General features: G+C 45.9%; 5 protein-coding genes and 2 non-coding genes across 10 annotated transcripts; 3 read left to right on the top strand and 4 right to left on the bottom strand.

Moving 5' to 3' along the window:
* Nucleotides 1–4142: 4142 nt before the first annotated feature.
* LOC115896991 lies at nt 4143–5520 on the bottom strand. Its single transcript, XM_030929454.1, has 2 exons — nt 5010–5520; nt 4143–4714 (listed from the first exon to the last, which is right to left on the bottom strand). Exon 1 carries the CDS (start codon nt 5502–5504, stop codon nt 5127–5129), a length of 378 nt encoding a protein of 125 aa, XP_030785314.1. The 5' UTR covers nt 5505–5520; the 3' UTR covers nt 4143–4714; nt 5010–5126.
* Nucleotides 4975–24315, top strand: ACAT2 (acetyl-CoA acetyltransferase 2). 2 transcript variants are annotated; one of them, XM_010368496.2, is made up of 9 exons: nt 4975–5169; nt 5946–6080; nt 9515–9696; nt 10955–11072; nt 19959–20102; nt 20942–21064; nt 22137–22291; nt 23015–23125; nt 23490–23881. In XM_010368496.2, exons 1-9 carry the CDS (start codon nt 5115–5117, stop codon nt 23658–23660), a joined length of 1194 nt encoding a protein of 397 aa, XP_010366798.1. In that variant the 5' UTR covers nt 4975–5114; the 3' UTR covers nt 23661–23881. The 2 variants fall into 2 exon arrangements, with proteins under 2 accessions (XP_010366798.1, XP_030785312.1); XM_030929452.1 differs by lacking the exon at nt 4975–5169 and adding an exon at nt 5650–5806 and having other exon boundaries at nt 23490–24315.
* TCP1 (t-complex 1) lies at nt 23332–35444 on the bottom strand. The gene is made up of 12 exons (XM_010368497.2): nt 34519–35444; nt 33177–33262; nt 32542–32670; nt 30745–30842; nt 30236–30346; nt 29524–29705; nt 28809–28935; nt 25778–25953; nt 25275–25398; nt 24730–24922; nt 24475–24638; nt 23332–24087 (listed from the first exon to the last, which is right to left on the bottom strand). The coding sequence occupies exons 1-12, from the start codon at nt 34580–34582 to the stop codon at nt 23871–23873; spliced, it is 1671 nt and encodes a 556-aa protein (XP_010366799.2). The 5' UTR covers nt 34583–35444; the 3' UTR covers nt 23332–23870.
* On the bottom strand, nt 25082–25213 carry LOC115897179. Its single transcript, XR_004057108.1, has one exon. It is a non-coding gene; the product is annotated as a small nucleolar RNA SNORA20 (small nucleolar RNA).
* LOC115897183 lies at nt 30441–30580 on the bottom strand. The gene has a single exon (XR_004057112.1). It is a non-coding gene; the product is annotated as a small nucleolar RNA SNORA29 (small nucleolar RNA).
* MRPL18 (mitochondrial ribosomal protein L18) lies at nt 35444–41085 on the top strand. 2 transcript variants are annotated; one of them, XM_010368495.2, is made up of 4 exons: nt 35444–35743; nt 36044–36230; nt 39942–40173; nt 40708–41085. In XM_010368495.2, the coding sequence occupies exons 1-4, from the start codon at nt 35695–35697 to the stop codon at nt 40777–40779; spliced, it is 540 nt and encodes a 179-aa protein (XP_010366797.1). In that variant the 5' UTR covers nt 35444–35694; the 3' UTR covers nt 40780–41085. The 2 variants fall into 2 exon arrangements, with proteins under 2 accessions (XP_010366797.1, XP_030785313.1); XM_030929453.1 differs by having other exon boundaries at nt 39942–40024; nt 40708–40775.
* Nucleotides 41086–42883: 1798 nt separating this feature from the next.
* PNLDC1 (PARN like, ribonuclease domain containing 1) lies at nt 42884–65414 on the top strand. 2 transcript variants are annotated; one of them, XM_010368493.2, is made up of 19 exons: nt 42884–43015; nt 43320–43476; nt 43752–43825; nt 46647–46686; nt 47356–47479; nt 47949–48037; nt 49385–49485; nt 52437–52513; nt 52711–52854; nt 53762–53831; nt 56248–56333; nt 58199–58254; nt 60824–60888; nt 61343–61396; nt 61863–61905; nt 63319–63418; nt 63708–63883; nt 64016–64114; nt 65167–65414. In XM_010368493.2, the coding sequence occupies exons 2-19, from the start codon at nt 43376–43378 to the stop codon at nt 65228–65230; spliced, it is 1563 nt and encodes a 520-aa protein (XP_010366795.2). In that variant the 5' UTR covers nt 42884–43015; nt 43320–43375; the 3' UTR covers nt 65231–65414. The 2 variants fall into 2 exon arrangements, with proteins under 2 accessions (XP_010366795.2, XP_010366794.2); XM_010368492.2 differs by having other exon boundaries at nt 42891–43015; nt 43419–43476.
* The last annotated feature ends 48759 nt before the right edge of the window (nt 65415–114173 follow it).

Raw genomic sequence — 114173 nt, 5'->3', positions numbered from 1 at the left:
CCATTTTCTCAGAGGTAATTAAGTATGGCCTTAAAATGTATAGCTTTCATATATGGTTGAAATAAAATTCCATTTCTGCTAGAAGCAGAAAAAAGTATTGTTTTAGACATAAAAAGTATTGTTACGTCTAAAACATAAAAAGTATTGTTTCAGACATAACTTGTAATACAATCCGGGAACCCTGGAAGTGGAATTACAATACTTGAAAACTGGGGTACAACTTACTTGAAAGTAACCTGCTGCTTTTGCTTGTTTAGCTGATACAGGTATGTCCAGTCTTCAGAAGTATATTAAATACTGCACTGTCTCTTGATTAACCTTTTCTTTTTTTTTTTTTTTTTTTTTTTTTTTGCGACAGAGTCTCGCTCTGCCACACAGGCTAGAGTGCAGTGGCACCATTGCGGCTCACTGCAACCTCCGCCTCCTGGATTCAAGCAATTCTGCCTCAGACTCCTGAGTAGCTGGGATTACAGGCACATGCCACCACGCCCGGCTTATTTTTGTATTTTTAGTAGGGACAGGGTTTCACCATGTTGGCCAGGCTGGTCTCAAACTCCTGACCTTGTGAGCCACTGTGCCCTGCCTTGATTAACCTTTTCTACAATCTGCTCAAGTGCGTAAAAAATCCTGTATTTGCATGTGATTAAACATTTTGGTGTTTGATATATCAAATACTGTGGCTTTTGTTATGTACATCCTTCAACTTGACCAATTTAAACAAAAATGGAATTTCTCTGCCCTGTTGGTGTAATCATGAGTTTGTGACAGGAAATTAATTTTTCAGCCAGTGATACAATTTTTTGACCGAATTTAATATTGACCTGTTAATGTGACATTTTCATGTTTCTGTTCAGTCTGCCTTGATGAATAACTCAGAGAACTTACACTGTGGTACATAGTATTTCTCATTTCTGGAATTGGATGCTTTTTTTTCTGGTATGACTATGATAAGAGAGGTGATAGAGTGGCTTCTGCATCTAATTGGTTTGAATCCTGGCATTACACTTAACTGATTTGGGCAAATGTATCCTCGTGGTTCCATGTTTTGTTTTTCTCCCCTGTAAGAGCACTTACTACTGTCTTAGCTCAGGCTGCTATTGGAAGGAAAAAAAAAAAAAAAACACAGACTGGGTGGCTTTACACACTCATTCCTCACTGTTTTTGGAGCCTGGGAAGTCTAAGATCACAGTGCCCCGATTGGTGCCCCAGTTTGGTTCCTGGTAGGAGTCTTCATACAGAGAGCGCAATAGATGTCAGTTTCCTTGGCTCCTCAACTGTATTGGATACAACTGACTACTCCAGTTTTTGAGACACTTTTGCAAAACAATGTAAAGCCATTCCTTCTGACAACTTTGTTTCTCAGATGTTCCCTCTTTTCATGAGTAGTTATGCCCTGTACTCAATCATTGCCTGCTGCTCTACAACTACTGTCTTGGGAGTTCACCTATCCCTGTAGTTATAGTGAACACTTTCATAGCCCCAGGTAATGTCATTAACTGATCTGGACCCACCATGGGGTGGCTGTGCTGAGGCAGTGTTGAGCCACCCCTAGTGGTAACGAGCACACTGCTGACGTCCATCCTATGGCAAATCCAATTTGGTGATTCACTGTTCCCCTTATGGAGACCAAGGAGGAATTTGCTACATGGTAGGTTGGTGAATCCAGCCTCTGGCTAAGACCTGGCCTGGACTCCTGCAACTCTTTATGAAACTTAACCAAGAATGACTGCATCTTACACGGGGCGGAGGGGGAAGATGCTGAGAAGGCCCCTTCAGGATAAACTGGCTCCATAGCTCTGCAATAATGGTGGCTCCTCATGAGTAAGCACTTGGAGATTTTTGTGGCTTCCTGCCCACTCACCCTGCTCATCAGGTATTTATGATTCGAGATCTAGACATAATTTTATTATTTTTTTTGAGACGGAGTTTCACTCCTGTTGCCCAGGCTGGAGTGCAATGGCGCAATCTCAGCTCACTGCAACCTCAGGTGATCTGCCCGCCTCGGCCTCCCAAAGTGCTGGGATTACAGGCGTGGGCCACCGCACCCAGCCAAGATGTAATTTTAAAAATTATCTTCCAGCTGGCCGGGCACGGTGGTTCACGCCTGTAATCCCAGCACTTTGGGAGGTGGGCAGACCACAAAGTCAGGAGTTCGAAACCAGCCTGACCAACATGGTGAAACCCCGTCTTTACTAAAAATACAAAAATTAGCTGGTCAGAGTGGCACAGGCCTGTAATCCCAGCTACTCGGGAGGCTGAGGCAGAAGAATCGCTTGAACCCCGGAGGTGGAGGTTGCGGTGAGCCAGGATCGCACCACTGCACTCCAGCCTGGGCGACAGAGCGAGACTCCATCTCAAAAAAAAAAAAAAAAAAAAAAAATTCCTCTTCTTTCCTTTATTCGTTATTCTTAGCCCCCATCTAGCCCATATAAGTAGGTAATAATATGAGTAGCTATAATGAGGACCCCTCAGGGAACAGATGCTGTTTGGCCACTCAACAGAAGCATGCAATTACCTTCTCAAGATTTGCTCCTAAACTTACTCTAGATAGAGCCTTCAGGCAGGAAACAATATATTTCTTGTCTCCAGAAGAATCTATTCATACTCATTCAAATGTGCTAGGCACTGGCCATAAAGAATGTATTGGTGTTCATTCATAACTGCCTAAAATGTGCTAGGAGCTGTGCATAAAGCAATGTAACAGGATCATCTTGCAAAGCTTGTATTGTCTGGTAGAGGAGACAGATAAACTAGGAATTATATGGTAAGTTGAAAGAGGAAGTTAGGGGTAAAATGCTGCACCAAATGCAGGAGATTGGAAGGTTCTTTTAGAAGAAGTGATGTTTAAGAGGAGTTTCAGAGGTAAATTTCTGGCTTGGTTAACAGAAGATAGTTACACTGCTCACTGAGATTAGAGAAGAAACAGGCTGGAAGAGTTTGGTTTCAGTGTCAAATTTGATGTGCTTATAGGAAATTGTATTTATTTATTTATTTATTTATTAATTTATTTATTTATTTATTTATTTAATTTGAGACCCGGTTTCTCTCTGTCGCCCAGGCTGGAGTGCAGTGGTGTGATCTCGGCTCACTGAAACTTCTGCCTCCCAGGTTCAAGCGATTTTTCTATGTCAGCCTCCCCAATAGCTGGGATTACAGGGGCACGCCACCATGCCCGGCTAATTTTTTCATTTTATGGTAGAAACGGGGTATCACCATGTTTGCCAGGCTGGTCTCAAACTGCTGATCTCAAATGATCCGCCCTCCTCAGCCTCCCAAAGTGCTGGGATTACAGGTGTGAGCCAGGGTGCCCGACCTGATGCGCTTGTAAGAATTTAAATGAAGAGGGTCAGTTTAGGAGACTAGGTTAGATGTAAAGATTTCAGGGCCAGGCGCGGTGGCTCAAGCCTGTAATCCCAGCACTTTGGGAGGCCGAGACGGGCGGATCACGAGGTCAGGAGATCGAGACCATCCTGGCTAACACGTTGAAACCCCGTCTCTACTAAAAAATACAAAAAACTAGCCGGGCAAGGTGGCGGGTGCCTGTAGTCCCAGCTACTCGGGAGGCTGAGGCAGGAGAATGGCGTGAACCTGGGAGGCGGAGCTTGCAGTGAGCTGAGATCCGGCCACTGCACTCCAGCCTGGGCGACAGAGCGAGACTCTGTCTCAAAAAAAAAAAAAAAAAAAAAGATTTCAGACTTGTCAGTATACAGGTGGTGACTGATGCCATGGGAAGGACTGGTATTACCCAGGGAGCTGGTGCAAAGTAGGAGCCTTGGGGAACATGTTGAGGGGATGTCAGAGTAAGCCCACAAAGACTCAGAAGTGGCCAGAGAGTAAGGGGAAAATGGGATAGAATAGAGCAAAAGCCACGGGAGGCATTCCTTGAATTCCTTGGACTCAGATATGTTAGGGGACAGGAAACACATTTAAGATAACTGAAAAGAAGAGACTTAAGTATGCTGCTGAGCTCTTAGCAGGGGAGGCAGCTGATTTTACCACTATTCCAGACCCTAAAGATTTCTCCTGAAATTGCACTGTTATGCAGGTTTTTTCCTTCTCTATTGCCCCACCTCTGGGGCCTACACTCGTTTATCTTCTCTGATTTATCTGACTCATCCACATATCTCTGCAAAGTCTTAATGTAGGTTTCCAGGATTTAATGATTTTTTCAATCTACTTTAAAGTTCTTCAGGAAGATTCTCCAGGTCCGTCAACAGTTTTCCCCTTCATGACTTTGTGACCAAGTTTTCTTGTTCCACTATCCAGGTGTTCCCAACAAGTTGCTGTAATGGTGGCCCTCATAAGCTTGTCTAGAAACCCTAGAAAGCTCAGAAAAATTATGAACTTTGCCCAGTAAGAGGCTGGGAAGTCAGCAAGGGTTTTAAACAAAACTGACCCCACTTGTTATATGCTCCTTTCACTGTCCAAACGTCAACCAAGGTAGGTTTTCACTGTGGGACGTTAAGACGCTGCCGGCGTCCTCACCCCTTCACCGCCAGAGCTGATTCGAAGGCCAGGGGGCGCCAGCCCCACGGGGGCTCTCACCGAGACGCTCCCAGCAAGCCCTGCACGCGAGCGAATGACTGGCGCCAGGCGAAACGCATAGGACCTCCCGAAGCAGCCGAGAGCAAAACGACCCATTAGAGTTGTGCTGAGACCCGCGGCGGGCCGGGCTCTCACTCGAGATTCTCGCCCGTGGGATTCCAGTCCTGGGCTGAACGAGAGAGAGTTTTTTGTCACACCCCACTCTTTACTGTTTCGAAAAACTAAGGTTAAAACAAAAAAGCCCAAAACGTCAACACGGGGGACTCCAACACTGGGGTGTCTGGAAACACTGGGGTCTTCAGAAGCTCTGCACATGCGTCCGAAGTTCCGGGTTCTGCACGCAGCCCCAGACCCCAACCTCACTTCCGCCCTGCGCCCCTCGAGCCCCGGCCCGCCCCGGCACTGGCCTTGCGCCTGCGCACAGTGGGATGCGCGAGGAGGTGGGGGGCAGGGGGCGGGGCTACCTCAGGTCCCGCCCGTGGCGCGGCCTGTGGGCTGCGAGGAGGATCCTTGCCTAACTTGCAGGCAGCGCAGGGCAGACGGCGGCAGGAGAAGCGGTCGTGGGCAGGATGAATGCAGGCTCAGATCCCGTGGTCATCGTCTCGGCGGCGCGGACCATCATAGGTGAGCGGCCGGCGGGCCTCGCGCAGAGTCCGAGGCGCCTGCTGCTTCGGCAGGAGCGCCGAGGGCCGGACTTGTGTAGGAGGGGAGCGTATATGGAGGAAGCCGCTCAGGCCAAGCCTGGAGGACCTGCGGGATCCCTGGAATCCCCGGCCTCCCGCGTTGCCTGACCTGGCGCGACAGCCCCACCCTCTCCTCTGCCGATGTGCGCACTCCGTCCCTTGTGCTCTGATTGGCTCCCGGGGTAGAGCCATCGCGTGGCCTGCGTCTCCCATTGGTTGGCGTAGGAAGGCGTTCTCCTGCGGATCCCCTGATTGGCCGACTCCGGGAGGCGCCATCGGTAATGCCTGTGGCAGGGGCGGAACTGCTAGGTGGTCTGAGCAGGGCTTTGGGCTGGGGTCGGGCTGTCACACAATGGCTGGAAGTCGCGACTTCATCTCCTTCGTGCCGCATGGTTTTCAAAGCCCTCGATCCGCCGGTTCCTTTTGTTTGGGAACCATGGGGCCGCATCCAGTCCTTCGGATTTGGGGAAATAGAAGGGGTACAGCGGCGTCCCTAGGCCGTTCCGAAGGTCGCTTGTCTGGCCCTCGGCCACTGCGAGTCCTGGCACCCACCTTGACCTTTGCTCAGACCAGCAGGTGTGGGAACGTGTGGGAGGAGGGTCACTGCCTCCTCGCGGTGGCCTTGCCAAACAGCGTCATGAGGTCCCGCTGCTCCTGGGTGGTTTCTACATTACCCACAAGCTTGTGATGTCCGCGCTCTCCGCCTTTCTATTGCAGGTTCCTTCAATGGTGCCTTAGCTACTGTTCCTGTCCAGGACCTGGGCTCCACTGTCATCAAAGAAGTCTTGAAGAGGGCCACTGTGGTTCCAGAAGATGTGTCTGAGGTCATCTTTGGACATGTTTTGGCAGCAGGTAACTCTCAGTGATTCCAGGAGAAGTCAGGCTTATTAGAAACAGCCCATAAACACGCACGCACACACACACACACACACACTCATTCTCTCACTCAAGTTCTTCCCTCCATGCTTTTGCTCAGAGTTCCATCTGTTAAGATTCCTCCTGTGGCCCCTTCTTCCAGCCCTGTCAGTAGCTTCTATCCAGTTTGAGACTCAGCTTCTTGGCCAGGCAGGGTGGCTCCCACCTGTAATCCCAGCACTTTGGGAGGCCGAGGAGGAAGGATCACTTGAGGCCAGAAGTCTGAGATCAGCCTGGGCAACAAAGCAAGACCCTGTCTCTACAAAAAATAAAATTATTAGCCAGGCATGATGGCCTGTGCCTCCCAGCTACTGGAGAGGCTGAGGTGGGAGGATCACTTGATCCCAGGAGTTTGAAGCTGCAGTGATTGTGTCACTCACTGCATTCCATCCTGGGTGACAGACTGAGACCCTTTCTCGAAACAAACAAAAAGACTTCGCTTCATTAATATGCTTTTTGTGAATGAACTTAGACCACTGACCTATACTGCCTTTTCATTCTTAAGACGCAGGGCCGGCCAGGCATGGTGGCTCAAGCCTGTAATCCCAGCACTTTGGGAGGCCGAGGCGGGCGGACCACGAGCTAAGGAGATCAAGACCACCCTGGCTAACACCGTGAAACCCCGTGTCTACTAAAAATACAAAAAATTAGCTGGGCATGGTGGCGGACGCCTGTAGTCGCAGCTACTCGGGAGGCTGAGACAGGAGAATGGCGTGAACCCGGGAGGCAGAGCTTGCACTGAGCTGAGATTGTGCCCCTGCACTCCAGTCTGGGCGACACAGTGAGACTCCATCTCAAAAAAAAAAGCAGGGCCAGCCTGATGGATAGGAAAGTATGCCTGCTCCTCCTTATTACCTCAGAGTGTCACTCATTCACCAAAAACTTATTCAGTTCCTCCTGCGTGCCCCATATTGTGCTTAGTGCTGGGAGTATGGCTCCAACAATACAGGTAAGTTCCCTGCACCTCTTAGGACTCAGTTCTGAGCTTGGAAAATAGGTGCCACATCATGCCCCTTGCAAATGGGGCATAATACTCCCTAGAGGAATATAACTGAGTCCTGAGAGTGCCCACATCTTCTGATTCTTTGGGTTTCAACACTCCTAATTAATTAATTATTATTATTATTTAAAGAGACAGGGTCTTACTCTGTCATTCAGGCTGGAATGCAGTGGTGTAATCAATCAGAGCCCACTATAACCTCAAACTCCTGGGCTCAAGGTATCCTCCCACCTGAGCCTCTGGAATAGCTGGGATTACAGGAGCAGGCCACCACACCTGGCTAATTTTTAAAACTTTTTTGTAGAAGTGGAGTCTCTGTTGCATAGGCACGTGTGCAGTGGCTGTTCACAGGCACAATCATGGTGCACCATGGCCTTGAACTTCTGAGCTAACTGGGACTACCGGTGCATGTCTACTAAGTTTAAGGCTTTTAAAGCACTGTGCTAAGTGCTTTCCTTTCATTACCTCATTTAATCTTCCCCACAAGTCTGTTATATCCTATTATCTTCATTTTACAAATGAATAAATGAGAGTTTGAGAGGTTAAATGACTTACCAGGGTCACAGTTTGAAGTGGAGCTAGCACTTGAACTTAGATTGGTCTTATTCCTTAAGCCAGATACCTTCTACAATTATGTAACAAATGTTTATTGAGCACCTACTTTGTGCCAGGCACTATTTTAGCAGCTGGAGATAAGCAATGCTCATATCAGACAGAAATTCTCATTCTCATGAAGCTCATAGTATGCTAAATGCTAGCATTATTAATTATGTTAGCACCTCATTTCTTTTTTTTTTTTTGAGGTGGAGTTGCGCTCTGTCGTCTAAGCTGGTGGAGTGTAGCCATACGATCTCAGCTCACTGCATCCTCCATCTCTCAGGTTCCAACAGTTCTCCTGCCTCAGCCTCCCGAGTAGCTGGGATTACAGGCACCTGCCTCCACGCCGAGCTAATTTTTGTATTTGTAGTAGAGACGGTTTCACCATGTTGGCCAGGCTGGTCTCGAACTCCTGACCTCAAGTAATCTGCCCTGGTTGGCCTCCCAACATGCTGGGATTACAGGCGTGAGCCACTGCTCCCAGCCTGAGGCACTGCACCCGGCCTGTCTTTTTAATATGTATATGATCCTACATGTATTTTCAGTCTGAAGTAACCTTACCTGTTTTTAGTTTCCAGCCTAATCCCAGATTGATAACATTGTGATGAATATAATCTCTAAGTTTTTGTCAGTGACTTATTTGCTAGTTCTTCCCCATAAACTCACCAAGGAAGGGTGGTAGGTATGAATTATCTGAAACTTGGAATAGAGTAATCACTGTATAGACATTTACCGTTGACTCTGATAACAGACAATGGTGATTGAGAATATTTGAAACTTTTAACTCCATTCTATTCTGTGCTACTTTAAGTAAATTATGTATTTTTCCCCAACTAAAGGAAGTCCTGTAGTTGAATTATAAAAAGGTATTTGTGTTTCAGTACTCTGAATAAGAAAAAAAAGGTATTTGTGAATTCTGAGTTTGTATATATCTTGTTATATAACCATTTAAACATAGTGTGATGGATGCTAAGCAAGAACAGAACTGCTTTTTGTCAAAGGTTTTCCTTTTTAAGTAACCCCTTTTCTTCTCAAGTGTCTTAAGCCATGATCTTGGGAGCAAATGGCGCTAGTTAGAAACACTGATAATGCCTAGGTTATATCCTGTGTTTATTAGACATAGGTTTGATAATGCTTATTTAAGCCCTATCTTTTTTTTTTTTTTTTTTTTTTTTTTAAGACGGAGTTTCACTCTTGTTGCCCAGGTTGGAGTGCAGTGGCGCAATCTCGGCTCACCGCAACCTCCGCCTACCGGGTTCAAGCAATTCTGCCTTAGCCTCCCGAGTAACTGAGATTACAGGCATGCACCACCACGCCTGGCTAATTTTGTATTTTTAGTAGAAACAGAGTTTCTCCATGTTAGTCAGGCAGGCTGGTCTCGAACTCCCGACCTCAGGTGATCTGCCCTCCTTGGCCTCCCAAAGTGCTGGGATTACAGGTGTGAGCCACCGTGCCTGGCTATTTAAGCCCTATCAAAAGATGAAGATGACACCCCTTTCTTAAGGTATTAATGACTTCTTTATGGAGGAGAAAGCTTGTATCTATGAAATACCTACAGAGCAGCACAAGACAGTATATATTCAAGGGCTAGAGTATGACAGGTGGAGAGTGTAGACAGGCCTTTTTGCCTCCAGTGGGCACTTACCTGACCTGTAGGCTTTCAGAAGTGGCAGGTAACCCAACTGGTAATTTTACACGCATTTGCACTGTGACATTTTGTCTTTCTCCCTGATTGCTAAGAGTCCTCTGTGTTCCTCTGTGTTCCTCTTTCTAGGCTGTGGGCAGAATCCTGTTAGACAAGCCAGTGTGGGTGCAGGAATTCCCTACTCTGTGCCAGCATGGAGCTGCCAGATGATCTGTGGGTCAGGCCTAAAAGCTGTGTGCCTTGCAGCCCAGTCAATAGGGATAGGAGACTCCAGCATTGTGGTTGCCGGAGGCATGGAAAATATGAGCAAGGTAAGGCCTCTATGATGAGATGGCTTTCACTGACCTCACACCAAGAAACTCATGTCTGTGCCAGAACAGAGTAAACTGATGCATATCAAAGCCGGAACTAGTGAACAAATGCACAGAAGTGACAACCTTGATCGCTACTTGAATGTGAATTATTCTTCAGTTTGGGTGGGAAATCCAGGTTGATGAAAAAATTTATCAACCAGTGTGATTGGAACCCAATATACTTTTTCTAAACTGTTAATGAAGCATATAATATTTTCTGAATTAAATTCATAATATTAGTTGCTTGATGTCCTTGGTTTTAAATTTCTTTCCCATTGTGAGTAAAAGGCAGAAAACAAATGTTGCCACTTACCTTCTTGGTGCCCTTCTCCAGTAGGTTTGCCAGGCACGATTTGTTTCACCAAGTTCCATACCTCAAACTGGCATAGCGGTTGAAAGAAAAAGTATATTCCCTGCTTTCTACTTAGGCAGCTCAGGGGCTGAGCAGCACATTCCCTGGATAGAAGCTGATTCAGCCCAGCCATTGCTGAGGTTCAGGAGGAGGCAGGCTAATGGTAGCAAAAATAATCGGAGTGATTTTAATGGGATGACACTGACATCTGTGTAGTACTTTACCAGGTGCTTTTGTACATGTGTTCACAACATCCCCATATAGGGTAGATGATATCATTCCCAGCTTACAGGTTAGGAAACTGAGGCCCAGAGCCAGCATTCAAATACAACTCTTCCAACTGTAAGTCCCATCAATAACTCTTTCCATTCTAATATACCTGCGATTGAGTTGGTGAGAGTCAAGACTGGCCGCTACTCAGAAATCCCTCCCCATCATTTAGTTAGGCAGCCTAATTATTCTCATCCATAAAATAGGTAACATTATATCATCCATTAAAATAGGTAACACATTGCTGGCTTTACTTCAGCCCTTAGAAGGTTTCTTCATTTAACAGATAATTAATTGCCTCGATGGAAAGGATAAATGGGACTCATAAGGAAACAGGACACAGAATGGGTAGTTTTGAGGGAGAATTGGAAATGGGTAGGTAGGAGACTAATGGTTCCCCATAACAGGAAAGATGAAGTCTGCTAATTCCAGGGGTCTTTAGACCCTGGCCTGGCTGAGAACCTGGAACTGGTGAGAAGGGCTGCAAAGGGGCCTAGATGAAGACTTAGGAAATATTAGATAGTTTTGAGTTGTATTCTGGGGAAAAGACTAATTATAACTAAGCCTAAATCCATTTTTATTTCTGACTTCTAGGCTCCTCACTTGGCTCACTTGAGAACAGGAGTAAAGATAGGTGAGATGCCGCTGACTGACAGTATACTCTGTGATGGTCTTACAGATGCATTTCACAACTATCATATGGGTATTACAGGTAAGGCAGACATAGCTGAAACTATATTAACTTTAAAAAGGTTAAAAAGACCATATAATAATCTGCTTCTTAGGTGCTTTCATCCTTATCGCCAGAGACTGTCTTAAGGACTTTTGTATCTCTTCTTTGATTAACTGAAGTGAAGTGAGTATTCTCTTCTTTGTGAACCCTTGATTATCAGAGAATGTTAGAAGTGGGAAGTACCTCAGAGTTCTTCTGGATCACCCCCTCATTTTACCAAATGAAGGAACAGGGCCCACAAATAGTGAGAGGTGTAGTAACAGAGATAAACAATTTTTTTTTTTTTTTGGATACCTAACTGTATTTTTTGTACCACACAATTGGGTTATTGGTCATTCATGTTGAAGGGTCCTGTGGTCTAGGTTTAATGGAAAAGCAACTGGGAAATCAAAAGAACTCATTTCTTTAGTGCACATGTAAAAGTTAGGAAACAGAATAGACATTTTAGAGTTAAAGAATCAAACCCTGAGAACTTAAGCACCTTGCTCAGATGCTTGCAGCAATGGTTCTGGTTCTATGTAACATATAAATATGTGAAAAAGGTAATGGGGAAAAGTACAAGATTCCAAAAAGAGGGAACGGTGTGCGTGAATGCAAGGAAGGAAGGAAGGGCTTAGAGATATGGGAAGCAAGGCCGGGTGCGGTGGCTCAAGCCTGTAATCCCAGCACTTTGGGAGGCCGAGGCGGGCGGATCACGAGGTCAGGAGATCGAGACCATCCTGGCTAACACGGTGAAACCCTGTCTCTACTAAAAAAAAATACAAAAAACTAGCCGGGCGAGGTGGCGGGTGCCTGTAGTCCCAGCTACTCGGGAGGCTGAGGCAGGAGAATGGTGTAAACCTGGGAGGCGGAGCTTGCAGTGAGCTGAGATCCGGCCACTGCACTCCAGCCTGGGCGACAGAGCGAGACTCCGTCTCAAAAAAAAAAAAAGAGATATGGGAAGCAATGAGAAGCTCAAGGCATCTTGACCACTTCTCAGTTTAGAGCCACAACAGAGAAGGCTATAAGAACACAAGCAGACCATGGAAGACACTGTGTGACCCACTGCCTCAACCATAACTAGAGGTGGTCATTAAAAATGCAGATCCCGAGCCCTTTCCAAGGTGTGCTGTGGATTGAATTGTACTCTTGTAGCCTCCAGCACTGTGAGAAAATAAATTGCTCTTGTTTAGGAAAAAAAAAAAAAAAAAAAGCTCAGGTCATGATGGAGTACTTGACAAAGATTAGACTTCCTACTATAAACAAGCATAAAATTTGTGAAAATATATGAAGCCACTGTTTTCAGGTGTTGACTAATACTCATGTAAGACTGAGATCTTGAGAGAGAGGAAAACCCCACTATCACTGTCTCTACCTGGGACACTTCCCAAACTTATAGAGAGGCAGAGCCTAAGCTGGGAACAGTGGTCTCAGTGATCTGAAGAGGCAGAGAATTTGGGGCTTCTGAGATGGCTGGAGTTTGTGGGGCAGAATAAGGGGGAGAAGAAAAAAAGAACCCCAGAAATCTGCAAAAGGGTCCCCTTAAGTCTTTGATCAAATACTAAACTTGTAGATAACAGCTTATAAGGCCTAGTAGAAAAGAGCTGCAAGGGAGAGGTGAACTGGAGATTTTATAGATTACTAGGAGATAAAAGTTCTGGACAAGCGAGTGGAAACCTTACTGAACCCCTTGGACACTCCACTGACATCTCAGAAAGACCACAGTTGAGGGGTAGGGCCCAAGCCATAGAGTAAAAGCTACTCTAGACCCAAACTAATAAGCTTAAAAACAAGCCTCAAAAGGACCAAGGTGATTTGCCAGTATTTTGACTGCTTGTGGAAACAAAACTCAATCAATATATTCTCTAAAGATAGTAAAATCCATGTGTCCAACTATATAGCAACTATAATGTTCAGCGTGCAATAAGAACTTTCTAGATACACAAAGAATTAGGAAAATATAGCTTACAGCCAGGTGGAAAAAAACCACAACAGTCAACAGACCCTGCAATACTAGAATTAGCAGACAAGTATCTTAAAGGCTCTATTTTACATACGTTTAAAGATACAAAGAAAGATATAATCTTCATAGAGGAATAGATGTGGACATCTCAGGAGTAAAAGGAAAAAATATAAACAAGAGCCAAATAGAAACTCTAGAACTGCAAAGTACACAATCTGAAATTAAGAATTCACTGGGATGGGGCCGGGCATGGTGGCTCACACCTGTAATCCCAGCACCTTGGGAGGCTGAGGCAGGAGGATCACTTGAGGCTGGGAGTTTGAGACTAGGCTGAGCAACATAGTTAGACCTCATCTCTAAAAAAAAAAGAAAAAAAAATTCTGAATGGCCTTAACAGCATCTTGGAGACAGAAGAAAAAGGGTCAGGAAATTTGAAGACAGATCATATACACAACCTGAAGAACACAGAGAGAAATAATGGAGAGTAAATGAACAGGCCAGGCACATTAGCTCACACCTGTAATCCCAGCACTTTGGGAGGCCAAGCCGGGTGGATCATCTGAGGTCAAGAGTTCAAGACCATCCCGGCCAACATGGTGAAACCCTGTCTCTACTAAAAATATAAAAATTAGCTGGATGTGGTGGCCCATGCCTGTAATCCCAACTACTTGGGAGGCTGAGGCAGAAGAATAGCTTGAACCCGGGAGGTGGAGGTTGCAGCAAGCTGAGATCACACCATTGCGCTCCAGCCTGGGTGACAAGAGCAAAACTCTGTCTCAAAAAATAAAATTAAATCAAATTAAAAAATAGGCCAGGTGTGGTGACTCACACCTATAATCCCAGCACTTTGGGAGGCCAAGGTGAGCAGATCACATGAGGTCGGGAGTTCAAGACCAGCCCTACCAACATGGAGAAATCCTATCTCTGCTAAAAGTACAAAATTCGCCAGGCTGGTGGTGCATGCCTGTAATCCCAGCTACTCTGGAGACTGAGGCAGGAGAATTGCTTGAAACTGGGAGGCGGAGGTTGCACTGAGCTAAGATCATGGCATTGCACTCCAGGCTGGGCAACAAGAGTGAAACTCCGTCTCAAAAAAATAATATATAAATGAACAGCCTTGGTGGTCTGTGGGACAAAATAAATAGGATTAGCATGCATGGAATAGGAATCCCATAAATAAAGAAGAGAGAGGCTCAAGCCTGTAATCCCAGCACTTTGGGAGGCCGAGACGGGCGGATCACGAGGTCAGGAGATCGAGACCATCCTGGCTAACACGGTGAAACCCCGTCTCTACTAAAAAAATACAAAAAACTAGCTGGGCGAGGTGGCGGGCGCCCGTAGTCCCAGCTACTTGGGAGGCTGAGGCAGGAGAATGGCGTAAACCCGGGAGGCGGAGCTTGCAGTGAGCTGAGATCCGGCCACTGCACTCCAGCCCGGGCGACAGAGCGACTCTGTCTCAAAAAAAAAAAAAAAAGAAGAGAGAGAATGGGGCAGAAAAAAACTGAAGAAAATTTCCAAATTTGGTGTGAAAAGAAGTTCAAAGAGCAAGATGGACAAGGCAAAAATTGCACCTTAGCAAACTGTAGTAAAGAGGAAAAAGAAAAAGATCCCGCCACTGCACTCCAGTCTGGCAACAGAGTGAGACTCTGTCTCAAAAATAAAATAAACAAGAATGAAAGTGAAGAATTGCCTGCACACCTATGTTACAAGAAATACTAAAGGAGCCAGGTATAGTGGCATGTGCCTGTAGTCCCACCTACTCAAGAGCTGAGGCAGGAGATTGCTTGAGTCCAGGAGTTTGAGTCTAGCCTAGGCAACGCTATCATAGTCTACTATGATTGCACCTGTGAGTATCTGCTGCATTCCGGTCTGGGTAACATAATGAGACCTCAACAACAACAACAACAACAACAACAAAAGAATAGCTTCCAAACCTGGGGGTAGGTAAAGACAAGTGAGACCCCAGCTCTTAAAGAAGGCTTGAGAGAAATGATACCAGAAGATGGAATCTTGGGTCTACACAAAAGAATGAGTAGTGCCAAAAATTGTAATTATGAAGGTAAATATAAAAGATTGTATTTTCCTTCTTAATTTACAAACAGATGTGGCTAATTGGCCGGGCGCGGTGGCTCAAGCCTGTAATCCCAGCACTTTGGGAGGCCGAGACGGGCGGATCACGAGGTCAGGAGATCGAGACCATCCTGGCTAACATGGTGAAACCCCGTCTCTACTAAAAAAATACAAAAAACTAGCCGGGCGAGGTGGCGGGCGCCTGTAGTCCCAGCTACTTGGGAGGCTGAGGCAGGAGAATGGCGTAAACCCGGGAGGCGGAGCTTGCAGTGAGCTGAGATCCGGCCACTGCACTCCAGCCCGGGCGACAGAGCGAGACTCCGTCTCAAAAAAAAAAAAAAAAAAAAAAAAAAAAAAAAAAAAGATGTGGCTAATTAAAGTAAAAAACATAATATTTACAACATATATGGATATAATAGAGGTAAGGAATGGGGTGGGTAGGCAGGTGTGTTGGCTCATGCCTGTAATCCCAGCATTTTGGGCAGCCGAGGCAGGAGGATTGCTTGAGGCCAGGAGTTGAAGACCAGCCTGGGCAACATAGCGAGACCTCATCTCTACTAAAAATAAAATAAAATAAATTAAGTCCTGGCATGGTGGTTTGTGTCTGTAGTCCTAACTACTTGGAGGCTGAAGTGGGAGGATTGCTTGAACCTGGGAGTTCGAGGCTGCACTGAGCTATGATTGCACCACTGAACTCCAGCCTATGTGAGAGAGTGAGAGGCCCTATCTCTTTTGAAAGAGAGAGAGAGAGAGAGAAGGAAGGGAGGAAAGGAGGGAGGGAGAGAGGGAGGGAGGGAAAGAAGGAAGGGAGAAAGGGACAGAGGGAGGGACAGAGGGGAGATGAGGGAACAATGGAGCTGCACTTTCATATGGTCCTTAAATTTTTATGTGAAATGGGACAGAATTGAGTCTAAGTAGATGGTTATAAGTTAAGGATCCATATTGTAACCCATAGGCGGTCACTTAAAAATATGCACATAATTATTGTCCCATTGTAATCCCATCATAATTGCAGCAGACTTTTTCTTAGAAATTAAAAACTGATTCTAAAATGTATAAGGCCAGGCGCGGTGGCTCATGCCTGTAATTCTAGCACTTTGGGAGGCCAAGACAGGTGGATCACTTGAGGCCAGGAGTTCAAAACTAGCCTGGCCAACATGGTGAAACCCCGTCTCTACTAAAAATACAAAATTAGTCAGGTGTTGGTGGCAGGCGCCTGTAATCCCAGCTACTCTGGAGGCCGAGGCAGGAGACTTGCTTGAACCTGGGAGGTAGAGGTTGCAGTGAGCCAAGATACTGCACCATAGCATTCCAGCCTGAGCAACAAGAGTGAAACTCCATCTCTAAATAAATAAGTAAATAGTGTATTTTTAAAATGCAAAGCACTCAGAATAGCCAAAACAATTTTGAAGTCAGAAAATAGCACTTACACGTTCTGATTTTAACATTGCCTATAAAGCTGTGGTAGATAAGACAGCGTGGTTTTGGCATAAGGACAGAGAAAGAGAACAAAGTTCAGAAACAGACCCAGACTTATGCTCGTTTTCAACAAAGGCATCAGTGGAATGAAATGGAGAAATTGAAGTCTTTTCAACAAATGGTGCTGGAACACAACAGATTACTCACATGGGAAAGATGAACCTAGATCCCTCCCTCGCCATATATACAAGTTAATTTGAGATAAATCATGGATTTAAAAGTAAAAGCAAAAGCTATAAAGCTTCTAGAAGTGTATGTAAGAGAATAGCTTTTATAGGGTGCAGTGGCAGGTGCCTATAGTCCCAGCTACTAGGGAGGCTGTGGTGGGAGGATCACTTGAGGCCAGCAGTTTGAGGTTGTGTAGTATACTATGATTTTGCCTGTTAGTAGCTGCTACACTCCAGCTTGGTCAACATAGTGAGTCCTCATCCAAAAAAAAAAAAAAAGAGGAAGAATAGCTTGGTAAGTAAAGACAAGACTTGGAAAGCAAAGCAATAACTTTTTAATTTTTTGGTGGAGACAGGGGTCTCACTGTGTCACCCAGATTGAAGTGCAGTGGCTCAATCTTGGCTCACTGCAACCCCCTGAGCCACCTCAGCCTCCTGAGTAGCTGAGACCACAGGTGTGCACCACCATGCCTGGCTAATTTTTTGTACTTTTTGTAGAAATAGGGTTTCACCGTGTTGCCCAGGCTGGCCTCAAACTCCTGAGCTCAAGGAATCCTCCCGCCTCAGCCTCCCAAAGTGCTGGGAGTACAGGTGTGACCCACCACACCTGAGCAATTCTCACATTTGTAGAAGAGAGTTACAGATACGGAAAGAGAGAAGAATGTATGTAGCTTGTGGTGTGAGGTTGCATTTTGGAGAACTCAAAATGCAGTATGAACTCAAGGTGAGTGTGTGTGCATATGTAAAATTATAAATTACACATATGGAAGTTTCTACTGAAGAGACCTAGCAACAATGACAAACTGGTCACAACAAGCAGTCCTGACACCCAGGTCTTCTAAATACATCTCTCCACTAAAAGGAACTAAGGGTGTTTGGAGAAATGACCAAATTTTCCAAGGCTGGGGAAAAAATGCTAAAAAATTAAGGACATGCTGAGGGGCATGTCAAAAGTACACAGGAGGCAGCCTACAGGGCTTCCACCTTCCTGTAGTGGAATTTTGAACAATGTGAGCATCAAAGTCAGTAATGATAGTAATGGGTTATAACTGCCCAAATTTTGAACAATTTGAGCATGCAAGTAAGTAATGATACTAATGGGTTATAACTGCCCAAGTTCTGAACAATTTCATCATCAAAGTAAGTAATGATAGTAATGAGTTATAACTTATTCAATAAAATGAAAATGTATGAGTCCATCCTGATATAAATAACTGAATAAATGGGAGAAAAGGAAAAGCTTTTCTTTATGGTAAAATGCAATTAATACCTTACCAATAGAAGGAATGTTGGAGTTAGAAAATCATGAATGAATGCTAAAACTAGTGGGTGAAAATATGATGGGGAAGAATATATTTTGATAATCTAAAAAGAGCCTCCCATAAATTATTGATTGCTTATAAATGAAAAAATGGAACCTTTAAAAGCTAGAAACCTGGTGAATACCAAACCGTTTTAACCAAGTGATCAAAGATGACATCACCTGGGATAAACTGATTGTCATTTGTGTCCTAATAAGATTCACTGAGAAGGCCGGGCGCCGTGGCTCAAGCCTGTAATCCCAGCACTTTGGGAGGCTGAGACGGGCGGATCACAAGGTCAGGAGATCGAGACCATCCTGGCTAATACGGTGAAACCCTGTTCTCTACTAAAAACACAAAAAATTAGCCAGGCCTGGTGGCGGGCGCCTGTAGTCCCAGCTACTCGGGAGGCTGAGGCAGGAGAATGGCATGAACCCGGGAGGCGGAGCTTGGAGTGAGTGGAGATTGCACCACTGTACTCTAGCCTGGGCGACAGAGCGAGACTCCATCTCAAAAAAAAAAAAAAAAAAAAGATTCACTGAGAAAAAGCATACTATCATTCAGTGGTATACCTCCCTTTTGGCAGAATCTTAATCTAATCCTGAGGAAACATCAGACAAATCAAAGTTGATATCCTTAACAAAAGAACTGGCCCATGTTCTTCAAAAATATCAAGCTTAGGAAGCATAGTCTGAAGAACTGTTACAGATAAAAGCAAATTAGAGAGATTGGTAGTTGAGTACAATGCATGCTTCTTTATTGGCTCCTGGACTGAACAAATAAAGGAGCTAGAAGGACATTACTGGGATAATAGGTGAAATTTGAATGTGGACCAAAGATTAGATAATAGTGTTTGATTCATGTTAAATTTCCTGATTTTTGTTTTGTTTTGTGAGACAGGGTCACCCAGGCTGGAGTGCAGAGGCGCGATCATGGCTTGCTGCAGCTTTGAACTCCTAGGCCCAAGTGATCCTCCTGCCTTAGCCTCCCAAGCAGCTAGGACTGCTAGCTACATGGCACACACACCGTGCCCAGATAAGTTTATTTTTAATGGAGACAGAGTCTCACCATGCCCAGGCTGGTCAAACTCCTGGGCTCAAGTGATCCTACTGCCTCAGCCTCTCAAAGTGCTGGGATTGCAGGTGTGACCCGCCACACTTCGCCCAATTTCCTGAGTTTTGTAACTGTGCTTATGTAAAAAAGTGGCCTTGTTTTGGGGAAGTACACACTGAAATTAAAATTTAAGAGTAAAAAGGCATTGTATTTCCAACTTTCTCTCAAATGGTTCAGAAAGAAAATGTTAAAGCAAATGGAGGGGAAATATATGTGGTGACTCTAGGTGAAGGAAATGTCTGTAAGTTTACGATTATATAGAAAGGGAAGGGCCGGACGCGGTGGCTCAAGCCTGCAATCCCAGCACTTTGGGAGGCCGAGACGGGTGGATCACGAGGTCAGGAGATCGAGACCATCCTGGTTAACACGGTGAAACCCTGTCTCTACTAAAAAATACAAAAAACTAGCTGGGCGAGGTGGCGGGCGCCTGTAGTCCCAGCTACTCGGGAGGCTGAGGCAGGAGAACGGTGTAAACCCGGGAGGCGGGGCTTGCAGTGAGCTGAGATCCGGCCACTGCACTCCAGCCTGGGCGACAGAGCGAGACTCCGTCTCAAAAAAAAAAAAAAAAAAGAAGAAAGGGAAGGAGAGAAGTATGACTCCTGAGAGTCTCTGCAACACTTCTAAACCCACTGTTGGTGGCAGGCAGGGCCACCCCACACAGAGCATTGCACAGGCCACCATGAGCCTGCTAGTATGTGTGGTCAGTCAATGCTTGGTCAAATGTGGATAACTTGAGCTATCAAATGCCAGTTCATAAAAATGTTGGTTTTTTGCTGTTTTTCTCCTTTCCCAGCTGAAAATGTAGCCAAAAAATGGCAAGTGAGTAGAGAAGATCAGGACAAGGTTGCAGTTCTGTCCCAGAATAGGACAGAGAATGCACAGAAAGCTGGCCATTTTGACAAAGAGATTGTACCAGTTTTGGTGTCATCTAGAAAAGGTGAGTATATCATAATGGTTTAATTAAACATCAATCTATTTATAGGTAAGAGTAACATCTAAAAGAGTAATACATAGGAATCTTTAGAAATTATATCTTAGTTATATTTTTCAGGTTGCAAAGATATGTCCTGGATACATGAATGTGGGGAGGGGGTATGCTGGGTTTACAGGACATGGTAATGTGGGAACTATGTCAGCACTCAGGCACCCTTGGTTCCAGAGTGTCCACGACTGATGTGCACATACAGCAGGTTTCATGAGAAACTGGAGCACTGGCTTATGGTTGTTAGGAGGCACCAGCTGACCTGTTTCCTGTATATAGGCTCAACCTCCTCAGAAGTGGACACCCATTACTTCTCGCCGCTTCTGTGTGATCTCCCTTTCCCATTTCTAAAGGGTGGATCTTTTGGGGTCACTTGCTATTTTCTAATACAGAGTGCTTCCATCAAGCTCCCTTATTGATAACTGACATCTCTTATGTCCAGCCAGCAGTGCAGGATTGACTTTGAGACTCCCTGATCCACTCACTTGTAACCAGTCAAGTACTATGACCCAAACCATAGCAGAATTTGGCACAAACAGGTCCCTGGTAGCTACTTTCCTCAGGAAGGCCTATGGATTTGGAAAACACAGGTGTCTCATAAGGACATACTCATACATTGTTTTCATGTACAATAATTCTTGTGTGTACTTTCCTCCTGTTGTAATCAAAGTGGTTATATATTACAACTTTTCTGCTAAATATGAATCCTCATGTTTAATGTCAGAGAAACCCACCATTCCCAACACACTTCTGTCCCTGGACTAATCTTGAGTAATTGGTTTTCCTTTGTTTAGGTCTTATTGAAGTTAAAACAGATGAGTTTCCTCGCCATGGGAGCAACATAGAAGCCATGTCCAAGCTAAAGCCTTACTTTCTTACTGATGGAACGGGAACCGTCACCCCAGCCAATGCTTCAGGTTAGATTTTCTGAAGGAAATACTTCATCTGGGGGAATACTATGGTCTATAAGGTCTACCAAGTGAATATTTTTCTATTTATATACAAAAGTACTGTTTTTTGAGACAGGGACTCACTCTGCCAGCCAGGCTGGAGTGCAGCGATATGATCTTTGCTCACTCGCAGTCTCAAACTCCTGGCTGGGCTCAAGTGAGCCCCTGCCTTAACCTCCCAAGTAGCTGGGGGACTACAGGCATGAGCCACCACACCCAACTCATAGATACAAAATTATTCTTAAAACAGTTTAAGGAAACATGTCATTTCTCTGTATTTGATCATTGACCTAACCTATACTGAAAGAATTAATTTGGTTTCTTGACATCCCAACTAGACTTACAAATGAAGAAGTAAATTAGGGAACTTAAGTTTATCTACCTTTGTATTTTTCCAGTACCAGAAACTCCCAATACTTCCTTGTGAGGCCCAGGCTTATTGTTCCATTTCCTGTCAGAGGTCCCTCCTTCCCAACTGCTGTAATCTTTTTTTTTTTATTTTTTAATTTTTATAATTTTTTTTTTTTTTTTTTTTTTTTTTTTTTTTGAGATGGAGTCTCGCTCTGTCGCCCAGGCTGGAGTGCAGTTGCGCAATCTTAGCTCACTGCAACATCGGCCTCCCAGGATCAAGCAATTCTCCTGTCTCAGCCTCCTGAGTGGCTGGGACTACAGGCGCATGCCACCACACTGGCTAATTTTTCTATTTTCAGTAGAGACAGGTTTCACCATATTGGCCAGGCTGGTCTCAAATTCCTGACCTCGGGTGATCCATTCTCCTCCACCTCCCAAAGTGCTGGGATAACAGGCGTGAGCCACCACGCCCAGCCCTACTATAATCCTACCACTTTCTCTAGTTGGCAAGTTTTGTGGTCACTATATTGCCAAACATGATTTCTATGTATAAAGTCTGTTCATTACAGTAAATGCCTTAGCCAACAGGTAAAACGATTTAACTCATGTCTTCAGGTGGTAAAGAAGACACAGATATGTAACTGAGGTGAATAAGCACTGTAGAAATCAAGTCGCTTATATTTTACAGGAATGAATGATGGTGCTGCAGCTGTGGTTCTTATGAAGAAGTCAGAAGCTGATAAACGTGGGCTTACACCTTTAGCACAGATAGTTTCCTGGTCCCAAGTGGGTGTGGAGCCTTCCATTATGGGAATAGGACCAATTCCAGCCATAAAGCAAGCTGTGAGTATAACCCTGTTCCCCTTTATGAAATTTGTCTTCCTGTTCTTAAATGAGCTTATTCACGTAGTTACCTTTAGTCTTTCCCTACCAGAAGAGTAACCAAGAGCATTCCTATTTTTGACACAAGGTCTTGCTCTGTTGTCCAGGCTGGAGTGCAGTGGCACCATCATAGCTCACTGCAGACTCAAAACTCCTGGGCTCAAATATTCCTCCGGCCTCAGCTTCCCAAGTTACCTCGAACTACAGGTGCACCACCATGTCTAACTTCTTAATTTTGTAGAGACAAGGTCTCACTATGTTGCCCAGGCTAGTTTTGAACTTCTCAGTTCTAGTGATCCTCTGGCCTTAGGCTCCCCAAGTGTTGAGATTTCAGGTGTGAGCCAATACCCCCCAGCCACTGAGAGCATTTAGATCATATGCTTTTTAAGGGAACTGATTCTGTTACATTACCCTTAGATACACATAACAGATGCTACTGGTTCAAAATTTAAGAATTTAGAATTTCTAAGGGATCTTTTAGATCACATCCTTAACCTTTTGGATGGAATGGGTATCACTAAGGCAAAAATGTGTGAGAATGTCACTGTATTAACATAAGAACAAACGAAAGTAGCAATTTAAGAGATCAGTATCATGCAGCATATTTCGTATTTATGTTGACAAAGAATGTTTTAGCCTTTCCACCCAAGTTTTAGACATCCTTTCTATGAATCTGTCTTCTAGGTTACAAAAGCAGGTTGGTCACTGGAGGATGTTGATGTATTTGAAATCAATGAAGCCTTTGCAGCCCTCTCTGTTGCAATAGTTAAAGAACTTGGATTAAACCCAGAGAAGGTAAAGATGCACAAGTAACCCTGAGTGCTTACCAGTGAATTTCACAATGCCATTTTAAGATACTATCTTCCAGGTGTTGGCCATGTGGGTAATAAAGAAATACTAGTTACTAGGACTGAGTTCATGTATTTTGTTACTTCCCATGGTTTAAAAAAAAAAAAGACAGCTTACTTGGCATAAAAGGAATGAGGTAACATAGGCAGGGATGAATTTTCACAAAGGTGTAAATTTATTCCTAAGCAGTTCAAATGAAAATTTGAGTTTGAAAGGGTAGCATGCTGATGCATTAAGAGGAAAGACAAGTTTAGGATTTTAAACTGTGTCCACAGAAGAATAAACAATCTAAATCTTTTCTCCTCCTTAGGTCAACATTGAAGGAGGCGCTATAGCCTTGGGCCACCCTCTTGGAGCATCTGGCTGTCGAATTCTTGTGACCCTGTTACATACACTGGAGAGAACAGGCGGAAGTCGTGGTGTTGCGGCCCTGTGCATTGGGGGTGGGATGGGAATAGCAATGTGTGTTCAGAGAGGATGAACTGCTTCAACTTTGAACAACCTCAATTTATTTTTAAACTAAGAAAGTACTAGGTTGTTATATGCGAAATCAAGGACCAAAACAGATGGAAACCATTTCCTACATCACAAAAACCCAAATTTACAGCTTGTTGTACTTTAATGTGTAATACTTAACTCAAGGTACAAGACACTTGCATTTAACATTGTTATAAATAAAAGAGACATCAGATCAATCATTAAGGGCTCCAGAGTGAACAGCATCTTCATAACTTCCATGTTTATCATCTTTACTTTCTGGATGTAATTTAATAAGATCATCAATTCGAAGAATGGTAATTGCAGCTTCTGTTGCAAATTTCAAACTCTTAACTTTAACTATGGTTGGTTCAAACACCCCTGCTTGTTTGTTGTCTCGAGGTTTACCATTGCTCAAATCAAGACCAATCCTGCAATTAAGAAAGAACTATTAAAATGGCCGCTTACAACTTAATTAGGTGACCCATTAACTCCAGCATTTCATTCAAGTATTAAGCTTGATTTTTAAGTCAGACTAGAGATCTTGTAGGTGTCTTTCTACCCAAAGAAGGAGAGATTAGCAATCAGAGTTGTTAACTAAGGCACACCAGTGCTAATAATTAGTCATTATCCCTTGAATTACAGTGACTAACAACAAATGCTTGCTGTGAAGTTTTTCATGTTAAGTAGTTGACAAGTCTGTTATTTATGTTTGCTGACATGTAACTGACTACTATCCTTTTTAATGGAAACTGTTTCGCGGAGGTTAACAAAGGGCTAAAAAGATGTCTAAAAAGAGAGGGAAACTGTATGCTTACCATTTTAGATTTTTACGTTCTGGGTTAACCTGAGCCTCATTATGAAAAGCTCTTAATTTTGCAACAAGATCTGTGGAGTCCTGGGCAGCATTAACTGCTAGTGTATTGGGAATAACAAGAAGTGATCTTGCAAACTCTGCAATAGCAAGCTGTTCCCGAGACCCCTAGGAAAAAAGGACAGTTAGGTGACTTCACAAAAGGGAAAAAAAATTAAAGCCCCTTACCTACTCTAAGACAAGGAATAACTGTTCTTACCATGCTGGTTGCATAGTTTTCAAGGTATATGGAAAGGGCTGCTTCTACAGCACCTCCACCGGGAACCACGGATTTTGACTCCAAAACTCTCTTCACTACACAAAGTGCATCATGTAAAGAGCGCTCCATCTCATCACACATGAAATCATTTGCCCCACGTAAGATAATCGATGCAGATGTACGAGCCTTAGTGCTGTTCAAAAAAAATGAAATTCTTATAACAGCATTTTTTAAATTTTTTTTTTTTTTTGCCAAGACCATCAATTTCTCCAAAAAATGGCATTTTAATAAGTCTACATAAAGTGCCCTTAAGTCCTGCCTACTCAGGATATTTAGATACACTATACAGAAACAATGTCTAGTCCATGCAGAAGAGATGAAAATGGTTACTTCATCTCGATTTACAGTGGCCCAATGTTATTTTATCCCACGCGTATAACTGCTCATATCACTATGAGACTACAAGCAGCAAATAAATGGGAAGAAAACCTACTTTTACTTAACAAAATCTGTGTAACTTTACAATTTTAGAAAGTAGCTCTTACTTTTTGATTAAGATCAGCTCATCATCACAAATTCTCTCCTGTACCACTTCTTCTGCCTGTCCCAACATTGCAGCTTCAAAAGTTTCTTCACCTTCCAAATTGGCCAGGGTTGACAGAATAGTTGCTATTAAGAGAGTTACAAGGGATCTGTAAGTATTGATCTTTCGTGATTTTAATATCCTTTAGACTCAGTAGCATTTGTGATAAAAGTGCTATATTACAAGTTCAGAATTTAGTTAGGCAGCACACACTAACTCCTTTTATCCTAAGAGAGAACGATGTCATTTTTGAAATGAATAAATTCATTCATGAATTTCCAACAAACTTAATGAATTTCTCTAGTTACATGAAAAATGGCTCTATAAATGTGTTGGCAGCACAAAGCATTAAGAGAATATAAACGTTTTGGAAGCTGTTTCCTATCAATATTCCAATGTAAAAAGACCTTTGTTGGGGTCAGGTATAATGAAAGTCTTTTATGTGACAGCCAGCACAAGACATACCTCCAGAAGCTTTCGCAATGCGTTTAAGGTCCCTTTTTAAAACTCTTCTAACTGCCATAGCACCAGCCTCCACAAAATACTTCAGACACATATCATCAATTCCACCAGTGGTTAGAATAACATTGGCACCAGTCGCCAGGATCTTCTGAATTCTCTCCTTGGTGATATCTGATTCTCTGCAAAGTATTTTCGTAACCCAGAATTACCTTCTGTGATTTTTAAAAATAATTTAGCTTTAACTTCCATTAAGTATTTATCACAAGATAATCATAGATTAAATTGTATTAACCTTTGTTATCTCTGACCAGAATTTAAATTAGTCCAATTCATGGAAAAGTTAAAGGAATTAAAAATTACCACTTAGCTCTCCCCAACCTGAATTTGAATTACTAATCGAGAACTATGGTAAAACAGGGAACACAGGTCCTGCCTGCCTTCAAGGATCTAGTGGGGAGAGGGATTACCAATCACACTCCAGGGCAAGCGTCACTGAAGTGGTGTGCAGAGACTACAAGCACATAAGACATAAATTTAGCCTAGGAGGCAGCTAATGAGGTCAAGAGGAGTCCAGGCCGAGCGCAGTGGCCTGTAATCCCAGCACTTTGGGAGGCTGAAGTGGGCAGATCACCTGAGGTCAGGAGTTCGAGACCAGCCTGGCCAACATAATTAAACAGTCTCTACTAAAAATACAAAAAATTAGTCGGGCCTGGTGGCGGGCGCCTGTAATCTCAGATACTCAGGAGACTGAGGCAGGATAATCACTTAAACCCAGGAGGCGGAGGTCGCAGTGAGCTGAGATTGCGCCACTGCACTCCAGCCTGGGCAACAAGCGCAAAACAACTTCTCAAAACACAAAACAAAACAAAACAAAACAAAACAAAAAACCAGGAGTCCAGAGTTGGAAGCACAAAAGAAGGTAGATACTAAGAAGCTTAATATTTTTAAGCAAGACTAGTATAATGTTATCTGCGTTTTCAAAAGGATTCCCTGATATCAATGTGGAAATTGCACTGAATGGCTTAAGACAAGGAGATGGTAACATGAAATATAAGCTGACAAGACAACCTAAACAGAAGTCAAAAACTTTATGGCTTGGGTGACTCCTGGAGTAAAATAAATAGCAACAGTTCAGGGGGCAGGATGGGAAATCAGTTCAGTTTGGGACAAGATTAAGTTTGAAGTCTCTGTTGTTACTCAGAGGAAGCTCCCAGGAGGTAGTCACTTACATCATGGAAACCACAAACTATGGGAGATACAGATTTGAAGAGACAGTATGAGTGAAGCCATGTGAATAGATCATTCGAATAATTTTTAAAGCAAAATGAATTACAGATCAACCTCAAAGGCAGCTTGTCTACTGAACAAGTCTGTGTGCTATACACTGTACTAAGGAGGGGGCTACGATGCCAATGGAATCATTCTGTCTCTACCATTAGAGCTTACAATTCATAAGTTGTATAAACTCACAGTAAAAACTGTAGTAAGCCCCAGGAAGATAAAATACAGGAAGTTACAAAAGAATATAATTTAGATTGAAGAAGAAAGAAAAGTTTCTCTAAGAGACTAGCTTGGGTGTGTTTCTACAACAGTCTAGGCAAGAAAATGAAAAGTAGGTAAATTTAATTTGGAGGTAGAAATCAAGTGGTGTTGGTGACAGATTAGGAGAAAAGGTGTTGGTAAAAAGGAGGAGTTAAAGACATTTCCTAGTTTCCTGCCTGTGTGGAGAAGTCCCCATCACTAAAATGGTCAAGAGCAGACTTGCGGTATTATCACAAGTTCAGTTTTAGACATGTTTACTTTGAGATACTTGAAAAGCATTCTATTAGATAGAGGTATGTGAGTTTGGAGCTCAGATAAACAGCTCAAAGAGTCTCTAGCATAGAGAGATAATATATGAAGTCATGGGAACAAGGGGCTATCCTGGAGAATATTGTGAGATGGTGGCCCAGACACAGCAGTGTCACAAAGCATTTCGAGAGGGACGTAATCAAAGGGTTGCTAAAGGTCAAGTAAGAGGAAGGCTTAAAATATCTTCCGAATTTCACACTAGAGACCTTAACATGCAGTGCCTCAAATGGAGAACAGGGCTGAAAAGGGATGAGAGGCACCAGAAAAGTTTTGTATAGTAAATCACTCATGACATCTGGCTGTAAGGATGTAGGACAGGGAGCACCTACAGCAGGAGGATGTGCGAAGAAGCTTGAAGGACAAAAGAGCCACAAGAAGATCCCAGGAAAGAGCATAATTAGTAGGTATGAAAGAATCAAAGACAAGGCTCTAGAGCAGAAGGAAACAGAATCGAGAACACTTAGTGTAGAGCGACTGGCTTTGATGGCAGAGAGGACACTGTTGTATCAGGAAGGAAGGAAAAAAGAATACCCATGCAGATTGATTTAAAAGATGAGAGCACATTTCTTACCCTTGGCAAAGCTTTCTTATAGGTTTGGTTTAACTACTGTTTAACTATTCATTGTTTTTTTGTTTGTTTGTTTGTTTAGACAGGGTCTCGCTGTCACCCAGGTTGGAGTGCAGTGGTCCAATCACAGCTCACTGCAGCCTCGACCTCCTGGGCTTCAGGTTCTTCCCACCTCAGCCTCTCAAAGTGTTGTGATTACAGGCATGAGCCACTGTGCCCAGCCTAAACAATTTATTGTTTTAAGTGACTATTAGGCAGTCAAATCTATAGCAGTGGTCACACTACCTCCACCATTAGCTCTTCAACCACTAATACCACCTGTACCTCCAGTATCTAGCAAACAGTAGGCTACAGTCAATACCACACTGCTGAGTTCTGTACTGCTTTGAGGAAATTAGATTCCTGTCTTTTATATCTTTAATACTAACAGATTCATACAATCAAAATTCCACAAAAAGGCAATTTTCATATAGGTTGTATAACCCCAAATCCCTCTAAAAACACCACCAGGCTAATTTTCTGGAATTTTAAGTAAAATAGTTTGACTTGGCTAAAAATGTTCAAGTCCTCCAAGACACTCACACTCAAAAGCCCAAAAATAATCTCTCAACATACCTCTGTCTAATTTGGTCCAGTTTTTCAGGGTCTGTAATGACCACCTGTACACCAAGCTTCATTTTTGTTTTTTGCAGGCTAAAATCAAGGCAAGCAATTTTCGCATTTACGATTCTCTTGGGCATGCCTACAATTGAACATAAGATTTAAGTTAATACGTCTATCCTTAAAAGCATAATAAAGAGCACCCATAGTCGATTGTATGTAAATACACAAATTTAGACTATAATTACACTTTATCTTAGAAAAACTTTATGGCATTACATGCACGTAATTTCTTTTAATTCACATTCCTTCTAACATGTTATATGTGCTTTAAATTACAAAAAGATGTACTGCACATAATCCACAAGTTAGTTTTTTTTTGAGACGGAGTCTCACTCTGTGGCCCAGGCTAGAGTGCAGTGGCGTGATCTTGGCTTACTGCAATCTCCGCCTCCCAGGTTCAAGTGATTTTCCTGCCTCAGCCTCCGGAGTAGCTGGGACTACAGACACGCGCCACTATGCCTGGCTGATTTTTGTATTTTTTAGTAGAGATGGGGTTTCACCGCATCGGACAGGCTGGTCTCAAACTCCCGACCTCATGATCCACCTGCCTCGGCCTCCCAAAGTGCTGGGATTACAGGTACGAAGCACTGCGTCCCGCCGAAGAAGAAAAAAAAAATAGTTTTCATCTGTAGCAATCTCATTCTACAAACCAAATCCCAAACCTTACCCTGGGATCCCACCACACAGTTGAGTGCATAGCCACTGATGAGCATGCTCTCCATTTGACTTCTCCCATGGGCTTTCAAAATATTAACAGAATTGACTGGATAGCGTGGCTGGCCTCTTGTGTCTGTGTATTTAATAGCAAGTACAGCATCTACTACCATGTTAGCAAAGAAATCACCATTTCTAAGCCAAAAGTTAAGGACGGTAACAGGCTTGGAATGGACAAAGGGTACACAAGTGAAAAATCAAAGATAATTTGAAGGGACTTCCTTTTAGTAATCTAACCTATTAAAGAAGCAAGCATTACGTTACCAAAGTGTTACAACATTATCACTATCTGCAATTCTGATCACTTTTACACATGCTTTTTATTACCTTTTCACCCTAAAAAAGCAGGGAAGGCAACAGGCAATTTCAATACAGCATTACTCCTCCCTATTGATATCAATTTCCATAAAATTGGTATTTAAAATTTTACTGCACAAAATTGATATTGCTGCTACCACAAGCGCGTGCGCGCACACACACACACACCCCCACTCCCCAGACAGGGTCTTGCTACGTTGCCGACATTGGACTGAAACTCCTGGGTTCAATTTATCCTCCTGCCTCAGCCTCCTTAGTAGCTGGCACTACAGGCACACACCACCATGCCCATCTCAAAGTCTTACGTTTTAAAAAGCCTAAATTTTATCTGACAACCACAAGGATACATTCCAATGATTTTGGAAGACATGGATGTCTTAGCAGCATTAATCAGGCAATCTCTTCCCAGTTCATCTGTGTTAACAATTAGGTTTTCATTGATATAACGCACTGCTTCCCTGTTTAAAAGTGTGGGGGAGAAAAACGCTTATAAAGTCACTACTCAAACTCTTTGCATTCATCATGCTTAACTCAGAGCCAAAATGTCGTAAGTAATATCTGTTCGGCCATTTCATATAGGAGGAGGACATGAAAAAACCCTCCCTCTTCAGATCATGGCAAGTTTAATCTATCCCATAAGCATAGCCACTAAAATCTATTATTAGGAGAAAATGTGGTAGTCAAATGGGAAAAAAGATACCGGTCCAAGTTTTTAACTTCAAACATTACTACTTAAATGCTAAAACATTTAAATTGAATGTTTTCAAATTAAAATTTAGTTATTAATCAAAACATTAAGACAACAGTTTACAACTATTACATTAAAAAAATTTTCTCTGAATGCAAACAATCTTACTTGCAAGCAAGTCGATAGCCACTAATAACTGATGTGGGATGAATTTTCTGTTTGACTAATTCATCTGCATTTTTCAGGAGTTCTGCAGCAATAATAACCTGTTGAGAAAACATTCACTGATCTGAGTATGCTGGATATTCAACATGTGCAATACATATGAAATGACACTACAATGGCCATATATTAACCAAAATGGTAGTGGTGAAATGAATTAACTGGTTATTAGAAACCTGGGGGGTGAAGGGAGAAGAACGCTACAGAACACTCGAAGTCCTCAATGTTACTCATAAATTCTTGGAAACTGCCACTTTAAGCAAAACAACAGACAGCAATTTCTCAAATACAGTTGTTTATTGTAACGTTGATGAGGGGAGGAAAACTTGTTTTATACATCGTTTTTCCTCTTCAAATCAGTTTCCATGAATCCATTGTGGAGTGAGGTCTTACTGTATTATAAATGCAAATGGCCAAAACTGGGTAGGAGCCAGAAAAACGTTCTAAGAAACTAGTTCAGCAATACAATCGTAAAAGACAACACACCTATTACCTTTAGAGGGAGTGCTCAATGGAAGCTAAACTGTGTGTGACTATTCATATGACCTATATTAGGCTATTATTGAAAACAGATAGTTCTTATAAGTTGATATGAAACAGTAAGAAATACTTTTAAACTAAAAAGACTTAAAATCTCGTCAGCTTCTTATGGGAAGAAAACTACACTTGTTAAGTCACATTATCGTAAGTTAGACAAAGATCACATTCATATTTTAGGAGTAGATTCCATTCTTTTATGGCTGAAGTTTAATCTAGAAATATATGTTCTCCACAAACTCTCTTGTTTTTCCAGAATTAACATCTTTCTCACCAAACAAGTGTTTCTACTATACCAGCATGCTGGATGATCTATGAAGTTTATACTGTATATCACATTTACTGACTCGAAAAGACCACACTGTCATATCATGATGTATTTATTTATTTCTCACACTCCCACTGTGAATTCCTGAGATTACCTGTCAGGATTTAAAAAATAAAACAGGCTTAGTGCAGCAGCTCATGCTTGTAATCCCAGCACTACAGAGGCTGAGAAGGGAGGATCACTTGAGGCCAGGAGCTCAAGACCAGCCTGGGCAACATAGTGAGACCCTGTTTCTACCGAAAAAAAAGAAAAAAAAAAGGTTTTTAATTATTTGGTTGTGGTGGCATATGCCGGCAATCCCAAGCACTCTGGGAGGCTAAGGCGAGAGGATTGAGCCCAGGAGTTCCAGGCTGCAGTGAGATATGAACAGCACTGTAGCACTGCACCCTGTGCTACACAAGGTCTCTTAAAAAAAACCACAGAAACATTGTTTCTCCCCCAAATTGGTAACATTTTGTCCTCCAAATTACAAAACTTTAGAGCTTTCCAAGTTTCAAGGTGTGATGCGGGAGGAAACAAAAAAATCTGTGTGATGTCTGAACACTGCCATAAAGGGAAAAATAAGCCCTCAAAACCCGTAAATACCAACATTTAAAACAATGGCGCTATGTTAAATGAACTCAAATTCTTTCCTACTTAAACCGTACAAACAAGCTACAACTACCAACTTACAAATTGTGTTTCTGAATCTGTACCTAAAAAGCTTCTTTCCCTCTTAAATGTGTAACTACTTTTGTCTTTTCTTTTTGCTCAATCTTCTGGGCATTCAGAACATGTAACTTATTTCTGACACAGCACAAATGACCCACTTACGGCTTCAACTTTCTGAAAGTCGGTTGTTTTTAGAAAAATGATCATTCTTTAGCCAGTCTACCTACCACTGATGTAGTTCCATCTCCAACTTCTTTGTCTTGCAGATCAGCCAGCTCACAAAGAACTTTAGCTGCAGGATGTTCAACTTCCAGTAACTTCAGGATGGTCGCACCATCATTAGTAATGGTTACATCCTAAGAAATCAGCAGAAAAAACATGAACCACTCATAGAAATCAACACAGTCCCATTATAATACACATTCACGGCCGGGCGCGGTGGCTCAAGCCTGTAATCCCAGCACTTTGGGAGGCCGAGAGGGGCGGATCACGAGGTCAGGAGATCGAGACCATCCTGGCTAACATGATGAAACCCCGTTTCTACTAAAAAATACAAAAAACTAGCCGGGCGAGGTGGCGGGCGCCTGTAGTCCCAGCTACTCGGGAGGCTGAGGCAGAAGAATGGCGTGAACCGGCGAGGCGGAGCTTGCAGTGAGCTGAGATCCAGCCACTGCACTCCAGCCTGGGCAAACAGAGCGAGACTCCGTCTCAAAAAAAAAAAAATAATAATAATAATAATACATATTCACCTTTAATATCACCTTCCAGTACCTGAATTGATAAAATCAAAGAACGAACATAGCAAAACACTGAAAACAGTTTTACTTTAAGGCAACTAACACAACAGTTAACATGTACTTACACCGATATCATCCACCAGCATTTTATCCAAGCCAACAGGACCAAGAGAACTTTTTACAATATTGGCAATCGAAGCTGCAGCCATAACTGTAGACAATCAATTAAAAACACAAATAAAAAAGAAATGAGAATCCACAACTCTGAAATACAGTAATTTCAGTCTAAACGTAAATGACATCCAACAGCCCCTGTATTTCCCACATCTACAAATCTGCGTTATTAAAAAACCACCTACTAGGAATCTAAATGGGGCGGACACTGTGGCTCACATCTGTAATCCCAACACTGAGATGCTGAGGCAGGAGGATAGCTTGATGCCAGGAGTTCGAGACTCCCTTGGGCAACACAGCGAAACCCATTTCTACAAAACATAAAAAAGCCGGATGTGGTGGTGCGGGCCTGTGCTTGGAGACTGCAGTGAGCTACGCTGGCACTCCCGTCTGGGCGACAGCTGGGACCCTGTTCCTAAATAAAGCGAGCCTATTCGGCACAGCTTTGATGGGGAGGTGGAATCTGATGGCGGGAGAAAAAAAAAGTAATAACCACAATTTCATGCTCTGCCACTTCGTACAGCTATGCCAGCCTTTTCCTTCAGATTCTGCAGGTTTTTTGCTCATTAAAACTCTCTTTATCTGTGAGTAGAGAAATCGGTAGCCAACGGGGAAGGTGCTTTCAGATTTGTTTACGAAAAAAACTTAAGGAATCTATCAAGAAACAGTGCGCTCTGCAAGTATACAAAGGCCCGACAGCAAATGCTCTGCTAAGCTGGCGCTGCCGTCTCCTGGGGTCAACTGCACTCCAGTGGCATTTCCTGGGCTAACTCTACCGTAAGAAGCTATCAACCCAGATAGAGCTGGACGCCGGGCGCCGGACCTCGACTGCAGCCACCGGCGCACAGAGCACCGGACTCATCCGCGAAGGCGCGGATGAACCTGCTTTTTCTGGTAAATGGTCCTGAAACGAAACCCGGCGTTTAACACGGACGCTCAGGGGGCCGTTCTGAAACAAAAGGGGATGCGAGGCGTGGCCCGCACGTGCAAGTCCGGGAGGCCCGCTTTTCCGACGAGAGGCGCGTTTCCAAGACCGCCCCGGACACCACACCCACGCGGTGCCGGTCTCAAAACCCTGCTGCGCGCTCCGGAGCTCCTCCCTGCTGTGGGAAGAGGGGGCCACAGCGCCCTGCCCCAGGGAACGGCGGGTGGGCCGGCTCCGGCTGCGGGGCCTCGAGACCCTTTCTGCAGAGGTAAAGAAGGAGAGGCACGAGGAGGTCAGCCGGGGTCCGGTCGCGATGGGACTCAGCCCTCCCAGTCCGCGAGCCCGACCCAGGCCCGGCCCTCCCTTACCGTTCTGGGAGCGGATCGCTTCCCCAGTGCTGCGGTCACCGAACACGGACAGAGGTCCCTCCATCTTCGCGGCAGCGATACACGTTGAATTCTGCTTACACCGCGGGCAACCAGTATCGCGGTCCCTCGGCTCACCGGCGACCACAGCAGTGGCTGCGACGGCGTGGAGGGTACCCGAGCGATGCCCCAGGAGCTGCTGGGTAACACCGCCCTACCCGCTTCCCGGCTGCCCCGGCCCGGCCGCGGGGCACGGCGGGAAGGAAAAAGAGGCGGGGGCAATAGGGGGAGAAACGGGAGTGTGCCGGAAGTGAGGCTCCCGGGAAGGGGCGGGCTCGGCATTTTTATCCAATTAGATAGCCGATGGGAAGGGCGCGAAAGCGGAGAACGGAAGTCGGATCTTGGACCGCTGGAAAGAGGCTGAACCTTCGCCTCAAACAACCTTGCGCAGACGCAGTGGGCCATTCTAGTGCCTTCTAGAAAGGTTGTAGGCGGGTGGCGCTTGGTGCTGGGGTGTAACTGGAGGGGCGGGCCCTTCTCAAAGGTAGAGTTGAGGTTCTGAGCGAGTCTTGCGTTTTAGCTTTAGTGTCTTCTTCGTCCCTGCTCGGGGAGCGTAAGGCAAATCGGTCGGCTTTGCTCCAGGCCTCAGGAGTATAAGTTTAGGGGCGCGAACCTGGGTGGGACCGGGCAGTTTTTCCAGCGGGCCATACAGGAAAATTTTTGGTTGGAGGAAGACAACCACCCTTTTTAAGGAGAAAACTGCACCGTGCCTTGCCTCATTTCTACGCGGTGCCCAGTAGGGGTGTGTGTGGACCAGTCAATGACAGCCCAAAATCCCTTCGTAGACAACTCAAATATGGTTAGGTGACGTGGGTGCCTTTGACCCTGGACTTAAGCAAAAAGCGTGGTCGTGGGCGTAGCTAGGAGGTGATTGGTGGGTTCGAGGGCCTGCGTGCCCCTCGACGTGAGCAGTGATTGGCGGTGCCGGATGACAGATCATCCTCCTGGCCACTCAGTGGCAGGGGACTCGCTACTTCCGGGTCGGGGCGTCTGGCGTGGAGAGTTTGGGGATCTACAGCAACCAAAGGCTTTTCCCTGACTTCATGTGACTGCGGCCGGCGAGCGAGTGAGTCGTGCGTGAGGAAAAAGAGGCAAGGCTTTTCCGAGATCGTCTCAGCGATGGCGCTTCGGTCGCGGTTCTGGGGGTTCTCCGTTTGCAGGAACCCTGGTAATTAGTCTTGCCCCCCTTTGCCTAGCTGACTCGCCAGGGCCTGCACAGTACTTTGGAACGTGCGGGTTCTATTGTGTATTCGACGTGCCGGGTCGAAATAGAGTTCGCAGCACTGCGAACACCTCAGTAGGAAGTTAAGGACGGGGTCAGTGCTGACTCCACCCTGTGGGCACACGTATTTTTTGTACCCCCGGGCCTGAAGACTGGGGGTGTGAAAGGAGATAGACGTTAGAACGAGTTCGTGCGCTGTCCGTATCCGTCATTTTTAAGCCCCGTGCGGTTGTTTCCGTTGCCCAGGGTGCAGGTTCGCAGCCCTCTCAACCAGCTCCAAGCCGGCGGCGAAACCTGAAGTGCACCCTGTGGAAAATGAAGCTGTCGCCCCAGAGTTCACCAATCGGAACCCCCGGAACCTGGAGCTTCTATCTGTAGCCAGGAAAGAGCGGGGCTGGCGGACGGTGTGGCCCTCCCGTGAGTTCTGGCACAGGTAATTAAAATCTGCTTGTGATTGACAGAGAAGGACACTGCACCCTACGGACTATTTTAATTCGTTCAGCGCGAGGCACTCTCCCAGGTAGCTGCCATGCGGCGGGTAGAGGCAGGGTTCGCGGAGGGGCTGGAACAAACGACCAATAGGTGTGATGGCGGATATTTAAAGAGGATATTAGAGTAGCGGACAGGATACCTACTGAGGCTTGTCTGAAGAGGTGACATTTAAGAAGCTGAGATCTGAAAGAAGCCGAATCATCTGCCAGAAAGAGCATTCCTAGCAGAGGAAACTGCTGGGGTGTTTGAGGAACTGAAGGGCTTGTGGATCTGAAGCTCAGTGGGCAGAGGTTGAATGGCCTAAGATGAACATGGAGGGGTAAAGAGGCGACAGATCATTAACTTTGTAAGTCAGGATGAGCACTTTAAACTTTATTTTCATTGTAGTGGGAAACTTCGAGAGGATTTAAAGCTTGACCCCGAACTGGTTTTGCAAGATCATTCTGACTGGGCGTGGTGTCTCACGCCTGTAATCCCAGCACTTTAGGAAGCCAGCCAGGGAAGGCGAATCATCTGAGGTCAGGAGTTTGAGACCAGCCTGGCCAACATGGTGAAACCCCGTCACTACTAAAAATACAAAAATTAGACGGGTTGGTGGTGCACGCTGTAATCCCAGCTACTCCAGTGACTGAGGCACGAGAATCACTTGAACCCAGGAGGCGGAGGTTGCAGAGAGCTGAGATCGCACGAGTGCACTCCAGCCTGGGCGACAGGGCAAGATTCTGTCTTTATAAAATAAATAAATAAATAAAAAGCATTCTGGCTGTTTTTGGAAGACTAAATTTTTAAGGGAGCAGGAATAGAAGAAAGACCAGCTAGGAATCTAGCATGACATGAGATACTTTGTTATAAAGGTGGTTGTTTAATGAACACTTATATTTGCCAGGAATTATGCTACTTGCTTTATATTTTCTCATTTAATCCTTAAAATTACATCATGAAGCAGTTATTTCCCCCATTTTACAGGAGCAAAGAAATTGAGGTTTAGGGAGACATGATTAATAAGTGCCAGAGCTAAGATTCATGTATGTTCTAACTGACCTCAGAGCCAGGACGTTAAGTTATTACCACTATACTACAGCATATAGGTGTTTATCAGGTTTCTCTGCTGCTGATCTCCTTGGTGAGGATTTGTTAGAATTTCTTAAGGACTTTAAGGGCTATATAAAGTTATAAGAGTAAATCGGAAATCATAACTGTGTGATATATTATTTATTTAATGAGCAAACATTGTACCTATATCAGTTGCTGAGCATTGTGTTAGATTCAGGAGATACAAAGATAAAGTAGAAGTTATCCCTGTCACCAAAAGTGTTAAGTTTCATAGTGGAAAGTGGAATGGGGATAATGATGTGCTACAGTTGCTGTGATACATTTTTACTCATAGAGGAGGGAGTCTTTCAAGAAAGGGATAGGCAGTTCAGTTTTTAAATAATCTGGATCTTAAGGCTAAAGATCTTTTGAAACACCCAACCTATTACTTTCTTTTTTCGTTGTTTTTGAGACAGGGTCTGGGTCTGTTGCCCAGGCTAGAATGCAGTGGTATGATATCTCCTTACTGCATACTTGACTTCCCTGGGCTCAAGCAATCCTCCCACCTCAGCCTCCTGAGTGACTGGGACTACAGGCGCATGCCACTACTCCCGGCTAATTTGTTTTATTTTGTTTGAGACAAGGTCTGGCTGTGTCACCCAGGCTGGAGTGCCGTGGTGCAGTATCAGCTCACTGTGACTTCCGCCTCCCAGGCTCAAATGATTCTCCCATCTCAGCCTCCTGAGCATCTGGGATTGCAGGCACGCACCACCATGGCCGGCTAATTCATTTATTTATTTATTATTATTCTTTGGTATTTTTTTGTAGAGATGGGGTTTCACCACTGTACCAGGCTGGTCTCGAACTTGTGAACTCAAGAGATCTGCGTGTCTCAGCCTCCCAAAGTGCTGTGATTACAGGCATGAACCACTGCGCCCAGGCCCAATGTATTACTTTCACTTAATATTTGGATCATTTAAATAACTAGAGATGTATTTTCTCATTTTTTCTCTGTCTGCCCTACTCGCAATATTAAAAGCAGAGAATTTCAGAATGTTATAGTAGGAAATGACCTTTGACATAATGAATCAGGCCCTTCATTGAACAAATGGTTTAAGACTGGTCAGCAAACTATGGCCCATGGGCCAAAGATAGCTTGTGAGCTAAAAAATAGTTTTTACTTTTTTAAGTTAAAATCAAAATAATATTTTTTGACTTGTGAAAATTAAATGAAAATTAAATTTCATTGCCCACAAGTTCTTAGAACACAGTTTCTTAGGACATAGCTATACCCATTCTCATTTGTTTACACATCACTTGGCTATTCTAGCACTACAGTGGCTGAGTTGAACAGTTTCAACAGAAGCTGTGTGGCCTAGAAAGCCTAAAATATTTACTATTGGCACTTTGTGGAAAAAGATCGTTGACTCCTGGTTTAAGAGATTGTGATTTTTCTCTAGCCTGAGAGACAGAGACAGACCCTGTCTCAAAAAAAAAAAAAAAAAAGGCCATATGAGGCTGGACACAAGTGGCTCATGCCTGTAATCCCGGTGCTTTGGGAGGTTGAGAAGGGTGGGTCGCTTGAGGCCAGGAGTTTGATACCAGCCTGGGTAACATAGTGAGACCTTGTCTCTTCAAAGTAAAATAAAAATTAGCTTGGTGCAGTGGCATGCACCCGTAATGCCAACTACTTGGGAGACTAACGCAGGAGAGTTGTTTGAGCCTAGGAGTTTGAGGCTATAGTGAGCTGTGGTGGTTGCACTACTGTACTCCAAACTGAGTGACAGTGAGACCCTGTCTCTGAAAAATAAAGCCATATGACATGGTTTGAGGTCATATTTAAATATGCATACCTTGAGATTATAAAAAAAACTAATGTTTTCTGCTAGTACTGTTATGATTTCAGTTTTTACATTTAAATTTTTGCTCCGTCTTATATTTATTTTGGTACTAGCTGTAAAATAAAAGCAAGGAATAAGTATATCCACATCATGTGTATGTTCAGTAACTTAGGTCTGCCTCTTCAAATCTCTTTTTGAAGTAGATCTGTAAATAAAAACTCAGCTTTTCTTTTCTTTTTTTTTTTTTTGAGACAGAGTCTTGCTCTGTCGCCCAGGCTGGAGTGCAGTGGCCGGATCTCAGCTCACTGCAAGCTCCGCCTCCCAGGTTCACGCCATTCTCCTGCCTCAGCCTCCCAAGTAGCTGGGACTACAGGCGCCCGCCACTGCGCCCGGCTAGTTTTTTGTATTTTTTTAGTAGAGACGGGGTTTCACCGTGTTAGCCAGGATGGTCTCGATCTCCTGACCTCGTGATCCGCCCGTCTCGGCCTCCCAAAGTGCTGGGATTACAGGCTTGAGCCACCGCGCCTGGCCAAAACTCAGCTTTTCAGAAACAAATTTCTTCATGATAATTGAACTATTTAGTTGGTTATTATTGCGTATACTCTCATAAAGGCAGAGGAAAAACACTTCCCAAGCAAAATCCAAGTTAAATATGTTGAAGTAAAAAATTAACCAAACGCTGGATTGTTGAAAAATATTTAGTCATTTATTCACCTGAATTAATGTAACTTTAGGATACAGATTCTTCTGTGATTTTATTACCTTCTCACCCCATTTAGGTTGCGAGTTATAAGGACTCAGCATCATGTAGAAGCACTTGTGGAGCATCAGAATGGCAAGGTTGTGGTTTCGGCATCCACTCGTGAATGGGCTATTAAAAAGCACCTTTATAGTACCAGAAATGTGGTGGCTTGTGAGAGTATAGGACGAGTACTGGCACAGAGATGCTTAGAGGCAGGAATCAACTTCATGGTCTACCAACCAACCCCGTGGGAGGCAGCCTCAGACTCGGTATTTTTGTTTTCATGTACTTATTGAAAAGGTATTGTGTTAATTCTTGGCATTAGATAACTTACATGATAACAGTTTTTACTTACCAAATACTTTCCATGTGTCAGACCCTTTGGTGAGTACTCAACGGTGTTACTTAATTTAATCCTCACATCAGTCCATGGGATAGGGACTAGTATTCTCATTCTATACAGAAATAAACTGAGGCTTACTTGCCCAGAATCAATGTATGGTGGATTTCAAACCCAGGGTGACTGAATCTGTAGTCCATGATGTCAGCCACTCTATTTCCTGTTCATATATTGACATCTTGTCCATATAATATTTTGAAGTGCTACTGAACCTTGACATCTCTACATTTTCTTTTTACTTAATTATGTCATTATTAACATCACTTTCTGAAAAACCATTGTAGGCTGGGAAGTTAGCAAGAACAAATCAATTTATTTCTGTGTTTTGGAAAGTGAAAGTATTTTCAGCCTACTGGTGCTGCTGACTTAATCTTTTCCTTTTTTTTCTGATCTTCAAAACCAGATGAAACAACTACAAAGTGCCATGACAGAAGGTGGTGTGGTTCTACGGGAACCTCGGAGAGTCTATGAATAAATGGAAGCATTAATTGTTTTGAACATGTAAATATAAAACTGTCAGCCACTACAGCCATCAAAAGAGAGCATCTGGAAGAACAGCCAGCTTGGAAGTTTTACAGCAATAATGTTGCAGTGGAATATTATTTGTAGTTAAGGTCATCCTCCTCCCCTTTGTGTTTTTTTAAATCAAGAACTACATTCTGCCCCTGTCTTGGGCTTCAGAAGCATCTAAGAAAAGCAGTCGTCAATTATAATTAACTTTCAAAGGGCAAGTCAGAAGTTGTTTATAAATTACAAAATAAAGGCATGTTATGAACTCTTATTTTCTGGTTATATGACATTTTGTGTCTGAGCTCACTGTGGCAGTGGAGCACATACAAGGTTTATGTAAAGCACTTATTACCCTGTCTAGCTCATGGCGAGTGATCTCAGTGAATGATAGTTGTTGCTGCTCAGAGTGTGGAGTGTTTTTAAAATAGGAAATGTCAACATCAGTCTAAGCTTATAGAACAGTCAGTATGTGAAGATGAAAGGACCAAATGCCAACCTCACTTGGACTCTTGGTTCCCAACAGTAAGAGAAACAAATTTGAAAGAGGAAGGAGGTGGCATGAGGAACTGAAAGCAGAGGTGGAAATGGATGGGGTTAGTGGGCGCTCAATTTGCCATGAAGTGAACACTTTATTAGATAGGAGATGAAACTTGAAATGCATGCAAGTTAATCTAAAGTTTGAGCTTGGGTAGATGGGAATCATGGCAGTTCTCTGAAAGGAGCTGATTAAGGTGTTAATTTTTGGCTATTTGATAAATGTGAGGAAAAAACCTGTTAAGGTGGCTTCCAGAGAATTGTTTTCCAATTTTTTACATGTATACCCCAATTACACATTTGTTTAGAAGTGAAATATGTTACTTCTGCCAATTTAAGTATTCATTGTGTTATTTTAAATAGAATACAAATCTCTATGAAGTAGGATTGCTTCTGAGAGGCCTTCAGAATCATATGGCTTAATACTTCCCTTTTGCTTACTTAACGTCCCGGGGAGGCATTTAAAAGTATAACTGAAGATCGGATGCAGTGCCTCACACCTGTAATCCCAGCACTTTAGGAGGCTGAGGCAGTTGGATCACTTGAGGCCAGGAGTTCGAGACCAGCCTGGCCAATATGGTTACCGTATCTCTACTAAAAACAAAAATGAGTTGGGTATAGTGGTGCATGCCTGTAATCCCAGATGTTGCAGAGGCTTAGGTGGGAGAATCGCTTGAACTCAGGAGGTGCAGGTTGCAGTGAGCCAAGATGGCACCACTGCACTCCAGCCTGGGTGACAGGGAGACTGTCTCAAAAGGAAAAAATTAAAAAGTATAATGGTAATGTTTTCTCCCCTAACCTTAAAGATTTGAGCACCTCACTTTGAGGACCACAGTTCCAAAATAATAGAAGCCTAGAATTCAAGGGAGGACACTGTAAGGAAGACCATAGACTAGTTGCACTGGAAACAGTAACAAAAGTAAAAATTAAGTTCACATGTAAGTGAAGGTGTAGGTAGGGATTTCTGCCAGGAGTGAGTGCATGAGATAATCCCTGGGGACTAAGGATTCCTTCAATTTAATGGGCAGTTCTTGAGGCTTAGCCAATTTTGATTGCAGGTGTCAAGACAGTGCTAAGGTGGACAGCAAAATGAGGAAAAAGATGTCCAGGGGCGTGGGAGAGGGAATGGGGACAGACTAATATTGGAAGTGATGGAGAAGTTGGGAAGGGGTGATTTAGAAGACCGTGAGCCACAGCAATGAATCTGCTTGTTGCAGTTGCGTTCGGGGTTGTTCCTGCTCCGCTTTTCTGCTTTCACCCTTTCTGGGGACTCTGTCTTCCTCTCCTGCCACGCCTCTTAACATTCTAAGTCCACGTAAATGACATTTTCACGTTAAGGGCTGCAAAGGAATTGCTGAGGAGCCAGGTAAACAGGCTTTGATTGCAATTGCAATCAAATCTCTGTAGCAAATCGTACAATTAAAACACCCTCAAGCAGGTGTGGTCGACGCCAGCCGCAAACTGGGAGCTATGCACGTGGGGCGGAGGCGCCTGCCGGGTTTCCACGCGCGCCCTTTAAGACCCGGCTGCGCGACGGCAGCGCGGGGACAGCACGTGATAGCGCTGGGCTACTCGACAGAGCTGCGCGGCCATGGACGTAGGCGCCGACGAGTTCGAGGAGAGCCTCCCTCTGCTGCAGGAGCTCGTCCAGGAGGCGGACTTCGTGGGTGAGGCGCATGGGATTCGCGGCTGTGCCGGCCAGAGCCCCTTGCCCCGGGCAAGCTTGGGGAGGGGGTGGCGGGACGGTTGCCAGGCCACAGGGCCTCAGAGAGGGCCTCCGTAAGGACAGGGGGCTTCCTTCTCCAGCCCCGGGGCGGCAGGACTTTGAGCAGCGAGTACACCCCGAGCCCCACGTGCCTTTTGGCCAGAGCCCCGTGCGCCCAGGTGCGACCCAGGGCGGGGGTGCCTGGCTGCTCCTTGCCTCGGTTCCTCCATTTTCCCTTCCTGACCTCCCCTGCTTCTTGAGCACAGAGGTGAGCCCAGGTGCCTTGGCCGCCTGCAGATCTACAGCGTGAGGAGTGCTGGCGATGTTCCGCACCCGAGGACTGGTATTTTTTTCCTTCCCATCAGGTCTGGACATAGAGTTCACGGGCCTTCGATCTAACCTGTCTGGACCCCAGCAGATCAGGTAAAACTAAAACTGTGTCCCCTCTGTATAAGATCCTGGCCAGACCGGCATTGTTTCTGGCCAGCAGCCTGTTGGCATTTGCGGGGCAGGACGTTTTGCGTGGCTTGCTCCTACGTGTTGGGGAACCTTGCTTTTGTCCACTAAATGATGGTAGTGTTCCCTAGTTGTAACAAGGAAAAAATCCTCCCCGTTGAGAGTGGTGATCCTGCCGCGGAGGCCATAGTGCCGGGATGGGATGTCATTGCTCATGGAATGAGATGCCTGTTTGTTCACAGTCTTTTTGATTTGCCATCGGAGTGGTACCTAAAGACCCGTCAGAGTGTTCAGCAATTTACAGTCTGTCAGATTGGTGAGTTTAATATCCAGCTGTTAGAGTTTTTCGAGAAGGTATTTTTATTGTCTTTGTGTTTCCACTGTAAAAACAGCTCTGAGATTTTTCAAGAAATATAGAGTATTGACTTTGTGTTTCCTACTGTAAAAACAGCTCTGAGATTTTTCAAGAATATAGAGTATTGACTTTGCGTTTCCTACTGTAAAAACAGCTCTGAGATTTTGCAAGGATATTGAGTATCATTTTGTATGCTTTTTTGTTTTGGGTCATTTTATACATATGGAATGTTTGGGGCCATTTTATACATATGAAATCAACACTTCGGAGCAAACAAACTTTAGCGGCATTGTTTCCATGCTTAAATAAGTCAGTGTTAAGGAACAATCACTGTTACTCTTTCAAGTAAAACTATGTGTGTGCGATTTTTATTTTATTTTATTTTATTTTGAGACAGGGTCTTGCTCTGTCACCAAGGCTGGAGTGCAGTAGCATGGTCTCAGCTCACTGCAGCCTAGACCTCCTGGGCTCAAGTGATCCTAGCACGTCAGCCTCCTGAGTAAACTGAGACTACAGGCTCACCACCATACCCAGCTAATTTTTAAATTTTTTCAGGTGGATTTTTGCCATGTTGCCCAGGCTGGTCTTGACTTCATGGGCTCAAGCAATCTTTCTGCCTCTGCCTCTCAAAGTGGTGGAACTATCAGCATGAGCAACCACACATGGCCTGTGATTTTTTTCTTAAGGAAATTTACACACAAAAATAATTTTTTAAGGTCATCCCAGCTTCAGAAACTTTTTTTGTCCTTGATGCAGTGGCGCAATCCCGACTCACTGCAACCTCCGCCTCCCGGGTTCACTCCATTCTCCTGCTGAGTAGCTGGGACTACAGGCGCCTGCCACAATGCCCGGCTAATTTTTTGTGTTTTTGGTAGAGCTGGGGTTTCACCATGTTAACCAGGATGGTCTCGATCTCCTGACCTCGTGATCCGCCTGCCTCGGCCTCCCAACGTGCTGGGATTACAGGCGTGAGCCACTGCGCCTGACCAAGGGTTTGGAGGTCTTTCTGTATCAGCTCATACAGGTCTGTTGATTTATTTATTTATTTTCTGAGATGGAGTCTTGCTCTGTTGCCCAGGCTGGAGTGCAGTAGCGTGATGTGGGCTCACTGCAACCTCCACCTCCCAGGTTCAGGCAATTCTCCTGCCTCAGCCTCCCGAGCAGCTGGGATTACAGGCATCAGCCACCAGGCCCGGCTAATTCTTGTATTTTTAGTAGTGATGGAGTTTCACCATTACTGGCCAGGTTGGTCAAGACAGAGCTGTTAAGAGTTGCATATTGTGGGCCGGACGCGGTGGCTCAAGCCTGTAATCCCAGCACTTTGGGAGGCCGAGACAGGCGGATCACGAGGTCAGGAGATCGAGTCCATCCTGGCTAACACAGGTGAAACCCCGTCTCTACTAAAAAAAATACAAAAAACTAGCCGGGCGAGGTGGCGGGCGCCTGTAGTCCCAGCTACGTGGGAGGCTGAGCCAGGAGAATGGCGTGAACCCAGGAGGCGGAGCTTGCAGTGAGCTGAGATCCGGCCACTGCACTCCAGCCTGGGCGACAGAGCGAGACTCCGTCTCAAAAAATAAAAAAAAGTAAAAATAAAGAGTTGCATATTGTGGTTTCTTTTACAGCTACTCAATCCTGCTTTTGTAATGTGAAATTAGCTGTAGATAATACATGAACAAGTGAGCTTGGCTCCATTCCAGTAAAATGTTACTATATTTACAGAAACAGACCCTGGGCCAGATTTTACTTTTCTGGATTTGTCTGTGCCCTCCCCCGGCACCATGGGGTTTTGCTATGTTGCCCAGGCTGGGCTCAAACTTTTGGGCTCTGGATATCCTCCAGTCTCAGTTTCTCAAGTAGCTGGGAGTGCTGCCATGCCCAACCCCTGCTTTTACTATGAATGATGCTGAACGTGTGTGTGTGTTTTCCTCTCTATCCTGATCCTTTACTACTTTCCTGTTATGGGTTTTTGTTGTTGTTATTCATTTGTTTTTAATTGTAAGACCTCTTTGAGAAGTATGGGAAACAGTTGTGGTTATGTTTCCATTGTTGTACCCAAATTTCAGGTCCTTTTTTGGAGGGTGGTGGGAGAAGACAGAGTCTTGCTCTGTTGCCCAGGCTGGAGTGCAATAGCTCAATCTGGGCTCACTGCAATACCCTCACCTCCCAGGCCCAAGCGATTCTCCTGCCTCAGCTTCCTGAGTAGCTGGGATTACAGGCGTGCACCAACACACCTAGCTAGCTTTTGTGTTTTTAGTAGAGACAGGGTTTCACCATGTTGGTCAGGCTGGTCTCGAACTCCTGGCCTCAAGGGATCCACCTGCCTAGTCTCCCAAAGTGTCGGGATTACAGGCGTGAACCACCAGTGCCCAGCCTGAAGTCTTTTTTTACTTTGCGTATGGTTTTCTTTGAGAGGGGAGGAATAGACATTTTAAATGAGTTAAATATATACATCTTAATGGTTTTTGGTATTTTCTGTGGTTAGTTTTAAAACTATGAGAATGTCACTTTAGTATTTACTTCTGTATTTGAAGAACAGGCCACAATTAGATTTTAGCAAATTCAGTGTGAATTACAATTTCACATTTCTCATGTTTCCAGTCTGTCTTTTCTTGTTTGTTTGTCATTAAAGATGTTATCCTGTTGTAGAGGATTCTTTTTTGTTTGTCGTTAAAGATGTTATTCTGTTGTAGGGCCCAAAGTACTGTTTGAATTGTTTTGTCTTTGTAGTGAAATTCAGGGCGCTTTTCCTTGGCATTCATTCCCTCTACGGTCATTCTTTCAGGATTGTCTGTGTTTTCCGCTATTGAAGGAGAGGCAAACAAGTACGTATCAAGAGCTTCTGCAAAGGATGTTGCTTGCCCACTTACGTTCCACAGCTGCCCCCTTCAAATTCTGCCTCAGGTGCCCTGATCACTTTTGCCCTGGATGTTCTGTATTCTCTCCTGGGTCTGTTCCTCCACTCGCTCTGCCCTCTGTGCATTCCACGTTGTCTTTGATGTCTCTCTGGAAGCAGTACCTTTCGCGCTAGATTCGCTGTGTACCTTAAGTGCTCCTGTCCCCATTTCTATCATTTCCAGTGTGCACCTATATTAATAAAAGCACCTGACACAGTGTTGTATAATGAAAATGATGTTTGAACTACCTGACACAGTAGGCAGAAAGGATGCCTCAACTATCAGGATGCCTCCTCACCCCCCATGAGTAGCTGAGGGTGCCAGCCTGCACGCCCTAACCTGGCATCCCTGGGCGACTTGTGGAGGGGCTGTCTCTGTGGTAGACCCTGGCCCTGAAGGCAGGCTCTCTGCCTTTTTCATTTAGCACCCCCAGTGCCAATCATAGCTCCTGAAACACATAGCTCCTGAAATCCTGACACTCAGGCACACTCAGATTCTTCTTACCTAAAAGAAAGCGCCCACTCTGAAGCCTGCCCTGGGAACCAGAGTTTTTTTAGATGGTTGTGACTTTTTTTCTGTATGTTTCTTTTATTATAGGTATATAGCCCATTCGTGTAACTTTTTTCTCTTCCCTACAACGTTTGGGATTTTGGACTCAGAATTCTCTTTCCAGGCTTCCAGTGTTCAGTTTTTGAATCAGTATGGCTTCAACTATAACAAGGTAGTGGCATTGGAGGAGGGGAACGGGAATGTCTTTCTGTTTGTTTGTTTGTTGGTTGGTTTTTGAGATAGAGTCTTGCTCTGTTGTCCAGGCTGGAGTGTAGTGGTGCAATCTTTGCCTCCCAGGTTCAAGTGATTTTCCTGCTTCAGACTCCTGAGTAGCTGGGATTACAGGCACCTGCCACCACACCCAGCTAATTCTTTTTGTATTTTACTTAGTAGAGACGGGGTTTCCCCATGTTGGTCAGGCTGGTCTTGAACTCCTAACCTCAAGCAATCTACCTGCCTCGGCCTCCCAAAGTGCCAGGGTTATAGGCATGAGCCACTGCACCCGGCTTGGGAATGTCTTAAAAGTTATCTAGACTAACTGGCCTATACAACCCATTTCCTTTCCCCTTTCTATCTGTCCTTGTGAGATCAGGCACAGAGGATCCCTCTGACTTGTCTCCCTGTTCTGTTTCTGTCTTAAGTTTCTCAAAAACGGAATCCCATATATGAATGAAGAACAGGAGAAGAAAATTCGACACGATATCCTGACTGGGAACTGGAGAGTTCGCAGGTATGGCCTGTTTCTCCAGGTTCCTTTTGGTTTCCTTGTTGCTGTTGTCTGCATTTCCCTTGGGCGGGCATGCTGTTTCCAGGAATGTGGCGACCTCCATCCATACCTGGCGGGGATGGCTTCAGTCGCCAGTGCGACTGGTGCTGCTCTCCATGTAGCTGAGCTGAGAATGGCTTTCATCCTGTCTCCATCGTGTGCCACTCCCTCATGAACCTCTTACTGCGTCGGGTGTGAGTTTCCGTGTTGAAAAAGAAACTGACTCCTAATTTGGAACTCAAAGAAACAAGAATTCCATTCCCGTGCTAGAGAGGAAGAAATGGCTCTGTTGGACTTGCTGTGAGATGTTCTGTTGATCCCCCATGTGATCTTCTGAGGGATTTTTCAAGGATATCTCACGGGCAACCTTGGCTGTACCAGTCATACTGGGCACTGACTTCAGATGTGCACCTTAGTTAGGCTGTGTCTGCCTCACCGTGCCTGACCCTGCTGCCCTAGGCCGGAGGCCGGGAACTCTGCCTTTTTACTTTGGCTATCTGTGCCGGCCCAGTCTCCGAAACCTCGTATTCCTGTAGAGCTGGGGTCAGGAGTGACCACAGGGAGAGCAACAGCATTGTGGGTAGACGGGCCAGGGGCCTTGGGGCTGGCACCCTCACCTGGAGCCAAATGCTGTCAGCTAGGTGTGGGTTTGAACAAGGCATGGAAGCTCTTTGCGTTTATCAGGAAAGGGGAGATTAAATGAACAACTGAAATGAGATGAGTGATGATCTCTTCCAGATAATTCTGTTATGTTGGAGGAATTTTTGTCTCTTTGTATTTTTCCTGCTGGTTTTCATATAAAAATGTAGCTTTTTGTAAGGGAAAAACAAGTTGAATTTTTAACCTTCTTTCATTGTCAAGAGTTAGAGAAAGCCCTTTCCTTATCTCAAAATGACATTAGGTTCTGTGTCTGACGCAAGAGACAATGTGTTTACCAAAGTCCTTGTCTTTTTCTGAGTGTCCCAGATAGGGACTTTATCACCCCTGAAAGCTGAATAAAGAAGACGGTCCTGATAGCAATGCTTGGTATTGGCTGGATCCCAATAGCTTTTCCTCCACACATCGTAGTGAAGCAGGAGGGGATTGAATATATGCCTGGATCCTATGGAAGGGTGTGGGCTATTCTTCCAATTGTTTGGCTTCCTATTGCATAAGAGCCTCAGAGAAGAAATTGTCTTCTTTTGGTTCATTTTCTTTGTAGATTGCAACATGAAAACCAGAGGGCTCAGAAACTGCTCTCATGTTAACATAGTCCTGCGGTTCTGATGTGTTTTTCTCTGAATTTTTCACTTTTCATGTGCCCATTTTCAGCTCTCTGGATAAAGACCAAATCAAGGCGGTGATTGACAAAGTGACACGGTGGCTGGACCTGGCCAAGGAAGGCGACTGTATGACTCTTCCTGGGATCGCTGGTAGGCAGGGGCTGTTCCTCCCAGTGTAGGAGCATTGGGACAGGTCACTGTCACCTGCCAGGAGTTGGGGGAAACACCCTTTCTTGGGATCCTGGTCCTGAATGCCTCATGACTGAGTCTGATGCCAGCCAGCATTTGTTCGGGAGATACATAGTCTTTGTGGTTAAAGCTCTGACCTGCATTCACATGTTGAAGGCTTTCAACATACTTTGGGTTTCAAGACTGAGAAGGTCAAGTTCCATTCCTGAGCCATCCCTTTTATCTCAGTCCTGTATACTCTGTATTATTTTGACTTTTGTTCATCTCTAAACTTTTCCCCCACCGTGTGGGTGTGGAGCCACAGTGAATGTGCCATAGCTTAGCAGCTCTCAGAGGCTGGTCTGTGGATCCTAGAGTCTCTGGGACCTTTTCCAATGGGTCTGTGAGATCAGAACAGTTTTCCAAGTATCCCTCAGCTGCACTTGCTATTGTCATTGTGCCATTTTGGTGCCAAGCAATGTCGGACAAAGCTGTTGGCACCTCAGCACAAATTAAGGCAGGAGCATCATACTGTGTTCTTCATTACCACTTACTCTCAGTTAAAAACGGAAAGGCCAGTCTTACTAGCAGCCTCCTTAGTGAAAAACTAATATTCTTGGTTGTATTAAATCTCAATCTTTTGATTACTCATCTTTTAAATATTATATGTCAATATAGGTATATAAAAAATAAGTATGCATAAAACATTGCTCGGCTGTGTGCCAAAATACAGTGATTGTGTCAAGGAAAAGTGCTTGTGCATGCAGTCTTTTGAGTTGAGAGCTGAATTAGCTGCTTTTTTTTTTTTTTTTTTTTTTTGGATATAGTTTTGCTCTTGTTGCCCAGGCTGGAGTGCAATGGCACGATCTTGGCTCACTGCAACCTCCGCCTCCCAGGTTCAAATGATTCTCCTGCCTCAGCCTCCTGAGTCACTGGGATTATAGGTGCCCGCCACCATTCCCGGCTAATTTTTGGATATTTAGTAGAGATGGGGTTTAACCATGGTGGCCAGGTTGGTCTCGAACTCTTGACCTCAGATGATCCTCCCAAAGTGCTGGGATGACAGGCATAAGCCACCGCACCTGGCCCCATGAAATATCATTTTTACTGGAAAGAACTGATTGGTTGCTTAGACTTGAAGGTTTCACAGTCATTTTCTCAATGAATAAAGCTTGTTGGCCGGGCACAGTGGCTCATGCTTATAATCCCAGCATTTTGGGAGGCCAAGGCAGTGAGCCGAGATGACGCCACTGCACTCCAGCCTGAGCTACACAACGAGACTCTGTTTCAAAGGAAAAAAAAAAACAGCCTGTCACTTCAAGGAAGATAACTCGCAGTATTTCCTAGGATAAAATTACAGCTTTCAATCAAAAACTGGAATTTTGAAGAATTTTCATGTGCCGCCATAAGCTTGACAGCTTCCCAGTGCCACAACCTTTCTGATGAGATCAGTGATCATATTTTCCAGCGTCTTCTGTTGGTGTTGTGTATAATATGTGCAAACATTCGAGAGACCTACATAACCCTGCGACCAGTATTTTCCAAACTACTAGCACATGATGTTACTATTGTGCACTATCTTTTCTCATGGATAAGAGATCTATTCTAGGTATGAGATAGGCCAGTGGATTGTAATGTAGCAGTACAAGAAAACTCATTAATGATGGTTTCAGATTCCTCATTGCAATTAATCTTTAAGAAACTACCACTTGTTGAATTTGGTACAGTTTTAAAGAATATCCAAAGTCATTTGATAAGGCTGGTAATTCTGTTCCCTTTTCCACCTACATATCTGCTTGAGGCTGGATTTTCTTTTTCTTTTTCTTTTCTTTCTTTCTTCTCTTTTTTGTTTTTGAGACGGAGTCTCACTCTTGTTGCCCAAGCTGGAGTGCAGTGGCACCATCTCGGCTCACTGCAACCTCCGCCTCCCAGGTTCAAGGGATTCTCCTGCCTCAGCCTCCTGAGTGCTGGGATTACAGGCACCCGCCACCATGCCTGGCTAATTTTTGTATTTTTAGTAGAGTCAGGGTTTCACCATGTTGGCCATGTTGGTCTCGAACTCCTGCCTTAGGTGATCTGTCCTCCTTAGCCTCTGAAAGTGCTGGGATTACAGGCATGAGCCACCGCGCCCAGCCTTGAGGCTGGATTTTCTTCTGTTTCAACGATCACATTCCAGCCAAATGTTAGAGATTTGCAAAAATGTAAAACAGTGTCACTTTTCTCTCTAAAGTTTTTGTTTTAGAAAATAGTTCTTTTTTATAAGTGTTACTTTTGTTCTTGTATAACAGGTTTTTGTTATTTAAAAACATTTTTTAAATATAAGAGTTTTAATTTCTTTTTTTTTTTTTTTTGAGACAGAGTCTCGCTCTGTCGCCCGGGCTGGAGTGCAGTGGCCGGATCTCAGCTCACTGCAAGCTCCGCCTCTCAGGTTTACGCCATTCTCCTGCCTCAGTCTCCCGAGTAGCTGGGACTACAGGCGCCCGCCACCTCGCCCGGCTAGTTTTTTTTTGTATTTTTTAGTAGAGACGGGGTTTCACCATGTTAGCCAGGATGGTCTCGATCTCCTGACCTCATGATCCGCCCGTCTCGGCCTCCCAAAGTGCTGGGATTACAGGCTTGAGCCACCGCGCCCGGCCGAAGGAGTTTTAATTTCTAACATGCTTAATATCAATAGCTGTGACTCACATAAACACAGACTCTATGGCATCCCCTACTTAAGAGTGGCCCTGAGATAAAAAACTCTTAGAATGCTGCCCCAGATCCCATCATGACAGGCCAGGCCCTGCCACATGGCTCGTGGGCTTAGACACCCTTCAAGCTGCCTTTCCACTTGACCTCTCCATCTCTCAGCTTCTGCTCCTCCTAGGCTTCTCTTGTGGGGAACATGCCACAAGGTTCCAGGTACTGTGTGCCCCTGTGTTTCCCTGCTGCAGGCTTCCAGGCCTTTGAGGTCCAACTGGTGCTGAGACAGGCCCTCCCCGACATCTGGACAGTGCTGAAAGATGAAGGGGTGAGTTTTCACCTGAGACCAGGGTGTCAGTGGCTCCATCGTTTCTCTCTCATTTGGCCAAATCTGGCCTCTGAAAAGCTTTTCTCTTGCACGCTGCTAGTTTTTCCCCCTTTCCTTTTGTTTTGAGATGCAGAGCCGTTTGTTTAGGCCTCATTCCCAGTAACCCAGGATTCAGGGCATTTGTCCCTGCTTTTCAGGTGGTAGTGAAGAAAGTGAGTAAACAACATCGTTGGTATCTTCAGAACACCTCTTGTGACCGAGAGAGCTGTTGGAAGGAAAATATTCTTCTCTCTGCAAGGGGTTTTTCTGTCTTTTTCCAAATGCTGGTGAAAGCCCAGAAGGTAGGAAAACATGTCTCTCTTCTTGGCCTAAAGGCAGTCTTTTGTATTTCTGGTCATAGATACTGAAAGCTCCTTCAACAACAAGATAAAATTCCTTAAGATAAGTGATTCCTTCTCATTAATTTTTTTCATGTTTTACTTTCAGACAGGGTCTCACCTGTCACCCAGGCAGGAAGGAGTGCAGTGGCATGAACACGGCTCACTGCAGCCTTGACCTCCCAGGCTTAAGTAAGACTCACACCTCAGCTTCCCAAGTAGCTGGGGCTACAGGCACATGCCACTATACCTGGCTAATTTTTGCTTTTTTGTTTTGTTTTGTTTTGTTTTTGTTTTGTTTTGTTTTGTTTTGTTTTTTTGTAGAGACGGAATCTTGCAGTGTTGCCCAGGGTGGTCTCGAACTCCTGGGATCAAGTAAATCTGCCTGCCTTGGCCTCCCAAAATGGTGGGATTACAGGCGTGAGCCACTGCACCTGGCCTTCCTTCTCATTTATAACTAGCTTCGTGGATCTAACCTTGCTTTCACCAAATCATGATAGGTTAATTTGGGGCAAGAGTATCCATAAGAAACAGTACTACTTCTTTGCTCCCTTCTGTAACGCAGGAATTTCAGTACTAACTGATCTAAAACTACTTAGGAAACTGCAAGCGCCTGCTTCACAGTATAGATTTCCAGCGCAGACCCTGCCTTACGTGCCTCCTACTTGCAAATTGTTTTCTTTTTTCTTTTTGTTGGCATTTAAGCGGTTGAACTACCTTTCATGGAGGCAAAGGAAGGTTAGGATGGAACTGTCAAGTGATCAGAATTGCAGTGGGTTCTAATGCTACATCTTTTGCAAGAAACTGTTAGTCTGTAGTGTCTGTATTATATTTTTTATTTTCTCTCACTTGTTGATTTACTCCCAAGTAGCCCTTAGTGGGACATAATATGATGATGGACCTGCTGCACCTCCATGAGAAGTTCTTCAGACCCCTCCCAGGTAGGGGCAAACCTGTCATTTCTCTTCCTTCATGCTAGTTTGCCATCTGGCAGAGGGACTGGTCCAGAATTGTACTCCTGAGGCAGCCCCTAAAATGCACATTCCTCCCCAGCGTCTGCAGGTTTCTGGAGAGTTCGGGCAGAGGCCTGTACTCTGATCTGTTACTGTCTCCACAGAGTGGAAAGCCAGGAGACTTTGTCAAGGGGAAAAAAAATTAAATTTGAATTGATACCTCTCTCCCCATTAGTAAAGCTGTTCAGAGTTACTGTATAAAACTTGACAAAATCAGAAATGCGTGAAGTCAGAAGTCACCTTTAATCAGCTAGTATCCTGAATTTTTTTACATATTTGATTACACTGTATGTAAATATGTAAATGTATGTAAAAATGTAAATATGTATGTAAAGATTTGATTTTTGTTTGACTTTTTTTCACTTATCCAAAGCATTATTTTATGTTGTTAAAAACCTAATAGGCCGGGCGCAGTGGCTCAAGCCTGTAATCTCAGCACTTTTGGAGGCTGAGACGGGCGGATCAGGAGGTCAGAAGATCGAGACCATCCTGGCTAACCCAGTGAAACCCCGTCTCTACTAAGAAATACAAAAAACTAGCGGGGCAAGGTGGTAGGATCCTGTAGTCCCAGCTACTCAGGGAGGCTGAGGCAGGAGAATGGCATGAACCCAGGAGGTGGAGCTTGCAGTGAGCTGAGATCTGGCCACTGCACTCCAGCCTGGGGGACAGAGTGAGACTCCGTCTCAAAAAAAAAAAAAACCCTAATAAATGCTGCTTCAGTGTCATGTGACACTGTCTTCTGGCTGTCCCCTGCTTTTCCATGGTTGATTCCATTATTGGACATGCAGTGGTGCAGCCTAGTGGGTAAAAGTGGGGACTCGAGCCTTGGTGATCTCCGTCCCACACTCACGACGTGTGTAGTCACCAGCGAGTTGACATTACCTTAATTGTAAGATTGGGATAATAGTGCCAATATCAGAGTTGTTGTGAGATTAAATGAATTAATATATAAAGAACACTAATCTAGATTAAAAGTTTTAGGAGACATTTCCCCAAGAAACGGTAAAACACCTGAGTTTAGGCATACTGAGAGAGTTGGAGGAGAATTAGTGGTGAAATTAATAATATGCATTCACTAAAAAACTAAGTATGACAAAATAATCGCTAGGAGAACAAAAGCTGTGCAAGAAAGGAGAAGTCACTGTAGCCACCACAGAGCCTTTTGTGAACGACGTGCATGGGGGCGACAGAGATGGGCACTGATTTGTTTTTCTAAGACCACCAGAGCGGGCACAAAAGAACCAGCGAGTAGGCAAGGGTAGGAGCAAAACTGCAAATTTATTTTTGGTCACCTAGCTTCAGGGAAGAAGGTGGGTAGGGAGAGGACTGTCGGCCTCCGGCAAAGGAGGCCAAGAGAGTCCCCCGGTGAGCTCTCAGGCGGAGTTCCTGATACAGTCCCGACTGGGGGCTGGGAAGTCCGCACGGGGCGTCTGCCGGGAGCGGCTTTTCTAGGAGTGGGAGGGCAATAGGCGGGACACGGGCGTGTCGGGGGGGGCGTTCCGTAGGTGCGACCAGGTAAATCTTGGTCTCTTCGGATTGACGTCACCTGGCGCATGCCCGGTTGGTCTGCACCTTCCCGGGCACCGGCTGCATTTTCACGCACGCAGGAAAAGTTGGTGATGAAGAACCCGGAAGTGTGCCATCTTGCCTCCGTTCGTCCAAATAGGCACGTGGGTGGAGGTGCAATGAGAGGGGTCATTACCCTGTCAGCTGGTGGGAGGTCAGGAGTGAGGTGTCTAACACTGCACCACGCATGTGCTAGAGAGATGGGAATAAATACCAAAAAAAGGAACAGCAAGTGGTTGCCTTTGGGGAGTAGGAAATGGGAGAGTAGTGGGAAGAGATCACAGGGTTTTTTGTTTTAGTGTGTGTTTTGCAATAAACCTCTTTAGATGCAGGTATAATTTTACCAACTGAGTTCTTACATAAATTTTCTTTTATCAGGACACTTTGCTAGTTATAATTTTTAGTTGATTTTTTGTTGTTGGATTTTTCTCTGAGCAGTTATTTACAAAGGATTTCGTCTGCCTTTCTGATAATACTTCTATTTGTAAGTCTTACCCCATCGGCTAGAACTTCGCAAACTACATTAACTAAGGTTGGCAGTAGAATGCATCCTGAATTTAAAAGAAAACCATTTGGGCTTTACTATTAAAATTGGTGATGGCAGGTTGATCTGAGTTTAGAAATCCTTAGTGGCTAGGATTAATGGTGTTTTCAATTCCTGTTTTGTTTCAGTTTGCTTTATTAATCAGTGCCGGTGGCAAACTAGGTTCAAGAATATTCCTTCCCATTTTTGCCAACAAACAAATTCACTCTTGACCACCTGGGTTTTTCCCCTCAGAAAGCTACGATCAATTTAAGCAGAATATCCACAGCCTATTTCCTGTTCTCATTGATACCAAGAATGTAACAAAGGATATCTGGAAGGTAATGAATAGAATTGCTTCGGGTTAAGGACTGCTTTTTCCGTAACAATACCACTTGGCTTTCTCTTATGGGGTTTTTTTTTCTTGTTTTTTTGTTTTGTTTTGTTTTTTGTTTTCCGTGTTTTTTTTTTTTTTTTTTTTTTTTTTTTTGAGAGGGAGTCTTGCTCTGTCACCCAGGCTGGAGTGCAATGGCATGATCTTGGCTCACCGCAACCTCCGCCTCCCTTGTTCAAGCAATTCTCCTGCCTCAGCCTCCTGAGGAGCTGGGATTACAGGTGCGCACCACCATGCTCTGCTAATTTTTTGTATTTTTAGTAAAGACGGGGTTTCACCGTGTTAGCCAGGATGGTCTCGATCTCCTGACCTCATGATCCACCCGCCTTGGCCTCCCACAGTGCTGGGATTACAGGGGTGAGCCACCGCGCCCGGCCGGCCACTTGTGTTCTTCAAAGTTGTTCCTGGATGCTTTTCTGTCTTCAAACCAGTATCAGTTGCCTTTTGTATTTTGGCACCTGTGGGTCATTGTATTAGCTTATATATGACTTTTATTCCCTTCCTCTCATTTCAGTTTCCACATTTTGACTTATTTGTATAGAGTTTTTGTGTTTAGATCAGACAACAGAACAACTTATTTTAGAACTTGATGCATGCCTTGGGAATATTTGCAACATGTGTACAGAGCACAGGGGGAGGAGGTTCCCTCCTGAAGAATCTTGAGAAAACCTCTTCTTTATTGAGCCCCCTAGTCATGGGTTCTCAGCCCTGACAACATGTTAGAATCTCATGGGAAGTTGAAAATGCTGATAGCTGCACTGGCAGCTTCTTGTCTGACCTAGAGTGAGGCCAGGTGGTATTTCTAAAGCTCCCCAGGTGATTCTGTTGTGGGGTCGAGGCTATGCACCACGTGTAGAGAAGAGAGACCCAACTGGTTTGAATGCTGCTTAGAAATGAAACTGAGAATAGCCAGGCACAGTGGCTCACACCTGTAATCCCAGCATTTTGGGAGGCTGAGGTGGGTGAGTAGCTTGAGCCCAGGAGTTTGAGACCAGTCTGAGCAATGTGGGTGAAACTCCATCTCTACAAAAAGTACAAAAATTAGCGGGGCATGAAACTCCATCTCTACAAAAAGTACAAAAATTAGCGGGGCATGTCGGTGCACGCCTGTAGTCCTGGCTACTTGGGAAGCGTAAGAGGGAGGATCGCTTAAAGCCCGGGAGGCGGAAGTTGCAGTGAGCTGAGATTGCACCACTGTCCTCCAGCCTGGGCAACAGGGAGACCCTGTTTCAAGGGAAAAAAAAAAACCAACAACTGAGGAACAGAGAAGGGGGCATCAGATCAATGTTGTGAAGCCTTAGAGTGATCCCTTAGAGTGAATTATCCAGGAAGGGAGCCACACAGATGGGAGTGGGGTGTGTGGTCTGTCTCTGCCCAGAGGCTGTTATTATTTGTACTTGGCATATTTCCAGCTACTATGAACTTTTAGGGTTTAGTAACTAGGCATTGCCCCTAGGCCCTCGAGGCCTTAGAATGACTGTATTCTACATGTATGTCCCTGGTCTTTGTCCTAGTGCTTCGCTTTCCTTTGTTTATAGATAATCTCTTAAAAGACATCTTCTGAGGGAGATGGTGTGTGTAGAGTTTTTTTCCTAGCCTGGGTTTTTGGGAGCCCTTCTAGGAAACCCAGGGATACTGGGGTACCCTGACCTCTTAACTAAGGAGTAAGGATAGTTGCACTATTTGAAGAGAAAGAGGAGGTTGTGAGAGTAAGCATTTTCCAGGCTGTTTTAACAACCATTTGGTCCTGCCTGAAATAGAGAATAACAAAAGCGCAAATGTTTTCCTCTGGTTTGTTTTCCATCATTGTAGGAGATGAATTTCCCGAGGGTGTCAAATCTTTCCGAAGTCTATGAAGTCCTGAACAGGTGAGGACGGCCATTCCTGGAGCTGCTGCTGGAGCAGGGTCTGCGGCTGTGGCGGCCTCCCTGTGCCCCACAGGGCTTTGGGCTCTCTAGGCGCGCTCACCTTTCACAGTGATGCCTGCTTGGGACTTGGTCTCCTCCAGCTCCTCCTGCTTCATGGCCCTCTTCCTCCGATGACCCTCTTACCTCAGTTTCCAAAGAGAGAGAAGCCAGAGACAGGAAATCTCTCAACCCCTGCCTGTCAAACAGTTGTACGCACCCCTTTTTCATTGTCTCACCCGTCACCAGCAAATGGGGCACCTTCCCTGTGTGAGGCCAGGCAGGAGGAGCTGCCTACTCGTCACCTTCACCCTTGCTCGGTGGCTCCCCCACCCCTACCTGCCCCTTCCTGGGGTGTCTCCACCTCTTTTTGTCTCCCTCTCATTTCCTTCCACATCAACAAGTGTTCTCCTAACTTAACAACAAAACCTCTTGAACTCTCTGTGCTCTTCTTCCCCACAGCCTGTGGCAGGCAGGGCCTTGTCTCCTTCACTTCTCTCTGCAGGGGCACCCAGAGCCACCGGTCTGTCCCCACTCAGCAGGACGAGGCACGAGAGGCGTTTGGAACAGGGGTGGCACCCTCTTCTGGATGTGCGTGTGCGATTTTTTTAAACCCATTCCTTGTGGTTCGTGTTCTCTACCTGTCTCCTAAGTTTTCTCTCAAGGGCCCCTCCTCAGCCCTTTTGCTGCTCATTCCCAGGCTCCCGTGTGGCCTCGTCCACCCGCTGGGCTTCAACTCCCAGCACCTGTGTGTGGCTGCAGTCCAGACCTCAGCATCTAGGACACTGTGTTTACAGCTGTCTTCTTGATGTTCCCACCCTGCATGACTTACGGGCACCTTCATCCTGACACTCCTGTCTGTCCCTCAAACACACTGCAGTGCCTGGAAACTTGGAAGTCTTGATGGTACCAGGCGTGATACTGGGGGCTGTGTATGCATGAGAGGGTGAAGGGGAGAGGGAGTTTTGTTGTAAATGCACAGGCTCTGATTCCAGACTTCCTGGGTTTAAATCACAGCTTTGCCACTCACTGGTTTTGTGAGTGACCTTGAGAGAATTACTCAATCTCTCTGTGCCTCAGTTTAACCATCTGTGAGATGAGAAAAGCATGTGTCACTCCAAGGTTGTTGTGAGGATTAAATGAGTTCGTAGATGTGAAAGGACTTAGCCCCTTGCATGGAGTCCAGGTCTGTCGAATCTTAGCTACTGCTGTTGACAACTATCCTGATCCTAACAGACAGCTCAGGGCACACCCACGGCGACGATGCCTGTTTGACAGATGGGGACATTAGGGCTCCGGGAGGCTAAGCGCGTGAGGTTCCAGAACATCTTTTTTTTTTTTTGAGGCGGAGTCTCGCTCTGTTGCCCGGGCTGGAGTGCAGTGGCTGGATCTCAGCTCACTGCAAGCTCCGCCTCCCAGATTTACGCCATTCTCCTGCCTCAGCCTCCCGAGTAGTTGGGACTACAGGTGCCCGCCACCTCGCCCGGCTAGTTTTTGTATTTTTAGTAGAGACGAGGTTTCACCGTGTTAGCCAGGATGGTCTCGATCTCCTGACCTTGTGATCCGCCCGTCTTGGCCTCCCAAAGTGCTGGGATTACAGGCTTGAGCCACCGCGCCTGGCTAAGAACATCTTATTGAAAACCAGTGAAGTCAAGGTTTCCTTGTCATACACCGTCTCCATTCACCCAGGTCCCGGAGCCAAGACCTAGAAGGGGTCACAGAGCTGAGTTGTCTATTGAATGGAGTTTTATGGACTGGACCCTGTAAATCTCTCAAACCTCTCCTTTCTCTGCATTCTCAGGATTATTATCTTTTCGTTCCAACCATGGAACTGTGGTAGTAGCCCCAGCCTTGTGGCCTGCCCTCTTCATACCCCACACCACCCCTTGAATGATGATCTAGAATGTGAATTTGAATGGGCTGTTTTTTCTGGTCAGAGTCTTTCTGTGGCTTCTGAAGTCCCTGTCGGTGGTAGGGGCTCTTCCCCACCCTCTGGCCCTCCCTTCACATGGAAGCTTCCGCCCCACTTCTCACCTCACAGCTCTTGGGGTCAGACCTCCTTTTCCTCACTGCCTTTGCCTGCTCAAAATGCCTGCCATCTTCCCATTCCTTGAACCCCGTTGGTTCCTGTGGTTTGGGACTCTCCATGAGTGCTCTCCGCTTCCGGAAGCCTGCAGGGTCCTGGCATGGCTGTCATACCTCAGGCCTTGCGTTTACAAGAGACAGGCGTAATTGTCTCTGTAGCTGTCACTAGACAGGCCACTGGACAGCTCCGGAGGACAGAGACTGTCTTGTCTGTCTTGGTGCCTTGGGCTCAAGGCAAGCATTTGATAAATGCCCCTCCTGCACCGTTCTTCTTTCCCCTTTCCTGTTGCCCAGTTACCAAGACCTTACTTGTCCATGCCTAGATGTGCACCTTAAAGATATGTCCCCAGTACATTTACAAAATTTATATTAACTTAAGGGACTGAGGGGGAAAACAAGGGATTACTTTCAGCAAATTGTTTTTTATTCTGTTTTTCTCTTCTAATAGTGACTTGAATCCCACCAAGAATTCTGGACCAGAGATTGTTCACGCAAGCAGGTGTGAGAAATACGGTACGTTCTCATGAGCCACACTCCTTGCACGGTCGGCAGAGTGCTGAGGTGCTCAGCTGAGCTTGTCCTTGACCCTGGTTCCCCCGCCCCACCCACCCCCTCGACCCCCACCCCCACCCCATCCCCACCCCGGACAGCAATGGAGCGGGAGGTTTGTGTGGGGTTTTCCTTTGCTTACTCCGTGTAACTCCTGCCCCAAATGAGCGAGCCCAGGACGCATCCAAGAGCCCTGGGAGTTGTCCGTTTTCTCCTTAACGTGGTCTTTATAAGGCAACTCTGAGCTTGGGGCTTTCTCCACCATGGGGAGGACCACGGTGAAGTGTGGGCCCGCAGAAGGGTATGCAGGACCATGGGGAGGTTGTATGAGCTGCCGCTGCCGTGGATAGTGAGCTAGGATGGGGCGTGTTTCTAATGACTGCTCAACTCTCTCTCCTCCTGGTGGAAAATGCCTTAGTTAAGACAAAGTGCCCCCACGAAGCTGCATATGATGCCTTCCTCTGTGGCTCAGGTAAGGATTGTGGTTCCTTTAAAAGGAAACTGTCTTTCTTTTTTTTTTTTTTTTTTTTTTGAGACGGTCTCACTTTGTTGCCCAGGCTAGAGTTCTGTGGTGAGGATCTCGGCTCACTGCAGCCTCTACCTCCTGGGCTCAAGTGATCCTCCTGAGTAGCTGGGACTACAGGTGCATGCCACCACACCTGGCTAATTTTCGTATTTTTTGTAGAGATGGTTTCAGCATGCTGCCCAGGCTGGTCTCAGACTCCTGGGTTCAAGCAATCTGCCTGCCTCGACCTCCCAGTGTCCTAAGATTACAGGCATGAGCCATCACACCCAGCTGGAAACTTACTTTTTGTTGGCAGTATGCCCCTGCTGTCCCTAGATTCTGCATTTATGTCAGATTGGCTTGCACATAATGAGAGAAAGCATGAGCACGCACATTTTGATAAGCTCTATTGCATTTCTTTTTTCCGTCCTAGTTCTTTTGAAAGTGGCACACTTGCTTCTACAGAAGATACATGGGTAAGTATTCTTTCTTTTCATCCTGCTATTCAATCAGTGGTCAGGATTTATTGAGCCTTTGCTGGAAGCCAGCACCTCCCCAGTCCCAGGGTCCTACCAAAGAATGGAGAATGTGAAGTGTCACTGGTATAGAAATCTTGTCCCTGACTGGGCAGCAGCCCACAAATGGCCCTGTGCCACATGAGTAGCCCTTCCTACCACCCCTGCACCTGCCTGTATGAGTCGTGGCCCCTCAGTCCCCACAGGTGTCAGGAGGCCAAGGCAGTGGGGTTAGGCTTAGGTTCTGACACCTGTCTCAGTCCTTCCCAGCCTGGTGTGTGTGCTTGATCTGTTTCTCACTTGTTTTCTTACAGCCACATAAGCAACAATGAGGTATGAGGAGAAAGTGTTCAGGTCAATGAATGACATATCCATTGTTGGGGGGTACATAGGCTGGGGAGAGATGAATGGAACCCCACATTGGAATCTTCAGTGCATTTCCCCATGGCAATACCATCCTTGATGCCTGCAGCCTTGGGCACATAGGCACCAGAAACACATTTGCAGTGTACACGCTACAGCACCGTCCTTGGCATGCACGTTTGTTAAGTAGGACTTAGCCGGCCAGGTGAAGGAGCCGGTCAAAATTCTAATGTGTGCTTTGGGATTGATGTAGAAACATCTTTTTGGATTATAATCTATTAACTTGGGTCCTGCCTATATTTGTCCATTTTGGCAGTGGATGTTATAAATACAAACGTTCTGTGACACATGGATGGGAAGCTTATTTCTTAAATAAGAAATGTGCCAGCCTCACCCTCTTTCTTGTGGTTTGGCTGTTTATGGGCCCCCTGGTGAGTATGTGTGTGCTGCACAGGGAAGGAGCTGGCAGTAGTGGAGCACCTCAGTGCCCCGGGTCACACATCTATTTCTTTTAATCCCCATGGCCTAAAAGCCCTCCCTGCCTGTCTGGTTGGCCCGTGGTTTTGCTGAGGCCTGTGCTCGGGTGTGTGTGCTCCCTGGACAGAGGTGGCGCTGGCAGTGGGAGGAGGCTGTGGGATGAGGAATGCCCTTTTGGAATCAAGGTTGATGTCATGCCAAGTGGGGACAGCATGGGGCTTTCTCTGAATCGTGGTCTTGCGCTGATTATCCGAGTCTGTTGCTGTTTGTCAGCAGTGGGACCCTCACCAAGCCATCACCAGCAGATGGTGACTGTCCGGAAGCTCTGCGTCTATGTGGGCCACTGAGAATGCTTTAAGATTGGCCAGCTGGGGAAGCACGCACCCAGAGCCCCAGGCTTGTGAGGGCGGGAGGGGGAGAGGGCCGTCCGAGGCAGTGTCCTTCTCCTGTTCTGTCACCGGATTCTTGGCTGTGACCAAGGAAATGGATGAACTTCCGTGTGCCCGACAGCTTTGGGGTTTTCTGTCCTTGCAGCATCGACCCCGTGCCTGAGTCGTCCTTTCCTCAGTACCTCGACGTGCTGGCTCCTTACGTGAACCAAGTGAACCTCATCCGCGCGGGGGTCCCGAAGATCGTGAGTTGATCTCATTTCGCCCCCTTGCCCTGTTCAGAGTTCAGAGCCTTCGCTGGGAAGCGGCCAGTGCTCTCTGGGACTCGTGAGAGGGATTTCAGTGGTTGAAGAAATAAGAGCTGGCTTTTCCTTTCCCCCCGTGTTTCTCCACCAAAGCCAATACGGACTCATCCTTCCTTCTCTTCCCCTCCCCACCCCAAGCAGAGCCTTTCCTAGTTTCTCTTGATCTTCAGACTGGATAAGAAGTCAGGAAGCACTGTGGAAAATCTCTTGTGTTCTGCATGTTTTCTAGAATTTTTCTGGTCCAGATTATCCCAGTATCCGACCTCCCATCCTCATCCTCAGCATCAAAAGATGGCCCGGGGTCAGCGAGCAGCAAGTCTACCATAAGTTTCAGAATCTCTGCAAGTTTGATGTCAGGCGACTCACAAGAAGCCAGTTCTTACTCCTGACCAACAAGTTTAAGGAGTAGGTGCCTCTGAGTCCGCGTCCCCCACCCCTCCTGCATTCATCCCTGTATCTCTCTGACTCCACCTGCCTGATCACAGCAGGCGGCGCGATCCTGTTGCCTGGCTGACCACAGCAAACTTGTTTTGGCAGCGCGCGGAACGTCCTGAAGGAGTACCGGGGCCACCCGACCCTCTGCATCTCCCTGTACCGCTACTGGAGGCACTCTCCAGACGTCAACTGCGTGCTCCAGTAAGTGCTGGGCTGAGGCCGCCTGCCTGTCCCGGGGTCCCAGCATCCCAGCGTGGTCTGACTCGAGCACAGCTCGCTCACTGGTGTGTGTTGCCAAGGGGGTTGTTGACGAGTGTGGTGCCCTGAACGTCATTCAGTGATACTCACCGCTTGTCTGTGGGGCACCTGGTGTGCTGGGCACCGTCGTCGTTCTAGGGCCTCGTCAGTGAAGCAGAAAATCCCTGCTCTCATGGAGTTTATGTGCTGGGGGAGATAAACAGGATAAACAAACCTATAACGTATTGGGTGACAAGTGTTTATTAAAAATGAGAGAAGGGTCGGGGTGGGTGGCAGGCTGCAGTTCAGAGGAGCTGATGGGAGTCCTCATTAGACACTTGGAGTGAGCCAGACAGAGGGGACAGCAGGGCGGGGCCTTCCAGTCAGAAGGCGCCAGGAGAGTCACAGGGAAAGGCCACTGTGAGCAGAACAGCAAGGAGGGAGAAGGAACCGGGGTCCCCCAGGGAGGACTGGGCTTCTCTCAGGAGAGAGGGAATCGCGGAAGTTACGGCAAGAAGGTCAATGACCCGACTCAGGTTGTCTTCCGTGTGGGCTAGACCGTAGAGGCAATGCCATGAGAGCAGTCAGGAAGGAAGGAGATGCTTCAGCTGGGTCACAGCTCAGTGCAGCCGGGGGCAGCGGGGTGGAGTCAGCGACAGACCAGAGAAGGATCAAGTGGGAATCCAGGGTTCGGGTCCTGAACTGGAAAGGCAGAGTTGCTGTCAGTCGAACTTGGTGAGGTTCTGGCTTGTGGGTTAGGGGCCACATCCGTTAGGAAACAGCATTGCTGAAGAAGCACTGAGCCCCGCTGCAAAGCCTTTTTCTTTCCACCTGCGGTTTGCATCCCAGAGCCAGCCTAACCTTGAGAGGCAGAAGTTCAGCGTTGGCACTGGGAGAGTGACGAAGAGAAAGAACATCGGCGTGCACAGGGCTGGGAAGGAAGAGGGGCAAGCCTGCGTCGGCGCCTCTCGGCCTGCTGGGTGCCCCGGCCACTGATAAGTGTCATTGTCTTGCAGAGTCTGTGGCATAGTGACTGCCTGGGCCCTTCTCGCGTTCATCTTCGGAAGATCTGGTCCCTGAGCGCAGCGAGGCCTCCTGCGGCCACCCTCAGGTCCCCATGCTCTCTGGAAGGTGTGCTGGGTGTGTTTGTGTAAATCAGATTCTGTTTGCAGATGGATCTGTTTGGTCGTTTCTAGAAATTCTGTTATGTCCTGAACACGAAATTCTGTCAGCACTCTCAATGATAAATCAGTCGTTGGGTATCACACCTGTATGTGTGGCCAGAACTTTTCTTTCTGTAAATGCAGGCAGAGCAGTCAGCACCTTGGGATTTCAGCTCATGTCTCACAAGCAGGTCATTGTGCTAGGAGCTGGACACCAGGTGAAGAAAAGGCGACGTTATTTCCGGGAGAAAAACTAATGGCTTGTTACTGGCTGTTATTGACTTAGTTCAGAGGAATGGCCTTCCGAAGTTTAGTAAAGGAAGAGGTAGAGCTCAGAAGAGGGAAAGTCATGTGCAGTGGGGACATTTTTGATAAGCGTTATAAACTGTAAAACGTTCACATGCATTTAGAAACAGTGACCCGCAGGCAGCCCCAGCGTGCGCCTTTGATGCCGGCACCAGTCGGACGCCGTGTCTCCTCCGCAGCGGTCTGCACTACGTTCAGCTTTCTCGGTAACCTTTCTCTGTGGGATCTACACTCGGCTGGGCTCTTTGCTCAACCTGGAGCTTCACTTTTGAGGGCTCTGCAAAGCTGATTTGTTTTCAGCCTGGGAGACATTTTTCCTCTAGAAAAATAAGCATTAGTGGTAGTAGCTGTCCACAGGAGGGTGTGGGAACTGCTTTTCCAGAGGTCACACCCCTTTCCTGAGGGGTGAGGGGCCCAGTGGCCCCACAGGATCCTCTGCAGCTCATGATCCAACCAGCCATGCCACACTCCAAACAGCAGCTGTTTCCTCACCTGCTCAAACCGCATGGTCGGGGCAGTGTCAGGGTGTTGGTGTTTTTGTTTTTTTTTTTTTTTCACTGAATGTGACTTGTTTTGAGACAGGGTCTCTGTCACCCAGATTTCAGTGCAGTGACACAATTGTGGCTCACTGCAGCTTCTACCTCCAGGGCTCAAGCAATCCTCCCACCTTAGCCTCCCGAGTAGCTGGGACCACAGGTACACGCCACCACACATGACTAATCTAAAACACTTGTTTTCGTAGTGATGGGGTCTCCCTATGTTGCCCAGGCTGATCTTGAACTCCTGGCTTCAAGCCATCCTCCCGCCTCAGCCTCCCAAAGTGCTGGGATTACAGGTGTGAGCCACCACGCCAGGCTGATTGAATGTAGCTTTGCTGAAGATAATTCCACTTTTCTTTCATGGACTTTGGGCTTGACTGTTTGGGTAAGCCCTGCATTAAGTAATCTTGCAAGTCCCTCTCAGAGGCCTGGCTTGAGGGCTGTTTGGCATCCCAGCAGCGGAGCAGGGTTGGGCGCGTTAAGCTTTTCCACTGAGCTCTGGAGTCGGAGGCACACAGCACTTTTGTAAGGCCTTGCTCATTCACCTCTTCTCTGTCCAGCGTGTCTTCACTGGACACCTGCTGTATGCCCTTCCGTGCACCACGCTGTGGGCAGGGTCCTCATGTCTGTGGTAACCTGGCTGACCCCACAGCCCTGCATCGCACCTGCTGCTCCCTAGGGCACCCCTGAGCTGGAAGAGCTGGAAGCTGCGCCACAGCCAGGCTTTGTTGATCAAGTTTACTTTCTGAGTTGAGTTTACTGCTGACCAGGGCACTGCTCAGAATTGCTGAGTGGTTTGGGGCCTCCTGCCCTTAGAAGCTCTTGCCCTGCCTAGGTGGTGGTAGGGGGATGAGGCAGGCTCTGAGTCTCTCCCAATGTGTTCTCCCTGCTCCCCTAGCTCTTCAAGGCTGTGTTTTACCTGCAGGTCTCTCTCCCATCATTAAATGAATAAAACCGAAACAAGGCAAAAAGCCAGCCGTTCTTCTCTCCTTCCCTAACTCTGTCCCCTCTCCCTGTGGCCCAGCTGCTCTTCCCTTTCCGTTCAGGCTTTCGAGCATGTGCTTTCCATCTTTCCTGCCCTGGCGTGCCCGGGGCCCATGCCAGTCATTAGGACCCCCTGGCTTCCCTCTCCTCTATGGCCCTGGGTGGTGCAGCTCCTCTGGACGTTCTCCCCAAGTCTCTGGTCATTCTCTTCTCAGTTGCCCTCAGCTCTTCCCCTGGCCCTTTAGATGTTGATATTCAAGGAACTGGCACCGTCTGCTGTGACAGTGCCAGGTCCTACCATGACTCTGAAGTTTGTTTTCAGCTAACGTCTCTCTCCTGGGTCCCAGTTCACCTACTGAGCCTCTGGATTTTCCCAGACATGCCAAGCTCCACACAGGTAGGATGGATCACTTTCCTTCCAAGTCACCTGCCTTGATGGAGGTTGTGAGCATCTCCCCAGCTGTAGCCTCCAGCTCCTAAATTCTCCCCACCTCCCTGCCCCTCCTCTAAGCAGCCACTCACTGGCAGCTTCTGTCTTCCTGCAGTCCTCCTGGCTGTCCAGACCCCCTTCACATGACCTAGACAGTGTCAGGGCCTCCTCAGCTCTGGGAGAGCCCTGCCTGCCTCCTCGTCTCCCTTTCCTGCTGTGGCCCTCACGGACATAAGTGGGCTCCGGAAGGCAAATCTGATCATCTCTCCTGCCCAAGGTCCTTCTGTGGATTCTGCACCAAGTCCACAAGCCCTTTCTCTCTGCATCTGGGGTCCTGCCGTCTCTCTGGTCCCCCACGGGTGCCTGTCCTTGGGCTGTTTATTTCTCTTCTTCCCTGAGTCACCCACTGCTCAAGACCCAGCTCAGCGGACATCTCCTCTAGGTTCTAGGCCACTGTCACCTGCTGTACCTGTCAGGTGTCGGGGGCTTACCCTGCCTCTGAGCGCCTCTTGCCTGTCCCTGCTGGAGCACTTGGTACTGTGTGGCAGTGTCCCCTGGCCTGGCCCTGCACAGGCGGGCACTGGGAGTCCTGGAACCTTCAGGGGCTCTCAGTATCCTCACAAAACAGTGCTCCCCGTGGCTGGAGCCTCTGCTGTGTTTTTTGACAGGGATTTGAGTTTGTTGCTGCTGCTCAAGTGAGGTGCTTTGAAAATGGCATTGGGTAACTGATGTGCTTCTGCTTCTGCAGCAGAGGGAAAAGACAAATGGCAGCCTCCACATCTCCCCAGCCCACGGTGTTCTCACCCACACAGCCTGATCACTTAGAAGTGATGTGATTTCAGTGTCCCTGTTCTTATAATTTTAGTTCTTGTTTGTGGTTTAAATTATTTCCATGAGATTTTTTGGTATGAGAAAGAAGTGACTAGAAATAGCCTTAAATGATCTTAAAATTAGCTAATCTTTGTCTTTACATCCTTCAAGTACTAAGTTCGGGCTGCTGTAACAAAAATAACCATAGACAGGGTGGCTTTAAAAACAGAATCTTATTTCTCACAGTTCTGGAGGCTGGGAACTCTGAGATCCGGCACCAGCTGATCTGGCTCCTGGAGAGTGCTCTCTTCCTGGGCTTGCAGAGGGTGGCCTTCTTGCTGCATCGTGACATGGCAGAGACAGCAAACATCTGTCTCACGTCTCTTAAGGGCACTAATCCAATAAGAGGGCGCCACCCTCATCACCTCATCACTTCATCACCTCCCAAAGGCCTCACCTCCTAAGGCTACCCGTACCTTAGGGGTTAGGATTTCAACCTAGGAATTTGGGGGAAACACAAACATTCAGTCCATAGCAAGTATCTTTCCTTTTCTCTGAAAGATATAGAGGTTGACAGAGGTTCATGTCACTTATTGTTACTACAGAAAGCTTTTCTCTTTCTCTGTGGTCTTTTTAGCTCATGAGACAGCAATACTAATTTTCTTGGCATGAAATATGTGGTAGAGGTTGTAAAGTTTGAGATACTTTCTGACTAAGGGGAAAAAAAGGCTTTTACTTTCTAACCACTAAAATCCTTGGTATAATTTTCTATAAGTTTGTCTGAAAATCCACTGTAATACTAATTTTTAAAAGCTCATTTTTTTGTGTGGTGGTGACTTGCCAAATTAAAAATTATCTGGGGCCAGGCATGGTGGCTCACGTTTGTAATCCCAGCACTCTGGTAGGCTGAGGTGGGCGGATCACATGAGGTCAGGAGTTTGAGACCAGCCTAGGCAACATGTTGAACCCCTGTCACTGCCAAAAACTACAAAAATTAGCTGGAAGCAAGGTAGAGTGGCTCACACCTATAATCCCAGCACTTTGGGAAGCTGAGGCGGGTGGATCACCTGAGGTCAGGAGTTCGAGACCAGCCTGGGCAACATGGTGAAACCCTCTCTCTACAAAAATACAAAAAATTAGCCAGGTATGATGGCGGGCATCTGTAATCCCAACTACTCAGGGAGCTGAGGCAGGACAATCACGTGAACCCAAGAGGCAGAGGTTGCAGTGAGCCGAGATCGCACCATTCCACTCCAACCTGGGCAACAAGAGGGAAACTCCGTCTCAAAAATAAATATAAAAATAAAAATTACCCAGACGTGTACATGCCTGTGCTCCCACCTACTTGGGAGGCTGAGGCCAGAGAATCACTTGAACCCGGGAGGCAAAGGTTGCAGTGAGCTGAGATCATGCCACTGCATTCCAGCCTGGGCAACAGAGTGAGACTCCATTAAAAAAAAAAAATTATTTGGGAAACATAAACATAACAATCGGGAAACTTCTGAAAAAGAAAAGTGACCAAGATGACTTGTCCCACCTGCCATATGGGAGTACATTGATCAAAGCTGTGCATTTTCTACCATTTTCACATCACTGAGATTGGGTTATTTCTTACAGTCAATGGTGTGTGTTAATTTAATTGGTGTTTTCTTAATGTGCACAAACTGTTGCCTTTGTGATTGCATGTTGATGAAACTGGCAGAAAGTTATATTTAATACATTGTGAGATTGGCATAGTAATAGAATATAGGTAAGAAATAGACTGTGGGCCGGGCGCGGTGGCTCAAGCCTGTAATCCCAGCACTTTGGGAGGCCGAGACGGGCGGATCACGAGGTCAGGAGATCGAGACCATCCTGGCTAACACGGTGAAACCCCGTCTCTACTAAAAAAAAAATACAAAAAACTAGCCGGGCGAGGTGGCGGGCGCCTGTAGTCCCAGCTACTCGGGAGGCTGAGGCAGCAGAATGGCGTAAACCCGGGAGGCGGAGCTTGCAGTGAGCTGAGATCCGGCCACTGCACTCCAGCCCCGGCGACAGAGCGAGACTCCGTCTCAAAAAAAAATAAAAAAAAAAAAAATAAATAAAGAAATAGACTGTGTCTGGGAATTTTGCTGTGATAAAGGTGACATATGAAATCTGGGACAAAGAGCCATTTAGAAAAACCAATTCTTTAGTCCTTACACCAGAATAAATTAGACATGTCATATACTTAAGGCTAAAAGAGGCAAATCATATAAAATGAAATGAAACGATTTAATCTTGGGATGAAGAAAGGCTTTCTAAGCAGGAAACAAAAGCCTCAAGTGGTAATGAAATAGTTGATTGATTTGGTGCAACTGAGTCTCATGTTGTCTGAGATATCTGGAGAGGGACCACTGTTTTGTGTTTCACTAAGAAAATGCTGCTAGGGAGGTTCTTGCCTGATCCTAAGATACACCCTGATCTCAAAGATGTTGAAATGGAGGGAAAGTACATCTTGGAATGGGTGAAATACAGAAAAATAAGCTTACTTACAACTAAAAAACTAAAAACCACCCGAAACTACTTGAACATGGGAAGCAAGCATTAGTTACAGTGGGTTAAGTTGCAGGACAGTTTTGGCAAAACTGGGGTGTCCTTTCTGCTGCCACTGCAACTCCTAGTCTAGTTTTTGGCGGTTTACCCTGAGGAGGGGGTTATGAGGATGATGCTGGTGGTGGTGGACGAGAAGCAGGAGCCCGCGCCAGGGCCGGGCGGTCTGCAGACTCTCGTCCTCTCCTGTGCCTCCTCACGTCGGTCAGAGCCAATCAGCTGTCCTCTGTCCCCTTGTACTTTCAATGTGCTTATAACATAGAGTGGTAGATTTGTGTCTCTAACTCCACAGTGTGTGTCTTCTCTACAATGCAGCTTCTCTCCAGAGCAGGGTGCCTCCTGCTCATGTGGGCTGGCAGCATCATTGAGGGCCTGGGGCTGGTCCAGTCCCTGCCTACCGTCTAGTGGGGCGACAGTACACAAGCAATGGCTATAAAGGTCAGCACGTCCTGGCTAGGGAGGGGCTGGGGCGTCCCTGCCAAGGGTCTAATCCAGAACAGTTCCTAAGGATGAGTGACAGGGAGGGTGTTTTTGTCATTAGCACAGGAAAACCACTGTATTAGTCTGTTCTTCCACTGCTATAAAGAAATACCCAAGACTGGGTAATTTGTAGGAAAAGAGATTTGATTGGCTCACAGTTCTGCAGGCTGTACAGGAAGTGTGGTGCCAGCATCTGCTGCTGGGGAGGTCTCAGGAAGCTTTTACTCATGACAGAATGGGAAGCAGGAACAGGCTTCACATGGTGGATGCAGGAGCAAGAGAGGGTGGGGAGGGGAAAGTGCCACATAACTTCTAAACAACCAGATCTTGGGTGAACTCGGAGCCAGCACTCACTCTTTATCCAGGGCATGGCCCAGGCCGTTCATGAGAACTCTGCCCCATGAGCCGGACGCCTCCCACTAGACCCCACCTTCCTTCAGCATTGGGGATTACAATTCAATGTGAATTTGAGGGGGAACAAATATTCAAACTATCAACCATATACAGTGTGATCATGAGTACACTGGAAAAACCTGAGAAGGTTCACCCCAAAATGTTAGGGGATGACATTGCTGAGCAATTACTGCAACCAGATGCTGAATAAAGTACTTTGCGGTTATTAATTCATGTGCTCCTCACAGTAACCTTCCAAGTAAGTACTGTCACTGCCCAGTGACCTTCCAAGTAAGTACTGTCACTGTGCCCGCATAGGACGGAGACCCTGACACCCACAGGGCGGGTGCTTGGCCTCGGCACGCCCCGGCCAGACGTGGGCAGCTTCTCTTGGTGCCACACTGCTTGCAGGGTCATGAGTTATTTCAATTTCCTTATTTTTGTTGTTGTTGTTGTATTATATTGGAGTTGTCTATCATGAATATATATGGTGTAATTTCAAACTGGTTTAAAAAAACAAGGCAAGTCAGGCAGCATCCACAGGACTGCAGCTAGTGCCTCAGGCTCAGGCTCAGGCTCAGCCTCCTGGCCGAGTGTGGCCCTGGGGCTCTCCCCGGCTGCTCTTCGACCGAGGCTTCTGTTCCAGCTGCAGCCGTGTGGCTCTTGTGTCCCACCTGTCATCTTGAGACTCGATCCAGCTCTTGAAACCACAGTTGGTGCTGAGCTGCTCCAGCACTCACTCCAGGTATGGAGGGAGAAGTGGTTCTCAAGACTGCTTCTCTTCTCCATAGGAACAGAGCTATAGAGTATTTGTTCATTCTTGTACTGCTATCAAGAAATGCCTGCTGGGCGCAGTGGCTCGCGCTTGTAATCCCAGCACTTTGGGAGGCTGAGGCATGCAGATCACTTGAAGTCAGGAGTTCGAGACCAGCCTGGCCAACATGGTGAAACCCTGTCTCTACTAAAAATATAAAAATTATCCAGGTATGGTGGCATGTGTCTGTAATCCCAGCTACTCGGGAGGCTGAGGCAGGAGAATCACTTGAACCCAGGAGGCAGAGGTTGCAGTGAGCTGTGATCACGCCACTACACTACAGTCTGGGTAACAAAGCAAGATTCTGTCTCAAAAAAAAAAAAAAAAAATCTGAGATTGGGTAATTTCTAAAGAAAAGAGGTTTAATTGACTCATTGTTCCACAGACTGTACAGGTAACATGGCTGGGGAGGACTCAGGAAACAAAATCATGGCAGAAGGCAAAGGGGAAGCCAGCACATCTTACATGGCTAGAGCTGGAGGAAGAGAGAAGGGGGAGGTGCTACACACTTTTTTTTTTTGAGAGGAGTCTCGCTCTGTGGCCCAGGCTGGAGTGCAATGGCGAGATCTCGGCTCACTGCAAGCTCCACCTCCTGGGTTTACGCCATTCTCCTGCCTCCACCTCCCAAGTAGCTGGGACTACAGGCGCCCGCCATCACGCCTGGCTCATTTTTTGTATTTTTAGTAGAGACGGGGTTTCATCATGTTAGCCAGGATGGTCTCCATCTCCTGACCTCATGATCCGCCCACCTTGGCCTCCCAAAGTGCTGGGATTACAGGTGTGAGCCACCACGCCTGGCCACTACATGCTTTTAAACAACCAGAGAACTCACTATCACGAGAACAGCATGGGGGACGTTCACCCCCAGGATCCAGTCACCTCCCACCTGGCCCCTCCCCCAACACTGGGGATTCCAATTCCACATGAGATTTGGGCGGGGCACAGAGCCAAACCATATCAAGCGTCATCTGCTGCCTGTTTTTATGGCCAAAGAACTTGAGGGATCTGAATCTTTGGATCGCTGACCTTTAAATAACTTGGACTGTTGTTTTGTGATGGAATCGGGGGGATGGTGGTGGTTGGCAGGAAACACTAATAACCTATCATCAATCATCTCTTCCCTCTTCTAACACCTGTGATTATTCCTGTGTAGGCAAGAAAAGGTGTACTGTATAAGCTATTCTCAGTTATCCTTTAAAAAGACTAATAAAATATGTTAAAATGTTCTCTCTCTTTTTTTTTTTTTTTTTTTTTTTTTTTGAGACGGAGTCTCACTCTGTCGCCCGGGCTGGAGTGCAGTGGCCGGATCTCAGCTCACTGCAAGCTCCGCCTCCCGAGTTTAGCCATTCTCCTGCCTCATCCTCCCAAGTAGCTGGGACTACAGGCTCCCGCCACCTCGCCCAGCTAGTTTTTTGTATTTTTTAGTAGAGACGGGGTTTCACCATGTTAGCCAGGATGGTCTCGATCTCCTGACCTCGTGATCCGCCCGTCTCAGCCTCCCAAAGTGCTGCGATTACAGGCTTGAGCCACCGCACCCGGCCGGTTTCTCATTTCTTTGGCATATATTTTTCTGTACTCTAAAAATTTTCATGAGTGTGCATCCCTTCAAAACCAGAAATGTGCTATTTTAAAAAAATTAGTACATGTAACTTAGCATCTGAGTGATGACAGTTATATTTTAAAAGTGAACTCAGCCATGCGCGGTAGCTCACGCCTGTTATCTCAGCACTTTGGGAGGCCGTGGCGGGTAGATCACCTGAGGTCAGGAGTTCAAGACCAGCTTGGCCAACATGGTGAAACCCCATCTCTACTAAAAAAAAAAAAATACAAAAATTAGCTGGGTATGGTAGTGGGTAGCTGTCATCCCAGCTACTCGGGAGGCTGAAGCAGGAGAATCACTTGAATTTAGGAGGTGGAGGCTGTAGTGAACCCAGATCGCGCCACTGCACTCTTAACCTGTGCCATGAGCACAACTCCATCTCAAAAAAAATAAAAAAATGAAAATGAACTTAAAGGCTGGGTGCAGTGGCTCACGCATGTAATCCCAAGCACTTAGGGAGGCCAAGGCAGGTGGATTGCCTGAGCTCAGGAGTTCCACCCCAGGCTGAGCAACATGGCAAAACATTGTCTCTACCAAAAATACAAAAAGTTAGCCAGGCATGGTGCCTACCTGTGGTCCCAGCTACTCAGGAGGATGAGATGGGAGGACCACTTGAGCCTGGGACGTAGAGGTTGCAGTGAGCCGAGATCGTGCACAACTGTACTCTAACCTGACAGAGTGAGACCCTATCTCAAAAAAAAAAGTGAACTTAAAACTGAAAGAAAATGCACAGAAGTCTTGGTGGGGGCTGCCCCAGAACAGGTGGACCATATGGTTTTATTTTCTGTAGTTTTAGGGACCTTTTTACCTTTTTATTTTTTATTTATTTATTTTTTACAATGAGCATGTATTTCTATCATGTTAACCATGAAAATGCATTAAAATTTTTCTGTTGAAAATAGAGCTCTCTTGTCCTGCTTGCGGGGACAGCCCTGTGAAATATTTTTAGTTTTTATTTAATTGCATTTTACTGGACACAGTCACGCCTACTTCTTTACATTAGTTTCCTATTTCCTGCTGTAACAAGTGATCACAAATGTAGTGGCTTAAAATAGCACCAAATTACCATTTTGCATTTCTGGAGGTTAGAAGTCCAACACAGGTCTGGGGGCTAAAATCAAGATGTTGGGGCGGAAGGGCTGGTGCCTTTCCAGAGGCCTCAGGGAGAAGCTGCTTCATCCCCTTTTCCAGTTTCTAGAGGTCACCCACATTTCCAGGATTGTGGCCCTGTTCCTCCGTCTTCAGCAGCAGCGATGTGGAATCTCTCTGATCAATCTGTCTGTAGCTTCATCTCCTCTGACCACAGCAGGGAATGCTTTGCCATGCTTTAGGACCCATGTGATTAGGTGGATCCTCCTCCCGGGATGACCCTGGATAATCTCTCCATCTCAAAGCCCTTAATTATGTCTGCAGAGTCCCTCTTGCCACATCAGGTGCCATACTCACAGGTTCTGGGGTTAGGCTGTGGGCATTGGGCATCTTTGGGGAGCCATTATTCTGCCTGCCATGTTCTCCAGTGACACACTGATGAAGCACCTGCCCAGGTAAGTGCTATTCCTACCTCATACTCCCCAGTGAGTGGGGTTAGCCCTGCCCAGGAAGCAGGGTCTGATGTGGCTGAGCTGGTTACAGTCCTTGCAGATGCACGGCCACCACAGTGACCCAGCACCCACCATCCACACAGTCTCCTGCAACACTGTTCTGGAAGCTCTGCCGTGGTGCTGGATGGCTTCAGCCCGATTTCGGCGGTTGGATAGCTCCCCCAGAGGTCCCTCATTCTTCCCCATCCCTGCCCCAGCTCTTGCTATTGTTTGCCTTTATCCCTTTTCCCTACAAGAAGAACCGGATTCAAACAGTCGCCTGCTGGCAATAGCATTTCTGAGGAGGATACTGCGAGGGGAACCGCAGGCCATGCCTGCTCTGAGCACAAGATGGTAGGAGAGCGCTGTCACACACAGCTGCCCACCATGTCCCTACTCTCCCCTGGGAGAGAATCCCTGGTGTCAACTTAGTCCCAATCCTCAGAAGAGCTCCTCCAGTGTATGCTGTGGCTCTGCCAAAGATTGTGAGAAAGGGGAGATCCAAAAATAAGTATTCTCTGGGCAGCACAAGCCAGATAAAGTTGTTCTCAAGTTGGCTCTGGCTGGTCTGTGGAGGTCACGGAGGTTTTGACATGTGAACTTGTAAAGATGCTTTCTTTCCATCCCAGGGAGCTGCCTGACCGCTCCTGGCTGCCGAGGCCCTGTCCTCAGCCCAGTGGAGCAGCAGCAGTGGCCACTGCCTGCATGACCCTGCTGAGACCTGTGCTCATGGTCAGATGGGATGTTCTGAACTCTTGGAAGCCAGAGGTTATAGTTTTTTAAAGATGAAAAAAGGAATATTGTATTGTGTAAAACAGAAAAGGAAGGGAAGCACTCATTCTCCCATTCCCTTAGTGATCAATTTGGGCTTGTTCCTGTCTCTAAAATCTGCATATGTTTTACACTGGAACACCCTGGAGCACAGGCTTTCATTCCATGCAAATGCACCCGCTCTATACCAGGCACTGTTCCGGATGCCCCTGCTGCAGCCAATTAAAGCAAAGATTCAGGAATTTGCATTTGCTTGGAGTCGTTAGATAAGAAATGAGATGAGAGTGCCTGTGAGGTGATCAAGTGCTGGTTACAGAGAAACTTGGAGGCGAGGTCGGATGCTGCTTTCCAGTGCCCAGGCAGGGCACACAGAGAAGGGACTGCCTGAGCAGAGACCTGGCAGAGATCAGGGCTCAGACACCTGTGCAGCTGTGGACAGAGCTTCTGGCACTGCCTGGCCCAGGGCCCAGTGGGAGCTCCTGGCCCTGCCAAGAGGCTCCAGCCACCAGGATGGCTGAGAGAACTCAGGTGGGTGAGGCAGGAGCTGAGACCAGGGAACAAGTGGAGGGCTGGTCAAGTGGGGCACAGAAGGCACTGGTGATTGCTTTGACTTCTCAACAGAGGTAGGAGCCACTGAGGAGCTGCCAGCTTGGAGTGACAGGGTCTGGCTGACTAGGGAAGGAGGAAGGCAAAGGAGGTGGCTGTGGCCTAGTAGGGAGGCATGCAGGGGCTCTAGATCTGGGTGTATTTTGACAGTGGAGCCGCTATGATGTCCTAACAGAGTGAATGTGGAGTTAAGAGAAAGACGGGTCAAGAATGATAAAAGTTTTGGCCTGAACCAAGGTGTGGAGTTGAGGTAGGAGGTGGGACTTAACTCTGGAGGCAGGGCTCAGACACTGGGCCAAACTGAGGACAAGCTAAAACAGGTTATAGGGGAAGCAGTTTTCGAGAAGACACACCCGTCAGTGTGCCATGTCAGTTTACCATTGCCATGGCGACACCCAAAAATTATTGCCCCTTTCCATGGCAATGACCCAGTGATCAGGAAGTTACCACCCTCATCCTAGAAATTTCTGCATAAACCACCCCTTAATTCACATATAATTAAAAGTGGGTATAAATATGAGTGCAGCCCTAAATCTGAGCTGCTTCTCTGGACACACTTCCTGGAGAGTGCCCTGTACCACACAGAGCAGTGCCTCTGCTGCTCCTGGACGCTGTGGCTTCAATACAAGTTGCTGTTGAACACCACTGGGGAGCTCTTGAATTCTTTCCTGGGGGAAGCCAAGAACCGTCCCGGGCTAAGCCCCAGTTTTGGGCTTCACCTGTCCTGCATCAGAGTTGCCATCTGGTGTCTAAATTGTTTTATCTCTGTGCCTGTGAATGACACAATGCGGTTGTTTCTCCTTTATTGGGGATTAGGGAAAGCAGAAAGGTAGATGAAGGAGATGAGAGCCTCATCCAGAGCCGCAGGGCCAGGCTGAGGGTCAGGGTGCCTGGGTTCCCTAACAATGCACACCCCTCCCACCATGTACAGGATATTATGTGGTTAGCATGTCGTCCAAGAAATGGTTTAGCTTCTTTTTTTTTTTTTGAGACAGAGTCTCGCTCTGTCGCCCAGGCTGGAGTGCAGTGGCCGGATCTCAGCTCACTGCTAGCTCCGCCTCCTGGGTTTACACCATTCTCCTGCCTCAGCCTCCGGAGTAGCCGGGACTACAGGCGCCCGCCACCACGCCCAGCTAGTTTTTTTTTGTACTTTTTTTGAGTAGAGATGGGGTTTCACCATGTTAGCCAGGATGGTCTCGATCTCCTGATCTCGTGATCCGCCCGTCTCGGCCTCCCAAAGTGCTGGGATTACAGGCTTGAGCCACCACGCCCGGCCGAAATGGTTTAGCTTCAAGAGGGTTTCGGGGGAAGAAAAGCAAAAGGCTGTTGTCCTCAGGGGAAGAAATGTCTCATGCCCTGCCTGCCTCTAGGAGACTCTGGATGGGTGTGACTGCAGCCCACTGGCTGGGCTTCATGTTTTTGGAGAGTGGTATGAGCAGCAAAGCCACACAGCGCTGAGGCCATTTCACATAAACAGTCTCTGCTTCTCTTCTGGCACTCGTGGGAATAGCTGTTGGTCACAGCATCAACATCAGCTTGGGCTCTGGGCTTGGAAATAAAGCCAGGTTCCCTGGCCACTTAGGTCCAGGTTCCTGAGGCCAGGTCCTTGCAAGAAAGGCTCTGCATGTTGTGCTCTGCACAGGACTGCCTGGCAGGAAAGAGTGGGCCCAGAATCCAGTACCCCGATGTGGGGGCTGCATCCCTCTGGAGGAAGGGAAACCTCTTCCTAATCCACACAAAGGACTGTTTAGTTTGTGGGAGGCTGTGACCAAGGCCTTCCCACCAGAGGACATCTCCCCACAGCTCATCCAGGGTTCCCTTCCTGCTCTGTGTGGCTCCCACAGCAGCCTATGAAGAAGGGTCACAGGCAAGGAGTGTCTGAGTGTTCCTGGGAGCCTTGGTTAAATGCCATCACTAGATCACCCTTTCATCACACCCTGGATGTTTTTAGTAGAATTTCAGACATTTGGGAAGTAAGCTGGGGAAAAATGGGGCTGTCTCAGTGTTTCCTATAAATTTACCAAACTGGTGATGATTTACTAACTTGTGAATGAAGCTTGTGCCAAAAACCTGTGGATAAGCTTGTGCAAAAGCTTGTAGCAGAGATTGGGTGACCCATCCTCACAGAGATCACAGAGGAAGCCCCTGCCTCCCAGCCCACATACAGGTGGGAGCATATGAAGGCCACCCAGGTAAGTCACACCCCAAAGGCTGCTGGCTTAGAATCAGGACAGAGAGAAGAGTCCAAACTGATCCCCCCGCTTCCCCTACCTCATGCCCTTTGCATCTGCCTCTTAGAGCTTAGCCTCTGTCTTAGGGTAGGGAGGAGGGTGGAGACCAAAGGGAAACAGTGGGGTTTGGCAAGAAAATATGAGAACCATATGTATTTTTATTCTCCTTTAAATTTCCTATTCTGTGGGCACAATGGTTCACACCTGTAATCCCAACACTTTGGGAGGCTCAGGCAGGAGGATTGCTTGAGCCCGGGAGTTCGAGATCAGCCTGGACAACATAAGGAGACTCCATCTCTAAAAATGTAATAATACATTTCTTATTTTGTGTGTTTTATCATATATGCAATATATTAGTACATGGAATACATGTATGTACCTTATTACATGTGCACACCCATGGCTTGTCCTCAGCTTTGTTTCAGTGATAAGCAAACAGGATTGAAATAGTTTGGAGACTGTTTGCTCTAGTAATTTCCCTGGGTTCAACGTCAATGTGAGGAGTCTGACAGGGATTTATGAGAAGCCTTGGAGGCTGGTCCATGGCTAGCCACACCCAGACCTACAGGTGCGATGTCTTCAAGATCTGGTGAAGTCTGACTCTGCCTCCTGAAAGAGGCGCCCTCAATCCTGGTCATCTTCCCTTCAGCTATTTTTTGGGTGGAGCAGAAAAGAGGTTTAACTGTCTGGCAGGTGAAATTAAACATACTTCACAGGTGGTGCCTCTCTTCCTTGGCTGGCAGTAAGGGAAGGAAGGCCCTCTGCAGCATAAAGCACGCTCATCATGCTGAATCAGCGTAAGCAGGCGGCAAACAAGTGGAACCTATCAGAAGGCAGAGTTGGACAGTCCTAGCATGGAAAAAGCATTCAAAGTATTTATTCATTTATTTTATTAGAGACAGGGTCTCAATCTGTTGCCCAGGCTGGAGTGCAGGGGCATGATCATAGCTCACTGCATTCTTAACTCCTGGGCTCAAGTGATCTCCCTGCCTCAGCCTCCTTAGTAGTCAGGACTATTGACACCCACCACCGCTCCCTATTAATTTTGAAAAAAATTTAGAGATGGGATCTTGCTATTTTGCCCAGGCTAGTCTCAAACTCCTGGCCTCAAACACTCCTCCTGCCTCAGCCTGCCAAGGAGCTGGGATTATGGGCTCAAGTCATCATGCCCAGCCAAAGTACTTCTATTTAATATAAGATTTCAATCAGTTCTATCCGAGGACCTAATTGGAGAGGGCCCTGGGACTTAGGAAGTCCAGTTCTACAAAAATCGGAGCTGCAAACTCCAGCGGTTAGTCAGGATCCAAGCCTCCATGATCCTGCTCACCAGATTTCTACCATGGGAAGCACATTCTGAAATTTGCCTCACTGCTTGTTCTAGTGGCCAGTCTGAGAACCTCCACAAAGCTTCACTCTAGAGATTTAAAGGGTTATAAATACAGTCAAAATGAATTCACAAACCATGAGTTCAGATGTGCACATGTAAGTTCCTTTAACTCAATTTAATTCTTTCCTACAAGCTCCCATTCTGCCCAATGCAGAACCCATAATTTAGGCAATACCAGGTAAACGCTACACATTCAGGGCTGTTTCCCTTTGGTCTCCACCCTCCTCCCTACCCTAAGACAGAGGCTAAGCTCTGAGGGGCAGATGCAAAGGGCATAAGATCGGGGGAGAGGGTTGGGAGGTCAGTTTGGACTTCTCTCTGTCCTGATTCTAAGCCAGCAGCCTTTGGGGTGTGACTTACCTGGGTGGCCTTCATGTGCTCCCACCTGTATGTGGGCTGGGAGGCAGGGGCTTCCTCTGTGATCTCTCTGGGGATAGGTCTTCCAATCTCTGCCACATGCTGCCCTTATCTCAGCTGAAAGGCCCCCAAAGGTGCTTCAGGTCCCTCATATTATCTCTCTCTCTTCCCCTCCTTCCCGCTGCTGCCTCCCCCACCCCCCACCATTTCCTGTGGCAGGTGGAAGGCCTGGCTGGCTTTCTCCACACCCCTACAGCTCACTCTGGATACCTCTTGCAGCCTCTCTCTGAATGTCACATGAGGGTCCTGGTGACGCTGCTATGTCAACTACCTGAGTTCTAGAAAGACCAACCAGGTGACAGGTACACTCTGCATGAGGATCTATTAAGAAAAAATTATCCAAAATGTGGATGTCAGGCAAAAACAAGCCACATGACTTTTTTTTGTTTGTTTTGAGAAAGGTTCTTGTTCTGTTACCCAGACTGAAATGCAGTGGGGCACAATTGTAGCTCACTGCAGCATCAAACTTTTGGGATCAAGCAGTCCTCCCATCTCAGCCTTCCAAGTAGCTGGGACTACAGGTGTGCACTACAATGCGCATCTAATTTTTTAGGTGTTTGTTTGTTTGTAGAGAAGAGGTCTATGTTGCCCAGGCTGTCCTTGAACCCCTGGCCTCAAACTCCTGGCCTCAAGCGATCCTCGCACTTCAGCCTCCCAAAGTGCTAGGATTGCAGGTGTGAGCCACTGCGCCCAACCCACATGACTTTCATTATCATACTGTATCATTGTCTAACAAGCTCACCTGGAATCATTTTATTTTAAGCCAATGTAACTTTGATTGGCTTATTAGTTTCTACCGATTAGAGGCCAAACATTTTACAATTCTGTAAAGTTAGATGTTCACTTTTTGAAAACTGATAAGATGCAAATAATTGTTGTCCAATAACAATGAAAATAGCTCTTGCTCATAGGAGAGGATAACCCCAAAGCCTGTGATTTTATTGTCCTATAGGACACTAACCAGTCTATATGTAGCTTTGCAATTTCCTTCTAGCATTCTCTTTGTTGTTTTTGTTCACTTACCAATCCACACTTCAGTCTCTCACCTCCCCTTTAAACTGGTTCCCATCGTTATTCTGAGGCCTGGAGGTGCCTATCTTCATTCTCACCCCTTCCCTGCCCAATGCCAGGGATCCAGCAACAGACGAAAACCCAAGTTTTCCTAACTCTTACCTGGCTCCTTTTTCCTCCACCTGAAGTGGACGTGCTGCAGGTGCTGCCTGAGAAGCCAAGAGGCCAGGAGGAGAGGAGGAGGGAAAGCAGTTTTGTTGAACAGGACAACCTTGCAAATCTTTCCTGTTTTATTTTTAACTTAAAAGCCAATAACTGATTTCTTTGTTTCTCTAGTTCACCCATTGCTCACCACGTCTAAACGAGAAAGTACATATCGAGGCCACCATACAATTGTCCAAAAAGGCCTTTGATATAGAGTAATCCTATTTATTATCCCGTGGCTGCCCTCCTGCTTGGCTACCCAGATGGGGTGGGCGGAGCCTACAGTAAACAGCACATAAGAGAAGGAATATATCAATGGATCCTCACATAATGCTAATACATGAGATTTGTATCTGAGAAGGCCCAGGCCGTCTGTTTTCTTCTCAATTTCATTGCCATTGGCTAGGAATTTTCTTGAACGCCCAACTGTCTTTATCAAGACAGGAATTGGGATACAATTTGCTCAAACATTAAAGAAAATTGTTGTTGATTTGCCACTGGCAAGAGAAGAAAAACTTTTCTCTATTTCTTTATTTGTAAAATGGCAATAATAAGGTATCAGGATACATTTTGGAGATTTTAAAGCTGAGGTTCCTGCTCCTCCTATCACAGCTCCTTATCCGCCATAATCAGGAATATTAACTGTCCCAGGGGATGGTAGGCTATTGCCTCTACCAGAAAGTCAAATTCTTGGCTTCTGAGCTTAATCTATGCAGGATTTTGGAAGACAGAGCAGAGGCAGCTGTATGAAAGCCAAGGTGCTTTTGATTCGCAAAAGCTGACTCTTGAGAGAGGTTTTAGTTTATGTTTTTCACAATTCTGAAAACTTGGAATGGCGTATCCCCAGCAGAGCCTCCTGGATGCTGCCCAGTTTGTGAGGGAAATCATGGGTAGAAAAATGCATGATGATAAAGGGGCCATTTTCCATCCAAGAAGAGAGACGTGCTCAAGCAGCCGGGCTGGTGGGAGGCCAGGGCTGGAAGGCCCAGGGTCTCCAAGGAGCTGTAGAAAAGAAGCCTAGAGGGACCCCGGAGCAGAAGGGCTACTGGGGGCTTCCCAGGGAGTGATTGGGACCCCACAACAAACAGGAAGGGCGAGGCATGGCGTGGGGCGGGGGCCGGGGGGTGCAAGGGCAGGAGCGGCTAAATGTCCTGCGACTTTCTATCAGGCAGCTTCGCATCAGGAAAACAGGATCCACGTGAGGTAATTGGATGCCCTGTTTCAGTTCTACAGATGATGGAAGAGCCAAAAGGCTGCACAGGGAACGAGATGGGCCCCAGAGCTTAGTAACACCCGAAATCCCCGTGGCCCCCTTGGGAGGGAGGAGGGTGCTGCGGGGGCTGTGGAGGTCCTGCAGGTGTTGCCTGAGAAGCCAAGAGACCGGGTGAGAATGAATGACATCAGCTGGCTCCCCCATTCCTCCTGCCCCCACCTCCCCGCAGGGCGTCCCGCTGACTGAACCCAGCTGAGGGTAGCTGGCAAGTCACCCAGGGCGGGCGGCCTCGAGGCAGAGCATGGGAAAAGTGAGGTGTGGCTCTCAGGGCGCAGAACTAGCTCGCTCCAAGGGAACCATATCAGCCCTGGGGAACCAACGATGCAGGAGGGGAACGCCCCGCGAGCAGGAGCCTACGCCAGGAAGTAGGATCTCATCAAGGAGCCAATGCATGACCGTGAGGACCAGCAAGAAACAGATTTCAACAGAAGCCAGCAGAGGAAGCCAGAGGACCGGGTGCTTCTTCCCTGTGGCAGGAGTAGAAACCACCCCCCGCTCCCCAGGGGACTGCCATCACCTCCAGGGAGACAGGGAAGCGTCGGAGGAAGGGACTTCTGAGAAACTGAGTTCTGAATTGGTAGGACTGAATATTTTCCACCTCACCACCTGGGAAATGGAGTTCTTTTTAATTCTGGAGAAATTATGAAGGGACATTTCTTCACATCCCAATCTGTGGTTGTATAAGTAGTGCCAGTAGTGTTAATATCAACCTTGTCGTTTTCGTGTTTGGTGAGATGGTGTAGATAAGATGCTTATAGTGGCCTGGTGCAGTGGCTCACGTTGGAAGGCCCAGGCAGGGGGATTGCTTGAGCCAGGGAGTTTGAGACCAGCCGGCACAACACAAGGAGACCTCCATCTCCACAGAAAATTTTAAGTTAGATGGGTGTGGTGGTGCACGCCTGTAGTCCTAGCTACTTGGGATGCTGAGGTGGGAGGATCTCGAGTCCAGGAGTTGGAGCAGGCTGCAGTGAGCTATGTACCACTGCACTCCAGCCTGGGCTCCAGAGGGGGATCTTGTCTCTAAAAAAAAAAAAAAAAAAAAATGCTTAGCACAGTTGCACTGCACAGAGTGGTAGTTATTATCCCTTTCTAATCACCTAAAAATATATTTCATGTGTGAGTTTGTTACTAAACATCAGGGGTTCAGTCTACGTCCCATTGCTTACTGCACAGAAAGCTAATACTGAGGCAAAAAGTATTGCCAGGGAAGAAGGCTCTAATGTATTATGGATGATACCAGCTGTAGAATCCAGAGCCAAACCTCAAATCCATCCCTCCCTCCCAACGAACGTCAGGGGTTTATACAGCCAGGAAGAAAAACAGGCAGGGCGAGGAGGATAAGTTGGTTAACAGGCAGGAGGTGGTTGAATGAGGTAGGGGTCTAGCCTCTCATTGTAGCTACTTGTAGGAAAACAGGAACTAGGGAGTAGTAAGGAAGAGGAGTTGGTCAACAGGCAGCAGGTGTGTCTTGTGCAAATGTAAGTTTCTCAAGCTTCAGTTCTATGGGCATCCAGCTTGTTGGAAAATTGGACCTGTTTCAATTTCAAATACAGCCTATGATGCTTTTCTCTCCAGGCAGAGTCAGTGCATGCAAAGCCCCATTCAACCTCCAGGTCTCAGCCTAAGTGTCGTCTCCCCAGAAGGGCTTGCCCTCCTCCCCAGGTCTGCATTACTCTCATTACCCTACTCTGTGACAGCACCTTGTGCTTTTCTTTCACCGAGTTTGTCACAGCTGGAAATGACTTGTGTGTTAATCTGTTTGACGTTTATCTTCCACCCTCCTGTCCTGCCACTGTAAACCCTATGAGAGTGGCAACCTGGCTGATTTTGTTGTTCATGTTATTCCCAGTGCTAGCCCAGGCCTGACACAACGTGGGTGCCTAATATTTGCTGAATGGAAGAAATGAGTGAGTGGAGGAATAGGGGTACTGTGAAGATGAAGTGAAACAATTGCACAAGGCACCACACAGCACACGCAAGTACTTACTAATAGTAGCCATGATTATTAGATCTATTGTGTGCTCAGATGAAAATTCTCAGGATCCTTGGATAACATAAAGCTCTTAAAAGAAATTAAGAGATCCCCAAAGTATCTTATTCTTCTGAATCACCCTATATCATCAGTTCAACTCTTAGGTAGGGATGACTCATAGTTAGGACTTCTGTGATAAGAGTTAAGGTGATAAGACAGCAGTCTCTTCTCCAAAGTTTGGAGTACCCATCTAAAGAAAGATCATAGAAAGGGTCTAAGTGTATTACAATCTAGACAAGGTCCCCAAATTCCCATTTTGCTTTTTTTTTTTTTTTTGAGACGGAGTCTTGCTCTGTTGCCCAGGCTGGAGTGCAGTGGCACGAACTCAGCTCACTGCAACCTCCACCTCCCGGGTTCACGCCATTCTCCTGACTCAGCCTCCCCAGTAGCTGGGACTACAGGCGCTTGCCACCACGCCCGGCTAATTTTTTGTATTTTTAGTAGAGACGGGGTTTCACTGTGTTAGCCAGAATGGTCTCGACCTCCTGACCTCGTGATCTACACGCCTCAGACTTCCAACGTGCTGGGATTACAGGAGTGAGCTGGCCCCATTTTGCTTTGAATAGCTTTCTCGGCTTGTTTTGGCAGGTAATTTGCCCAGATTTAATTAGTCTACATCCAGTAAGTAAACTAATGTATTCACTGAGAGGTTCATTTGCAACCTATTCATATTAATGGCTTGATTTGGAAGTTACATTCTCAAATTCCAGCTTTTCATGGGTGCGTTAATGTTTTTCTATGATAATGGTAGGCAACTGCTAACTGCTGCTCTGAAAGTCTTCAAGATCAAAGTCATCTGAGTGGGGCTTTAAGCCGTGCAAATTTATTTTTCATTCACAAGCCGTGGAAGACTCAGAACAGTTTGTTTGTGTGTATGTGTGTGTGGGGGGGGGTTTTTTGTTTTGTTTTTTGTTTTTTTGTTTTTGTTTTTTTTTTGAGACAGAATCTCACTCTGTCACCCAGGCTGGAGCGCAGTGGCATGATCTCTGCTCCCTGCAACCTCTGCCTCCCAGGTTCAAGCTATTCTCCTGCTTCAACCTCCCGAGTAGCTGGGACTACAGGCGCGCGCCACCATGCCTGGCTAATTTTTTGTATTTTCAGTAGAGACAGGGTATCACCATGTTGGTAAGACTGGTCTTGAACTCCTGACCTCATGATCTGCCTGCCTCTGCCTCCCAAAGTGCTGGGATTACAGGCGTGAGCCACCATGCCCGGTCCTCAGAACAGTTTTCTAAGTAAATCCCTGTCTCAACCTGCCAGGACTCCCATGACCTACCTTCATGCACAGATGGAATGGTTGTCTTTCTAAGTATAAATCTTCATTAGGGTCCTTAATATTCACAAAAGGTTCTTTCTTCATCTCATCTGATCAGTTAATTTTTGACGTTTGTGAGTCAACCTTCAGTCTGGCTAAGCATGTGTCTTGCTTGTTCAAGCCTTTTTAGTCAGTATACGCTTGGGCTGTTCTCCATTCAATTTTGATTAACTATTCCCCTGGAAAAGTTTAGGAACATAATTGAAGAATTTGTTGTACATCTTATCTCTTAGATATTCTGTTAACTCCATGGGACCCAGCTGGATTACTAGAAAGTCTACCCACCCCGACCACCCTAGAATTACATTCTCTGTGTAATTTTAAAAGAGACATAAGATAAATCCATATGGTAGAATATTATTTGGCAATTAAAAGAAATGAAGTATACACATGCTAAAACATGGATGGAAAACACTGTGCTAAGTGAAAGCCAGTGACAAAATACCACATATGGTATGATTCCATTTATATGAAATTTCCGGAATGAACAAATCTATAGAGACAGAAGTGTGTGGTTGTCAGGGAGTAGGGAATGACCGCTAATGGGTACGTGCTTTTTCCTAGTGGTGATGAAATGTTCTAAGTTAGGTTGTGGTAATGGTTACACAATTCTGTGAATATGCTAAAAGCCACTGAATTATACATTTTAAATGGGTGAATTTCATGATATGTGAATTATATCCCAATAAAAATTGTTTAAAAGAGTCATAAGAGGCTGGGCGTGGTGGCTTATGCCTGTAATCCCAGCACTTTGGGAGGTGGAGGCAGGTGGATCACCTGAGGTCAGGAGTTCGAGACCAGCCTGGTCAACATAGTGAAACCCTGTCTCTACTGAAAATACAAAAATTAGCCAGACCTGGTGGCGCACACCTGTAATCCCAGCTACCTGGGAAGTTGAGGAAGGAAAATCACGGAGGTTACAGTGAGCTGAGATCATACCAATGCACCCTAGCCTAGGTGACAGAGTGAGACTCCATCTCAAAAAAAAAAAAACAAAAACAAAAACAAAAAAAAACAAAAAAACAACTGTCTGGGCACAATGGCTCATGCCTGTAATCCCAGATCCCAGCACTTTGGGAGGTCGAGGCTGCTGGATCCTCTGAGGTTGGGAGTTCTAGACCAGCTTGGCTAACATCATGAAACCCTTCTCTACTAAAAATGCAAAATTAGCTGGGTGTGGTGCTGTGCACCTCTAATCCCAGTTACTTGGGAGGCTGATGCAGTAGAATTGCTTGAACCCAGGAGATGGAAGATGCAGTGAGCTGGGATCGTGCCACCGCACTACAGCCTTAGCAACAGAGTGAGACTCCATCTCCAAAAAAAAAAAAAAGTCATAAGAAATACTATCTCAGGCAACCCACTTGGGTCCTCTTCCACGCTGTGAAAGCTTTGTTGTTTCGCTCTTCATAATCTTCCTGCTGCTCAAAAAAAGAAAAGAAAAGAAAAGAAAAAGAAACACCATCTGATGACTCCAGAGTCGCACTTATGGTAAAGTTGATTTTGAAGCCTTTGTTCACTACATCCCTAGGCAGATCCATCGTAGAAATTCTATTCTGACTTAAGTTGTGTGTGTCTCCTCCCTGTTCCTACTATGTCCCCTGGTCAAGAATGACTGGGCTCATAGAGATGCCAGTCACCAGCACTGCTGTGTTTTTCCCTTTGCTTTGACTCTAGAAAGCTCAGAGCCCAGAGCCTGGTGAAATGATCTGCGTATTTACTCCTATATTTTCCCTGCAGCCTTCATCTCCCGTTCTACCTAAGCTTTTCTGCTTTTCACTTTTATTTCTATCCACATTTTCATTTAATTTATTTGTATTAGCCACTTCACATCCTTTGCCAAATAAAGGCAAGTAAAAGAAACAAACACACACCTATGGACATTCCTTAGAGATGCCTACAATGTCCTCCTTCAACCTTCCCCATTATCTTACGATGTGCCTGGCAGGTGAAACACTTACTCCTCTTCAACAGTCGGACAGAAAAGAACCACTCTCACCATTTGGCTTTGGAGTGACCACTAGATGACCTATTTTAACTAGCCACTAGGTGGCCTATTTGCATGAAGTTTCCAGAACCTTCTGGACACAAAGAAAGGGAGATTAGATGACTCTCCACATTGAATGGTCAGGTAGGTCTGGCTTGGAATCACCACTCTGGTGTTCGCACTTTTGACCAAGAAACAAATAATGAAATGCCATTTAAAAAATCTAGTAGGTTGACAACTTTGTATAATGTATACCAAATATTTTTGTTAATCATCTGACAACTCTACCCCTAAAATAAATAGCTACCTCCTAGAAAAATTCTGTACTTTTAAGAAGATCAAAGTTCAGGAAGGGGTAATTTCATTAACTTCCAGAAGGAGTAGAAAGGTAACAATAAATACAGTAATGAATATAATCATTAGGACCATTTATTAAAAACAAAAAAGACACATAATAGCACCAAAAATAAGGAACTAAAAGCAAGTTTCCACTGATCAATGTTGCGGTTGCTGTAAACACAATTATTTTCTCTTTTGTGTGTCTATAGGACTTTTTTCTTTGTCTCTCTCTCTCTTTTTTGAGACGGAGTCTCACTTTGTCACCCAGGCTAAAGTGCAGTGGCACGATCTTGACTCACAGCAAGCTCTGCCTCCTGGGTTCATGTCATTCTCCTGCTTCAGCCTCCCAAGTAGTTGGGATTATAGACACGCACCACCACACCTGGCTAAATTTTTGTATTTTTAGTAGAGACGGGGTTTCACTATGTTGGCCAGATTGGTCTTGATCTCCTGACTTTGTGATCTGCCCACCTTGGCCTCCCAAAGTGCTGGGATTATAGGCGTGAGCCACCATGCCCAGCCTTTTTTTTTTTTTTTTTTGAGACAGAGCCTCACTCTGTCACCAGGCTGGAGTGCAGTGGTGCAATCTCGGCTCACTGCAACCTCGGACTCCCTGGTTCAAGCGATTCTCTTGCCTCAGCCTCCTGAGTAGCTGGAATTATAGGCACATGCCACCACACCCAGCTAATTTTGCATTTTTAGTAGAGATGGGGTTTTACCATGTTGGCCAGGCTGGTCTCAATCTCCTGACCTTGTGATCCGCCCACCTGAACCTCCCAAAGTACTGGGATTACAGGCTGTGAGCCGCCGTGCCCAGCCCTTTTTCTTTTTCTTTCTTTCTTTTTTTTTTTTTTAAGATAGGGTCTTGCTCTGTCGCCCGGGCTGGAGTGCAGTTGTATGACCCCAGCTCACTGCACCCTCTACCTCCCAGATTTAAGCAATTCTTGTGCCTCAGTCTCCCAAGTAGCTGGGATTACAGATGTGCGCCACCATGCCTGGCTAATTTTTGTATTTTTAGTAGAGATGGTGTTTTGCCATGTTGGCCAGGCTGGTCTCAAACTCCTGACCTCAAGTGATCCGCCCATCTCGGCCTCCAAAAGTTCTGGGATTACAGGTGTAAGCCACCACTCCTGGCCTCTATAGACCTTTTCTGTAGCAATATCCTCTTAAAAATATTCAGTGGGTATATTAATATCCCAAAGTTTCATTTTTCCTGCCTGGTTTCTTTCCAGATTATCTTCAAGAAAGATAACAGAACAGGATTCTTTTCTTTCTTTCTCCTCAATCATTTTCATTTGACTTTTCTTTGTATTTGATTTTCTTTTTCTTTTATTTTTTTTGAGATGGGCTCTCACTCTGTCGCCCAGGCTAGAGTGCAGTGGTGCAAACATAGCTGACTGTAGCCTTGATCTCCCTAGGCTCAAGTGATCCTCCTGCCTCGGCCCCCCAGCGTAACTGAGGCTACAGGTGTGTACCACCATGCCTGGCTAACCTTAATTTTTTTTATGCACAGTCTTTCTATGTTGCCGAGGCTGATCTTGTCCTCCTGAGCTCAAGCAAGCCTCCCACCTTGGCCTCCCAAAGTGCTGGGATTACAGGTGTGAGCCACCGCACTTGGCACATTTGATTTCCATTAACAATGTCCCTCCCTTCATTACTACCTATGCAGAATGCTTCTGCTACTACTGAAATGGTTTTGCTTTCTGTTGAGTACAAAGCCAAGGCCTGGAGTGGTGCTAGAAGGGCCCTGGGTGGACAGTGAGCAGATGCTCTGGCACCCAGCTCTCGCCACTACACTCCCAGCCTGGGTGACAGAGTGAGACTCCATCTCAAAAAAAAAAAAACAAAAAACGAACAACAACAAAAAAAACAACCACCACTGGTGATTCTTATAAGGCTCTTAGATTAAAACTTTTAAAATTGTTAACAACAGTGGCTGTCTTTGCTGACAGTGACTGTGATAAGGCCTTCCTGGGACTGACATGTGATTCCTGTGCTGGGGTTGGGGGATGGGGGGAGGAAGGGGCTGTCGGTGTCCCCTTCTACCGAAGAGGGACTGAAATGTTGCACACTCATGTGAGTTTCTCAGGGCCACAGAGCCAGTGAGTCTGGAGCCGGGAAGGATCTGAACCCAAGACCTGGCTGCCCTGGTGCATGGGGACAGGGCGTGGTAGCATTTCCCTCTCTGCGTGGTGATCCTGAGGGGTCTTGGGCAGACTGAGGGCATGAGGGGCTCTTTGCTTCCTCTGCCTGCCCTCCCCAGGCTGAGAGGTGGGGTGTGGCCGTGGGACAGATTTGAGATTGGGCTCACCAGTGGGCAATCCGTGGTGTCTCAGTCCCACAGCTGTATGTGACTGGATCATGTGGACAGCAAGCTTTCAGGCTAGATTTTAAGTGCAGCTGTATGTGACTAGGTCGCAGGGACAGCAGGCTTCAGGCTAGATTTGAAGTGTCACAGTGTTACCAGTTCAGCCTGCAGTCGGTCTATAAAGGGTGGCACAGCCATTTCCAACACCTGCCACCTTTTGAGTTCAGAACCACTGTCTACCTGCCCTCACCCGCTCAGCCCTACCCAGGGCTGGCCATCAAAAGTTGTTCTGTGTCAGGCAGTCACTGACTCTGGTAGCTTTGTCTCTCCAGGGCCTTGGATGGGGACATGCTGGTCCTCTGTGTCACTCTGATTAAGGGAGGGAGGTGGTTGGGCTCTTGGCTTCTCCCTCTTATGAGGCCGTGGGATCCTTAGGAGTTTGCTTCACCCTTTCCCCACCCCACCTTCCCCTTGAGCCCTCCATCCTGTCCCCTAGGCTCTTCTGGTGCCATCCAAGGGGCAGAGGCCCATTGCCGACTCTCCTGGGAGGCACGAGGACTGCAGTGGCGCCACTCTCAGCCCTGGGCTTATGGCCTGGCCCTGCCCGCAGCCTCCTGGCTCCAGCTCAGCTGCCTTCGGAGGCGCCCTTCCATGCCGGGGTGAGAGCAAGGGCGGCATTCTTTACAGCAAGCTGGGGGTGCTGTGCCCTGCTTGGTTCAGCCCTCCTCCCCCTCCCCGGTGGGTGCCCCTGCCCGGGCGACTCGGGAAAGGAAATTGCGGCCTGCATTCCTGGCAGATGCGCTCCCTCTTAGGAGTTGAACTGTGTCCCCTAAAAGATATGTTCAAGTCCTGATCCCCACCCCCGCCCCGTGAATGTGACCTTACTTGGAAATAGGGTCTTTGCAGATGTAATTGGTTAAGATGAGGTCACTAGGGTGGTCCCTTGGTCTGGGCAGTGAGTTCGCAGGTTAGGTTTTAAGTGTCCTGGTGTTCCCAGCTCAGGCCACCTCCTTCTCGCTCCGGAAGCTCAGGAGCGCTCTGGCTGCCCGGAGACTGCACCTCCGTCTCTGCACCCCCGCACCCCTAATGCACATCCTTGCGTTTTCTCTTTAGCTTTTCCCATAGCCCAACACTGCCTACATTATCTAATTATTTCTTTTTTTTTTTTTTGTTATATCTTCCTCCATAGATTTTTTTTGCCCAATTCAACAAAAATTGATTGAGCACCGACTGTGTCCACAGGAACTCCCTAGGCTTTCAGTTGGGGCACTACAATGAATCGGTCATGATTCCCCAGGTGTCTCCTGAAACATCCTTTTTTTGTTTGTTTCATTGTCTTTCCACTGGAGTTTAATCATTCTGCAAGCAGGGATTTCTGCTTTGTCTATCATTGTGTCCCAAGGGTTCAGGCCAGCGTGTGTCATCAGTCGGCCCTCAACGCGTACCTGCGGCTGAGTGGACGAATGGCTGTGGGAGAGGTGCTTATGGGGGCTTCCTGCTTCCTCTGGGCACTCGGGAGCCCACCCTGCAGCTCAGTCCCGAACCTCCTCGATCTCAGGACTCCATGTTCTCAGGGCCTCTGCTGGGAGAAGCAGCCCTCTCCCTGAACAGCCAGTGTCTCCTGACTCAGGGACAGGGACCTGACGAGTACCCACACAGGCCCAGGCCAGCGATTTCCTTTCCCGTGCCCGTTGGGGGCAGGAGGGCACATCTGAAAAGTGCTGAACACTCTCTAAACAGTTGCTCAGTAGTTCAACCTCTCCACCAGCATATTCTCATAAAGGGAAAAGCAAGAGAGGTGGGGTTGGTGCCACATTTTCTGTCTACTCTACCATGTATCCGCTGGGGCATAGGATTGTGGAACTGAGGACAAAGATGTGAGAGGGGCAAGGACTGGTTAGGCAGTTGGAATAAGTGAGTTTATCCAGAAAGGCAGTGATTCAGGCTGGTACAAAATCACAATGCTGACTTAACGTGCTGTGCCTTGTTTGCACTGTGGTAACTGACAGTATTTTTATCTCCTGTGGTATTTTGTTAAACTTATGTATGTATTTATCCATTTTTAGAGACAGGGTCTTCTGTGTTGCCCAGGCTGGCCTTGAACTCCTGGGCTCAAAGGATCCTCTTGCCTTAGTTTCCTGAGTAGCTGGGGCTACAGGTACGTACCACCGCACACAGCTATGCAATTATTTTAATTCTTATCTGTATGGGAGCTCGTACATGACTATAGTTTCCAGAAATTTTGGAATTGAGAACGTGTATCCAATTCTTGGCCATCGATTCTGAGTGTAGCTCCTAACTGCGCTGTGTGAACATTAGTCTCTACTGACCTCTGCAGTTGGTGTGTGATTTTTGGGTGCTATAGCTGGGTATTTTTCAGACACCGGAAGCAAGGCTAATTAGAAACACCTTTACCTTTGTAACCTGCCACCAAAATCATTTATTAAGTGCACACTGGGAGGGGAAAGGAAAGTTAAATGGTCCTGGCCCTCTGCAGCTACTACATAAGACAAGCAATAATGACAGAGACTGCCAGGGAATAAAATGCAGAACATTACGACTGCTTCATTATATGTGAGCAGAGAAGTGTTACGAGCTAATGACCATTAGTAGTGACAAACTGGATGTAGAAATTAATTTATTCATGAGTCTAATAAGTTTATTAATAATTCTGAGTTACAAAGCACTCAGTAACATTTTGCAGTGCCCCTGCTAGCACAGTGATAGATATATAGGTAGGCAGGTAGGTAGACAGATACCTGGACAGAAACAGATACCTGGACAGCTGGATAGAAACATAGATATCTAGGCAGATGTAATATGATTCCTGTCCTCAGATAGCTTATTGTCTACCCAGGAGGCTGTGCTAACACTCATAAAACAAGCAAATAATAAATGAATACATGGCACTAACTAAATCAATCAGCAATGTAATGGGAGATGCCAGAATATGATATGTTTGGCTCTGTGTCCCCACCCGAATCTCATCTTGAATTGTACTCCCATAATTCCCATGTGTTGTGGGAGAGACCCCATCAGAGATAATTGAATCATGGGGGTGGTTCCCCCCATACTGTTCTCATGGTAGGGAATAAGTCTTATGAAATCTCATGGTTTTAACAGGGGTTTCTGCTTTTGTATCTTCCTCATTCTTTCTTTGCCTGCTGCCATCCATGTAAGATGGGACTTGCTCCTCCTTGACTTCTTCCCATGATTGTGAGGCTTCCCCAGTCACGTGGAACTGTAAGTCCAATTAAACCCTTTTCTTTTTTAAATTGCCGAGTCGCGGGTATGACTTTATCAGCAGCATGAAAATGGACTAATACAGTGAATTGGTACCAGTAGAGTGGGGTGTTGCTGAAAAGATACCTGAAAACGTGGAAGAGACTTTGGAACTGGGTAACAGGCAGAGTTTGCAACAGTTTGGAGGGCTCAGAAGAAGACAGGAAGATGTGGGAAAGTTTGGAACTTCCTAGAGAATTGTTAAATGGCTTTAACAGAAATGCTGATGGTAATATGAACAATTAAGGTCCAGGCTGAGGTGGTCTCAGATGGAGATGAGGAACTTGTTGGGAACTGGAGCAAAGGTGATTCGTGTTATGTTTTAGCAAAGAGACTTGCAGCATTTTGCCCCCGCCCTAGAGATTTGTGGAACTTTGAACTTCAGAGAGATGCTTTAGGGTATCTGGCAGAAAAAACTTCTAAGCAGCAAAGCATTCAAGAGGTGACTCAGGTGCTGTTAAAGGCATTCAGTTTTAAAAGGGAAACAGTATAAAAGTTTGGAAAATTTACAGCCTGACTATGTGATAGAAAAGAAAATCCTATTTTCTGAGGAGAAATTCAAGCAGGCTGCAGAAATTTGCATAAGTAATAAGGAGCCTAACGTTAATCCCCAAGACAATGGGGGAAATGTCTTGAGGGCGTGTCAGAGGTCTTCACAGCAGCCCCTCCCATCACAGGCCCAGAGGTCTAGGAGGAAAAAGTGGTTTTGTGGGCCAGGCCCAGGGTCCCCAAGCCGTGTGCAGCCTAGAGACTTTGTGTCCCGCATCCCAGCCACTCCAGCTATGGCTTTAAAAAGCTAATGTAGTCTGGGCATGGTGACTCACGCCTGTAATCCCAGCACTTTGGGAGGCTGAGGTGGGTGGATCACAAGGTCAGGAGTTCGAGACCAGTCTGACCAACATGGTGAAACCTCATCTCTACTAAAAACACAAAAATTAGCTGGGTGCAGTGGCATGCGCCTATAATCCCAGCTACTCAGGAGGCTGAGGCAGTAGAATCACTTGAACCCAGGAGGCAGGGGTTACAGTGAGCCAAGATTGCACCATTGCACTCCAGCCTGGATAATGGAGTGAGACTCTGTCTCAAAAAAAAAAAAAAAAAAAAAAAGTCAATGTAGAGCTTGGGCCATGGCTTCAGAGGGTACAAGCCCCAAGCCTTGGCAACTTCCATGTGATGTTGAGCCTGTGGGTGCACAGGAGTCAAGAATTGGGAATTTGAGAATCTCCACCTAGATTTCAGAAGATGTATGGAAACGTCTGGATGCCCAGGCAGAAGTTTGCTGCAGGGGCGGGGCTCTCAGGGAAAACCTCTGCTAGGGCAGTGTGCAAAGCAAATGTGGGGTCAGAGTCCCCACATAGAGTCCCTACTGGGGCATTGCTTAGTGGAGCTGTGAGAGGAGGGCTACCGTATTCTAGACCCCAGAATGGTAGATCCACTGACAGACTGCACTGTGTGCCTGGAAAAGCCACAGACACTCAACACCAGCCTGTGAAAGCAACTGGGAGGGAGGCTGTACCCTGTAAAGCCACAGGGGCAGAGCTGCCCAAGACCATAGTAACCTACCTTTTGCATCAGTGTGACCTAGATATGAGACATGGAGTCAAAGGAGGTCATTTTGGAGCTTTAAGATTTGACTGCCGGCTGGGCGTGGTGGCTCACGCCTGTAATCCCAGCACTTTGGGAAGCCGAGGCGGGCAGATCACGAGGTCAAGAGATCGAGACCATCCTGACTAACACGGTGAAACCCCGTCTCTACTAAAAAAAAATACAAAAAAATTTAGCCGGGCGTGGTGGCGGGTACCTGTAGTCCCAGCTACTCGGCAGGCTGAGGCAGGAGAATGGGGTGAACCCAGGAGGCAGAGCTTGCAGTGAGCCAAGATTGCACCACTGCACTCCAGCCTGGGGGACAGAGTGAGACTCCATCTCAAAAAAAAAAGATTTGACTGCCCTGTTAGACTTCCGACTTGCATGAGGCTTGTGGTCCCTTCATTTTGGCCAATTTCTCCCATTTGGAACAGTTGTATTTACCCAATGTCTGCACCCCCATTGTATGTAGGAAATAACTAGCTTGCTTTTGATTTTACAGGCCCATAGGCAGAAGGGACTTGCCTTGTCTCAGATGAGACTTTGGACTGTGGACTTTTTGGTTAATGCTGAAATGAGTTAAGACTTTGGGGGACTGTTGGGAAGGCATGGTTGGTTTTGAAATGTGAGGACATGAGATTTGGCAGAGGCCAGGGGTAAAATGATATGGTTTGGCTCTGTGTCCCCACCCAAATGTCATCTTGAATTGTACTCTCATAATCCCCACGTGTTGTGGGAGGGACCTGGTGGGAGACAATTGAATCATGGGGGCAGTTTCTCCCATACTGTTCTTATGGTAGTGAATAAGTCTCATGAGATCTGATGGTTTTATCAGGGGTTTCCGCTTTTGCCTCTTCCTCATTCTCTCTTTGCCTGCCGCCATCCATGTAAGACAGAACTTGCTCCTCCTTGACTTCTTCCCATGATTGTGAGGCTTCCCCAGTCATGTGGAACTGTAAGTCCAATTAAACCTCTTTCTTTTGTAAATTTCCTAGTCTCAGGGTATGTCTTTATCAGCAGCGTGAAAACGGACTAATGCAAGGCAGGAATCACAAAATTATTATATGTGGAATCTAATAATGCCAAACTTACAGAAGCTGAGAGTAGAATGATAATTTCCAGGGGCTGGATAGGGGCTGGGGGGATTGGGGAGATGTTGGTCAAACAGTACAAAGTTTCAGTTAGACAGTAGGAATAAGTTTTCAAAGTCTGTTGCACAGCATGGTGACCAGTTCATAACAATGTATTATGTATGTCAAAATTGTTAATAGAGTAGATTTTAAACATTCTCACTGTAAAAAATTGTAAGTAGGTAAGGTGATGGATATGTTAATTAGCTTGACATAATCATTTCACAGTGTATACATATATCAAAACATCACATCATACCCCACAAATGGGTATGATTTTTTAGTCATAGTTATTTATTTATTTATTTTTGAGACAGGATCGCCCTCTGTCACCCAGACTAGTGTTCAGTGGCACCATTGTGGCTCACTGCAGCCTCAACCTCCCAGACTCACTCAACCTTCCACCTCAGCCTCCCAAGTAGCTGGGACTACCTGCCAGTGCTAGCACGCCCAGATAATTTTTGTATTTTTAGTAGAGACAGCGTTTTACCATGTAGCCCAAGCTGGTCACAAACTCCTGGGCTCAAGTGATCCACCTGCCTCAGCCTCTCAAAGCACTTGGGATTACAGGCATGGCCACTGTACCTAGCCTATAATTATTATTTGTCAATTAAAAATAAAAATTTTAGAAAAGAAGGCAAGAGTTGTAAGATAACATTTATTGAATGCCTCTAAGGTGCCCAAAACTGCTTGGTGCCGGAAATACAAAGGTGAGTAAGACATAGCCTTAGCCTGAAGGGTCACTAGCCTGCAGGGCCAAAGGGACCCAGACTCCTGCAAAGCTATTAGACATCTTCCCAGAGTCTTGAGCCATGCCTGTCACAGTAGGTGCTTGAGATAAATTTGTTGAATAAGTAAAAACATAAATGTAACAGTAATACAGTGTTTGCCATCATTATTTTCTAGAAGGACTAGAGGTATTTTATGGAAGGAAGCTGCTACTTAAATAGGCAGTTACTAAACAGAAATTAAAATATACATTTAGAGGCCGGGCGCGGTGGCTCAAGCCTGTAATCTCAGCACTTTGGGAGGCCGAGGCGGGTGGATCACGAGGTCAGGAGATCGAGACCCTCCTGGCTAACACGGTGAAACCCCGTCTCTACTAAAAATACAAAAAACTAGCTGGGCGTGGTGGCGGGCGCCTGTAGTCCCAGCTACTTGGAGGCTGAGGCGGAAGAATGGCGGGAACCTGGGAGGCGGAGTTTGCAGTGAGCCGAGATCCGGCCACTGCACTCCAGCCTGGGCGACACAGCGAGACTCCGTCTCAAAACAACAACAACAAAAAAAAATATATATATATATATACACACACACACACATTTAGAGATGCCTTAGGTTGTTTTTTTGTTTTTGTTTTTTCAGATGGAGTCTCATTCTGTGGCCCAAGCTGGAGTGCAGTGGTGTGATCTTGGCTCACCGCAACCTCAGCCTCCCAGGTTCAAGTGATTCTCCTGCCTCAGCCCCCTGAGTAGCTGGGACCACAGGCCACGCCACCATGCCCAGCTAATATTTTTGTATTTTTAATAGAGACAGAATTTCGTCATGTTGACCAGGCTGGTGTCGAACTCCTGACCTCAAGTGATCCCCCCCTCAGCCTCTCAAAGTGCTGGGATTACAGGTGTAAGCCACTGCACCCAGCCAGATGCCCTAAGTTTTTTACATCCCCCAAAAGTACTGAAATGACATAAATTATTTGCTCTAAAAATGACACAGAATGTCAGAAAAAGAACAGAGTCTCAGTTGAGAGCTTCCAGATATGATCTGGGATTTCCAAACTTTTTAAAAAATTCATTTCCAAACTTTCAAAAAACCTCCTTTGACATCCAATTGGAGCTTATGAGTTTCTTTTGATAGTTTTAATGAACTTACAGTTACTTATACCCCTTCCATCATTGCTGTGGTTCACCAAAACAGGGTGAATACTGAAGGCTGAAATAAATAACTGCAGACTGCAGGGGAAGCTTAACTATAGCAAGGAATTAAAACCCATATTAGCAAACAACACAATTACTATATGGTCACGTAAAGTCACTTGAGGTAATTCATAAATTTGTTTCTGAGCTTCCTGGCAGTCAAAGCAAAAAGAGAAAAATGCTTAGCTTTAAGGGTCATACTTACAGGTTCATAGGTATTCAGAAGAAGCATAATTTTCCTGATCCTGAGATTTTTTTTTTTTTTTTTTTTTGAGATGGCGTCTCGCTCTGTTGCCCAGGCTGGAGTGCAATGGCATGATCTCAGCTCACTGCAACTTCCACCTCCCGGGTTCAAGCAATTCTCCCACCTCAGCCTCCCGAGTAGCTGGGATTACAGGCACCCACCGCCACGCCCTAGCTAGTTTTTATATTTTTAATAGAGACAGGGTTTCACCATGTTGGCCAGGATGGTCTCGATCTCTTGACCTCGTGATCCACCCTCCTCGGCCTCCCAAAGTGCTGGGATTACAGACGTGAGCCACCGCACCCGGCCGATCCTGAGATCTCTTAAAGAGGACACGCCACATGATGTGATGGGTGACATTCTCAACTCCGTCTCATTAACAAATAGAGCAGGAAAGTTACTAGGGCAATTTCGTACCATGTTTCTCAGGGCAAGCCAAATATACCCCATCCAAGGGCCATTTTGTAAAGGCAGACTTGGAGAGAATGAAACGGTGCTTTCTGACTACTCAGCTCCGAAGCGGCCTGGTTTCCCTTCAGAGTAAAAGCTCCAGTGTCTGGAGACACAGGGAGATGGTGCCTTTGTTCTTCTGTCAGGGATTTATGTTTATGATTTCTCCCGTTGCCTTATTGATGAGGACGGGATTCCAAGAGTGCAAGGTAGTATTTGCAGTTGGGAGTTTGGAGGGGACATACTCTGTGTTGCTGTGAAGACATCCTCTTCACTCTGTCAGATGGGCAAAAGTCAGGTTAAAGTTCTCTTCTCAACACAGAGGAACCAGCCCAAGTAGCTGTTTATTCTCCTATCAGCAGTTTTTGTCAATGCCATTCTTGCCACCCTCTGGCTAGCTACAAAATCACAATTTTGTTTATTTTAGGCTTTGCTGTTTGTATAGGTTAAAATTGTGTTCTGTTACTCTAATTTTACATTTTTGATTACTAGTGAGTTACAACATTTTTTAATGTTTACAGGCCATTTGTTTTGCTTGTGTGTTTGTGTGGTAGGTTTGGGTTATAAATTACCAGGCCTGGTGCGGTGGCTCACGCCTATAATCCCAGCACTTTGGGAGGCCAAGTCGGGTGGATCACAAGGTCAGGAGTTCCAGACCAGCCTGGCCAACATGGTGAAACCCCATCTCTACCAAAAATCTAAAAACTTAGCTGGTTTTAGTGGCACACACTTGTAATCCAGGCTACTCAGGAGACTGAGGCAGGAGAAACACTTGAACCTGGGAGGCAGAAGTTGCAGTGAGCCAAGATTGCACCACTGCACTCCAGCCTGGGTGACAGAGTGAGACTCCACCTCAAAGAAAAAATAAATAAATAAATAAATTACCTACAATGTCATTTACCTATTTAATCTGTTGGTGTCCCAATGTTTTTCTTCTTAATTTAATTGAGCATTCTATATTTTAAGGGATATTAACCTATTGTCATATTTATTAAAAATACATTTTCTAATTTATGTCTTACAATGCACATTCTCATCTGATGTTAGAACTGTCCAAACACCACCAAATCATAGAACATTCAGTAAAATTCCTGGTTGAATAGAATTAAATTTTTTTTTTTTTTTTTTTTTTGAGATGGAGTCTCACTGTGTCACCCAGGCTGGAGTGCAGTAGCACAATCTCGGCTCACTGCAACCTCTGCCTCCTGGGTCAAGCGATTCTCGTGCCTCAACCTCCCAAGTAGCTGGGATTACAGGTACACACCATCACACCCAGCTAATTTTTTAATTTTTATTTTTGTGATTTCAGTAGAGGCATGGTTTCACTATATTGGCCAGGCTGGTCTCGAACTCCTGATCTCAGGTGATCCACCTGCCTTGACCTCCTAAAGTTCTGGGATTACAGGCATGAGCCGCTGCACTCAGCCAAGTAGAATTAAATTGAAGAAGGCTTTATTATGTGACAATCAGGTTGGACCACGAGATTATCTCAGTAGGAAAATGAAAGGTTGAGCAAAATCTATAAATAGTCCTGGAAAGTGCCATGGACTCAGCTGGCTTAAAATAGTGAAGTCCATCAGTAGTGCCTTGGGACTGTGGCAGAATGTTTTCTTTGTGATTAAAAAAAAAATCAAGCGCTCATTCCAAAAAGAATTGGCAGCATTCAAAATCTGTTACTCAGTAATAAATTGAGGAATGATAGATGGTGGGCTGGAGAGATTGTGTAATAGCTGTTTGCCAAAATACTTTAGAAAAATATGTGATTTTGTTTTTTATACATTTTGCAAAGAAAATGTTTATCAGTGCTGTATATTTTATGCATGGATGTATACATACTCCATATTAAGAACACCAAACAGAAAGAAAAGAAGTGAAAATTTCCGTGTACAAGTCAAGCTACAATAATTCTTTTTGAAGCCCCTTGTCATTCTGATGAGAGGAATTTTTAAATTTTATTATTTTATTTTTTTTAAGATGGGGTCTTCCTCTGTCACCCAAGCTGAAGTGTAATGGAGCCATCATGGCTCATGCAGCCTCGACCTCCCAGGCTCAAGGGATCCTTCCACCTCAGAGGATGACATTCTTAAAGGACTTTGGGACATCTCATCTATTTCCCACTCCATCCCAGAATGAGTTCTTAACAAGTGCACAATAAGGACATCTCTGGAGGATATTCCTATAGTCCTTCCACAAGTATTAATATGCACTCTTGTGCTCCAACAATAGTTCCTATTCCTAACGGGAAAAAAAATGGTTTCCCGCTGATGAATAGTGCAAGATTTAAAAAAGAGACATGAGTGAAAGGAAGTGGGGAGTGGTGTCAAAGGCAGCATGAAAAATAGTTTACAGTGCTACCTCTCACCGACTGTCCTGGGCATTATGGTTGTAAGCATGGGTTTGGGGTTGGGCTCCTTGGGTCCCAGCTTGGCTCCGTCACATCCATGCACTGCAGCTTTACTAAACCTTTCTAAGCCTTATTCCTTCATGTCATGGTAGAACAACAATATTGGCTCATAAGACTGTCAAGAAGATTAAACGAGACAATATATGTAACACATAGCTCAGTGCCTGCAATAGAGTAAGTGTTCAAAAATGTCAGCTCTTGCAAAACCAGCAATGGCAAAGTAGAGCATGTGGGCATCATATGGTATTGTTAGTTTTATTAATTCCTAGGAGGAACTGAGGAATTTCTTTTTTAATCTTAGATGAGCCACCAGGAAGGAAAATAGAGAAATGACATCGGAACCGTGTTATCTTTTCCCACACTGAGATGACATAGAATAGTCTTCTCCCAAGGACATCCTAGCTGAAGGCTGTTGAGGGTGAAGAAGGCTGTGCACCATTCTCACCCAAGCCTGCCACTGGTTTTTCTTCCAAGACCTTTTGCAGTGCTTCCCTTAGGGACTTTCTACTTTTCTTTCTCCTGATACGACCTACCACAAAATAGACTATTGGATTGACACTGCAATTGATAGTGGACAAAATATTCAAATAAGGATATAATTTCCACACTAAGTTGTTACTAGGATTAAAAAAAGACTATGATGCACAGGACCTTTATGGGCATGGCAAAGACAAGAAACAAGACCACAGTAGCTATGATGATTATGTAGAGCTTGGCAGGTTGGCGTGGCTTCAGGTTACAGCAGACTTGGATGAAGAGCCTCAAACTGGCGAAGATCATGAGAGGAACAAAGACAAGGAATGCCAAGATACCTAAAAATTTATACACGTATGGATGTTTTGGGAATCTAAACTCATCTACCTGGATGAGAAGAAGTTTTCTAATCCAAACACAAGAAGAGAAAGTGCCCACAGCAGAGTGCAGGCTACAGCAGATTGGTGCTTTGGGAGTTGGCACTGGTACCAGATTGGGTGAAGCAGAGAGACACCGCTCCACACTGATGACGGTGAGAAGGTGCAGACCTGTGTTGTAGCCAAAAAGTATCAGGAAGATGATGTATTTCAGTAAGGTGTCATTGTTGAGGCGATCACAAAGCAGGATTATCAGCTGGAGGACGGATGTGCAGAGGACCATGAACTCAGCGATGACGAGGTGTAGGATGTAGACAGTGAATGGCTTCCTGTTGACGTAGAAGATGAGGAACAACACCAAAAGTCCATTCCCAATTACTCCCAGTATGCAAATGAACAGGGAAAGGTAGATATAACGGTGCTGTTCTCGTGATTCCACTGGGGGCTGAGTCGCTTGCTCTGATGACCAGGTTGTTTGATTCAGGGATTCATTTCTGGTACATAGTGCAGATTCCAGAGGGCTCACGGTCACTGCCAATAGTGCCATTTTTGGGGAATCACTGGTTTTCTCCTGTAGACCTGTTGTCAGAAACGGAAGGTGGAGTTTATGGGTGTCATTTGCTCTGCATCTCACGATGAGCACAGTTTTATGAAGGACCCTCCTCCACACAGTGGTGTAGGAAGGAGGATGTAAGACCAGAGAGGCTCTTGCTACATTTCATCTCCTTCCCTCTGTTCTCTCCTTCCATAATTTTCCCACACGGGCAGATTCCATTATGATCTCCATGTTTCCTCCCCTGAACCCAAGGGGAGGAAAGGGTTGGCTCCTAATTCCAGCCTCGGCTACTGTCTCAGACCAGGGTCCCCCTCCTCCTGGTCCTGTAGGAAAGCCCACTATGTCCCCAGCTTGTCCCCTGCCTTCCGGAAAGAGATTTCTCAGTTTTCTTATCAGTACTAGGTGACAGATTCAAGAAAAGGGTCAAAGAGACACTTATTTAAAAGGCACCAATGAGCAAAAACCAACACACAAAAGAAGTAAAGAAAATAAAGATAGTGCATTTAGAAATCCACCAATCATGTCTGTCTCATCTCTCATCGCTATTCTGGTTTTGCCTTTGTAACATCCCCCCGGAAGTTTATCCATTCTAGATGAAGGTCATTCCCTTGGGCTGAGTTGATAAGAGAATCCAGCCATTGATGGGAGGAGGGAAAGGAACAGGAAAGGGGAAGACAAAGAGGGTCTCTTGGAGTTGGGGTTCAAGGAGCAAAAGGCTACTTAGAGTTGGGGACAGGCAGAATTGTCATGTCCAGGCCCAGGCCAGTGCATGGTCCCCAGGTGACCCTAGTATTGTGATTCCTTGATTGTCCCACCACTTTTTCATCCTTACCCCATGTTCTCTGCTGCCTTAGTGATGGCCTGACCCCAACCAACTGAGGTGGGAGGGAGCTGGGTTCCAAGAAGAGCTTCTAGAGCAAGACCTTCCTAGGTTTTCTTTGTGGATCCTTAGGCAGCACAGGACGGGCCTCTCCTATGTACAGACGGGCACTGTGTTAAAAGTCACTTGTCAGGCCCCCTTGGAGCTCAGAACACATTTTCTAGAGGATTGGCTAGGTTTCCCTGGATGGCCGATGAACTCTGACATAACCTTAGTTGTCACTGGTGTGCACAGTGGAATCATTCCTGTTGCAGTGGCTGCTAGAGAAATTAAAAAACAGCCTCAGCCAGGCCCTTTCTTTCCCTTGCTCTCACCTCCTTCCTGTCCTGGGCAGACTCTGCTCTTGCCCCATTTTTGTCTTCCTTACTCGGGCCCAGGCCATAGCTCTCTGGTTTCCCTCTCCTTAGCCACCGGCCAGAGGCTGATGGGACTGTCTCTTCAACCCCAGCCCCTGTGAAGAGGGATAGCGCTCCCTGGGCTCCTCCCCTCTCTGGAGCAGGTGCAGGAGCCTTGGGGCAATTCCTTTGGTTTACATTGTAGACTTTCATGGGGCATGAGAACAAGCAAGAGAGTCACTGTTTCTGGAAGTCTCAGGCTCCCAGACACAGCACATGGCACAGGCCCTTCTCTCAGTCATCCTTGCCCCATTCCCAGCATCACTCTTACGGCCCAAATCCTCTGTAATACAGGGGCCTCTGCTCTGACTTCTTTTGCATTTTAAAAAATAAAATACATGGCTTTTCTTGCTGATAAAAGTAACAAACTAATTTCAAAAACTTTGGAAAATGCAGAAGAATGAAAAAGTCCACCTGTTTTCCTATTTTACCGTACAGATAATTTCTATTAATATGATGATATATTTCCTGGAAATGATAGTGTATATGGTTTTACACCTATCCTTTTTTCTGTTTTTTTTTTTTTTTTTTCTTTCTTTCTTTTTTGAGATGGAGTCTTGATCTGTCATCCAGGCTGGAGTATAGTGCGACAAACTTGGCTCACTGCAACCTCTGCCTCCCGGGTTCAAGTGATTCTCTTGCCTCAGCCTCCCAAGTGTCTGGGATTACAGGCATGTACCACCATGCCCTGCTAATTTTTGTATTTTCAGTAGAGACAGAGTTTCATCATGTTGGTGAGGCTTGTTTCTTAACTGCTGACCTCAAGTGATCCGCCCGACTTGGCCTCCGAAAGTGCTGGGATTACAGGTGTGAGCCACCGTGCCCGGCCCAATACCTGCCCTTTAAACTTAATATTATGCCACCAATATTTTACAGTCATTAAGATTTTTCAAAAATATGATTGATGACTACATAATATGATGTTTTGTTTTATCTTTTGTTCATTATTATTTTTTTTTTTTGAGACAGAGTTTCGCTCTTGTTGTCCAGGCTGGAGTGCAATGGCACTGATCTTGGCTCACTGCAACCTCTGCCTCCCGGGTTCAAGTGATTCTCCTTCTTCAGTCTCCCAAGTAGCTGAGATTACAGGCATGTGGCACGATGCCCAGCTAATTTTGTATTTTTAGTAGAGATGGGGTATCACCATGTTGGTCAGGCTGGTTTTGAACTCCTGACCACAGGTGATCCACCCACCTCAGCATCCCAAAGTGTTGGGATTACAGGCGTGAGCCACCGCACCCAGCCTTGTTCATTCTTTATTTTACAATTTCTCTATTACTAAATATCTAGGGTGTTAATAATTTTCCATAAACGGCAATACAGAGGACATCCTTGTGTATATAACTTTCCTGTATCTCTGATTATTTCCTTAGGATAGATTACTTCAAGAACAGTTACAAGGATTTTAAGGCTTTGAGACAGAAAAACACTGTGGTCCAGAATATGGGCTTCGGGGTCAGAGATGTGGGTTTGAATTTTGGTTTCAGGTTTCTAAGTATCTGACCTTGAGCAAGTTATTTATCTTTTTCTTTCTTTTGAGACAAGATCTCGCTCTGTCACCCAGGCTGGAGTACAATAGTGCAATTATAGCTCCCTGCACCCTCAACTTCCTGGGCTCAAGCAATCCTCCTACCTCAACCTCCCAAATATCTAGGACTTAGGTAGGCACCACCACACCCAGATAATTTTTAATTTTTTAAAATACAGACAGGGACTTGCTGTGTTGTGCAGGCTGGTCTTGAACTCCTAACCTCAAGCCATCCTCCCACCTTGGCCTCCCAAAGTGCTGAGATTACAGGCATGAGACACTGTGTCTGGCCCACATTATTTATCTTTAAACCTCTGTTTCTCTGCGTGTAAAATGGAGATCATGGTAGTATACTTCCAATGATTATTAGAAATCAAAATGACTTCATCCTTTGAAGGGCTTTAAACATAAGTGCCTGACACAGAGTGAATGTTTAATGAACGTCAATTACTAGTACAACTGTCTTCAGAAAGGTTTGTTCTGGAAGCAGCATAGGAGAGTGCTTTTACAGTTGAACCCATTTCAGTATTGAGCATGTGTGTGTGCCAGCTTGTTAACTTTGCCTCCTTGTTGATGAAATCATGGTATTTAAAAGTTTTGATGTGCAGTGTTTAATCATTAGTGAGGTCGTATATTTTTCATGAGTCTATTAACGTTTTATATTCCTTGTTGTGTAAATTGTTCTGTGTTCTTTGCTCATCTTATTCTAGTGGGAATCAATGTCCTTGCTGACTTGTAAAATACTTCGTTGATCTTGTTTGCATTCTTCTTGCCTCTCCAGGGCAAGCCCCAGGCCCCTGGGTCAGCCAATTTGGCCTCAGAAGGGTGGGCCAGCAAGGAGATGAATGTAGATTCTTTTCTCACTCAAACTCCATTCTCTTTCCCTTTCTTGTCCTTCCTCTTCCCCTCCACTAAGTCACCTTCCACCACCCTTCCCAGGGACCTGGGGTAAGCTGAGAAGCTGGGATGGTGAGAAAGCACTCACAGGGGTGTCTTTTTTCCGCCAGGCCAGACCCATGGGGGGCCTCCCTGCAGCACCCTGTGCCAGGGTGGGTCTGACAGCAGCCTGTCTACATCATGGCTACAGATCCAATCACAGGACCCTGTAGATGGGTGTGGAAAGCCAGCTCCTGTTCATAGCTGCAGTTCCAAAGCAGAATGAACAAATAAGGGAACTGTGCTCTCTTTCCATGGTATTTCCCACACTGACCTTTCTGCAGAATTCAAGTGCATTTGTGAACAAAAGTGTGCTGGCTTGAATTTTATGTCTTATTACTCCTGGCTGTGGGAAGCCTTATTTTAAAAGAAACACAGGTTGGAGAGTATAAATAAACTGATAGGTAAAATGTGGCTCAACGTGTGCTAGGCATTCCATATAATTCTCAGAGGAGGGCTGTGAGGTAGGGGTCATCCCTATTCCACTCGGGGCTTCGGGGACCTGCCTTGGTCCCACAACTTGTCACACCCTTTCTGGATGCAGGTGTTTTCCAACCTCATGTCTCCCTCCAGATGGTTCCCGTGTACCCCATTCTCCCATAAACACAGCCTTTTCCTGTCCATAGAGATTCTCCTTGTGAAGAGGCAGGAACCTGTGGTGGGGAAGGGTACTTCCAAGGAGAGGTGGGGTAGAGTTTACAAAACCTTCGATGAAATTCCGCTATGTTCCTGTTGTTGGAGTTGGGGTAGTCACCCTTTTTCCAGAGGTATCCTCTGTTTCTGCTTTATATCATGTTGTGTGAAACATGTTAATTATTGGCTTTTCCAAAGATTACTTTTAGCTTCTCATCATGGCTACAGATCCAATCACAGGAGCTCAGCAGGGGTTAAATGTGTTAATATTTTAATGACAATATTATAGTAGATAACATTAAATAAATAAAGTCATACCACATTTTATTACTGATGCTGTGTCATTTCTGTAAAGCACACTGACACTATGTGTGTAGCCCAAGCACCAGGCACACACACCATGGGCGCACACACATACACGAGAATAGGAGGGGACACACATGGAAGGAGAAGTGCATTAAGGGAACTTTCAGCTTTTAAAGATGTTCTTGGGAGAGGCTCCATGCTCCCCATTGAAACAGAATGCCTCTGCTCTAGCACACAGATGGCAGAAGGTGTAGGTCCCCCAAGGTGGCTTCTGGAATTTAGGATCCCCTTGAAGGAGGCTGTTTCTTCCCACCCAGTGCAGCCCTTTGCAGAGGGATGGGGAAGAGGAGAGCTAGCTGCAAACCCCAGTCACAGTGATCTTCCAGGAAGGAGTGCTTGGGAATACTCACTGTCAAGTGATTTGGTCCTGGTTGAGTGGAGCCTTCTTGGTGATTCTTAGTGCTCCCCTTCAGGTGTGTTGTTTCTGCAGATGGTGACTTCTTATCTAGCAGATCAGGGGAGCCAGGAAAAGATTCTTGCAAGCTGAAAGAGCTCGTGTCAGTCTGGCAACAGTCTGTTCTCAGGGTCTTATTTTGGCCTCATCTGGCCAGTGAGATCTGAGTCTTGTAGGCAGCACTGGAGGCCAGAGGGATGGGACTGGATCCCCTCTGAGACTGTCGATCAAATGGATAAAGAATCACTTACCTCCCAGGGCAGTCTGCTTTCAAGTTTCAGCTCATCAGAAAACACCTTGTTCAGCCTCCAACAGTGAGTTTGCAACATTTCATCATTTGAGATTGTTATTAGACTAAACCAAATGTGGGTCATTCCAAGTACTTGGTGTTGGTACTGCTGCCTCTGGAAGCCTTTGCATTTCCTAGCATCTATACACAGATGGATTTGCCAACCTTCAGATCTGAGGCTCCTTAGCTGTGGTTGGTGCCATGGGTTGGCCAGACCCACTGCATTCCAGGCCCTTTCCCAGCCACTTCCAGACAGATACTCACTTCCCCACCTCCCTATGGCTGGCAACAGCCAAAGGACTTGGCTGTGACAGGGAGCATGGGGAGGCAGGTTGCAGAATGGGAGGTGGTATTTCTGGAAACATCTTTGCTGGAGACTGGCGAAAAGGGGTTCCCAGCACTGTCCTTTCCCACGTGTCTTCTTTTGGGGCCATGCCAGCTGTCTTGTGGTCCTGAGATGCCGATAAGAATGATGAGAAGAGGCATTATGGAAAGATTGATGGAGACTAAGTCCTGCAGGTGTTGGTGGACAGCTTGAGCAATGCTGTTGGTGCAATACAAGAAAACTCCTCTCATTCAAGCCACTGAAGTCAGACAAACCATTACTTCCTGCTGAAATCACACATAGCAGTTGATTTTGAGGGATTTATTTATTTATTTTAATTTTTTTAAAAATTATACTTTACGTTCTGGGGTACATGTGCAGAATGTGCAGTTTTGTTACATACATGTGCCATGGTGGTTTGCTGCACCCATCAACCTGTCATCTACATTAGGTATTTCTCCTAATGCTATCCCTCCCCTAGCTACCTACCCCCTGATAGGCCCCGGCGTGTGATGTTCCCCTCTCTGTGTCCATGTGTTCTCGTTGTTCAACTCCCACCTATGAGTGAAAACAGGCGGGGTTTGGTTTTCTTTTCTTGTGTTAGTTTGCTGAGAATGATGGCTTCCAACTTCATCCAAGTCCCTGCAAAGGACATGAACTCATCTTTTTATGGCTGCACAGTATTCCATGGGGGATTATTTTTTTTTTTTTTTTTTTTTTTTTTTTTTTTTGAGACGGAGTCTCACTCTGTCCCCAGGCTGGAGTGCAGTGGCCGGATCTCAGCTCACTGCAAGCTCCGCCTCCCGGGTTCATGCCATTCTCCTGCCTCAGCCTCCGGAGTAGCTGGGACTACAGGCGCCCGCCACCTCGCCCGGCTAGTTTTTTTTTTTTGTATTTTTAGTAGAGACGGGGTTTCACCGTGTTAGCCAGGATGGTCTCGATCTCCTGACCTCGTGATCCGCCCGTCTCGGCCTCCCAAAGTGCTGGGATTACAGGCTTGAGCCACCGCGCCCGGCCGGGATTATTTTTAAAAAATCAAAAAGCACATGTAGAAGACATCCCCCACCTGCAAGAATTGCTGCCTTTGTAATTCCCTCCCCTTGAGTGGAGGGAGAACCTGTGACTTGCTTCTGATGAATAGCATGTGTCTGTTCTAGGTGATGGGATGTCACTCCCTTAGTTAGGTTACATTATGGCAAAGCCGATGGAATGCTGTTTTAAGGGTTTGTTTTAATCAGTTATATAAGACACACAGACATGGACATGACTGTCATAAAGCAAGAAGTTCATACTCACAGTCCCCTAGAAGAAGGAGGCGGGGCACGCCATATAGGGCCACAAGGGGAAGCACTAGGGTGGGTTGGGAGGCAGAGCTGCGGGGACTGTGGCAAGAATCTTTATTGTGGTTTCTGCGGGAAGAAGTGGGCACAGCAGGGACAGCAGACTGAGGACTGGCTAGCTGAAATAATTTCAGCAGGCCTTGAGCACAGGGGCTGTCCCAGGTTGTCTAGTACCTGGCTCCAGGGTGACTTGGGCAGGTGGATAGTTGCCTAGGGTGTGAAAGCCTGATAAAGAAGGAGGCCGCAAGTCTGGGCTCTGGATGAGTTAGTTTGCATTGGAAAGGTGCACTCTGGGGTGAGTTTGTTCATTCTCTCTTGAATTTGGTCACCCTGGGAAGGACAGTCACTCATGGTGAGCAAGATCTCAGATGTCAAAGCATCAGAAGACAGAAAATAAAGGCATGGTTAATACAGATGCCACTCACATGACTCCACTATGCTATGTGGTACTGTCATGGCAGGCTGGAGCAAGAGGCTCCTGCTGGCCTTGGAGAAGCAAGCTGCTCACTGGGAACTGTCCATGGCAAGGGCTGGGGATCTGCAATGTGGCCTCTAGGATCAAGGGCCTCAGTCCTACAGTTGCCAGGAACTGAATTCTGGCAGCAGCCATGTGAGCTCACAAAACGTCCCTCAGCCTCCAATGAGACCCCAACCGCAGTTGACATCTTGTTCCACCTTGTGACACCCTGAGCAGAGGACCTAGTTATGCCATGCTCAGATTCCTGACCCAAAGAAACTGTGAGATAAATAAATGCATGCTGCTTTAGGCTGCTAAATTTGTGTGGCAACTTGTTATATAACAATAGAACACTAACATGCTATGTGCATATAGTTAGAAATTAAATAGTACTTACAACACTTCATTAAAAAGCCCTTTTCCTTGTCATTTTCCGGTTCCACTGCTTAATAACAGCTACTGTAAATTCTTCTAGAGATTTCTTCTGGGCTCATCCCCCAATTTAAAAATAATTGGTAGATATTTCTGTTCTTTACAATAAATGTCCAACATTATCTACTTCCAGTTTGGATGAACATTTTGCTGTGTACACCACTGTCCCATCCAGCCACCATCTTCTCAGTATACGTGGACCTGATTTTTAATTAGGTTCATTTTTCTTCATTTTTCCCTTGTATTTTTAGTTGACACAATATAATTATACATATGTATGGGATACAGAGTGATATTTTGATACATGTATATGTGTAGAGAGATCAAAACAGGGTAATTAACATATCTATTAGCTCAAACATTTGTCATTTGTGTTGTGAAATTCAACTTCTAGCTTTTTAAAAATATTGAACAAATTGGTTATCTATATTTACCCTATAGTGCTGTAGAACACCAGAACTCATTCCTCCTATCTAGCTGAAATTTTGTATTCCTTAACCAACCTCTCCCTATCCTCCTCGCCCCCTACCCTTCCTACCCTCTATGGTACCCACAATTCTACCCTCTACTTTTATGAGCTCCCACATATGAGTGAGGACATGTGGTGTTGTGGTATTCTTGTGCCACAAGAATTTTGCTTGAATATAATGTCTTCTTGTTGTGCTCTAATTTAATGTCTTCCAGGCTCATCCATGTTTCTGTGAATGACAAGATTTCATTATTTTTATGGCTGAATAGTATCCCATTACACCCACAAACACACACACACACATACACACACACACACACACACACACCTATTTATCTATCTTAGATATATAATCTTTCTTAACTCATTCGTCTGTTAATGGACATTTATGCATTTATGTTGATTCCATATCTTAGTATTGGGAATAGTGCTGCAGTAAATGTGGGAATGCAGTTATTCCTTTAATATACCAATATTCTTTCTTTTGGATAAATACTCAGTAGTGGGATTGCTGGATCATATGGTGGCTCTATTTTTGGTTTTCTGAAAAATTCCACACTGTTTTCTATAATGTCTATAATAATTTACCTTCCCACTAATAGTCTGGTAAAAGTTCTCTTTTCTCCACATCCTTGACAGCATTTGTTATTTTTTGTCTTTTCGATGTAGCCATTCATTTTTTGTTTGTTTGTTTGTTTGTTTGTTTGTTTGTTTTTCTCAAGACCAAGTCTTACTCTATCACCGAGGCTGGAGTGCAGTGGTGCGATCTTGGCTCACTGCAACCTCTATCTCTCAAGTTCCAGCGATTCTCCTGCCTCAGCCTCCCAAGTGGCTGGGATTACAGGTGTGTGCCACCACACCCAGCTAATTTTTTGTATTTTTAGTAGAGACAGGATTTCACCATGTTGGCCAGGCTGGCCTCGAACTCCTGACCTCAGGTGATCCACCCATCTCGGCCTCCCAAAGTGCTGGGATTACAGGCATGAGCCACCATGCCCAGCCGATGTAACCTTTCTAACTGGGGTAAGATGATATCTCATTGTGGTATTAGTTTGCAATTCCCTGATGATTAGTGATATTGTGTATTTTTTCATACACCTGTTGGCCATTTGTATGTTTTTGTTTGAGAAATGTCTGTTCAGCTCACTTGCCCATTTTTCATTGGATTATTTATAGTTTTTTGTTTGTTTTGCTGTTGAGTTCCTTGTATATTCTAGATATTAATTACTTGTTGGATGAACAGTTAACAAATATTTTCTGTCATTGTGTAAGTAGTCTCTTCACCCTGTTGATTGTTCCTTTGCTGTACAGAAGCTTTTCAGTTTAATATAGTCTTATTTATCTATTTTTATTTTTGTTATCTGTGCTTTTAAAGTCTCAGCCATAAAATATTTGCCTAGACTAATGCCCTGAAGCATTTCTCCTGCTTTCATCAAGTAGTTTATAGTTTTAGGTTTATATTTAAATCTTCAATCCATTTTGAGTTGATTTTTGTATGTTTCTCATTTGTGTGTCCCCACCAGTGAGTTTTATACTTTTGTGTATTTTCATTATGGTAGATATTGTCCTTTCTCTTCTAGATGTTCTTCCGTAAGCATTTTTTATAGGGCTGGTCTA

The sequence above is a fragment of the Rhinopithecus roxellana genome, chromosome 4, assembly GCF_007565055.1.
Source record: "Rhinopithecus roxellana isolate Shanxi Qingling chromosome 4, ASM756505v1, whole genome shotgun sequence".
NCBI lineage: Eukaryota > Metazoa > Chordata > Mammalia > Primates > Cercopithecidae > Rhinopithecus > Rhinopithecus roxellana.
This window is presented reverse-complemented; position numbering and strand designations above follow the sequence as displayed.

Excerpts from the sequence above, each read along its gene's own strand:
- LOC115896991 (XM_030929454.1), bottom strand. The coding sequence starts at position 5,504 with ATGGCGCCTCCCGGAGTCGGCCAATCAGGGGATCCGCAGGAGAACGCC.
- ACAT2 (XM_030929452.1), top strand. The coding sequence starts at position 5,665 with ATGGGGCCGCATCCAGTCCTTCGGATTTGGGGAAATAGAAGGGGTACA. Across the intron at positions 6,081-9,514 it reads TGGACATGTTTTGGCAGCAG|GCTGTGGGCAGAATCCTGTT; the intron begins GTAACTCTCAGT and ends TCCTCTTTCTAG. Across the intron at positions 23,126-23,489 it reads TTGGATTAAACCCAGAGAAG|GTCAACATTGAAGGAGGCGC; the intron begins GTAAAGATGCAC and ends TCTCCTCCTTAG.
- TCP1 (XM_010368497.2), bottom strand. The coding sequence starts at position 34,582 with ATGGAGGGACCTCTGTCCGTGTTCGGTGACCGCAGCACTGGGGAAGCG. Across the intron at positions 29,706-30,235 it reads TCTTCCAAAATCATTGGAAT|AAATGGTGATTTCTTTGCTA; the intron begins GTATCCTTGTGG and ends CTTTTGGCTTAG. Across the intron at positions 25,399-25,777 it reads CATTGCGAAAGCTTCTGGAG|CAACTATTCTGTCAACCCTG; the intron begins GTATGTCTTGTG and ends CTCTCTTAATAG.
- MRPL18 (XM_010368495.2), top strand. The coding sequence starts at position 35,695 with ATGGCGCTTCGGTCGCGGTTCTGGGGGTTCTCCGTTTGCAGGAACCCT. Across the intron at positions 35,744-36,043 it reads CTCCGTTTGCAGGAACCCTG|GGTGCAGGTTCGCAGCCCTC; the intron begins GTAATTAGTCTT and ends TCCGTTGCCCAG. Across the intron at positions 36,231-39,941 it reads TCCCGTGAGTTCTGGCACAG|GTTGCGAGTTATAAGGACTC; the intron begins GTAATTAAAATC and ends CACCCCATTTAG.
- PNLDC1 (XM_010368492.2), top strand. The coding sequence starts at position 42,940 with ATGGACGTAGGCGCCGACGAGTTCGAGGAGAGCCTCCCTCTGCTGCAG. Across the intron at positions 43,826-46,646 it reads ATTTACAGTCTGTCAGATTG|GATTGTCTGTGTTTTCCGCT; the intron begins GTGAGTTTAATA and ends TCATTCTTTCAG. Across the intron at positions 56,334-58,198 it reads TAACAAAGGATATCTGGAAG|GAGATGAATTTCCCGAGGGT; the intron begins GTAATGAATAGA and ends CCATCATTGTAG.